The sequence below is a fragment of the Dromiciops gliroides genome, chromosome 5 (assembly GCF_019393635.1).
Source record: "Dromiciops gliroides isolate mDroGli1 chromosome 5, mDroGli1.pri, whole genome shotgun sequence".
In the NCBI taxonomy this organism is placed as follows: domain Eukaryota; kingdom Metazoa; phylum Chordata; class Mammalia; order Microbiotheria; family Microbiotheriidae; genus Dromiciops; species Dromiciops gliroides.
The window spans coordinates 302,672,567-302,812,042 of NC_057865.1; the positions used below are offsets into that span (position 1 = coordinate 302,672,567).

Genomic DNA, 139,476 nt, shown 5'->3' on the forward strand with positions numbered 1-139,476 from the left:
ACTGTCTGTGTTTCTTTGTCTCTCTATGTCTCTGCCTCTCTGTTTCTCTCTGTCCTCTTCCTCTCTGATGTCTCTGTTTCTGTGTATCTCTCTCCTGATTTGAGCCGAGATCTCATCTTTTCTTTTTTTTTAAGTGAGGCAATTGGGGTTAAGTGACTTGCCCAGGGTCACACAGCTAGTAAGTGTCAAATGTCTGAGGCCGAATTTGAACTCAGGTCCTCCTGACTCCAGGGCCGGTGTTCTATCCACTGCGCCACCTAGCTGCCCCTCCGAGATCTCATCTTGCCCTGAGCTGCAGAGCTCATTCCGTTGTGTATTATCCTCCAATATATTCTAATTTGTAGAACTCTCATCTGCTGTTTGTTGTAGTAAATGGGTTTACTATTTGTGATATAGGTTTTTTTTTTTAAACATAGCTAGCATTTTGTAGAAAGGAGCTGAGCTGGGGAGAGTAAACCAAGGGCTACCACCCCACCTCCGGAAAGATGGGAGAAGTTGCTTTCCTTCATACTGTAGACCAGACAGATACTTGAGTGTGGTGGACAAACAAATCCAGCCAGAGACTCCCCTTAGAGAATGGAGAAAAGCTTTGCTCTCAGTCTTGGGCTTGTCTACCCTGTCCCCCTGTCCCCTTCCCCCTGTCCTCCTGCCCGCCCTGCCCAGCTCCCTGTTCCATAGCTGAGGGAACGGAGGCTTCCTGTGTTCTTCCTCACTTCTCACCCCCTTTCCCAGCCCCCCTCTTTCACTTCTCACACCAAGTGACACTCGAGTCACCAGTGGCTTGCCCCACCCCCCTGCACTGGGCATCGAGCCTCTGCCCTGCATTCTTGAAAGGCTGTGCCTCAGAAATGCAATCAGTGGCTCCCCTGAGTGAACTTCTGGTCACAAGCTCTGCATCTTGGTTCCTCTTGGCTACCCAAGGGGTCTTGGACTGCCGACACTCCCTGGGGGCTGAGCTCCAGGCACTGCCTCTTGACGTCGTAGGATCCAGAGCCCAGGTCTCCTGACTCCAGCCCCAAGGCACCTTCCACCTCACATTTCTGTTTCAGGGGCCCCAGCCTGGGAGGAGAAAGCTACGGTTTTGTTCCTACTAACTAGGGTGGGTGGGGGAGGGAGGCTCTAGGGCCCAGGAAACCGTCTGGATCTGAACTCAGGCCTCCTAAATCCCACACCATTCGCATCATTCTGTACCATACTCTGTGTCTGCAGCAGGTTTGGAGGTGGATGGACACCCCTGGGCCAGGGTTACTCGCTTCAGGGGCTCCAACCATCTTGAAGTTATAACACCCTGTGGTCTTCCTCCCGTTCTGCCTCCACCATGCCCCACTGGAGGTCTTCAAGCAGAGGTGACATGTCCCTTTGTCAAGGATGCCATCCCAGTAAGCACTGGACCAGATGCTGTTCCCTTTATGGCCCAGGGGGCCCTCTGGGCAGACCAGCCCACCTTTGGCAACATCACAAAGTATCAGGGAGAGGCAGAGGGATTTGGAAGGCTCTGTGCCCCAGAGTCCCTGTGCCTGCTTCCCAATCTGGTGTGTGTGTGCCCCTGGTGCTTCTCCAGACAGGAAGGTGGCCAGGAACTTATGAGGCGAGTCAGGGTTAGGGGTGTGCTGCACCCAGCTTGAACTGGTTCTGGAGAGCAGATTGTTAAATTTCAGTGGGAGAATATGCACCTTGAAAATCAGCAAAGGCCACAAATTGGGGCAGATCGATCGTTTGGCTAATCGTCTAGACTTAGGAAAGTGATGAAGAAAATGTTCATATTAAGTTCATCAAAGTGAAAAGTAGATGGTGCATGCATTTGTCTTTCCCAGAGAGATGATTGTTAAACATTTACCAGCATTCCCCAGTCAGGGTCCTTCAGGGCATCTGTGTGTAGGGTCAACAGGACTCATGTCAATTCAGTTCTGCAAACATGTGTAAGATACCTACATGTGTCCCTGGCTCCAGGCTGGGCTCTCCTAAGATGCACAGAGATCAGAAGTGCCTCTGACTTAGATGATGTAAATGTCCCAAGCTCTGTCAGAGGGAGGGGCCAGAAGAGGAAGCTGGTGCCAGCCTGAGCAGTCTGGGCAGTCCATCTGCCACCCAATGCCCATGTTGTGACAGGCCTCGTCTGCCTTGATGTGAGGTGTGATTCTTCGTAACAGGGCTGTCCATGTACAGTTGGGGTGCCTGCTGGCTGCCTAGCTGCCCACAGAGAGGCATCTGCTTTGAGTTAGTGGTGCCAGGAATGGCGCTTGCCCTCGTGTGGCTGCCTGCCATGGCTGCATCAGCCCCTCAGATGCCCAGATTCAGCAAAGACCTGGGGCTGAGCCCTTCCCCAACAGCAAAGAACACCTCACCTCTCACCAAGGATAGAGCTAAGGCACCACAGCCAGGGAGGAGTCAGACAGCCGGGGGGAGCGAAGGGCCCGGGGACCCCCTGGGTGTCCATTTCCTCCTCTGTAATATGAGGGGAACAGCCCCCAGCCCTAGCCCATACCCTACCACAGCATCAGGGCTGGTTCATCCAAAGTGAGATGGGGAAGGAAGGGCTGGGCAGGACAGCCTGAGGCTTGGCACCAGGGAAGTCTGGGGTTTTGCTTTGGGAAAGGACTTGCCAAGCTCCTGCTGGGGCTCTGGAGTCCAGGGGACAGGAAGTCTGGGGCAGTGCCAAGACCAGGGCCCCAGCTCTGCTCCCAGGGGTGAGGAAGGTTGTGGGGGGAGACTAGGCACTGGAGGAGGGCAGGACAGGGCACCTTCTTTGAGCCTCCCCAGCCCTGAGGTCCCCAGCAGGGAAACATCAATCCTCCAAGATTCCAGGTCAGCAGGAATCCAGGGAAGGGCCTGGACAGACAGGCAGGAAGAGGGGACAAAGCTGAAGGTTTCTGCAACACTAACCCAGGGTCCCCCAGCTAGTGGCTGGCGTCAGTGGCAGTGGGGACATGATCCTCCAGCCTCCAGATGGATGGCTCAGCACCATTTGTCCCATGAAGGAAAGGCAGGGGTGAGGTTCCACTGGCCACTGCTGGCCTCTGGGGGTGCAGGGTGACCCTCCTCCTTCATCTCTGCCTGTGGAAGTCCTCCCCTTGCCTTTGGGGCCTAGATCAGGGGCAGACAGGTGAAGGATCCATCTTTCCCTGTTTTCATGGCTAGGGGGCCAGATAGTGCAAAAGTTAGAGCGCTGAACCTAGAGTTTTAGAAATATATCTCATTGGATCCTCTCAACAAATGGGGCGGGGTAGGGGAGGAGAAGAGGGGGAGGTGCTATCATTACCCTTGTTTTACAAATTAGCAAACCGAGGCAGAGAGATTGAGTGCCTGACCCAAGTAACAACTAGTTTATGGTGTTAGGAGGCCAGGTCAAAGGAGGGGAGCTAGGAGCCAGTGTTGGGCAAGTCCACAGAGGGGAAGATGTCCAGGGTCAGAGCCCCTCCTGTGTGGGTCCAGCCCCTCACTGCTTCTCTGCTTAGACGGGCTGTTCAGTGGTTAGTGTATTTGCCTCCCTTTATCCCATCTCAGGGATCTCAGCCGCCCGTCCCCAAGGACATCCCCCATACTCACCTCATCCACCCCCACCTCCGTTCCTTCTTTTCCCCACAACTCTCTTCCCTGCCCAAGGTTCCACTTCAAGTCTGCCTGTCCCTTCTGGCTCTAGACGAGACCCATATCCCTCTCTCCTCGTTACACGTTCTCTCATTCCTGCTGACCCCCGGACCATGGCTGGGGACATGGGGTAGTCCTAGTCTCGTTCCCCGCTGCCACCTCCACACCCTCCTTCGACCTCCCTTGTCCTTTGGGGTTCGTTCAATCACATCTACACCTGATCCAGATGATGGGAATCATTGTCCAGTGACCCCCCCCCCCCCAGGTCTCTCCCCTTCTTTCCTCCATAGGTTTGGTGCCTGGCTCACAGTCCCTCTCCCTGCCCCACCCCCAATCCTGCCCCATCCTGGGGACCACAGTGTACATATCGACTGTTCCTCAGGCCCCCTTGGGCCCTACTCACGTGACCAGCCCTGCTCGGCCATGCACAGAGACAGTCACGCCTGAGCTCGAGGCCACCTCCAAGCAGATGAACTCTGGACTCCCTTCTCCGAGCACATCCTGTTGTCGTTGCACCCCTAGCCTTAGCCTCCATCCACACCAACCATTACCTCCAACCTCCCAGGCCTTTGCCCTTGCAGCCAGGTGGTCCAGTGGATAGCGCTGAGGACCTGGAGTCAGGAAGGCCGGAGTTCAGATCTGCCCTCAGACACTTACTGGTTGTGCTGGGCACTTCACCTCTGTCTGCCTCACTTTCCTCATCTGTTAAATGGGAATAACAGCCTCTATCTCAGGATTGTTGCATCATCCTCCCTTCCTCACCTGATCCCTTGATGGACCAGTTCTACGCGGTCCCGCCTCGGGAGACCCTGGACCCCTCATCTTGCCTGTAAGCCCTCAGCCCCGGCAAACAGCTCTCCATGCCCAAGTGCTCCCACGGAGCCCCTTCCTCCCCACAGAGCCCCTCAGCTACCTTCCCTCACTCATCTTCAGCCTCTCCAGGGCTCCCACCTGCCTCTCCACTGCATGAAAACAGGCCACATCTCCCCTGTCCTAGAAAACCCGACTCCTGTGTAATCAGTCCCCTTGTCAGCTCTTTCCTGACGACACACCTCGGCAAGGCCGCCCATGAGAGGCTCCGATGTGTGATTCCTTCCTCTGTCTCTGTCTCTCTGTGTCTCCCCCTACCCCCGTCTCTGTCTCTGTCTCTCCCTCCCCCTTCCCCCCGCCCTTACTTCCAGGACACCACGGATGATCATTAGGGTTCCCTGGCTGAGAACCAGAGCACCCCAATCTTGGACACTTTCAGGGCTATGAAACCTTTCCCTAACAGCAGCCCTGGGAAGGAGCCAGTGTGGGGGAGCCCACTCTTAAGCCCATTTATGGGAAATTTACCCTTTCAGGAAAATGTCCCAGGAGAAAAGACAAACTGTGGCCCCAGCATTAGGGGGCTAGCTCCAGCTCGCCTTTCTTCACTATTCCTCATTCCTCCCTTCCTCTGGCCCAGTCGGAGTGCCCCCTCTCCCTGGGTCCCACTGACAGGGGTGTGCACCCCATGGCCAGCTCATGGAGAGGCCACCTTTCTCCTGCCATCTCCTCAAGTCCTGCCCTGGTTTGAGGCTCAGCTCCAAGGCTGCCTCCTCCCGGAAGCCTTCCCTGATTGCTCTAGCCCAAAGTGCTCCCCACCAGCCCCGAGGCCATCGTTGTCCACCCTTGAATAGACAAAGGGCTTCTGAAGCGGCTCAGCCAGCCTGGCTCTTCAGCGCCACCTGCTGCTCCCATTCACAAGAAAGCCCAGGGCAAGGCTGGACCAGCCCCAGGGCTTGCTGCCCTGCTGCAGCTAACCCTGTGCTCTTCAGGCAGGGGGTGGGAAAGGAGCAGCAAGCAGGGAAGGTGGAGAGAGGAAAAGGCTGGGAGGGAGGAGGTTTACAATGACTGACAGATCTGGGAAGGTGCCTTTGGACCCTACAGGCCTTGGGGGACAGGGGCCCCTGTGACTGAAGGAGCCCAGGGAGGGGCATGGGGTGATAGAAAGAACAGTCAGCCACCTGGAGAGCAGAGTCCGGACCCTTCACTGCAGCATGGCAGGGGGGCTCTTCCCATGGTGCCCTGACAGTGGGCACACCCGCCCTTTGTAAGCATATGCCCAGTAGGCACCTTCTTCCATCCTGGCTCCCGCCTACTGGCCTCAGCTGGCTGCTCTCTTTTCATCTCAGGCCCTCGGGCTAAGGCACCGGGGCTTTCCCCAGGGGTCTCCATTGGTGACCAGGACTTGCCCCCCTTCCCTCTCCCCAGAGGATTCTTCACAGAACTTTCCTTTCTCACTTGGACACGGAGGCCTTTGAACTAGCCATGAGCCAGCCTTTGCCCACTCTGGGGCCGGGGTCACCACGACAGCCATGGCAACTTCCACCAGAGCTTTTTCCATCCGGGTTCACAGACCCCTGAAGTCTATCCATGGAGCCCGGCTAAGGAGCTCTGCCCTGATCCTGATCCCCGAGCCCCCATCCGGTAGCCAGACATGCCCTCACTTCTCCCCTCTCCCCCATGAGCTCAGCAGCCTGGAGATCCCCTCTGCCCTCTGCCATCCAGACCTCCTTGGACTTCATCCTGGCCTCAGCAGTCAGAATCCTTCCCTTCCACCACATCCTCCCCTTTTCTGCTTTGAACTCCCTCCTTAGAGGGGACACCCCTTGAGGGCAGGGACTATTTTTGTATCTGTATGGGTGCCTGGCCTAAAGAGTAAGTGCTTAACAAACATACATTGACTATCTTTCCACCAGTATCATCAGAAGCAGCTAGCAGGCCTGGAGTCAGGAGACTCATCTTTGTGGTTCAGATCCAGCGTTAGACACTTCCTAGCTGTCTGACCTTGAGCTAGTCACTTAACCTCTTTTCCTGTTTCCTCATGTGTAAAATTGAGAAAGAAATGGCAAACCACTCCAGGATCTCTGCCAAGAAAACCTCAAGTGGGGTCACAAAGAGTCTGACACGACTGAAAAATGACTAAACAAAAGCATGATGGCTAGAAGTCTATACTTGGAGTCAGGAAGGCCTGTGTTCAAATCCTGCCTCAGATACATACTAGCTATGTGACCTTGGGCCATTTACACCTAGACGCTCTGTGCCTCAGTTTCCTCATCTGTAAAATGGGAATAATAGCACCTAACTTATAGGGTTGTTGTGAAGGCGGTTACATATGTCCAGTGCTTCGCAAACCACAAAATGCTATATGAATGTGCATCATTAGTAGTAGTAGTATAGTTGTCGTCCTTGCCACCAGGCCCGTGTTCCTGCAGCATTTAACTTGCTGCTGCTCCCTCAATACCCAGGAAAGCCGGGTAACCTCAGCTCTCTATCCCAGACTGGGAGCACCACTATCTCCACAGTGAGGAGTGCTCTCTCTTCACGTGACCCCTGGACAACAGACTCCACACTGGGCTGTCATTCGGGAGTCGGGCTCACTTCTAGATGTGTTTGAGGAGTGGACCCTGTGTGTGCGGCTGCTGGGTAGGTTCACTGCCGAGCTGGGGCCCCCAGCCCTTGCTCCCCCCCAAAAAAAGCCGGCTCTGCTTTTGCTCAAATCCCCGGCTAGAAGGGTTGTGTGCCCAGCCAGGGAAGAATCCTTGCCCCAAGACCCAGACTCTGGAGCGCAGGTCATCGGCAGGAAGCCTGTGCCTCCCGCACTCACTGTCTGAAGCTCTCTCGGGCTTGGGGTCGAGTCTCTGGGGCACCCCGTTTACTTCTGGGCCGATTGGCTGCCATCCTGCTACCTGCTGGGGACTCTCACATTCCCTCACTTCCCCCTGCACGGCTGCCTGGGTGTACCCTTTCTGGGCATAAATTGGTTTCCCTGGCAAAGGGTGCTGCTCAGTGGCAGATGGGTATCCCCAAGGAAGGTGCTGATTTCCTGCACCCTCTAAGGTGGGAATGTGTTGGGGGAAATGGGAGAGAGGATGGAGAGGGCCCTCTACTGAGGCCAGTCTGGCTGATGCATCTGAGCCAGTGAGAGGGTGGGAGCTCATGCCGAGCCAGGTGCCAGGGCTGCCAATGCCAGGCTCTGAGGACCTCCCGTCCGGTCCACCCCAGCCCACTTGCCCCTCTCCTGTGAGCTGATCAGCAGAGACATTCTGAAGACTCAGCTCTGGCTCTGATGGGTCTTGTGGTCCCTCAATCAGATGCACAGTCTGGGGAAGGACATCTGACAACCAGGTTGCCCGGCCCTGCCTAGTCTGGGGGGTGTCCCAGCAGCCCCTCCAAAGCGATGGCTCTCTCTGAATGTCAGCTTCTTCCTCTTTTGGCTGGGCTGGTCACCCGTGGACCACACGCCGACTTGGGGGCCACACAGCCCCTCCCCCTCCATTCTCTTCTGGCATCACAGAGCCTCAGGCCTGGGATTGGCCGAAGGAGTGGACACTGGGAATTCTTCCAGGCTTCCAGCAGAGGCTGGAAGATGGGAGGGACTAGGATGCTGTGGCAAATAGCACTGCTGTCCCTCGTGGGCACTGTGGGCACTGACGCTGATACGTCATGCTCGTAAGTGAAGGAGACTCAAGGGAGGAGGGGGTGTGGGGGCCTAGGCACCTTAGGGGAGAAATGGATGAGTCTCTCATCTTCGTTTCCCTCCCAGGGACTCCGAGCCTGTCTCCCAGGGGAGGGAAGGGGCCCAGGGTGCTTCAGCCCCGAAGTCCATGACCCTTCATTTCCTGGTCACCTCATGCCCTCTTCTCCCTCCAGGGGCCTCTGTGGACAGAGACCATTGGCCAAGAAATTTGGCACTCGCATTGTTGGGGGCGTGGACGCACGCCCAGGGGCTTGGCCCTGGATAGTCAGTATGCAGCTAGCATATTGGAATGGCAGGTACAGGTACCACATCTGTGGGGGCTCCCTCATAGCTCCAAATTGGGTTCTCACCGCTGCCCACTGCTTCAGCAATAACAACACGTGAGTAAGCAGGGGTGGGGGTGGGGGCTCCCTCCCAGAGGGCTCTCTCCAGGGCTGCTTCTCTTTTTCTCTGTCTGCCTGTCTGTCTCTGGGGAGTGCTCCCTGGGCATGCCTTGGTGAGGGGTCCTGCTTTCTCTCTCTTTTCTTTCTCCACCATTTCGGTATCTCTGTGTATGTGTCTTTGGTAGCCCTGCCTAGGACACTCTCAGTGAGGGGGCCATGGATTTCTCTGTCTCTGTTTCTTACCCCCCTCATGCTCTCCTGCCTCCCTCTCTCCTTCCCTCCCTCTCTTTCTCTCTCCCTCCCTTCATCCCCCTCTCCCTCACAATCTCTCCCTTCCTCTTTTTCTCCCTCCCTCTCTTTTCCTTTTTTTCCTCCCTACTTCTCTCTCCCTCTCTCCATCCTCCCTCTCCTTCACAATCTCTTTCTCCCTCTCCCTCCTTCCCTCTCCCTTTTCTCTCCCCCTCTCTCCCCCATCCCTTCCTCCCTCTCTCTCCCTCCCTCCTTCTCTCCCCTTCCTCCCCTGCCTGGCTCCTCCCTGATTCTTTCCCTAGTAACTTGAACATGTGGCGGATGGTGATTGGCGCATGGGAGATTCAGATTGGGTGGACCTACGGCTCCATAGACCCCAAAGTGCAGGAGAGAAGGCCCATCAAGATTCTCATACATGAAAATTACAATGGAAATACTCAGAAAAATGACATTGCACTGATCCAGATGGACAGACCGATACAGTGTGGGGACTTGGCACGTATTGCCTGCCTGCCCAGGCCCGGCGAGTCCCCAGTCAAGCCCGAGGAGCGCTGTTACATTGCTGGCTGGGGGTACAAAGTGGAAGGTGGTAAGCATTGATGGAGTCGAGGGAATTGTGTTCTCTACAAGGGGGGCTTCGGGGGCCACGAGGCAGTCACAAGAATGATGGGGATCAGAAGCATCTTGGGGGAACATGGAAGGTCATGGTAACTACAAGGACCTGGCATCATTGAGGGTCACCCTCACAGAGATCTAGGTCATGGGGACACACGGTGACCCCACAACCACAAGGTCTGGTTCTTTGGGTCTGGGCCAGCTTCCCCAGCAGACTTTGCTAGTGGTCCCCAGGACCACCAGCTCTTTTATTCACGTCCCAACACCCAGTACTTCCACAAGAAGGAGGCATCTTTCCCGAGAGACTGACGTCCTCAAACATATCTTTTGGTTTTTCCTTTTCAAAGCATTTGCTGCTGACTGGGGTGGGGGATGTGTCAGGGGAGAGACAACAGACCCCATTACCACAATGTAGAAGTCAAAGCCTGCCCTGCGGCCAGATGATGCTAAAGCTTGAGTCATCCAAACAGGGAAGATTTCAGGCATCTCTCCTTGATCCCAACTCCACCTCCATCTCTACCGCTCCTTATCATTCACATCTCTATAGAGCCACCTCAGAGGAAGCCAGCTCAGTACATCCATGTCCTGGAAACCTGCCCTGGAATCTCCTTTGCCTCTCGGGCTCCCTGTGTGGCCTTGGGCCGTCCTGATTCTGTCATTCAATGTGCGTGTTCTCTTCCCTCCACTGTGGAGCATCTGCACATCTAAGAGGCCTGCCTTCTACACCTTTGCCCAAGTCAGTGAAAAAAATGTTAAATTTCCCAGGGCCAACCACATATTCCTGGGGTCCTCCACCAGAGACCTCCTTCATGGACATGAATTCATTCATGGGGTCAGTTGGTGAGTTTAGAGCCCATCTACTGGAGCTTCCAGTGAGATGATCTCTCTCCAGCTTGTCCAGAAGGATAGTCTACAGTCCTGTGCAAATGTCTCATGGGATCTCCTGATCTGCCTGTCTTGTAACCCTAACAACAAAGGAAGCAAAGCTAATGTGTCATGACTTATTATTTTTATAACATTTCATTTCCCCCAACAACATGTAAAATAATTTTTAGCATTCATTTTTTAAAAAGTTTTCAATTCCAAAATCTATCCCTCCCTCATGTAACCCCTTTCTGAGACAGTAAACAATCTGAGAAAAGTTATATTTGAAAATGCAATTTTATGTGCAATTTTGTAAAACATTTCCATATTAGTCATTTTGTGTGAGAAGACTCAAAGGGAGAAAGGAAGGAAGGAAGGAAGGAAGGAAGGAAGGAAGGAAGGAAGGAAGGAAGGAAGGAAGGAAGGAAGGAAGGAAGGAAAGAAGGAAAGAAGGAAAGAAAGAAGGGAAAGAAAGAAAGAAAGGAAGGAAGGAAGGAAGAAAGAATGAAAGAATGAAAGAATGAAAGAACGAAAGAACGAAAGAATGAAAGAACGAAAGAACAAAAGAAAGGAAGGAAGGAAGAAATTGATAAATAGTATGCTTCAGTCTGCATTCAGACAACATCAGTTCTTTCTCTGGAGGTGGATAGCATTTTTCATCTTGAGACCTTTGGGGTTGTCTTGGATCATTGTGTGGCTGAGAAGACATAAGTCACTTACAGTTGTTCATCATATAATATGACCATTACTGTGTACAATGTTCTCCTGGTTCTGCTCACTTCACTTGGTATCAATTCATGTAAGTCTTTCCAGGCTTTTCTGAGATCACCCTGCTTGATCATGACTTATACTTAATGAAAGCATGCTTGCCCTCAATGATCACTGCTTTTCTTTCTGAACACTAATGACAACCCTCTAATGACATGTTTAAGACTTCTGAAAGTCCACTGCCCTGCATTCAGCAACAACTCCTGGCCCATGCATACTTCTTTTTTTCATGTCTAAGGGCATTGTGCTGAGAGGGATTTGTGCAAATATCTATGAGAAGAAAAGTTTTTGCAGATGACTTTGTGTAGCAATCAACATGTTGACAGTAACTGGTCTGACCAAGGCATAAAGACCAGAAAATTCAGCTGTGTCCATTGTTTGTGGATTCAAGCACAATTATGCAGCAGGGTGAGATGCCCCTCAGGGTGTTAAAATGAGAAAGGATGACCCTGTTGTTTATTTGCTTGTTTGGGTCAATGTGGCACTGAGGGTCACCACAAAGGAGATCCAACAAGGGGCTAGTCATTGAAGGCATTCACCAGTGTCACTGAGGACATCCTGGATGAAGCCCAAGGAGAAGAGAGATTCTCTAGGGGTGGCAGGATCCTCCAAACGCTGCTCTTTTGAGAGGATGGTGTTATTAACCTGTAACACTACAAAGCCTCTGGAATGAATCCTGTTGCTGCTTCTTGTTGTGCCATTTTCAGTGCTGTCTGATTCTTCATGACTCCATTTGGGGTTTTCTAGGCAAAGATACTGGAGTGGTTGGACATTTCTAATGGAATGAAATCCTTAGTCATTTAAAAGAAATTGGTCTAATCTTCTAGTAGGAGGCAAAAGTGACTCTCTCTCTGCAAGTGGATGGATAGCCCATTTAAACGGTTCATATCTTGGACAGGCATGTCAGGGCCAGAATCCAAAAGGAGTTGGTTGCCCTATATCCAGTTTAAATGATTTTGCAGTACTTTTCAATGAGACCAAACTATTCACAGTCACAGAAAATGTTTTCCCTATGTCCCACATATTCTTTCCTTTTCATGGGAAAAAATGGAATGCCACAGTCCCAGAAGAATCTAAATGCCATGTGACACTGTGCAATGGCAAGGTGCAAATCCACATTGCCATTTTGGGTGTGAGAAGTAGCATAAGCAACAGCACCCCTGTTGAGGGCTAGGCACGGAGTGTGCATGAAGAAAACAGCTAGCCGGCCAGCCAAGGGGCTGCTCTGTGATGTACCAACACAGCATGAGGAGAAGCCAAGGAAGACCCCAAACAACTTGGCAGGATGAGAAGTTGGGGTAGTCGCCACCTTCACCCCAATGTGGACAACTCCCTCTCTCAGAGGGAGCAGTGGCATATGAAATTGGGTTCTATCAATAGATGCTGTTGAGAGACTTCCTTGGGAACTTCCCCTTCAAGACACCGCACTCCCTAATGACAACATCCTCTAGTCTCTGGACAACAATTGACAGGAGAGAGGTGTTGCCATAGGTGGTCTGGCAGAAGCATGACCATTCCCACTGGGGCTGATGTGGTCATTTGAGAGTCCTGTCCGCTGTCTTGGTGTCCCTGCTGCCCAGGCTCAGGTCTTGCTCCTCCCTTTCACCCTTCAAGCTGTTCCCTTCCTCCTCAGCAAGAAGCATTTCCTGATGCAGCCTTGTGTTTACTTCCCACCTGTTTGAGACCATCTGTTCTGTGGCTTCGTTGTCCCCCTCCCTCACCCCACCAACAAATGCAAGCTGCCTGAGGCCAGGTACCAAGATTCTTCATCACCGTTTGTGATGACTGTTAGCCCTCCTGCTTCTCCTCCTCATTCTGTTCCAGATGTTGAATCCCATTGCTAAGTCTCTCGCAGCGATCCCCAGATCTCATGACCAAACTAAGAGTTTCACACAGTGAAAGGCTCTGAGTTGTAGCTGAGACCAGATCTCCCAGCTTCCTGTCCAGAAATAGGTGGTGCCAGGAAGAAGGGAACAGGCCCATGGATGTCAGGACTGTTACTTTTTAAATTAACTTTTTTTCCAATCAGCAAAAATCTCTTTTTCCTTCTTACTCACCCTTCAAATGAAAGATAAAGAAAGGTATGAGCCCCATCACAATCCGGTGAAAACATGTATGATTATAGAAAACAAATTTCCACATCAGTCATGTCCAAAATAAAATGATAAAATAAAGGCCTCCTTCTCTTGCACATTTTACCATTATCACACTGCAATCATGGTTGGTCATTTTGTTGATAAGGGTTCCTAAGTCTGTCTGTCTTTGCAATATCATTATCATCATGGACTTGGTTCTCCTGGTTCTGGTCACTTCACTCTTATCAGTTCATACATGTCTTCCTATGTTTCTCTAAAACTGTCCCCTTCATTATTTTTACAACCTATTGGCATTCCATCACAATCATAGACCACGATTTGTTCAGTCAGTTCCCAGCTGATGGACTCCCATTCCCTCAGTTTCTAATTCTTTGACCTTACAGAAAAGAGATATAAAATTTTTGTACTTCTTCATTTTGCATTCATTGCAAGATGAATCCATGCTTTAATTCACCTTCCTCCTAATTTACCTTTCTTCATTCTCCCCTTTCCCTCCTATTTCCATGTTGAGTGAAATGTATTTCTGGATCAACTGTGTGTGTGTGTGTGCACGTGCACGTGCACATTTGTGCCTGCTTTCCTCCTTTGTCCAGTTCAGATAACAGTGAGGTTCAAGGGTCAGCCACTTCCCCTTACCCATTCCTCCTGCTTTGTATAGATGTTTACTTGTTCCCTTTGGTTATTATGTAAGATAATTTTACCTAACTTTCCTTTCCTTTTCTCCACTCCCACCCCATATATTCATTTTCCTCTCTCTTTCCATTCTTCATTTAAGGTCATAAAGATATAATGAAGCCATTTCTTAACCTTTTGCCTAATTAGCCTCCCTCTATTACCCATGATAATGATAGGGTCCAGGGAGACATCAATATAAGTGTAATAGTTTATCATTGTTTAACCCCTTATGATAGTTCATTCATATTTACCTTTTTATGTTTCTCTTCACTCCTGTGTTTGCACTTTTCATCAGGAAGGCTTGGAAGTCCTCTATTTTATTAAAGACCCATCCCTTGCTGCCCCCCTCCCAGCCCCATAGGATTATACCCAGTTTTGCTGGGTAAGTTACTCTTGGCTGGAAGCCCATCTTCTTTGCCTTCTGGAATATCATATTCCGAGCTCTCAGTTTCTTTCTCATGGTGGCTGCTGAATTGTGTGTGATCCTGCCTATGGATCCTTGGTACTTCAGCTTTTTCTTTCTGGCTGCTTGCAGTATTTTTCCTTTGTCCTGGAAGCTATGGATCTTGGCTGTGATGTTCCTGAGAGTTTTCATTTGGGGGTTTCTTTCAGGAGATTACAGATGAACTTTTTTTCTATTTAACTTTGTCCTCTGGTTCTAAGAGATCTGGTCAATTTTCTTCTAAGAGTTCTTGAAATTATATATCCATTCTCTTTTTTATCATGGCTTTCAAGTTGCCCAATAATTTTTTTGGGGGGGCGGAGCAATGAGGGTTAAGTGACTTGCCCAGGGTCACACAGCTAGTGAGTGTCAAGTGTCTGAGACCGGATTTGAACTCAGGTCCTCCTGAATTCAGGGCCAGTGCTCTATCCACTGTGCCACCTAGCTGCCCCTAAATTTCTGGATCAAGATTTGGTCTGGTGTATGCTCTAGATCTCTTTGAAAGAGGGTTTTTTTTTTGAGGAGGTTACTTCTTACTGCTTAACTGCCCAAATTTAGAGCCCCTTCCATAGCTTCTGTAGAGTGGAAGAATACCAAAGATAGTACAAACAACTCTTGTGTTACTTCCCAGCATCATCAGGATGCACAGGACTTATGAGGGACCTTAAATCACTTCCTCTTTATGTTCCCTCTTGAGTGCAGCCCCTCATTTTAGTATGTTGGGTTTTTATTTTATTTTTTAATTCTTGGTTCCATCATCCACAGTACAGATATTCCTCCTAGCTTCATACCTTGAAGGCTCTGTGGTTATTCTGCTGAGGTTATCCCTTTCTCTGGCATAGATAGCAACCCTTCCATAGTCCACGTCCTGCAGGAAATGTTGTTCTTCATCCTTTGTTTTCAATGACGTCTCAAGGTGATGTCTTGACTCATGAGTGAGCTAGATTTAAGTGAGGCAGTCACACAAAGTTGCTGGCTTTGTTTTCTCTTCCAGTCATTGAAGTTTAGGGGCAGAATAAAAGTCCAAATGACCAGTGATATCTCGGGATACAGTGGATGGTCTTGGCATCTTTGATGCCTGACCAAGCTCTAAGCACTCCACAAAGCCTGCTTCAGTCACCTTGGAACAAACTTCTCATCTGCCCATTCCACTGGGGGAAGCTTTCACATGCTTGGGGGAGACACCCCTCAGTTATCCTCCACCTGGTTTAGCCCATCTGCCAAGATGGCATTCTGGGGTGTGACTGCTATGCCTGCTATGACTTTTTGGAGTCGGGGAATGGGGGTAGCTTGGGAGGACTAGCACCTCTGGTGTGAGGGCTGCTCATCCACTTTTGGTGTCCACCTGTCACACAAGTCTCCAGGAAATACTCCAGAGGCTGCTTCCCTTGAGGTGTCCCCCTGGTCTTTTGTGGTTTCCAGCAGAGCCTGCGTGCCACCCTTGGTCCTGTCTTCTTGTCTCCCCCACCCCCGCCCCCGTGCTAGCACCACAGCTTTAACACTGTTCCTGGAATTCAGAAGGCACCTCCAGTCTTCCTCCTAGAGAAGGAAAAGAGAATTGTAGAGCTTGGTCAGGCCTTTGTAAGGCATCGTTGTCAGAATATGGGAGTGGGGAAGTAGAACCTCTGTTTGATGAGAAACCTTAAGGTTGTTAAAAGCACTGCACAGTCTCCCAAATCTAGCTCGCACTCCTCCTCTTCCTCCTCTTCATTTCTGGACCAACTCGTGTCCCTCTAATGGCATGCCGGACTTGGGACAATAGACCTTCATCCACTTGGTGTTTCCTGTGTGGATGGTTTGGAATGCTGATGGTCATGGATTCTGAGTTGGGTTTCTACCACAAAGGTGGAAAAAATCTCTTGGTGAGCGAGCACACATTTCCCTCTTTCAAGGAATCTTGTGTGATTTTTCACTTGTGCTGGGGAGCCTTTGACTTTTATATTTCACTGTCAGAAGAAATGTTTCTGGAGCCAGCAAACATGCACAGTAGGATCTTTGTACCTAAACATTTCACCTTTCAGGATATAGGGGCCAAATTTAATATGGGGAGTTAATTGGGTGGCTCACCATAATATTGGGGTTCAGAAAATAATGAGGGACCTCTAGGTCCAAAGTTTCCTCCCTTCCAAACTGCCTTTTTAAGTTATTTCTCCCAGGCCAATAAGAGAGAAGATTAACAGCCTCTTTTCCACAAACAAATCAGGTTTTATTAATGGGAATAAAATATATAACAAAGGTGAAGTTAATAAAGCCAGGGACAAGGGAATAGGGAAAGAGAAAAATGGATAAGCTCCCTGGCTCTAGCAACGACTGACTCAATCCCCAAACTTGTTTCCAGCTCAGCTAATTCGAAGAGCTGGTCTCATTTCTATTAACTCACCACTTGGGGTCCATAGTTTCTCTGGGAGTCAGTTGTGCAGCCCCTCACCAGTCCACTCTCGGAAGCTCACCAGCAGGAAAGAGAGCTCCTCTCAGCGAGCATTCCCTTTTTCTACTTTCTCTCTCCCTCCCCCAAAAGGGAGGTCCTTCCAGTTGCTTGGCTGAGAGTGGTTCCCCTGGTGATGTCAGTAGTACACTGACAGGTCACTCAGGGCAGGCCAGGTGTGGCCTATAGCTCATTCCCACGTAGGTATTTAGTCGGTTTCTCATTCTCACCCAATTCAAACAATACCAAATCAATCAGGTGGGATCCCTGGGCATCTGCCAAATTCCATTGTTTTATCACAAGGACATAGCTTCTCATCTACACATTCGATCTACTTAGCATCTGTGGCTTTGGTCATGTGGTCACTGATAAAAGTGCAGACATGAACAGAGCCAGGGACAGAGCCCCACGGCCCTCCACCAGAAACCTCCTCCAGAGGTCCTATCTGTTGGTGCAGCTGGGCTCCAGGTATCACTCCTGTGAGAGGCCCTCTGTTTCCCAGGACTGTCTGGGACTGGTGAACTTCAGGGAGAGGGAGTTTCCTCCTGGTGCCTGGGGCCTGTCCCCTTGCCCCATTCTATGCCTCCAGGCTATCTGCTGCCCACTTCCTCCCTGAACTCCTGGGGTGCCTTCTTTGGAGAGGCCGGCTGCTCAGGCCAGAAATGCCCAGCTTGTGCCCTCCATTCTTAGCCCTGGGGAGGGATGGTAGACCTGCTGTCAGGTAGCAGCAGCTCCTGAGCTGGGCATGGTGGAGGAAGCAGAGAGAGCATCAGGGGCTGGTGGGATCCACCTGCGTCACAGCGGTTCATAGCAAGTGGGGAGGACACAGATTTGCCCAGGTTGAGATGGGCTGACCCCAGGCCTCTGGCTATAACAGGTTCCCCATCTCGGATACTCCAGGAAGCCCAGGTGAACATCATCGATGTGAGGACATGCAACGGAAGCCGTTGGTACTATGGGCACATTCACCCAACCAACCTTTGTGCCGGCTATCAGGAGGGAAAGATTGACACTTGCCAGGTGAGCCAGCCCACGGACCCCAGAGGACCCTGTCTTCCTGGGCTCCCCTCAGGCTCTCCTGCCCAGAACCACACCTCCATCTCCCTCCAATATCACCCCGCCCCAATGTGGCAGAGGGAGACCCTCCCCCAGTGCTCTCTACCCAGGACCAGGGGGCTCGCTGAGACCTCCACTGTAGGTCAGACCTTCCCCCTGCTCCAGTCCCCACCCTGACAGAGGGCCCCTCATGTCTAGGGGGACAGTGGTGGGCCGATCATGTGTAAAGACAAGTACAGTGACACCTACGTGGTGGATGGCATCACAAGCTGGGGGTCTGGCTGCGCCCGGGCCTTTCGGCCAGGCATCTACACGTCCACCTGGCACTTTCTGGACTGGATCTCCTCCAAGATTGGGCCGGCCTCCGTCATTGCCGACCTCCCTCCTCGAACCACTACCCCGCCCACAACCACGACCACGACCCCACCCCCTCCCCCTCCCACCACAACCGTGAAAACAGTCCCACCCTGGATCTGGCCCCCCACTTACAGACCCTGGATCACGAGGCCCAGAACCACTTATAAGCCCTGGTGGATGAGGACCTCCACCCCCCACTTCTGGATCACCCATTACAGGCCCTGGAAGGGCGCTTCACCCCACATCTGGCCCCAGACCTACCAGCCCTGGGCCCCAACCACTGCCTTACCAGGCCCCGTGCCTACTCACCCACCCATGTATACTGCCCTCCGGCCCTGGGTCTCCAGTCCCGTGATGGTCAAAGCCCAGGTTCGGGGCCCCAATCAGGACTCCCCCCTCACAGTCTCCTTCCCCAAGCGCCTGAGGTTGCTCATGGAATCTATGAAGAGCAACAGGTCTGCCTAGGGCTCTGTCTGGAGAGCGCTGTCCGTGGGTGGTGGGCCGCAGGCCGGCTTCAGCCCAGGCCTTCTGCCCTCGGCCCTGGAAATGGGCCAATAAAGTCGCCTGTGAAGCTGGTCCTGCCTGCTAGCTCTGCCCCACCCCCACCCCCACTTCATGGCCTTGGGAGACCAAGGGGGCCAGGAGGAGCCGGGACACTCAGCCAGAGGCAGAACCATTTATTTAGTAAGCAGCCTCTGCTCTGCCAGACTCTTGGATAACCTAAGGGCTGGACGGGGCTTTCAGCCCCGGCCTTGAAGCCCCAAGGCCAGGGGGCTCAGCTGGGAGGTCTCTCCCCACCTCCAGAGAGGGAGGCTGGGCTCTGGCGCCGAGGACCTGGCCTCCCACTAGGTCTCTGCTGCAAACCATCTCACTTCCTGAGGTTTCCTCAGGTGGCTGGGACAAGGGTAGACTAGATGATCTCTGGGGTCCATGACTGGGCTAGGCAGAAGAACATCCAGGCTGTCCCACCTGCTCCTGCCCCTGGCATCTCCTCCCCTGGTCCTTCCTCCCATTCTGAAGTGCTGCCCCAGGTGCCCCAGGACAGTGCTGCCCCTGCCCCTCCCAGGGTGCCGGGGATGAAAAGCCTCAGAACAAAGTCCTCACGGGCATCCTGCGTGGGCCTCAGATGGGGCTGCAGTGGTCAGGAAACCTGGTCCTGCCCACTGCACAACAGCCCTGGTGCCTTTGCCCCTCCCTCTCAGTCCAGCCTGCCTTGGCTTCCTATAACTGGGCCTCCTCTCCCTCCTGGTCTCCTTGTGAACATCCCCCAGGTCATTCAACATCCTCCCTAAAATGTGAAATCCAAACCCACTACCCAAGACGCTCCTCACCCCAGACCTCCACCCTTGTGGGATGTAGCTCTAGGTAGCTTCCCACTGGGGGCTTGTCAAGGGACACCGAAGACACGCGCTGACCCGGCAGCCTCCGGGCCTCCCCCATTGCGTATTTGTGGGGCTGACTGTCCTAGCCCAGGAAAGTGAGGATCTGTTCTAGGCTGCTCTAGGCCACAAAGAACTAGACTTGGCAGGCGCCTCTTTCCAGGATGGCTTCCACGACCACCGGGCTGGTGAAGATGATGGCAGCATGTCACAGAATCTGGAGCTGGGAGGGACAGAACCCACTCCTCCAGCCCCTGCCACCACATCCCCAGCAGGGCTGTGGTCTCTGTGTGAATGCCTTGGGGGTGGGAGCCCAGCTCTGCCTTGGGCAGCTCCCCTGGTCAGGACCCCTTCCCTCACCGCTCCTGGGCTCTGGGACAACCGGCCCCCACTGCCTCCCCCAGCACCGTCCCATGTCCAGCAGACAAGGGCCCGCCTAGAAAGCCCCATGGGAGGCGCTCTGGCCCACCCTGCTGGGCTGTCCAAGGGGTAGGGGGTGGGGGGGAGGTTCTGCACCAACAGTGAAGCTCAGCATCCTTCGGGATGTGTTGGAAAATGGGATTCTTTCTCCCCTGCAGATCCCCACTCTAGATCATACCCGCCCTCTGATGAGGGAAGTCTGGTTTTTGGTTTTCCCTTATCCATCTTCTTTAGACGTTTTTCTTTCCTGGTTGTTTTGTTCTGTTTTTGAGGGGGGCGGGGGGAGGAGGTTCCTGAAGCCACTTGCTCCCTGGAGAAAGAAGTCATCCACACTGCTCCAGCCTCTGCTTGGCACTGGCTCTTCACAGCCAGGGCCCCTCCTCCCTTTCCAGGTTCTCTCCATCCTCCCCTCCCCCCAGAACCACTCCAATCCCAACCTCAGCAGGAAGCCCCTCCTCAGCTCACCCCCAGCCTGGCAGTCAAGGCCTTCCCCTCAGAGAGGACCTGCCCTGGGCTTCATATGGGCCTCTGCCATGCCTGCTATTTCAGGGCTTGTTAACTCAGTGCTTGATGAATGCCTGGGTGCAGCCTCCTCCTTGGCGCCCATCCTAGAAGGGGGTGCCTAGCCACTGGGCCGCTCTGTCGTGTACTGGCCTCTCAGGGGTGAGTCTGAGCCAAGCCCCGATTCCATCCCGCCTTTCCCTCTGCTTCCCGCTCTTCATGGGACTCCTCAAACACAGGTCTCTGGAGTGCCCTCCCATGCCCAGGGCAGCTCACATCACCTTCGAGGGGACCTTTCCTGACCCATTCCGCAGCCACCACACGTGTTGGCAACCCCTTGTGGATTGGGGTTGGCCATCGCCTTCTCCAGCTCATTTTACAGTTGAGGCAAACGGTGAAGTGATTCATCCAAGGATACACGGTCTGAGGTCTGGGGTCGGATTTGAACTCAGAGCACAAGGCCTGAGTTAGACACGCCTATCTACTGCGCCCCTGCACGCTCCCCACTGCAATCTTGTCTCCTTGGAGAGATTAGAAGCCCTTTGAGGGCAGGGAGTTTCACTGGGGTCTTTGTCATTTCAGTGCTTGGCACAGTGCCTGGCACACACAACTGATCAGGCTTATGGGCCACGCTCACCCAAATCCCTACTTGGCCAGACACTGGAGGCCATAGCTCTCTGGACAAGTGGGCTGAGCCCCGAGTGTGCACAAGATGTGTGTGTGTGTGTGTGGGGGGGGTGGACCTGTCTCTAGATACTTCATAGGCTGGGGACGAAGTACATTTGGAGACCTTCTCTGTCTAGGCATGAAGCGGGCATCTGTGAGCAGGGAGAGAACATGTGTCAAGGCAAGGAGATCCAAACCTCTTCATGGACACAGGGTCTTGGGGGGGGAGGGGCGCAATTAGAAAGTCAAGAGTTCAGGGCAATGAGGTGGCAGTGGATAAAGTACCAGCATTGGATTCAGGAGGACCTGAGTTCAAATCCAGCCTTAGACCCTTGACACTTACTAGCTGTGTGACCCTGGGCAAGTCACTTAACCCTCATTGCCCCTCCCCCCCCAAAAAGTCAAGAGTCTGCTTAGCAAGGACAATGTTGAAAAAAATATTTCATTTTCTGTTCCTTGGGTGGATACATAGAAAATGACCCCGTTCCCCTTGTTGCCCCACTCTGAATGGGGGGTGCTAGCCCCTGCTCCTTGTCCTGGGGGATTGCTGTCCAGCACTGCCTGCCATCCCTGCCTGGTCTGGCATGTTCCTGTGGGTGATGGGTCCAGACTCTCCCTCACTGCTGTCTCAGGATGGATCCCGGTACTGATCCCTTTTGGGGTGGGGTCTCCCAATGCTGGGAAAGCTGGGAACAAGTAAAGGGTGGAGAGGAGCAGCAGGGAGCTGGCCTAGGCACAGGGGCAGGTGGCAAGGTTGGGGTGGGAAGCCCGGGCGCTTGGGAGAAGTCAACTCTCCATGGGGTGTGGGGGCTATGAAGTGGGGTGGCTCAGGGAGATGGAAGAGTCACGACGGCTTCGCTCTGTCCCAGGTCCGGCACGGACGCCACCTTCTTCTCCAGCTCAAAGTTCTGTGAGAAAAACTGTAGGTGAGCGTGCCTGCCTTAGACAGGGCCAAAGTCAGCGGGCCGGGGGCAGGCAGGGAGCGAGGGAAGGAGGGTCCCCCATCTCCCTCCTCAGCCCGCCCCCCCCACCCACCTCCAGCTCTTGCAAAACCTCGTCCATGAAGTCTTGGGAATTCTGCTTGTAAGACACGGCTAATCGGATAGCATCGTTGAAGAGCTGGGGGCAGAGAGAAGCCAGGTCGTTGAGGGTAGGGGCCGCCTCCCCAGGCCTGGGCCCCGCGCACACCAGTCCACCTGCCTAACTACCTTCACCACGTTGGTGCCGTCGGCAGCTGAAACAAAGTACAGGGGCAGCGAAAACTTCCTGGCAAAGTTGAAGCTTTTCTGGGTGACCTTGGTGTCAGCTGCAGGGGGAGAGGCCCTGCCGTTAGGGACAGGCCCGTGGCTCAGCCCCGCCCCCACCCCCACCCCACAGCTCGTGCCCACCATCAATCTTATTGGCCACCACGATGCAGGGGATCTCAGGGCGGAACTCGCGCAGCTCCGAATACCAGGTGCTCAGGTTCTTGTAGGTGACCTTTCTCTGCACATCGAAAACCTGGGACGAGAAGGAGCCAGGCAGCCTCCCCAGCCCACCCAGGAGCCTTTTGGACAGACTCCAGACACTGAGGGCCAGGGCCCAGGCTCTGGCCTGTCTACCAGGGAGCACCTTGTGCCTTTGCTTCCAGGAGGAAGCAGCCTCAGCAAGCCACGGAAGCCTGGATTCCAGACTTGCAGTGGGCAGGAAGGAGCCCGTGAGGACGGGCAGGAACCCCTCCAATCCATCTGTCAACATGGCTTGACCCCCCCCCCCCCCACCCAGTGCCAGCTCGAGGGAAGGATGGCAGGGAAGGCTGCCGTGGCAATGCCCATGTCCCCATTTCCACCGGCCCCTCTTCCCTTCATCCCCCCCCAAAGGGAACCTGGGAACTGCTCCCCAGAGCTGGCATTATCCAATTATCCATCCCGGGACACCAAGGCAGGCCTGCCCCAGGCCCAGCATGGCACCTCGCTTGGTCTCCCGATGTTACTGCTGCCCCTGCTAGTGAATCTGGACTGGCTGTGTCCAGTAGATGGGCACTCCCAGGCAGCAGCCACAGGGCGAGGCCAAGTGACAAGGCCCGGGGCCAGCGGGAGATCCTGAGCTGTGTAACGATTGGAATGATGCCACCTACTGGAGACTTGCTGTGGGAAAGCTCCGCCATGAGGAAAATGCCTCAGAGGGTGAGGCCATGTGGCTTTTCCTTGGCGTCAGGAAGTGACGTGTGCTCATGGGGGCTGTCTATCAAGGCTACCAGCCAATCAACTTGAGGAGCCTCCTATTTTCTGGGAGGAGACAGGAAGGAGGAAAGAGGGCCTATGCGGAGAACTCTCGCTCTTTTGGGTTCCTGACTTGACAGTGGTGGTGGCGGCAGAGCACTTCACAGGAAATTTAAGGAAAGATAGGAATGCCAGGCTGTTGGAGTTCTGTTCTCAATCTTTCTCTTTCTATTTTTCAATAAAAGCCTAAACTCGTTTTATCAGTGATTTTAGTCAGTTTCCCCCAAAGCTGGGGGAACAGATTAGAATCCACATTTAGAATCTTAAATTACACAGCTGGGCCCAGGTCCCAAGAGACTGGCATGCAGGTGGCTCACCCCCTGGGGGAGCCTACCCCAGAGGGCACGACTCTGGCTGAGGAGCAGAGCTGGGCCCGAGGTGCCTTCCCCGAGGCTCGAGGAAGCAGCTCTTCTCTGGGCCGCGGGGTCCTGCAGGGTCCTGCGGGGGCTCTGTGTAGGCAGGAGGGCCATGCAGCCCAGTGGGGAGAGCCCCACTTGGGAGTCAGGAAGATCATCTGGAGAGGTGAGCCTGGGCCAGGCTGGGCAGCCTTCACCTCCCAGGGGCCTGGGCAGCACTCCAGGTAATCCACAGCAGAGAAGGTGTGGGAGAGGACGGGACTTTTCCTGAGCCCCTCCTGGGACAGGGCCCACACCAGGGTCCCAGATCTAGGCAACGGCTATCTGAGCCTCCAGAGACCCTCAGCGTCGTCCTCCCCCCCCCCCACTCCCAGCAGCAGAAGGGCCTGGACAGCCCTTCCCTAAAGGTGGACAGGCTCCAGGCCTTGTCTGTCCTGGACGTCACCCTCCTCAGATGGCGTCGCTGTTATGGGCACCATCCAAGGGCGGTCGGGCAAGGGATGCTGGGGAGACACTGTCCTTTAGGAGCACTGCCCTTCGCCTCCCTCCAAAGAGCCAAATGTAGAACTGGGAAGGGGAGAGAGCCGGCCTACGAGGCACAGGTGTTTGACCTAGACCATAAGGCCACCTGCCCTTGGCGTCCTCTGGGCCCCGGGCCCCCCTCCACTCTTTGACTCCCGTCTGTTCCCACATAACCCTCCCGGGAGCCTCCAGACCAGCCCCCTCCTGGAAGGATCCAACCACCAAGCCAGGGACCAATGAGGACCCATGCCTAGTCAGAGAAAACGGGGATGGGATTGGGGCGGGGGGGGGGAGCCCAGTGACCAACCCCCTACCTTGTCCCCCAGTGACCAGGCCTGTCTCCTTGTGGGCCCTGGTGGCCCCCTGCCCTCCCACTCGGTGAGCCCCCACCTCCCCCACTCCCCAGGAACCAGGGGCCCAGAGAGATGCACTAGAGAGAAGGGGCTTTCACCCCCCACCTACCATGATGCAGGCATGCGCCTTGTGGTAGTAAGACGCGTGCATGCTCTGGAACCTCTCCTGCCCAGCCGTGTCCCAGAAATCTGTGGGAAGAGCACAGATGTTGGAGCATTGCCCAACTCAGAGGAACCAGCCCCTTCCCCTAAGGACGGAGCAGAAGTTACTGGAAACGCACATGCATGTTTACACATGTTCATACATGTGTGAGGGTACCTAGGCATGCACATGCAGGTATATGCATGCATATGTGTGTGCCTGTGCTGTGTGTACACATGCATGTGCTCCTGTGTACATGCACCTGAGGATGCATATATACACACACGCATGGAGGGAAGTACAGAGGTCCCCAACAGAGAAGGAGGGGGGGAGCACCTCTACCACAGAGGGAGGGGACGCTGGCCCAGCTTCCCCCAGAAAAGCCGTCTGTGCGTGTGCTGGCTGGGCACCAGCTGCTGCCCCGGTGCCCCCCTCCTCACCCTTGAACTCATCGCCGCCCAACTCCTAGGGGGTCCTGCTCCCTGCCCCCTCCTCCCCTTCCACACTGACCCCACCAGGCTGCAAGGGGGTGGGGCTGCAGCTGGGGGCATACAGGGACACAGGTTCAAACTCTAGGCACCAGCTGCCCCTGCCTGGGATGGGGGAGGTGAGGTTAGCCTGGGGTGGAGTAGGGGCAGTCTGGGCCAAGCCACGTCAGAGGACAGGGGCAGCGGACGGAGCCGTAAGACAGCAAAGCCGTGTCCGGCCTCACGAGGGCTACCCAGGGACAAGCCCGGACCAGGGCACCGGAGGCACCAGAGGGCATCTGTGCTCCGGGGACGGGGTGGCCAAGGCAGACAAGGGCCTCTCCCATGCCTGGGCCTGTGTCCAGGGACTTGCCACACCCTCCACCTTCCAGGCCCTGGACCCCTCACCTCCCACCCAGCACTAACAGCCCCCCCACACCCCCCACCCCCTCCCCTGCTCACCCACGAGGACTGTTTTGCCATCGACAGTGGCCGTGTGTTTGTAGAGGGTCAGAGCGTAGGTGGACAGCTGCTGGGGCCGACTGCACACAGGTGGTTAAGGACAGATGGGGGGTGGGGCCCTGGGGCTGAGGCCCGGCTGCAAAACAGATCCAGGACCTCCCTGCCCAGGAGATGGAAACAGAACCCAGAGCCCAGGGGAGCTGATGAGGTCACTGGGAGGGAGACAGACAGACACAGGGAGAGACAGAGGGCAGGGGAGCTGGAGGAGACACACCCCTCAGACCTGTCCGGACACACCAGGGCTGGGTCCAGGCTCTCCATCGCCGGCCCCCCAGTCAGAGGCAGTGGGGGCAGGGCAGCACCCTGAGGAAAAGGTGGGGGTCGGGTGGGGGGGGATGACAGCCGCTGACAGAGAAGGGGGCCGAGGGGACAGACTCACAGCGGGGTTCGGTGCCCAGCAGGGGGTCAGGGGTTCCTGGCTGCCATGGCCCAGGGCCCCTGATGGGCAGAAGCTGCCAGCTGTCACCCAGGTGCTGAGCCTGCACTCTTGGGGGCCCAAGGGGGACCAGGATGGACAGGGCCACCCCAGGACCCAACCCCGGGGGCCTGCAGAGCCCAGGGCAAGGGGAGCACAAGACCCCACAGGTAGCTGAAGGATACAATCCATCCATGAGGAATCTCTCCATGAGCCTGTAGACCAAGAGCGATGGTCAGTGACCCGCCCCCCACACCGCCCTGGAGATGGGGGGGGCCTCAGCCTTGTTGGCCCTCAAAGGCACAGCCCCCACCCCCCAGCTCCGTCCAAAGCTCTGCCCTGAGGAGGCACTTAACACACAGAGCCGGGGCTGCCCAGGGCACAGACTGCAAGTCCATAGCCACAATCATTTAGTAAACACCTGCTTTGTGTCGGGGCTGGGAAAGGGATGGAGCCCAAGGCTGCTTGCTGCCCCCCACCTCCCAAGCTTTAATCACATGTCACCAAGTCCCCCCTAGAAGGTGACCACACCTCTGGGCCATGAAGACCTGAGTTCGAATCCTGCTTCAGACAATTATTACCTGTGTGATCTCGGACAAGTGGCTTAACCTCTTTGAGCCTCAGTTTCTAGGTCTGTTAAAGGGGGATCACAACAGACTTCTTCCCAGACGCCCCCAATTCCTTCTGTGTGGCCCAAGAAATGGCCAGAGATGAGGGAGCTCAGGGGCCGAGAATCCTGAATTCAAGCCCTGCTCCCACGGGCAGAGGGTGGAAATCTGTACGTGGGGAGGGTGTGGCCTAGAACATCACATCTCCCACAAGAAGATGGGAATGGGGGGCTGTGCTTTGGGCTCCTATGCGGGTCCGGTGTTCAAGGCTCCACCCCATCCCCACCCCGGCCCTGGGCTCGGCGTTCAGGGCTCCACCCCCCCAGCTCGGCGTTCAAGTCCCCCCCGCCCCTCCCTCCAACACCCCCACGCACTTAGACTTGCCCACAGCGCTGTCCCCAAGGCAAATGATCTTGACATTCTCGGCCGCGTCATACTTTTCCTGGTCCAGTTCCGGCCCCGCACTTGCCCCAGCTCCGGCCCCGGCTCCGGCCCCAGGCCCGGTCCCGGCCCCGGCCCCGGCCCCAGCGGGCTCCCCAGCCATGGCGTCCGGGCCTCGGGCTCGGCAGCGTCGTTCCCGCTGCTACGCAACCACAGGAGCTGCCCGCGCCCGACGCCGGATGGAATGTCGGGAAGCCCCCGGGGGCTGCCTGTTGGTCTGCCTGAAGGACCTCGCCGACAGACGCGCATGTGCAATCCTGCTCCCGGAGGGAGGGGTGCATGGAGTCGCTGGGGCGGGGGAGGGGGCGGCGCGCAAGGAGTACAGACGGAGGCCGCACGGGGACGCACGCGATCGTAGGAGGACGTACGGGGCACGTACAGGGTCGTAGGAGCTTGCACGGGGGAAGGAGAAGGACGCACACGGGAGGATGTGCAGGGTGGTAGAAGGCCGCACGGAAGCACGGAAGCACGCACGGGGGACGTACAGGGTTATAGGAGGACGCACGGGCACGTAGGGAACACGCACGGCGGAGGCGCGCGGACGCTTGGGGGCGCAGGTGCACGCCGCAGGCCCGAGCGCCCGCGGTCCCTGGAGCCCGCGGGGCGGCAGAGGTCGGCGGCGCTGCCGGCAGGATGGCGGCGCTGGCGCGCGGGGGCCCCGGCCTGCTGCAGCTCACCCTGGCTCTGATCAAGCCGGACGCCGTGGCCCACCCCCTGATCCTGGAGGTTAGGGCGGCGGCGGGCCAGGCGCGGGGCGTGGGGGGAGCCATCGGGGAGGGCTGCCCGGCGGCAGCGGAGCCTGGAAGGCCGGCTAAGGAGCAGCGCTTTGCTTTCGCGGACGCTAGGGAGCCACCTTCAGAAGGAGGGAGTCAGGCAGCGGCCTAGCGGGGGGTTAGGAGGACGGGGGAGGACCTCCCCCAGCAGAACAAAACAGATCTCCGGAGGAAGCCAGGGCGCCCCTCGCCCCCGCCCCTGCCGGTCGTGAGGGAGGGCCGGGAAGAGCCTCGGACCCAGCCCCAGCCGTCGGCTGTGGTTCCCCTGTCTTACAGATGGGGAAACTGAGGCAGGGCGTGAACGGAGGTCTAGCGCAGTCCAGACCTCGGGTCTGAAATAAGGTCCTTGAGGGCAAAGACCGGTTCTTACTGGTTGGGGCTTTGGGTGCTGCCCTGTAGGAGGCGCCTAATAAATGCCCAAGACAAGCCCTGCCCTCAGTGGGGACCTGCACACAGTAGGGACTTACTGTGGAGCCGGAGAGTGGCTGCCTGTTTACAGCAGAGGGTCTCAGTGGACCCAGGAGTCCTGGGGGAGGGAGTCCCCGGGCCCCAAACCTGGTTTCTTAGCTTGGGGGGGGGCGTCCTTCCAGGCCATTCACCAGCAGATCCTAAGCAACCAGCTGCTCATCGTGCGGATGCGAGACTTGGTGTGGAGGAGGGAGGATTGTCAGCAGTTTTACCAGGAGCACAAAGGTGGGTGCAGCCCCTGCCCCTTCAGGAGGAGTGAGCTGCCCGTTCACTGCAAGATACAAGTCCTATCTGTTTGTCTCTCCTACAGGGCGTTTTTTCTACCAGCGGTTGGTGGAGTTCATGGCCAGGTAACCCTGCTTCTGCTGGGGGGGGGTGTTGGTGGGGAGCCCCAGTGGAGAGCACTGGATGTCCCTAGTCACCTCCTCTTCTTACCCCCAGTGGCCCCATCCGAGCCTACATCCTGGCTCACAAGGATGCCATCCAGCTGTGGAGGACCCTGATGGGGCCAACCAAGGTGTTCCGGGCTCGCCATGTGGCCCCTGACTCCATCCGTGGGAGCTTTGGCCTCACTGACACCCGCAACACTACCCACGGCTCAGGTGAGTGGCGGGGGCAGAGCCGGGCCCCTGGAGGCCTTCTCTGGTAGGGCTGACCTCTACCCCTCCCGCTGTCTCCCCCAGACTCAGCAGTGTCTGCCCGCAGAGAGATCGCCGCCTTCTTCCCCGACTTCAGCGAGGGCCGCTGGTACCAGGAGGAGGAGCCTGGGCTGCGGTGTGGCCCTGTGTACTACGACGTGGAGGGGGGCGTTCACTGCGCAGCCACAAGCGGTGCATCCCTGTGAATGAACTTGTGTGGGCCTCCTTTTCTTCTTGTGGTCCTGCCTCTCAGGGTAGTCGTGATGACGGGCGACATCAGCCAAAGCTCCCGGTCAGCCTCTCGCAGCTGCATCGGTGTCTGTTGTGGGGTGTTCTGCCCCTGCTACCACCCCAAGGGTGCCTCGGGCCTGCTCCTCAGTACCCACCAGCCGGGCCCCGGCTTAGTGGTCGGCTCCCTGTTCCTGCCCGGCCAGACTCTCTTCTCTTGGCTTCTTGCCACTTGTGCCTTGGGCCCTTCACCCTCCCTCCTTCAGCCCAGCTCCTGCCCCAGGTGTGGCCACTCCCCCACCTCCCAGGTCATGGGCCTCCCAAATGCCCATGTCTTCCTTTGGCCCCTGTGGCTTAGAGCTCATCAGCACCCCCTCCATCTTGACTGCTGAGAAGTCCTTCTCGGACCCTCTCTCCCCTCCTCCTGTCTGCCCAGGACCCCGGGCCCTGTGGTGGGAAGATGCTGCTTCCTGGTGGGCAAGGCCCCTGCTGTTGCCCAGATGCCCCATGCCCCATCTCAGCCTGCTCTGTCCTCCACGGGTGGCCTGCTCCAAAGGAGGGCCCTTTTACCTCCGGGCTGCCGTGGCCTGGGCCCTCAGACACATCCATGTCCTTCCAAAGGTGGGCTCGGTAGGGCACACCTGCCCCTCCCGGAGCTCACAGCCTGGGAATTGGATGTTTTGGGCCCATTAGATTTGGCCTTTTGGAGCCTGCTCCGGAACTGAGGTTGGAAGGACCCAAGTTCAAATCCTGCCTCAGACACTTAATAGCTGCACAGACCTCATGGGAGGCTTTACCTGCAGCTTCTCAAGAATCAGAATATGCAGCATCCCCTGCAAAAGGGTTGGTCTGGCATCATTCCTTTCTGAGTCCTGCTGGCTCTCTGGGAGCCCATCACAACGGTCACTTGCTCCCTGTTGGCCGCAAGCTTTGTTTTCTTTTTTTTCTTTTTTTGGTGGGGCAATGAGGGTTAAGTGACTTGCCCAGGGTCACACAGCTAGTAAGTGTCAAGTGTCTGAGACTGGATTTGAACTCAGGTCCTCCTGAATCCAGGACTAGTGCTTTATCCACTGTGCTATCTAGCTGCCCCCCAAGCTTTGTTTTCTTAGACATGGGGCACCGGCCCATTCCCCATCCCTTGTGTTTTGTTTTTTTTTGGTGAGGCAGTTGGAGTTAAGTGACTTGCCCACGGTCACACAGCTAGTTAAGTGTTAAGTGTCTGAGGTCAGATTTGAACTCAGGTCCTCCTGAATCCAGGGCCGGTGCTTTATCCACTGAACCACCTAGCTGCCCCCCCCATCCCTTGTTAACGTGAGGCCAAAATGGTTTTGTGCTATGACAGAGGGGAGCCCGCTGTCAGAGCCTGAGAAGCCCGTTTCTGCCAAGCTCCCCCAGTTGGCAGCCTCTTAGGGTTCCCTGCTGCCCTAAGGAAGGACTACAGCTGGGACCAGGGCAGCTTGTAGGACTGATATTGTGTGCCCCCTCTCTTGGGGTCGGGGCCCAGCATGCAGTGATGAGCTGGCCTGGGGGTGGTTCCAGAGCAAGGTCTGCCTGCTGCTTCTGGGGTGTCATCCCTTTGTCCATGAGAGAAGACTGCCTGAGTCCAGGCGGGACAGCACCAGCCTGTTCTGGGCCTGGGGATTGGGGGCCAGAACAAGGCTGTTCCAGGAAGTCTCCCAATGAAAGGGCTCTTTCTTAGGGCTCAGCCCAGAGGCAGCCCCTGAGGAGGACTGGCTGACATCTTGGCATAGGGGCAGGCTCAGACACCCAGGTCCCTGGGATGTGCCTTGGGGGTTTACCGGGCATTTCAGTGAGGACTCTGAGAAGAGGCAGGGGAGGATTTCCTGGGGTCAGATGGACGGGGATTTGATACCTTCTTGAGAAGTTTCATCAAGCATCCATGTCAGTCCTGAATGTAGTTTGAAAGAATAAAGTGTCAGTGTGGTCAGCATGCACTTAGGGAGGGCCTGCTTATCACTGGCTGAGTGCTAGGGACACAAAGTCTCTGCCACACCACGGGTTACAGACAGGAGAAACGGGGGAGACCCCAGAGAAAGTGTTAAGACTTAGAGGGGAGGAGGAAGAGCATTGCAGGCAGGGGGACAATCAGAGAATGTCGAGCTGGGAGGGGAAACAGTCGGGAGGCCGAGGTCACTGGTAGGGGAGTGGGCAGGTTAGGAAGGAGTCCAGCTGCCAAAGCATTTTGTTTTGGGTTATGGGGGCAATAGGGAGCCACAGAGTTAATTGTTGGGGGGGGGGCCGGTGGCGGTGCCGCATGGTCAGGTCTGCATTTTGGGCCATGACTTTAGTGGGATGAGCTGCCAACTTGACATACAAATGTGATGGGAAGATGGTCATTTTGGAAAGATTTCTGTAGGAGCAGTCGCCCAGAGTGTGTGTATACATCTGCAAGAGACAGAAATTGCTCCAAGTTTCATACCCTTGATTAAACAGCTCCAGCTGCTTCTCTTTACCCACAATTCCTTGATGACAGGATGTTGACGTGAGATCTTTTTCTTTCTCATCCGGGAGATGTTTTTGAGACTGTCCAGAGGTCAAACAATCCTGCAGTTTTTCAGCAACTCTCTTCCTTTTTTCTGTTTTGCAATTTTGTGGTTGCACAAGTTATTTCCCCAAACAGATGCTAAAAACACTTTTAGCACTTCAGTAGCTGAAGAGGGACAGGAGTGGAGGCAGACTGATTGGCTTAGCACCCATTGCTGTGGCCCAGGCGTGAGGTGCTGAAGAGAGAACTGGAGAGGTGCTCAGACTAGAAAGGATGAATGGGGGGGGGGGGGCTGGCTGAGGTGGGGCTAGGAGGGAGCACAGCTGGAGGACTCAGGGTCCTGGGGCTTCTTGGCTCTCCATTGGTGAGATGTGGCATCTGAAGAGACCGGTGACCAGTGAAGGCTTCTGACCAAAGGTCTGGGGACAGCACCCTTGGAGCTCTGGGTGACTTGGGGCCATCATTTGAAGGGTAGAGAGGCTAGCAGTCAACTGACAGTTACCACTCCCCAGGGAAAATGGGCTGCTCTGAAAGTGTGGACTGTGACGTATGTGGGGTGCCGGCTTGGAGTCCTAAAGACCTGAGTTCACATCCCTCTGATGCTGCAAAGGCCCTGCCACTTCGTGCCCCCGTTTGCTCACCTGTTGCCTGGATGGACTGTCCTTATTTGCAGCCTTGTGGAGGGACTTCCATGGCGGGGGGGGGGGCGATTTTGCCTGGTTGCTACCCCTCCCAGGACACCCAGGAAGGCCCTGGTCTGCTTCACTTGGCCCCCAGTCCCATGGCACGGGGCCCTTCCTTTCCTGCCCCATGATCCACAATCAGGCCAGCTCTTTTGAGTTGGGAGGGATGTGTCTACCTTTCTGTGGTCCCACTTTCCACCCTGTACCTCGGAGGACCTACGCATTTATCCAGGCACCGTTCCTCGGTGTGGTGGTCACCCATTAAAACAGCACACGGTATTTGGCACAGAATCGGTGCCTAGCTTCAGCTTCCTGCCGGTTCCGGATCCGTGATTCCACCAGCTCTGCTGGCTGTCACTGCTATTGTTGAGGAGGCCAGGCGATGGCCTGCAGGACATCGGATGCAAATGTGCTGCAGTGGAGCCAGATGACCTCTGGGAATCCCCCAGCAGAAAATAAGCTCCTGGAGGTCAGGGAGGGTTCTCTATCCCTTGTAGCACAAATGCTCTGCCATGGTTCAGATCAATTCAGATCCGTTAGTGTTTGAAGCAGATGAATGGGTCTATGGACACGGGGGACATCAGTGAGCACAGCCTCGTCGATTGGGGTTTTCTCATGACGTTTGACTGCTTCACCAGCGACGGAGACTGAAGCGCCCTGAAACCAGGAGAGATGCTTTTGGTCACGGGGAGCAATGGGCACGTCTCAGGACGAGCCCCAAGCACGGGTGGGAGTCTGAGGAGAAACGAGCGGTTACTGCCAGGACTGGGCTTGGTGCTGCCCAGAGGTGGAGTCTGCCCTGGCATTGCTCTTTTTTTTAGTCATGTTTTAATTTATTATTTTTAAAGTATTATTTTCCAGTTACATATTACATATAAGGATAGTTTTCAACGTTTCACAGGATTTTTAGTTCGATTTTTTTTCTCCCCTCCTCCCCAAGACAGGAAGCAGTGTGATATAGGTTGTATATGTACAATCACATTAAACATTTCTACATTAGTCATCTTGTGAAAGAAGAATCAGCATAAAGAACCTCAAACAAGAAGGGGGGGAAAGCAGTTCAACAGTAGAAACAGTGTGATTCAATCTGCATTCATAATTCACAGTTCTTTTTTCTGGATGTTGAGAACATTTTCTATCACAAATTTTTTGAAACTGTTTTGGATTGTTGCACTGCTGAGAAGAGCCAGGTCTATCCCCGTTGTTCATCACACAATGTTGCTGTTATTGTGTACAATGTTCTCCTGGTTCTGCTCCTCTCAAGTCAGCATCAGTTCATGTAAGTCCTTCCAGGTTTCTCTGAACTCCTGCTCATCATTTCTTACAGCACAATATTATTCCATTATATTCATATGCTGCAATTTGTTTAGCCATTTCCCTATTGCTGGGCATTCCTTTGATTTCCAGTTCTTGGAACAAATAGAGTTGCTATAAATACTTTTGTACATGTGTGTCCTTTTCCCTTTTCTATGGTCTCTTTGGGATACCAGACATTGCTCTTTGTAGTGGTGAGGCATCAACATGGGAACACAAGATGGTGGGCGGAAGTATTTAGGGAGTCCCAGCCCATACCAACAGGATCCAATGATGGGTAGTATTAATGAGATAGGATTTAATGTGAAGTCCAGACCTGGGTTCACAAAACTAACTGCACAAATACAGGCTAGGGGGATTGTGGAGACATTGGTTCCTTTGAAAAGGATCTGGGGGTCCCATTGGACCATATGTTTAATATGAGCTGAATGTGATGGAATTCAGGAAAGCTGATGGGACCTTAGACTGCATTAATAAAGCAGCACCCTAGTAAACCTAGGAGCCCAACCTTTCCATTTTACAGATGAGCAACCTGAGGCCTGGAGAGGCATGGTACAATTTGAAGTGAAGATAGAACTGAGGTTTGGGGACAGGATCCCACTTGTCACAGAAATCTTAGCTGGGATGATGAGAATCCCTCCTTGTCCTCCATGGGAACCTCACAGTCAGTCAGGAGAAATCTCAGGACAGGATATGTAGGGATGGGTGAAGGACAGGGGCAGGAGGCAGATGACGATCTAGCAGTGGTCTGATGAGCAGTGCTTCAGACACGGCACAAATTATGGGATGGGAAAGTGTCCTGGAGAAAGGGCGTTTTTCAGCCAAGGGAAGGACTCCTAGGATCCCAGAAGCAAGCTGTAGCCGCCTCTTCTGCCTCCTGCACAAGGGCTTCTACTAGGAGACCCAGCAGCCACAGGGAGCTCCCATTCCCGCCAGACTGTGCTGTGTCCCCGGGAGATGCCCACCTGACCATTCCCACCTCATTTATGGGGGGAACCAATCACGTATTAGTTGGGTGCTGGGCCCTGGGCTAGTACAGAGCATCTTGTTCTATTGCTTGCTGTCCAGTCCACAGGCTACAGGAAAGCTGTGGAGGAACCTGGCCCACCAGGTCCATGGGAACCTAGAGAGTCCTCCAAATCGCTGTCATGAGCCAGAAGAGACACCGCCCCTCCCCCCCCCCCCCCCCCGCCGTGAAGAATGAGCCAGCTGCTGACCCAGGGACATCTCATCCAGGACCTCACCTTGCTTTGCTCTGGCCCAGAGTCTGCCCCACCCGAGGGGGGAGGGGCTGGAAGAGGCCAGGGTGCAGCTTGAAGCTGGCTCTCCTGCCTGGGAGCTGCAGAAACAGGAGTTGCTTCTGCCTTGTGCCATGGGTCAGGCTGGGCCCCCAGCCAGCTGGGGGTCGGCAGTCCCCTGCACTCCTGGCACTACCCTGAGCTTCCCTGCTCCATATCATGGGGGCTGAGCTTGGGCAGCAGCAGATAGGACCAACGGCCTCCTAGAACCCAGGTGAGTCTGCAGTCTGACCCAACTTCAGACCCTCAGAATTATCCCCAAGGATTTTGGTCACTGTCCTTAGCCTCTGGAGGTGGCACCTCTGAGCTAGGGCGGGGACCCCGACCAGAAGGCACCCACTGGTCATTCCCTCCGGGGGCCAGAATCTCCCCATTGCTCTCTACTCACCACCAAACACCGCCCCCCCCCATCTAGCTGGGAGTGGGCATGGGGCCATCCCAGGTGAGTCCCAGCTGTGACAGCATTTGGTTTGTCTCCCTCCAGAGACCAAACAGAATGGGACCCATCTCCTGTAGCCTCTTCTCTGCCCTCCTGAGTGGCCTGCTGCTCAGCCCTCCTGGCGAAGGTGAGTCTTGATTCAGGTTCCCTGGAGTGAGGAGCTGGGGTCTACTCTCCCTAGGGTCCTGGGGTCCCAGAAGGACCAGGTGTGCAAGAAAATGTACTTACTGAGCGCCACATACAGGCATTTACAGAGTGTGAAAATAACAACACGGGAGGGTCAGGGCAGAGGGAGAGGGCTCTAGCCATGGGCAACGGCCTGTGCAAAGGCCCAGGGAGGAGCATGGACCATGGAAGAGCTGCCAGTTTGACTGGAGCCCAGAGGGCATAAAGAGCAGGAACACAGCGTCCTTCTGAAGGCTCAGGGAGGGAGCAGTGCCCGCCAAGGGCTGTCAATGCCCAGTGGACTGGGGAGCCACAGACACCCCTGAGGTAGGCAGCAGCTCTGGTCAGAAGGCGGGGAAAGGGGAGGAGCCCCTGCATTCAGCTGGTGGCCTTGGTGTCAATGGGCAGAGGGGACTGAGGCGATCCCCTCAGTGACTGACTCATCCAAGGGCACTGGTTGGCCACTTCTGCAGAACGCTGGATGGGGTAGAGTTTCCATACACTGCTCCCGTGGCCTCTGACACCCGTGTGTCTCGACCCAGCAGAGTGTCTCTGGAGCAGGACTCTGCCTGTCTCTGGCTGTTCCCAGGACTGGGCAGCTTGGGTTATGTATTGCCCTACACCAGGGCTGGCACCTTCCCATGGCACAGAGGTCTCTCCTGCTCCCTCTCATGGGTCACAGCTGTGAATGGGTGACAATAGCTTTGAGCTGTGGCCCTAAGGAGGGGCTCCCTGAGGTGGCATTAGAGACATGAGGACAGGCCAACTTCCTGAACCCCATTACCAGGAGGGAGGCATAGGGCAGGGCAAAGCTCAAGGGTCCTATTGTAACCTCCCAGACGCAGGACTCAAGGCTGCCCCATGAGCCCCAGCCTGAACCACTTTGGGTTAGGGTTGAGGAGGAGGCAATGAAAGCTGGATTTGGGGGTGCTGCTTGGGGGGGGTCTGGGTGCTGGGATGGGGGTGCTATGAGAAGTGGGAGGCAGGATCAGGAGGGGCTGCAGGGGCTTTAGAAACTGATCGGGACAGCATGTCTAGTCTCAGCCCAGGGTTAGAGTTGGGTTAAAGTTAAGGTTGACATCAAATTAGGACTTTCATCTTGGTGAGTGACCCAGTGAGTCATAGCCAGGAGTACAGACAGACAGATGGATGAATGGATATTTGGATGGATAGATGATAAATGGATAAATAAATGATGGGTGGATGACAGATGGAAGGATGAATATATGGATAGATGATAAATGGATATAGGAATGGATGGATGCATAGATGAAGGATGGATGGATGGATAGTACCGTGCTATATGCTGCCGCACAGACACAGGACCAGACAAACAGGCATCCTCGGACTCCTCGACCATTGGGAATTCATCCACATACATGAGCTTCTTGAGCCCACTAGGTGCTCAGCAAGGCTCTTAGAAGGGATATAGAAGGAGGAGGCCAGCTTACAGCCTAATGGGGGACACCTCTACCAGTGGGATGGCAATAGCACGAGCCTGCTTTTTCCCCACATCCTGCCCCTACCTTTCAATGGGTAGATGGCCAAGGCGTTCCAGATTCCCTCCTTGGCCCACTGAGGGGGAAGGGGAGAGCTGACAGTTGGGCCCCCCACCAGCTCTGACTGTGAGGGCAGCTGAGGGCAGGGAAATGAGATGCTTGTCAGGCCTGGACGATCAGGGCAGGATCTATGGAAGAAGTATGGGGTGTACACTGGAGAATGGCCTCTGTCCACACTGGAAGGGCATAGTTGTAGGAAGAAGCTGCTTGGCTTTAAGTATGGAGGGAAGTGGGAGGGCAGGCTGGGCTCTGTCTCTCCCTGGGTGCTGCTGAGCTGGAGATATGGGGAAGAGGGTGGCAGCAGCAGCTCTGAGGTAAGTTGAGAGTTGGGGTGGAGGCCATCATGCCTTGGAAGGGCCAGCCCCCACCATGCTGGAAGGGATGAAGGCTACCCCCCCTCCCCAGGCCAGGGGTACAAGCCCAACTCCCCTTCACCTACAGGTGTCCAGGCAAGCTGGTTGGTTTGGAGTTGCAGCTCCCCATGACCCTTCCTCTGCCAGTATGTAATGCAGACCAGGCTGGGGACTGGGCCTCCTCCCCCAAGGAGTGTCTGTATGCCTGCCCTATTAAGTCACTTCTCCAGATTCCCACGGGGCTCCATCCTGATCTTGACCCCGGCACTCCCTGGGAGCGGGTCTCCCCATCTCCTGATTGGGGCTATGGGGAGGTCCTTCCAGCTCACTTCTGCAATTGTGACCTGACAAAAAACCCACTGTGACAAAAGATGGCATTTCTGCCTTTAGTCTGTCCCTGCCTCGTCCCCCAGGGCCCTCACAGCTGCAGCCCTTAATGACGAGCCCCCCATAGGCCTGGGACCAGATTCCTGTATTCAGGCTAAAAACATCAGGGGCATTTTCTGGCCTTTCCCCTGAGCAGTAGTGGCCCCTGGGCTCCCTCAGAGTCTGTGGCACAGCCAGTGACACCTTCATCCCTGGGTCTAGTATGCCAGTGTCCAGAAGTGGTGGTCCTGGGGAGCAGCTAGGTGGCACAGTGGATAAAGCATGGGCCCTGGATTCAGGAGGACTTGAGTTCAAATCTGGCCTTAGACACTTGATACTTATTAGCTGTGTGACCCTGGGCTAGTCACTTAACCCTCATTGCCCTGCAAAAAAAAGAAAAAGAAAGAAGTGGTGGTCCTGCTGCCCTCTGCCCAGGCCTAGGCTCACCATCTCCTGGGAGGGACATGGATAAGCTGGGTGCAAACCCAGATGGTGTCCTCCTCTGGGAGAGAAGTGGCAAAGGGGGGGAGGCTAGAAACTGGGCTTGTGGGGAAGGAGAAAGAGAGAAAGGGAGAGAATGAGAGGAGAGAGGGAGGGACAGAATGAGAAAAGGAGACAGGGAGAGAAAAGAATAGAGAGACAGAGATAGAGTCAGAATGGGAGAGAAAGAGGGGAGGGAGAGAATGAGACAGAGACAAAGGGAGAAGGAGAGAGACAGAGACTGAGAGAAATTCACAAAGACAGACAAAAAGACACAGAGAGGAGAGCTAAGAGATGGGGAGAGATTGGGGGAGAGAGAAAGAGACAGTAGAGATGGAGACAGAGGGAGAAAGAGAGGAGAGGACAGAGGGGAGAGATGGGGGTGACAGGCTTTATACACATATTTGGGAGCTCTAAACCATGAATTCTCAATTGCCATTGAGGTCCCGATGTACTACCAAAGGGATCCTAGCCCATTCCTAACAAGCACTCATTGAGGGATACTTACAGAGCTCTTGTCTACTTGGGGCAAGCTCAGGTTTTCAAGACAGAGAAAATATGAAGTGACATGTGCACCCCTCCCCAGGGCTTCACGTCCCACCCTCTGGAACTAAGTTGAGCAATTCTGGGGCCATTGGTATCATGCAAGGGTCTGTCTGGGGCCCCTTCTGTTTTCTCTCTGCACTTTGTGCTGGGTGAGCATAGCAAAGAACAACCTTGAATACCCATGAAAGCTAGTGTTCTCAAAGATCAGGGTTGCTATGTCTTTTGGGGGCTAGAACACTCAATGCTATCACACCAGGGGGCTTTCCACAGCTGGCTCTTCTGCTTGATATCAACCAGTCAATCAATAGGCATCTATTAATAAGGGCCTATTATGTACCAGACACTTTGCTAAGCAGATACAGAAAACACCAAAGACCAAGGAGGCAGATCCCCAGAGATATGGGCAGGGCTGGGTACTGAGGCCTGATGCACTTGGCAGCTCCTCCCTTCACCTACCTTGGCAGCAGGCTCTGGGCTCAGGGGCCGGGCTGGGGTGGACAGATCCCCAAACCACAGGCTTACAGCAGGAAGGGGCTTTAAAGGCCATCAAAACTGCCCCCCCCCATTTTGACATGAAGAAAATGAGGCACAGGCCAATTAAATGACCTGCTCAGAGTGGGCCAGCTGGTTCAAAGCCAGACATTGTTGAATTCAGGTCTGGTATTCTAGCCACTACACCACACTGCGTCAATGAGGAATGCTCTTACATAGGAGGCTTCTTCAGACAGAAGCCCAGCCTACCTCCCACACTCCATTGGAAAGCAGGGAATACACAAGTCACATTTTGCAGAGTGGCTAGAGAGAAGGAAAAGAGGAGCTGCCCACATCCCCCAGTCTGGGACACTGGGCACCTTTTTCTCTTTGATGAGGAAGTGTTACTCAAATGGATCCCAATGATTACAACAAGGATTTATGAAGTACCTGCAGTATGCAGGGCACTGGGCTAAGTGGCCACTGGATTGAATTTCTGAGTTCCTGATCCCAGGGCTGGACCCCTGGGCAGAAGTGACCAAGCTTTCTAAGTTCTCATCACAATGGGGAAGGACTAGGAGCTGAGGTCAGGACCAAGTGTGGTGGTGAACTCTCCCTGCACACACACATTCTTGGCTCAGATGGAACAAGGACAGACACATTCACAGGGGGAAGTGCCCCCTGAGTGAGCAGCAGAAAGCTAGGCATCCCTAGAATACAAATCTGGACAACATTTTCCTTGTGGTGCTTATAGAATATAGGGTGATAAGGCACAATAGTTTATAATTAGTTCATATCCAGGCCTGGGGGAGTTGAGAGAGGAAGCCTTCCTAGCATGGGTGATCTATCTACATACCTACCTACATACTTACATATCTATCCATCCATCCATCCATCTATCTATCCATCTATCTATCTATCCATCTATCTATCTATCTATCTATCTATCTATCTATCTATCTATCTATCTATCTATCTATCTATCTATCATCTATCTTCATCATTATTGTCATTATCATTATGTCCTCCATCTATGTTCTGGTCTAATTCCATCTATCTATATCTATGACACTAGCATCCATCTAACTATGTATCCATTGTGTATCAATCTCTCTAGCTCTACATTCATCTATCCACCTTTCTTTCTACTTATTTTTATCTCCAGTTATCTATATCTAACTATAATTATCTGAATAGTCAATCAGTTAACAAGCTACCCATCTATATCTACCCATCTAAATTTATGTCAACCAACCACCCCTCTATCATTCATCAATTTGTTGATCAACCATCTGTCTTTCTTTGTCTATATCTGTCTAACCACCCATCATCTACCAATCTCTTCTCAACTTACCATGGACCTCTGTCTATATTGACCTACCTTTATCTATCTGGAGCATTTGATAGGGCAGGAAGACCTGAGTTCAAATCCAGCCTCAGACACTTACTAGTTGTGTGACTCTGAACAAGTTACTTTAGTACCATCTGCCTCAGTTGCCTCATCTGCAAAATGTGTTTAGTAAGATCATTTATCTCAGTTATTGGGTTCTGAGACTAAAATGAAATAATGTTTGTAAAGCACTTAAACACTCTGTATGACCCTCACTTTCTCTTTCACCTTCAATATCTCTTTGTTTACTGGCAACTTCCATACTGCCTACAAACATTCCCCTGTCTTCTCAGCCTCAAGAATCTCTCCCTTGATCCACCCACGTCTGCTAGCTATCCCCCCCCCCCCATCTGTCCCCTGCCTTTTGTGGCTAAACTCTTTGAGATGGCTGTCTACAATAAAGACCTTCACTCCCTTACACTTTCTTTGTAATTCTCTGACTTCTCACATCATTTAAGTGAAATTCCTGTAAAAATGACTAATGATCTCTTAATTGCCAAAACGAATTGCCTTTTCTCAATCCTCATCCTTCTTAACTTCTCTGTTGCATTTGATGTTGTCAGTCACCCTCTTCTCCTTGACAGCCTCTTTTTATGACACCACTCTCTCTTGATTCTCCTCCTACCTCTCTGACTGCTCCTCAGTCTCCTTTGCTGGACCATCATTCAGCTCATCTCTGATAACTATGTGTGCTTCACAGGGCTCTGTCCTGGGCCCTATTGTCTTCTACATTTATACTATTTCACTTGGCAATCTTATTAGCTCCCATTAAATTGAATATGCTGATGGTTCTGATATCAATTTAACCAGCACTCATCTTTCTCCTGGCCTACTGTCTTGAATCTCCAACTACCTACTAGATGTCTAGAACTTGATCTCCTGGAGACATCTGACACTCAACATTGCCAAAATAGAACTCACATGCTCTCTTGTTTTTTAAATCATATTTTATTTTAATTTCAAAGATCAGCCTTCTCTCCCTCTCCCTCCCCTCACTGCATCCCCTCAATTGAGAAAACAAGGAATACTAATCACCTATTACAAGTATGTAATCAAGCAAAACCAATGTAACTGAGATTAGAAGGAAAACAGAAAGCTAGGAAATAATCAGTTTCTGATAAAGGCCTCATTTCTCCAATATATAGAGAACTAGGTCAAATTTATAAGAATACAAGTCATTCCTCAATTGATAAATGGCCAAAGGATATGAACAGGCATTTTTCAGATGAAGAAAGTAAAGTTATCCATAATCAGATGAAAAAATTCTCTAAATCACTTGATCAGAGAAAGGCAAATGAAAACAAATTTGAGATACCGCTTCACAACTATCAAATTGACTAATATGACAGAAAAGTAACATTATAAATGTTGGAGAAAATGTGGGGAAATTGGAACACTAATTCATTGTTGGTAGAGTTGTGAACTAATCAAATCATTCCAGAGAGCAATTTGGAAATATGCCCAAAGGGCATATAACCTTTGATACTATACATGCCCTTCCTTGATCCTGCAATACCACTACTAGGATTGTATCCCAAAGAGATCCTTAAAAAGGGAAAAGGACTCACATGTACAAAAATATTTATAGCAGCTCTCTTTGTGGTGGCAAAGAATTGGAAATTGAGGGGATGCCCATCAATTGGGGAATGGTTGAACAAGTTGTGGTATATAAATGTTATGGAATACTACTGTGCTATATAAGATATGATGAGCAGGAAGATGGCAGAGAGAAGTCAGGAAATTGCCTGAGCTCTCCCGAGTTTCCCTCAAAAAGAACATTAAATCGAGCCTCTAAACAGATTATGAAACTACAGAACCTACAAAAAGACAGAGGGACACAATCTTCCAACTTGAGATAATTTAGAAAAATTCAGGAAATGTCGGTCTCACTTGGGCAAAAGGGGAGCACAGTGAAGCTCAGTACAGCACAGCATGGAGGGGGTCTGGGCAAGTCAGCAGGAGGCTCTCGGCCACAGCAAAGCAACTGAGGCCCCTTGATCCTGGCTTAGCAAGCTGGTGGTGAAGCAGGACAGTTGTGAGGTCCACCAGCACTGGCTGAGAGGGCAGGATAGCAGTTGGAGGGCCACGCATAGGACAGGCATGACTGGGCCTGGTCATCCCAGTGCAGGGAGCAAGCACAGGGAGCAAGCCAGTGTAGTGAGGAATCCACAAACCACAGAATCCTCAGAGCAGAAAGTCAGTGACCCGGACTCTATCCTCTAGCACAAGAAATTTGAAACAGTGGCCCCTGTGCTCCAGGAGCAGACCTCAACTTAAAAAAAAAATAAGCCATAATATGAGTAAGAAACAGAAAAGGGCCCTTACCATTGAGAGCTTCTGTGTTGACAGGGCAGAGCAAAACATAAACTTAGATGAGGACAATATTCTCATAATACCTACATGTAAAGCCTCAAGAGAGAAGATTAATTGGTCTCAAGACCAAAAAAGCCTTCTTGGAAGAGCTCAAAGAGGATTTTAAAAATCAAATGAGAGGGGCAGCTAGGTGACCCAGTAGAAAAAGCACTGGACCTGGATTCAGGAGGACCTGAGTTCAAATCTGGTCTCAGACACTTGACACTTACTAGCTGTGTGACCCCAGGCAAGTCACTCAACCCTCATTGCCCTGCAAAAAAACAAAACAAAGCAAAACAAAAAAAAAACAAATGAGAAAGGTAGAAGAAAAAATGGGAAAAGAAATGAGAGAAATGAAAGCTTCACAAGAAGATTATGAAAAAAGAATCAACATCTTGGAAAAGGAAGTACAAAAATCGAGTGAAGAAAACAATTCCTAAAAAATACAATTGGCTAAATGGAAAAGGAGGTGCAAAAGTATACCTAAGAAAACAATGCTTTAAAAATTAGAATTGGGCAGATGGAAGCTAATGACTCCATGAGACACCAGGAATCAGTCAAACAGAATCAAAAGAATGAAAAAAATAGAAGAAAATATGAAATATCTCATTGAAAAGACAACTGACCTGGAAAATAGATCCAGGAGTAATAATTTGAGAATTATTGGACTATCTGAAAGCAATGATTAGAAAAAGAGTCTAGATACCATATTCCAGAAGGAATTGAAAACCAAATTGAAAACTCATAGTCTCAGAGGAGAAAATGAAAATGAGATGAAGTATCACCTAAAGGGATTTCCATGGGGCAGTAGCTGGAGCAGCTCTTCCTCACACCCTTAAGGACAGCATATACAAATGACTGAAATTTCTGGTAGTATCTGTAGTCCAGAAAAGGGGAGATGACAAAAAGTTACTACTGGCTGGAGTTGTCCCTGAGTGGAACAGCATTCTTCGAGAGGTGGTAGCTTCCCTCTGCTTGGAGGTCTTCCAGCAGAGGTTAGAGCATGACTTATTGGGTATGTTATAACAGGGATTCCTTCTCAGGAGAGGTTGGATTAGATGAGCACTGAGGTCCCTTCCCTGGTCCTAAATACTCAATTTCTCTGACTATAAAATAACAGCTGTGAAGTCTAGTGGAAGAAGCATTGCTTTGTCAGTCAGAAAACTGGCCTTCAGGATACTGGTCTACTACTTTCTACCTGTGTGGTATATTATCTCTGTGGATCTCACTTTCTTCATTTCTCAAAGGAAACAGTTGTAGTCCTTGACTTCAAAGGGTCCTTGACCTCTCCAGCTTTCCACCTCAGATGCATTGCCCTGCACTCAGAGACCTGTAGTCTGTTTTGAAAAAGCAGAACTTAGGGGCAGCTAGGTGGCACAGTGGATAGAGCACAGGCTCTGGAGTCAGGAGGACCTGAGTTCAAACCCAGCCTCAGACCCTTGACACTTACTAGCTGTGTGACCCTGGGCAAGTCACTTAACCTTCATTGCCCCACCAAAAAAAAAAGAAAAGAAAAGAAAAGGGAAAAAAAGGGAAAAAAAAAAGAAAAAGCAGAACTCAAAATGGGAGCAGATAAAAAAATTTCAGTAGAAGTGGAATATACCCAACATTTGAAGGAGCTTGATTTGGGCTTAAAAGTGTTGGGAGGCAAGTGGGGCAAGGCACCCAGGCACAGGGCAGGGTAGAACAGCCTTCAGCAAAGCCTCCTTTGCTTGCTGGGTCAAATCTTCTCCCCATCTCATGACTCCATGTGAAACATGGTTTCATTGTAAATCACCCAGATCCTGAAATGACAAGCACCTTCACATGTTGTTTGACTTCCCCCCATAGATCTCTCAGTGAAAAGGGAACTGACCCTCTCACAAATGGAAAAAAAAAACGTTTGTAAACGCTTTGGGCTTTTGCCCCCATTGAGGTCTGCCAAGTCTAATACACATATAAAAGTAGCATAAAGTAATTTAATTTGTGTGGGAGGAAGGGATAGGTTCACTTAAGCACATAATGGAGTGCCACAATCAATCTCAAAAGTTCACATGTCCTACTCTTCTCCAAAGTGAGAACCAGGTTCCCAAGGTGCGAACTCCACAGACCTACAACCCAAGCCTCTATATAAATGGAACTCAAACTTGGCTCCCACTCAGATTCATCTTTGTGCATCTACATCCAAGGGAGAGATCTTTCCCTTTGTGTAAGAAGGTCCTAGGGACACCTCGGGAAGCTCTTCAGAAGAACCCCTCTTCTCCTCAGGTGAGTGTTTTACTTATTTATTGAAACCTGAGTAATTTGGGTTGGATGGAGATTGATCCACTTGGGAGGGAGCAATCACTGGCCACTTGGGGAGCCCATAGAACACATCAAATAGCATCCAAATTGTTTTTCTGGAAAGAGGACTGAAGGTTGGCTCATATGACCTTTGCTTGAAAACTGGGCCTACCTCTCATTAGCTTTCTCACCATGGAGAACCCGCTTCCCTTCTATGGAGTACATTTTTCTCCCCTGTAAACTCGGGATAATACAATGTTTTCTTTTTCTTTCTTTTTTTTTGTGGGGTAATGGGGGTTAAGTGACTTGCCCAGGGTCACACAGCTAGTAATAGAATGTTTTCTATTCCTAAGATTGTTTTAGGACTGAAATGGGATGATTCAGGTCAAGCATTTTGCAAACACTAAATACCCGGAGGAGGTTCAGGTCCTCCTCTTCCTCTACATGCTCTCAGCATCGCTATTAACATCAAGAATGCAAGGAATAGATGCCCTAGCTGAGAAAAGTGTGTGTATGTGCTTGTGTGTTGATCTGCTGTATTGACAGGAGGATAAAGCTGAAAAGAGAGATGACCAATATGCCAAAATAGATTTCCTGGTTTGTGATGTCAGCTCAGCTCAGATTTCTTCTGGGTGAATGGCAGTGGCATACCTGGGATTACAGATAATACTCAAGTTTGCGTCTGGACAATATACTAGGACAAAATTTAAGATGGAGGATGTAGACTAAGGCATTAGTAATTGTGCCACCAGAGGAGAAAAGGAGAGGCACAAGTAGAAGGATTTTTCTAGGGTGGAAAGGAGTATGTATTCTTTAGACACAGGAAGACACATTATTGATTCCTGGTCTGTGCAGTTGTGTAGATGTGATTCCATCCAGAAATGTTTTGGGGCTAAGGAATAGGGCTGAAGGGTGATTGGGAGTGATGTATTCCTGAGATACACCATGTGAACAGAAGGGCAAGGGCAAGGGCAAGGAAAATGAGGACTCAGAATGATGTTTAGGTTAATTGGGCTAAACCAGGGTCCAGATTATGAAGGGAGGCCAGAATGGGGATGATGGAGTTGTTGAGAGGGAGGAAGGCATAGGGTTAGAGAATATGAGGAAAACAAACACTGAGTTTAGCAGCAATAAGGTGCAGGGAGAGATGGAAAGGCAGGGAATTATGACTGAGAAAATGAATGTGTAGCAGAGAGTATGAAATGAGGAGATCATCCATATTGGGTGGTTGAGATGGAATGCAGACATAGAAATCTCAGAAAATGGAGACTGGTATTGATCCACTGACCAATTTCACCATCTTTCCCCTTTAAATTTACAAATACTGGTGACATCTATTTCAATTTTTTCAAAAGTATTTCATTTCATTTAACAAAATAATGAAAGATTTGGGGTTGTATTTCAGTATAACATATAGTCTTTGGGATCACTCAGCTCCCATTTGCACATTCCAGGTTTGGCTCCAATGTGTGATGGCTCTTCACCCTCATGATTCTAGGGTACTCCAAAGAGTGGTGGAGATTTTCTGCAATGTTAGCTTATGAGCTTGGATATTGGCGTTTCAGTGTTGATAATTAGTTATCCACAAGAACTATTAGATTTTAGAAACAGGTATTTACTCAGATGGTCTAAAAAGAACATTTAGTCCAAAGAATCCCCTTTCTAAGATGAGAGTATATTGTCCCACAAATATATCCAGGTTGCCATGGAAAGGGAGCTCAAAATTAAAGAGCACATGTCTTGACAACTCTGTTGGTTCTATATTTTTCTTTTTTTCCCTTTTTTTCTTTTTTTTTTCCAGGGCAATGGGGGTTAAGTGACTTGCCCAGGGTCACACAGCTAGTAAGTGTCTGAGGCTGGGTTTGAATTCAGGTCCTCTGTTGGTTCTATTTTCACTTAAAATTCTGATGTCAAAAAAAAAGGAATCTGATTATATGTTCACAACTTTTCTACTTAACTCTATATGAAATCTCCAGAGATTTGACCCATATATTTCAATTCCACATGAAATACAAAACTTTCAGACAGATGTTATCCAGTTGTAGCAAGTGTGGGAAAAAAAGTAAAAAAAAAAAAACACATTAAATACCAAGGATGGGGGGGGGCAGCTAGGTGGCACAGTGGATAAAACACTGGCCCTGGATTCAGGAGGACCTGAGTTCAAATCCGACCTCAGACACTTGACACTTACTAGCTGTGTGACCCATTGCCCCACCCAAGCAAACAAACAAAAAACCAAGGATCCTACCATCAAGAATTAGAAAATAGAGCATATGGGTTACAACATGAAGCAAAGTAATAGCAATCCAGGAGACAAGATGAATAGAGCAAGAGAGAGTTATAACCCATTAGGTATAGTCTTAGCAAGATGGAGACCTGGTAACTGTTAAGAGCTGGGTTGGGGACAGTTGTCTTCCCCAAGCCTTATGCTCAGGGACCTATGCAACCCAACCAAGGCATGAGTTACCAATTAGTTGTGCTTTCTGTCCCCACTAGGTACACCAAGCTTGACAACGTGGTAAGAATCTTTTAGAATTAAAATGGAAGATTTAAACTTACAGAAGACATTTGACCTGATGGAGAATTCTGTTCTCTGCCATGTGGCAACAGATAAACAAGAGAAGGAGGAAATCAAAATACTTCAGCCTTCAGTGGTTCCTGAGAGCTTCCAGGGAGAAGTTACAGAAGATGATGCTCAGTCCACAGGTAAAATTCTGCCCCACAATCCTCGGGGATTTTCAAATGGATTCCTCTTTTTATCCTACCTTTCCTCTGATCATTTTATTTCTTGAGCTTATAATGAAATCAATATGTAGAGAAGAAAGTGGTGGAATGATATAATTGAATATCTATAGTGACAAAATCAGAGAATCTGGGAGTTGGAAGAGCTATTGGAAGCTGTCTATTCCAAGCAGTACCTGAGCAACCACCCATCTATCCCTTGTACCAGTAAAATCAACAACCACCTTCTGATTGAATCTCACCTCAAGGTGGGAATTCTGGCTGTTGACAATGTCATTACTACCTGAAAATCCCGGGAAAGGCAATTCCATTCTCTGAGTCTCTTTCCTCCTATTTAAAATGAGGGTCTTCAGTTAGAAAATTTCCAAAGTCTCCACAGCAGCCCTCACCAATCATCTTGACTTTTGTCCTGCCACGGGACTCCACCAATTCTGGAGCAGAGAGTGAGGCTGAAGACTTTGCACAGCTCCACTCCACTTAAATCCAATTCAGAAGCAAGTTAAGACATCACCTTCCTGATGTTATTGGTCCTCTTCAAGAAGGAAGGACTGGCCAGCAACAAGACTCAAGAAGCATACAAAAACAAAGTGTTTTACACATGGCTAGTGTGTGAATCTGCTGTGCTTCACTACTGATAAGTGTTCTATGGGATTTATTTTTATTTTTCATATGTGGGGGGCATAGGCAGGAGGGAGAAAAAGTTTTATTAATACAAAAAGTAACATGAAAATTTTAAAATTAAAAACATACATGAATTAAAGAATTAATTGCTAATTAACCTGTTCCCCTTTGCACCCATTTCAGGTGCACCTTGTTTACCAAATAGCATGATTGTGCCTAGAGGAAGTATCAGTCATCCTATTGAGGATGACATCTCCAAAGGCAATTCTGAGGCAACTGTCAGCTTGATTCCCCTATTCCCAGAAAAGGGTGTACAGTATAGGGAAAATTACAGAAAAGGTCTGCTGCAATCCCCTATAATGAAGGTGATCAAATACAAATGCTGGGTGAAGTTGTTATTATTATTCATCAGTAGTAATGAGAATAGTTAATATTTATGTAGGGTTATTGGTTTGCAAAGTGCTTTACAAATACTGTCATCCTCATGATGGTTTGAGGAAGAAATTGATGTGATTACACGTTTTTGTTGTTGTTGTTACTAATGAAGTAACTCAAGCTAACAGAGTGTAAGTGATTTGACTGGGGTCAAACTGCTAGTATGTGTTTAAAGTCATACTTGAATTCAGGTCTATCTGACTTGAGGTCCAGCCCTCTAATCACTGTTCAGCTGACTGTCCATTCCTCTGTCAAACCTACAGGAATGTCACCATTTTCTATTCTCTTTTCCTTTCCCAAATGCTTTCCCCCCCATTTACATGTATTCAGGATTCTGCCAATTCCGTGGAATAGTGCCCCATGGATGTTCACCTACAAGCCACAGTTTCAGGACATTGGTAAGCTGGAGAGTATTCAGAGGAAGGTAGCAAGGGGTGGGGAAAGCTTTGAATCAGTGACATGTGGGGATCAGCTGAAGGAATTAGGTCTGATTAGTCTAGAGAAGAGACTTGGGTGGAGCATGATAGATGCCTCCAAGTGTGTTAAGGGCTAGCTTGTAGAGGACAGATTAGACTTGTTTTGTTTGGTTCTAAATGGCATAACTAGGAGCACTTGGTGGAAGAGACAAATCTACAGTTGGCATCGGGATAAAGTTCCTAATTGCTGGAGTTGTCCCTGAATGGAAGAGGATGCCTCAGGAAGTGGTAACTTCTCTCTGCTTGGAGGTCTTCAAGCAGAGGTTGGAGCCTGACTTTTTAGGTGTGTTAGAATGGGGATTCCTTCTCAGTAGAGGTTGGAATAGATGAGCACTGAGGTCCCTTCTCTGGTCCCAAATACTCACTCTCTGTGACTATAAAATAACAGTTGTGAAGTCTAGTGGAAGAAGCATTGCTTTGCCAGTCAGAAGACTGGCTTTCAGATACTGCCTCTACTACTTTCCACCTGTGTGGTATATTATCTCTGTGCATCTCACTTTCTTCATTTCCCAAAGGAAAGGGTCGTAGTCCTTGACTTCAAAGGGTCCTTGACTTCGCCACCTCAGACCCACTGCCCTGCACTCAGAGACCTGTACTCTGCTTTGAAAAAGCAGAACTCAAAATGGGAACAGATAAAAAAGTTTCAGTAGAAGTGGAATATACCCAACATTTGAAGGAGCCTGATTTGGGCTTAAAAGTATTGGGATGCAAGTGGGGCAAGGCACCCAGGCACAGGGCCGGGTAGGACAACCTTCAGCAAAGCCTCCTTTGCTTGCTGGGTCAAATCTTGTCCCCCTCTCATGACTCCATGTGAAACATGGTCTCATTGTAAATCACACAGATCCTGAAATGACAAGCATATTCATATGTTGTTTGACTTCCCCCGACAGATCTCTTCATTAAAAGACAACCAGATCCTCTCAGTGGCAGTCAATCAACTGAGAGAGAGGCCAGTGATGGGGTAAGAAAGAGGAAGCAGGAACATCCTGATGAAGAGAAAGGACAGCAGAAGAGGTGGCGAGTCAGCAAACCTCTGATGGAGACTCTATGGGCACAGTTCAAAAGCAGGAGGCCTCTTGAACTCAGGGATCGTATCAGACTTTCATTTGAGTTCTCATTGGTTGACAAACAGGTAAGTGATGTGCATTTCTTTAGCAAGAGATGTTCTGTCACATATTTCATTCTGCCTTACGTTTTTTTTTTAAATCATAAGCCTTGTACATCAATTCACATTGTTTCTTTTTTGATTTTGTACAGATCTCTAAATGGTTAAAAAAAAAGGAGAAGCAGTATAAAAAATTTAGTAAGAAAAGGAGGCATTGCTGTAAACACAGACACCCTCGGTAAGTTTTTAATACATTGGATCTTTCTAAGTCACCAAGTGTCAAAAAAGTGGGTGTTGAACAGAAAGATTTTGGGTCACACACAGAACTTTTAGTTGGTAAACCCAACAGCTACAGCTGGGGCTTGTTTTGTGGTGCAGTCATAAACCCTGCCCATGCTCATTTTCCTACAACTCCTGCCAACTTCCACCATACCTACAACCCCCCCCCCCACAGCCCTATTATTGAAAACCACTGCCATGTTCTAACACATGTAATACTGCAACGTATATAATAAAGGGTTGTTGCCATTCAGTATATCATATTCTTTGGTTTTCTGGTTCTTTCCTTAGATCCTGAAGAGCATTGAAGATCATGCACATTTTATCATCTGCCTCAAGAGAATTCCCTGAAGATACAGAAGGAATTTTAATGCTCTATTTGGAACCTCCTAGGTGACCAATTATAGGATACTGAGCAGGCCCTGGTTTTGCATTGCTTTGATGATACATTTCTTTTTTTAAAAAGAAAGTTATTTTTTTATTGTCCAGCCTTAAGAAAATGATGGAAGAGATGTCAGTAATGAAAATGAAGCTTAAAACTATTTGTGAATACATTTTTAGGGGAGGAGACTTGGTTTTTAAACATTTACCAACACAACACTTAGGGAGCATCCATTATATGCCAAAGCAACTCATTTCACTTTGGGACAGTTTTCAGCATTTGATGATATATTTCAATTACTTTTAATAAAAATTCATGGTGACACAGCATTTCTCATCTTCTGTCTTTTTATCTGCATCTTTACTTCTTGGACCCCCATGTTTCTTTACCAATTCCCAATTGCATTGAGTAAAAATCTACTTTTAATTTGTTTGCTAATCCTCTTGTATCAACATAAAATTTATTTAAGGGTGATTCATTAACATTCAAGATTTCTAGTAAGAATAGTTTCCTTTAAAAAAAAACCCAACCCTGTCAGGGCATCTAGGGGGCCCAGTATATAGAGCACAGGCCCTGGAGTCACGAGGACCTGAGTTCAAACCTGGCCTCAGACCTTTGACACTTACCAGCTGTGTGACACTGGGTAAGTCACTTAACCCCCATTGCCTCACCCACAAAATCCCCCAACCCTGTCATAGATCCATCTTGTTGAAGACCCTAATGAAACTAAGACGAAATGGCCTTTAGTGAAAACAGCCAAACCAGAACTCAGGGCTTACGTGTTCAAACAGAACCCATCTCAAGGCTCTGGCCCTTCAAAGAGCCCCATCCCTGAGAGGTCTTTAAGCTCAGACTGGGATTTGTGACAGACACACAAATAAACGGGATTCACCACAAATGGAGATAAGTCCTGAGTGAAACCTGATCACTGCTCTTCAGGACCTGCTCAAGGGCCTTCCACAAAAAGTCCTGTCTAAGATATTTTCTATTGAAATGAATTGGAATCTATTGAAGTACTTCCAAGTGGAAGAGTGATGAGGCTTCCCCTGGGTCCTAAAGGCAGAACTACATGCAGTGAGTGGGAATGATACTAACCTGGAATAAAGCATCCTGTAGTGGCAAGTTTACTAATACTCTAAAATCCCCTCACCTTGAACTTTGATCCCTCAATCATCAACCCCCTTTGTATTCTGGACCCTATCCTAAGCTAATTGTCCATGTGTAGCCATTCACATTTGGATCCTGCATGCCCCTTGAGTCCCTGGAGGGTTGCATAGGATGCATGTCGTGTCCATAGCCAGTCAATGCAAAATGCTTGGCAATGTTACTATGGCTGGAAGAAGCCAACGTATAAGAAACCACGTTTGTCAAGTACTTCCAAAATCAAGACATGGCTAGCATATAGCGGGAGAGGGGCTCATATGTAGGAGAAGTGCATGGTCAAGACAAACTCTTAGAAGAACCACACTTATCTTCAATGCTTAAAGGATGCCATCAGTACCTCGTATTTGGCTTACAAAGACAAGAATGGAAAAGAGGTCCTCAGGAAGCATCCATTCTGCTGCGAATCATATTCTGCACTTGGGAGGGGTACATGAAGAGGGGGATCATGGATGTTGTGTTGGAAAGGAAACCAACCTGGGGGCAGAAGCCATGCTTTCAGTGCTGCCTCAGCTATTCACTCCATGACTGAAGATGTGCCAGTCACTAATGATCCCTGCATCAGTTTCATATATACAGAATAAGGGGAATTTTTCTGGTCCAACCTATGAGATGGGGTTATCGTAAGGAAAAGGGATTGTAGACTGCTACATTCCATGTAAACGTGAGTTACTTATTATGAAGAATTCCCAGGGAATGGGAAGAAATGACTGGTCAGTGGGTAAAGGTATAGATATGGGAACTCTCAAACTTGTGGTGACAGCTCTAGGATTTTACCTGCTACTGCCACTTGGAACTCCAGTCAGTGCCACAAAAAATGCCAGTCCAGTGGGCAAGAAGGAGAACAACTAGTGGCTAGGACAAAGAGCTTGTGCTAGCAGTTCATAGCTTGGCCCAGGAGTACAGAGTTTGACTAAACAACTCAGAAATGCTTCTGGAGGTTGACACCTTTGCCAAAGAATTTATACTCTGCTCTGTGAGTTCACACCTTGTCCTTAGAGCCCCAACAGAAGAAGGTGTTTACTCACATTCCTTTTTTTAAAATAGTATTTTGCCCAGGTCTATGTAAAGACAATACTTAACATTCATTTAAAAAATTTTTAGTTCCAAATCTTCTCTCTCCCTCCCTCACTTTTCCTTGCCCTGAAATAGTAAGCCATTTGTTTTAGGGTAAACATGTTCAATTATGCAAAATATAGTAGTCATGTTGGTTTACTCACATTTCATTACCATAGAATATCTGAGCTGGAAGAGATCCCAGGGCCCATCTAGTCCAACTGATATCTGGATTAAAAGTAGCTCCCCAATGCTTACTCACAAGTGGTTTTCCAATCTCAGATTGATTTCCTCTAGTGAGGGGGAAGTCAATGCCTCCCAATGAATTTCAGGAGCTCATTCATATTTTGAATCCTAAATGATAGGAATGCTTTCCATTCTTTGAACTGAAATATTCCTCTGTACAAATTCCACACTTTGCTTTTTGGTCTTTCCTCTTGGATGAAGCACAAATATTCTATGCAGGGCACCCTGCCTTTAAATACTTGAAGACAATCTACAAGCCATATTCAATCTTCTCTCCTCCAGGAAAAAAAGGATCCTCAGTTCTTCCAACTGTCCTTGAAACATGGTCCTATCTCAAAGCCCTTCACTATCTATGTCATCCTACTCTGGAGGCTCACCCCATGGTTTTCTCTCAAGACAAGCCCCTGGAATGTCCCCTAAATGAGGAAAGACAAACAGGATGCAGTATAAGGGCAATTGGAAGCCCATGGTGACTGAAAGAAAGAAAGAGCTACAAAGGAACCATCATGGCCATCAGTGAAGCACAGTAATAAAGGAAAAACCTTATATCCTAATAAAGAGATGGCAAAGCAAACCAATTATGGTTAAAAGGGGTGGGGGAGGCAGGTGCCCATCCTCAATGATTAGCAGAGTTGCAAAATGAAGCCATTAGGTTCACACATTCTTTCCCTCAATGATAAGTGAAAACCACTCTCCCAAAGTGTAAACTCCACAGTCTAGAGAGGATATCCCAGGATTCCTGCTCTACCCCCTTGGCCTCTATATAAATGGACCTCAGTCATCTAACACATTCAGAACCATTGGAAGCAACTTTGCATGCACAGTGAAGAGAGTTTTCTTTTTCCCAAGAAAGTCTCAGAAGTCACGTTGGGAAGATCTTCAGAAAAAGTTTCTTCTCCTTGCGTGGTAAGTGTTTCATTGATGCAATGGGTACTGGGATAGCTTTGTAGGACAGATGTGGAACCAACTTGGATGGAGCCATTATGCATCATTGGGGAAGCCCAGGACAGCAACTCAAAAGTAGCAGGAACCCCCAATCCTGAGGGGAAATTCAAGATACTCTATGTATAAGGAGTACTGAAGGTGGACTCCAAAGATATGGGTTTTAATCTTGGCCCTGCTTCTTACTAGCTGTAGGACCTTAGAGAAAATGCTTTCACTCTCTGCACCAGTTTCCTTTCCTGTCAAATCATCCAATAAGACTTTATCTGTCCATAGTCATAAGGATGTTGTGGGGTGGGGGTGATGGGTTATAAAGAGAATAAGCATTTAGACAGAGATAACTAAGTGCCAGGCATTCTTCCAAGTGCTTTAGAAATGTTGCAGTTCATCCTCATAACAATTCTACAAGGTAGGTGCTATTATGATACCCATTTTATAGATGAGGAAACGGAGGACAACCAAAGTTAAGTAAGTTGCCCTCAGTCATACATCTAGTAAAGAAATGTCTGTGGCCAGATTCTTCTCAGATTTTCTTGGCTCCAAGTCCAAGTATTTTATCCACTGGACTCACAGGACATGTGAGGCAAATTATAAATCATGAAAAACTTAGGGAAGCCATCTCTGCCTTCTCCTAAAAAGCAAAAGATGGCTCTTGCATAATCACTCTGACCATAGAGAAGACAAGGAGCAGGTGTCCTAGATGAGGTGGACCATGGGAAGGGAAGAGAGAATTGTGTTCTGCTCTTTTATAGAGAGCCTGAGCTGGGGAAACAAAGAGATGGCCAATGGATTTAGAAAAGTTTCCCTGTTTCTCATTTTACATACCCCAGCTCTCCATTTTCACAGGGACCCAGATTTCTTCTAGGAGAATGTCAGTAGCACACCTGAGGTCTATAGATGGCATTCCCTTTGTGGTTCACTGTAATGGACCATATTTAAGGTGGAGGGCACAGAGTTAGCTAGTTAGATCACTGGACCCCACATTAGCCCAGAGAAGAAGTGATGGAAGTAGAAGACTCAGGAAGCAGAGATGTTTTCCTGGGACAGAAAATGGAGCTTTTCTTCCTCAGAGACTATAGGGAAATAGGTTTAAAAAAGGGTAAAGTTACACAGTGAATCTGCTACCTCGAGTAGGCAAGATGAGTATGTATGGATGTCTGCTGCTAGAGAAACACATGAGGCAGTGTTGCAGGCCTGTGCAAGCAGAATGACTGAGGATGGAAACCATGGGCAATAAGGAGGCAGCTGGGTCTCACTGTAGGTAGAGTGTTGGGCCAGGAGTCAGAAAGACCTGAGTTCAAATCCAATCTCAGACATTAATGCGTGACTTAACCTCTTTGTCACTCAGTTTACTCATCATATTAAAATGATAGCAACTACTTCCCAGGGTTGTTGTGAGGATCAAATAAGATAATAATATTGAATACTTAAATGTCTGCCACATAATAGGTTTATGGGACATGTTGGCTATAATTATTATTATTACCTCTCCCTAGTGCCATTAATTGGCATCATCTTTCATTTTTCATTAACATACAGTGTCTTTTGACCCCAGTTATAGGTACATTGTCATGCTCCCTAGACTTTGATTAAATGCTCCAAAAAGCTCTCACAGGAGTCTTTTTTAAATCTCCAAGGAGTCTTCCCTCATCATCCAATTAGATTTAAGTTCACAAAACTACTCATGTTATAGATTATGTACCTGCCAAATGCAGGGCTCTTTGCCACACAGTAAAGTATGAAACAAGACCCAGAATCTGAGGAGTCTGCCCTCAGGAAGCTAGACATTAAAGAGGGATGCTACACCAAGAGTACCAGTAACTGTAATCCAGAGAATATGATGTTGTTAAGAGGGAGTCACACAGTGTTAGAGACAATCTAAAGAAGGAAACATCCAACTATTTTGACTGGTGAAGTGGGATGTCCTTTCTTTTTCCTTCCAGGTATCTCTCAATGCAAAAATATAGCCATGAATCAAAGAATTGAGTAGGAAATACTGATTTTTATTTCTTTCTAATTCAGGGGCAGCTAACTTGACAAATTAGTTCTTTGCTCCTAGAAGGGGAAGAAACCAGGATCCACACACACAGGCAATCATGACCACCAACCACCCAGGCAGCCCTCACGAGAGGCTTCAGCAGACTGGCCATTCTCACTTCCAGTGCCAAGAAAAGGACACACCATTTCTCAGACAAAATATGCCACCAGCCAGGTCTTCAAGAAAAACTCGGAGGTGTAACCAAGGAGTTGCACAAAATGCTGGCCCACCACAAGGTAAAAGTCTTAAGCACAATCCTAGAAGTGGCTTGATTTGATTCCCACATGTTTTAGTAAAGTGTTCTGATTTTTCATTCATTTCTTGACCTTGATAATTCAAACAATGACAGGAGAATCCATCACTGAATCACAGTGCTGGAGTCACAGAAGAACCACAGTGGTGGCTGTATAGTCTGAGTTCTGACTCAGTTCTTGCTTCACCAACCCGTATCCCTGCACTTTGACAACATACCTGAAATGTAGGCATGCGGGTTGTGATCGCAGATCACCAGTTGGAATACATGTGTTTGAAACATCACTCTGCTCTACATCTTCTGTGACCTTAGCCTAGCCAATTCGGCTCTCTGTGTCCATGGCTATAAAAACAGCCATTAATCTGTGCTTTCCTGTGGATTCTAGCCCCTTGAAAAATAGGCACTTAGTTAGTAGATTCGGGGCCTGTCCAAGGTCCTGAAGAAGATTTTTTTTAAAATGAGTCAAGGTTTCTGAAGGTAAGAAATATCAAAGGAACAAGCATTTCTTAAGGGTCTACTGTGTGCCAGACACTGTGCTAAGTATTTTATAGATATTATCTCATTCGTCTGCTCTCAAGGACCTGAAACTAGCAGGGAGTGGGTGATGAAAAGACAATTATTAGAGAGCTGAAGGTGGAATGTGCACACACAAAATCTAAAGCGTTAGTTTTTATTTGGAGAAGGAAAAGTCCTATGGGATGAGATTGATCCACCTCCTGTGTTCTAAATCCAGAGGCTTCTGAACCTAACAGCACTGATATGAATTGAAGAATGGGTCAGGAAATACTTGCTCCTCTTTTCTTCTCAAACCTCATCTTCTTTCCAATGAAAGCCACTCATCCTTTTAACTTCTCTTTTTCTGTCAAGGGTACCTTACAAGTCACCCAGCTACATAATTTTGTTTCTCCCTTTTTTGGACTGTGAACTTCTCAAAGACAGGGATTATCTTTTGTAACTAGCATATTGACTTTTTGTTTTGTTTTGTTTTTGCTGTTCTCTACATACAACACTCTCTGCCTTCTCAGTGACTGTGCTCCATGCCTGGGATGCTCTCTACTCACCCTCAAGAGGAAGCTTCTGGTTTGCTTTAGACCTCAGCTAAATCACCCCCTTCCACTTGAGGTTGTTTCTGATGTCCTTTTCTGGAGGCTCCCCCTCCCCAGCTTCTTGTGGTTACTTAGGATCCCTTTTTGCACATACTTTGAGTGGTATGTGTTTCCTCCCCAGACTGAAGTTGAGTTCCTTGAGGGCAGGCACTCTTTCATATAATGAGATCTGGCTGTCTCCCAGTGGCTGGCACAGTGTACTCAACACAGTCCTTGAATCAGCAAGGGCTGACTGATTGATTGATTCCTTTCTTCTCATGCAGGTGTACCTAGGTCTTCAAATGAGTGGATTGCTGCTCCAGGGAGTGCCGTACATCCCACCGATGCTCAGATCCACAAAATGACATTTGAACAAGTTGTAAGTGCCATCCTCTGGTTTCTTGGAAAGGATCCTCTGTACATGGCATCTGTTGACCCCAACAATCACTGCCAGTCAAAGTCTCAGAAGCGGAAACAGAATTCCAAGGTATCTTTCTAGCACAAATCCTGGAGGCTTTTCAGTATGAATCCAGTCTAAATGGCCTTTTGGGGGGTGGGGTGCGGATGTTGTGTATTTGCTGAGTTTCAGTATATTGATAAATCATACCAGCATGCTCATGTAGGAGAAGGGGCATGGCTTTAGAGTCACAGTGCTTGCCTTCAGATCCTGGCTCTAATGATTGAGCAAGTTAGCTCTAAGGGCCTCAGTTTCCTCCAGTGCAAAATGGCTCGGACTGGGTGGCCTCTAAGGGTCCTTCCAGCTCTGGCGCTGTGCCTTATTCACTTGTTACAGTCAACTATTGTTTTGTTCATCTCAAAACATGATTTTGAGAAGGGTTTTATCTGTTGCCCAAAGGGCACCATGACACACAGGAAGGCTAAGAACCCCTATTACAGTTGGTCCCCCTGTTCACACTTCAATTCGTTCTCCACTGAGGTGCTTCCAAAGTTGCTTTCCTAAAGCAAACTCTGGACATGTACCTCCCCCATTAAGTACATTACAAGGCTCTCTATTGCTTCTAGGATCAAAAGCATTGGGATCTCTTCATAAGCTGCCCTCATTTCTCACCTTTCTACTCAGTTTATGAGAGATTATATGTATACCATTTGTAAATAAAATACTATTTTTCTAATGCCTAGCACAGTGCTGGCAAATAATGGACATTTAATACCCTATTTTCTGTCCTCCCTTCCTCTCTCTTCCTTTTGTCCTTTCCTTTCTTCCTTTTTTCTTTTCTTCCATTTCCTCCCTCTTCTTTCCTTCATTCCTTTTTCCTCCCTCTCTCCCTCCTTCCCTTCCTTTCTTTCTCTTTCATTCTTCCTTTTCCCTTCCTCTCCTTTCCTTCCTTCACCTTAACCCTTCTATTCCTCATTCTCACCCTCCCTCCCTTTCTTCCTTCCTTTTTGCCTTTCCTCCTTCACTTTTTCCTCCCTCCCTCCCTCCCTCCCTTCCTTCCACTTTATGACCCAGCTATCATTGCCTACCTGCTCTTCCTCACACAATATCCCACCTCACATTTCTGCCTTTGCCCTGCCTGTCCCCCATGCCTGGAATGCTCGGCTCTCTCACCTCTTAGCTTTTCTGAATTCCTTCAAGCCTCATCCCATGTCTTTCCTTCAGCAGGAGGCCTTTCCCAACCACCCCTGCTGCTAGTGCCTTTCACTCCCAGAATACTTTCCATTTGTACTGTATATGTCTTGCACATTCCTCATTCTGTGCATGGCTGCTCTTCTATTAGACTGGGAGCTATGGGACAGGAGGCATTTTTTTTTTACCCTTCCCTTGTAGTTCCATGGATTAGTCCATTTTTAGGTGGATCACTTGCTCACCGACTTACAGTTCCCCCTTTCTGCCCTAGTACTGAACCTCCTGCTTTTCTTCTCAAACTTCTCTTTCTTTTGTCCCACAGGAGTCAGTCCTTGCACTGCAGTGACTCTTATTGTCTTCGTGTTCCTTCAGATTTTCAATTAGACTTCCTGTACTATTTTGTCCATGTGGGTCCTTTGATAACAACAACAATATTAACAATCACAATAATAATAAACCATTATTATTGTTATTAGAACTGACATTTATTTTATACTTCAAGGTTTGCAAAACTTTACATATGATAACTCATTTGTTCTTCACTGCAACCTTGGGAGGTACATGTCATTATTATTCCCATTTTACAGTTGAAGAAACTGAGGAAGGTTGGGTGACTTGACCTGGGTTACACAGCTAGAAAATATTCCTTCCACCGCACTTCAGTTTTTGTTTTTAAATTCACCACTCACCATGGTTTTTCAAATGATCACCCACCAAAGTTCACCAGCTACATGTTACCAACCATTCTTTTAATAACGTCTCATTTCTGGTTTTGATTTCATTTCAGCTCTTGGAGACAACTGATCAGCCTCCCAAGAAGAGGACAAAGAAGAAAGAACAGTTGAGTAGTTTGGCCTTTCCACCCTCACTCCTTTTTGCCATCTAATTCCCCCTAAGCAGTGGTGCAGTACCATCTTAGATCAATTGACTAGCAGTCATTAAGCCTCTGGTGTCTATTTGGGTCTTAGATGAGCACCCAGGACACAAAGACAAAGGAGAAACAGTTCCTGCCCTCAAGGAGCTTACTTTCTGTCAGGGAAGAGAAGTGCATATATGTACATTATATATGGATGTATGTGTGTTTCCAATACACAGACACAATGCAACATTGCATAACAGGCTCTTCGTCCTGGTTTCCTTGATAACTTCTTGTCATCATCATCTGTTTTCCCCCCTCACTTCTGCCTTCTGATACCTAGTTTGGCCACTGAGCTCACTGTCATCACATTGTTCTCTTTATGTGTGCTCATTCACTGGAATAATATCAACTGCTCTGTTGGGCTCTTAAAGCATCTCATGAGCTAATATTTCATAGTAACATTGCACTCTCTCATGCATTCTACATATTGCCTATCTATGTCATTCACCTCCAATCTCTGTGCCTTGGAATAGGCAGTCCCCAAGGCCCTGAGTGGTCTCCCTTCTCATCTCAAACTATTGCAATGCCTAGATCCCTTCCTGACTTGTGTCAAATACCACCTCCTACAAGATACCTTTCTTGATTCCTCTCAATCTTATTAACCCCACCTTCCTTGGATTAACCTAGAAATAACTCCAACTTTCCATTTTATTATCTTCACAGAGCAAATGCTGTGGCTATCCAGCCTGTCAACCACCCTAACCATCAAGAAACCACCACTGATGGGCAAGTAAGGCCAAGAGCCCTGGGAATGTCTCTTTACACAAGCCTCTTACTAGAACCCTGCATTCATCATTCAGGGGAGGAAGCCTTGTAGAGATATGGCTTGTAGACTGATTCCATAGGGGCTAAAGTCCCCACTTCCTCAGCAACCACCACTACTGAAGACCCATAGAAGAATGTTTGGACCACAAAAGTCTTCATTACCACAAAGTATATCAATATCAGACTCAGATATAGTTTTATCATTGGAAATATTAGTATAGGAGACACACGACAATGTGTTTTCTAAGAACCATGAAAAGTTTTTGTCTAACTAGGACATGAAAACCCCTATATGTGTTGTTTCCCCCAGTTAGAATGTAAGCTCCTGGAGAGCAGGAAATGTCTGGATTTTCTCTTTGTACCCCAACACCTTGTACAATGCTTGCCATCTAATAAACTCTTAATTGATTAAATGCTTTCTTGTTCATTAGTTTATTTGCTCTTAATTTTCACATCCTACCAGTAGAATGTAAAAGATTTTAAGGCTTTAGGTAGTAACTGTTTTCTTTTTGTCTTTGTATCCTTAGTACGCAGCCAAATGTCTAGCACATAGGATGTGTTTAATGAGTACTTGCTAATCAAGAGGGTATGACAGGTGACAATGGAGATAAATTCTGGCCAGCCTAGTCAGCATGGATGGACATCTCTGGAGGCCTGCATGCTCTTCTGTTGCCTCTACCCTGCACACATCATCCCCTCTTTCATTCATAGATCAGTTCATTGTCCCACTTATTTCATCTGTTCTTGCACTTAGACTCTGATGGATTTTCTGTATAAATGTTATGTTTCTTCATTTTAACAAGTGGTCATTAAGTGTTTACTTTGTGTAAGGCACTGTGAAAGATGCTGGGGTGACAAAGATAAAAATGAGATAGCTAATTGTCCTCAGGGAGCTTACATTCTATCAAGGGAAAATGTGATTTATATGATTAACTACCCACAAGCTTTTGTGGAGACAGTGGTAAGAGAGAGCTTGAGAGGTAGCACTTCTATCACTTAAAATGCAGAATCATTTTTAAAGGGCCAAATTCATAAGTCTAGTATGAATATGCAGACAAGTTAGAGTTGGGTTACAAATCAGAAAACCAACCACCCAATCAATCAATCCACAAACATCAATTGCCTCTCTCTAATGTGGCACGCATTAGACATGAGAACAAGGGAAGCCACTGGATTTATACAATCTGAGCAAATGCCAAGCATGTTGGCTCTGGTCTGTTTGTGAGTCATTTCCACCACATCATTTGTATCATCAGTGATCTTCAAGGGCTCCAGGGTTTCAGGACATTGGTCTTCCCTCCAACTCTATGGAAAAAGACTCTCCATGACTCACTAATGATGAGCTCTACCAGGAAACCTGTGGATGCTTTCATCTTGGAGTTGTTTGAGCAGAGGCTGACTGAACACAAATTTGAAGATGATTCATTTTATAAATAAAGTTACATTTGGAATGAGAATGGCCCCCATGGGTGTGAAGTTAGCCTAACAGGCTTTAGCAATTCTTTACATATCTCAAAAGCTGTGTCCATGATTCTTTAGTTGCTCTGAGCCTATGCCAAAACATTATTCCTCTGAAATTAACCATAAAGCTGAAGTTGATAGTGTAATAGATTGAAAACCAGAATCCAACAATACACTGTTTCCAAGAACACATTTGAAACACAGAAATGGGCTGGAGCAAAATATATTATGCTTCAACTAAAGTAAAAAAAGTCAGGGGTAGCAATCATGAATTCAAAGAAAAAGCAAAAATAGATTTAATTTAAAATAGATAATCAAGGAAACTATATCTTGCTAAAATGTACCATAGACAATGAAGTATTATCAATACTAAAAATATATGCACCAAGTTGTATAGTATCTAAATTTTTAAAGGAAGAGTTAAATGAGTTGCAGGAAGAAATAGACAATAAAACTATACTAGTGGGGGACCCCAACTCTTCCTTCTCAGAACTAGATGAATCGAACCAAAAAATAAACAGGAAAGAAGTTAAAGAAGTGAATAGTATTCTAGAATAGATATGATAGATCTCTAGAGAAAATTGAATGGGAATAGAAAAGAATATAGCTTTTTTTTTTTCTCAGCAGTATATGGCACCTACACAAAACTGACCATGTATTAAGGCATAAAAACCTCACAACCAAATGCAGAAAAATTAAATGCATTATTTTAAGATCATAATGCAAGAAAAATAACATTAAATAAAGGGCAGTGGAAAATCAATTAAAAGTTAATGGGGGGGGCAGTTAGGTGGCACAGTGGATAAAGCATCAGCCCTGGATTCAGGAGTATCTGAGTTCAAATCTGGCCTGAGACACTTAACACTAGCTGTGTGACCCTGGGCAAGTCATTTAACCCTCATTGCCCGCAAAACAAACAAAGAACAAAAAAAACCCGTTAATTGAAATGGTAACATAATTGCACATGTATAACCCATATCTGATTGCTTACTGCCTCAGGAAGGGGTAAGGTGAGAGGAGGGAGGGAAGGAGAGATAAAAATTAAAACTCAAAACTACAAATAAAAATGTTTATTATTAAAAAAATAATTGGAAACTACATAGTCTAATCCTAAAGAATGAATGGTTTAAAGCACAATCATAGAAACAATCAATAATTTCATTAACAAAAATGACAGTGAGACAACTTACCAAAATTTATGGGATGCAGCCAAAGTCAAAGCCAAAGGGGAAAATTTATATCTCTACATGCTTACATCAAGGGGGAGGGGGTCGATCAATGAATTGGGTATGCAAATTAAAATACTAGAAAAAAATAAATAAAAAATTCTCAGTTAAACACCATATTGGAAATCCTGAAAATCAAAGGAGAGGTTAATAAAATTAAAAGTAAAAAAGCCACTGAACTAACAAATAAAACTAGAAGCTGGTTTTATGGGGGGGGGACACAATAAAATAGATAAATCATTGGTTAATTTAATTTTATTTTTTTTGCAGGTCAATGGGTGTTAAGTGACTTGCCCAGGGTCACACAGCTAGTAAGTGTCAAATGTCTGAGACCGGATTTGAACTCAGGTACTCCTGAATCCAGGGCCGGTGCTTTATCCACTGTACCACCTAGCTGCCCCTAATTTGATTTTTAAAAGCAAAGAAAACCAAATTAACAGTATAAAAAATAAAAACAGTCAATTAACTATTCATAAGGAAGATATTAAAGGAATTATTAGGATGTATTTTACTCAATTATATTCCAAAATTCTGATAATATAAGTCAAATATATAAATATTTACAAAAATATAAATTGCTCAGATTAACAGATGAAGAAATAGAATACTTAAACAATCTAATCTTAGAAAAAGAAATCAAACAAGATATCAATGAACTTCTGAATTAAATATCCCCAGGGCCAGATGGATTCACAAGCAAATTGTACAAAACATCAAAAAACCTTCAATCCCAATACTATATAAACTATTTGGAAAAATAGGCAAAGAAGGAGTCCTAGCAAACTCTTTTTATGGCAAAAATATGATGCTAACACCTATACCAGCAAGAGCAAAAATAGAAAAAGAAAACTATAGGCCTATTTTCCTAATGAACATTGATTCAAAAATTTAAAATAAAATACTGGCAAGGAAATTACAGCAATATATCACTAGGATCATACACTGTGGCCAGGTGGGATTTATACCAGGAATTCAGGACTGGTTCAACATTAGGAAAACTATCAGCATAATTGACCATATCAATGACAAAATCAACAGAAATCATAGATAGTATCAATAGATGCAGAAAAAGCTTTTGACAAATAAATAGCACCCATTCCTACACTAGCAAGCATAAAAACAAATGGAGTGATATTTATCTAAAATCATCAGCAAGCATTATCTGTAATAGGGATAAGCTAGAAGTTTCCCCAATAAAATCAGGGACAAAGCAAGGAGGCTCATTATCACTACTATTATTCGATATTGTTCTAAAAATACAATCTATAGCAATAAAAGAAGAAAAAGAAATAGAAGAAATGAGAATAAGCAATGAGGAAACAAAACTATCATTCTTTGCAGGTGATATGATACTTAGAAAATCAAGTAAAAACTAGTTGAAATAATTAACAATTTATCAAAGTTGTAACATACAAAGAAAACCCACATAAATCATCAACATTACTATGTATTGCCAACAAAGTCCAGTAGCAAGAAATAGAGAAATTTCATTTAAAATAATTGTAAACAGTATAAAATACTTGGGGGGTCTACCTGCCAAGACAAACCCAGGAATTATATGAACACAATTATGTTTTGTTTTGTTTTGTTGTTTTTGTTTTGCAGGACAATGAGGGTTAAGTGACTTGCCCAGGGTCACACATGTGACCACAAGTGTCAAATGTCTGAGGCCAGATTTGAACTCAGGTCCTCCTGAGTCCAGGGCTGGTGCTTTATCTAATATACCACCTAGCTGCCCCCTATATTTTTCACACAAATAAAGTTATATCTAAACAATTGGAAATGTATTAATTGCTCATGGGTAGGCTGAACCAATAGAATAAAAATAATAATTCTACCTGAATTAATCTACTTATTTAGTGTCATACCAATCAAACTACCAAAAATTATTTTATAGATCTAGAAAAAATAATAACAAAATTCATCTGGAAGAATGAAAGGTCAAGAATATCAAAGGAATCAATGAAAAAAATGCAAAGGAAGGTGACCTACCTGTACCAGACTTCAAATTGTATTATAAATCAGTAATTATCAAAACAATCTGGTACTGGCTAAGAAATAGAATGATGGGTCAGTGAAATAGATTAGGTACACAATACATCATAGGAAATGACCATAGTAACCTAGTGTTTGATAAACTCAAAGATCTAAGCTTTGGGGAAAAAACTGATTGGAAAACTGAAAAACAGTATAGCAAATTAAGAGAGCATGGACTAGTTTATGAGATTTATGAATAAGGTAAGAATTTAGGACAAAACAAGATATAGAGACCATTACTAAATGTAAAACAGATCATCTTGATTACATAAAATTCAAAATTTTTTGCACAAAACGAATGCAACCAAAACCAGAAGGAAAGCAGAAAACTTGGGGAAAGCATTTTATAGCAAGCATCTCTGATAAAGGCCTCATTTTTTAAATATATAGAGAATTAAGTCCAATTTATAAGAATACAAGTAATTCTCCAATTATAAATGGTCAAAGGATATGAACAAGCAATTTTCACACAAAGAAATCAAAGATATTTACAGTCATATGAAAGAATGCTCTAAATCACATTTGATTAAAGAAATGAAAATTTAAACAGCTCTGAGGTACCATTTGATCCAGAAATACCACTGCTAGGTCTGTGTCCCAAAAAGAAGTTTTTTAAAAAGGGGAGGGAGTAGGATCTATTTGTACAAAGATATTTAAAGCAGTTCTTTTTGTGGTAGCTAAGAATTGGAAATTGAGAGGATGAAAGGGGTGAGATAGAGGAACAGTATATGTACAGCATAGAACAAAGAGTCAAACACAAATTTTTCAATTCAACAAATGTTTATTAAACGTTGACCTGATGATTTCAGTTTCCTTTGGAGAGCAGTCCCACTGCTACCTTGATTTTTATTGTATCTTTGGATCAACTGGCATATCCAGGCCCACCAGCCATGAGCATAAGCTGATGTGAAAGAGATCATTCAAATTCTGCAGACACTCCCTAAGTCTGGTCCTCTCTGCCTAACTCTCAAACCAAATGTGTCTCAGCCATGGGATTGAGCAGTTGCAATACAAGGGCTTCTACATAGGTTTTAGTCTTGCAATACCATAGCTTTATCACAGGAGGGGGGAAAGGTAGGGTGGTGTAATAGGCAGGGCACAGGAAAACAGAATAGAGAGGAATCTAAGGATGGGCTACTTGGGTTCAATACGGCTTTCCTTCAGGTTCTGGAATCTGCTCTATTTTAAGCTTTTAATTATGATGGAATCCATTGGTTAATGATAACAAGTATATTTTTTGCCAAAAATAACAGATTTTACTATTAAGTAAACTTGTTCATCAATTTATGATAACATAATCAGGGTCACCCTGATTATACAAAGTTATGAAGAGTTACAGAAAATCGGGGGTCATGGGTTATACCAGCTCCTTCATCCAGATCATGACCTGAGATTCACCTGTGATGAATGACTTACAGATCCTTTTTTCCTTTCCTTGGCATCCTCTACTTCCTTCTGATAAAGGAAGAGTATCCTTCCCTTAATCACTCACAATTACAGGATTTCTTTTCACTCTGAATTCTCTGCTATAGAGAGGTGGATAGTGAAGCCTCTCCACTTCCATTGCAACCAAAAGGATCTCACTCCATGATGCAGCTGGTGATGTGCAATAAGAGTTATCCTCAGGTCAAAGTCTTTCCCATAGGATTTTTATGCAAAAGGCTGATTTCCCAAGTAAATCTTAAGATGCTTCATGAGGAATGAGCAGCTACTGAAAGCCTTTTCACAGTCATTGCACTAAAAGGGCTTTCGGGGGGGGGGCAGCTAGGTGGCACAGTGGCTAAAGCACCAGTCCTGGAATCAGGAAGACTTGAGTTCAAATCCGACCTCAAACACTTGACACTTACTAGCTGTGTGACCCTGGGCAAGTAACTTAATCCTCATTGCCCTGCAAAAAAAGGCGGGGGGGGGGGGCGGCTTTCTTCCAATATGAATTAGTTGATGGCTCCTACATTAGGAATTTGTGATGAAGGCTTTTCTACAACAATTATATTTATATTATTTTTTTTCAGTGTGAATTTTCTAGTATTCTGTAAAGATTTCCTTCTGCTTGTAGGATTTCTCACATTCAATGTATTCTTCTCTCTGGCTTCTCTCTGGCAGGAGTTCTCTGATGTGTGGAAAGATTACCATAGTGACTAATGTCATCCCTCAGTCAGAACAACGAGTTTTTTTTCCAACATGACTTATCTGGTGTGACCTGAGAGATGATCCTGTAGCAAAGGCTTTCCCACAATCATCACATCCATATGGCTTTTCTCCAGTGTGACTTCTTTTATGATCAATAAGGGCTGCTCCTCGGTCAAAGCCTTTTCCACATTCATTACATTCAAATGGCTTCTCACCAGTATGAATTCTCTGGTGTACAGTAAGGTTTCCCTTCTGGCTAAAGGCTTTTCCACATACACAACACCCAAAGGGTTTCTCTCCAGTGTGAATTAATTGATGGGATCTAAGGGTTGAGGTACTCTTGAAGCTTTTCCCACATTCATTACATTCATAAGGTTTCTCTCCAGTATGAATCTTCTTATGTTCAGTGAGAACTGTCCTCCAGTTGAAGCTTTTCCCACATTCATTACAAGTGAAAGGTTTCTCTCCAGTATGAATTCTCATGTGCTCAATAAGGGTTACCCTCTGGCTAAAGGCTTTCCCACATTCATTACAATCAAAGGCTTTTTCCCCAGTATGGGTTCTCTGATGTTTAATGAGGTTGCCTCTCTGATTGAAAGCTATCCCACATACACTGCACTCAAATGGTTTCTTTCCAGTATGAATTAGATGATGCCTCTTGAGGGACATGTATTTGCTAAAGACTTTCCCACAATCGTTACATTTGTACAGTTTCTCTCCAGTATGAATTCTTTTGTGCTCAATAAGTCTTTCTCTCTGGCTGAAGGTTTTCTTACATTCAACACATTCGAAGAACTTCTCTTTAGAATGAATTCTCTGATGCATGGTAAAGTTCCCTCTTTGGTTAAAGAACATCCCACATTCATTGCACTCAAAGGTTTTCTTTGAAGTATGACTTTTCTGGTGTGTCCTGAGGGCTGACCGATTGTTAAAGGTTTTCCCACAATCACTACATCCATATGGCTTTTCTCCCGTATGAATTCTGTTATGTCCCATAAGGTTTGTCTTCCGGTTGAAGCTTTTCCCACATTCACTACATGTAAAGGGCTTCTCACCAGTGTGGATTCTCTTGTGTTCAATAAGGCTTCCCCTCTGAATGAAAGCTTTTCCACATTCATCACATTCAAAGGGCTTCTCTCCAGTATGAATTCGCTGATGTTTAGTGAGGTTTCCCTTCTGAGTGAATGCTCTCCCACACTCATTGCATTCAAAGGGTTTGTTTCCAGTATGAATTAGCTGATGTTTCCTTAGGGATGAGCTGTTCCCAAGGATTTTCCCACAGTCATTACATTCAGATAGCTTTGGAATTGCATGCTTTCTTTGATGTTGAATAGGGTCTGGACAATAACTGGAGGAATCACTGTACTTATCATACTTATGCACCTTCTTCCCTGAAGAGATTCTATTCAACTGAATTCGGTCAGAAAATAATTTGAAACTCCGTCCATATGTAGCATGTTTCTGGAAACTTCTTCCTGAACAAATCACTGGAAATGAATTAAAGGGTGATTCCACATTGCAGCTTTGCTCCAATGTATTATATTTACTTAAAAGATTACCAGTTTTTTCACTGGTGATGGGTAGCTGCCTGGATTGTTGCTTCTTGTTCTCGTTCTGTCTCTTTAACCTAACAGGATATTCCCAAGCTTCCCCAAATCTGGAGTCCCCGATGCTATCCTTTGCAAGACCTTGCGTGGATAATTCTGTTACAGAAATGCTCTCTTCTGGAGAAAGCTCTTCAGTTAGACACTTCTCCTTCTGACTACAGGAGTCTGAAAGGAGAAAAAAAACAAGGTCAATGCTAACTGGTTTCCATTACTTACTAAAGGTAAATGCTTTACATCCAGGTGCTAGAGTCCATCTCCTCTATTAAGAATTCCGACTATCAGGGGCAGCTAGGTGGCACAGTGGATAGTGCACTGGCTCTGGAGTCAGGAGGACCTAAATTCAAATCTGGCCATAGACACTTACTAGTTGTATGCCCTTGAGCAAGTCACAATTCCAATTCCGATTTCCTCCCCCCAAAAAGATGGATGACTATTATTCATCCAAGATAGAATACTGGCAAGAGGGAATCTAAAGACAATATAATGGATAGGTCCCAAAACACTATCACACAGAAGCAATACAATTCATGTCATTCTTCCAGTTGAGATGGCAATATAAAAGGCAGAAGCTCTTACACACTCACATGCACAGACACAAACCCAGCAAATATCTGAAAAAGTACCCAGAAAGAACAAAGAAAAATGGATAGAAACAAAAATAAGCTCTTCTATCCAGTCTAGAACTACACCCCAAAATTGGATGGAAGCCTGAGGAGGGAAGGGGAGGCTCTGAACAGGGAGGCCAGGACAAGTTCCAGTAAACAGAACTGAATCTAGCAAACATGGGAAGAGTGGCCTCGAAAGGGGGAAGAGGAGGAGACCAAAGAAAATACCAAAACAAAATGGAGAAGTGTCATGCCTTAAAAGGAGCCCAACAGGCAAACATGGACAAAAAGAGTAATTTGACAAAGCAAAGACCGAAAAACCAAACGGAGCTGCCAGAACTTGTGTTTGCCCTTCATGGCACATTAAACAAAAATTATAAAATATATTATAAACATTATGAAATGATAAAACAGAATAAAATAGAACAATTTAAAAGACTGAAAAAAAGAAAACACTAAGATAACTAGTAGAAAAAAAAACCTGACACAGAAAATAGACTGAAGATAGCTGCTATAAGAATCACTGGAACTTCCTGAAAATCATGACCAAACAAAAACCATGGACACTGTATTTCAAGAAATCAATCCAAATCTATCAGAACTTGAGGACAAAGCAACAAGAGAAGCCAAAAATTACCTCCTCAAAGAAGCCTCCAAACACCAAGAAAAGCCACAGCCAAAATCCAGAGCTTCCAGGTCAAAGAAAATAGACTGGGGGAGCTAGGTAGCGCAGTGGATAGAGCACTGGCCCTGGAGTCTGGAGGACCTGAGTTCAAATCCGGCCTGAGACACTTAACACTAGCTATGTGACCGTGGGCAAGTCACTTAACCCCAATTGCCTCACCAAACAAACAAACAAACAAAGAAAATAGACTGTAAGCAACCAGAAAGAAAATGTTCAAGGACTAAGGAACCACAACTGGACCCACAAAAGATTATGCTACAATTAGCACAGAGAGAGAAAGTTTTGAAAGATGATACTCCAAAAGAAAAAAGACAATCTTACAATCAAGAATCACTTAACCCATAGACAGGGAGAAAAATGGACATTCAAGCATTTCTGGGGAAAAGAGTCAAGCCAAGCAGAAACCTTGAAATACAAAACCTCTTTTACTGATGATGACGGCAAATAAAAATTAAAATCATCAAAACGCTTTTGATGAAAGGATTCAAATTTAGATAGTAAATAATTTAATTCTAAAGAATTGATGGGTCAGGCCAGCTAGGTGGTGCAGTGGATAGAGCACTGGCCCTGGATTCAGGAGGACCTGAGTTCAAATCTGGACTCAGACACTTGACATATTCTAGCTGTGTGACCCTGGTAAGTCACTTAACCTTCATTGCCCTGGGGGAAAAAAAAATTGGTGGGTCAAAAAACAAATCACAGAAATAATAGGTAATGTCATCAAAGAAAATGACAATAATGAGATGATGTGCCAAAAATTTGGGAAAAATATGACTAAAGCAGTGCTTGGGGGAAATTATTTCTTTAGTCACTTTGGGTAAAAAAAAAAAGGATAGAGAGAAAGAACAGATCAATGAATTGAGCAAAAAATAAAAGCAACAAGCCAAAAAAATTGCAACTAAACACAAAAATACAAATTCTGAAAATCAAAGAAATAAGTAAAATTGAAAGCAAAAAATCCACTAAGGTGATAAATAAAACTGGACTTGACAAATTAATAAAATAATCTATTTTCTAATGCGACTTTTCCATAAAAGTATTTTATTATTTTCCAGTTACATGTAGAGATAGTTTGCAACATTTGTTTTCATAAGAGTTCTAGTTTCAATTGTTTTCTCCCTCACTCTCCTCTCTCTCCCCCCTCCCCAAGACAGCAAGTATAATGTGATATTTTTTTAAAGAGTAAAGGTAAACTACCAATCAAAAGTGAAAAAGAACTCACAACCAGTGAAGAGGAAATAAAGGAAATCTGAAACTAGGTAGTCCATTATATGCCAGCAAAAATGATAAATGAAAAGAATTAATTTTTTTTAAAAATCGATAATACACAGATTAACAAAATATGAAATAAAAAATTAAAAAACCTTATCTGAGAATAGGAGTTTGAATAAGCCATAAAAATTCCCCAAGAAAACCCCCAGAACAAGGTGGATGTGATAAAAGTAAGTGCATTCCATCAAAATTTCAAAAAACAATTCATTCTAATATTAAATAAATTCTTTGTGAAAATAGAAACATAAGAGTTGAGCAAACGTCCATGAAATTAACATCACCCTGATAGCTAAACTATGAATCAGTGAAGGAGGCAAAGGAACCACACCCCAACCACAACACCTTTCCATTCATCCCAAGGTAGATTAAACTCTAATTGGGAAATACTTAACAAAATTAATTAATTAATTAATATATACAACATGACAAAGATAATGTTAACATGTAGTTTTCTAACTCAATATTACCACCTACAGAGATCTTTTGTTTAGCCCCTGTTTCTATTTGAGTTTGACACCACTGGCTTAAAGAATCTTCAATTCGTGGCAGCTAGGTGATGCAGTGGATAAAGCACCAGCGTTATCCACATTCAGAAGGACCTGAATTCAAATACGGCCTCAGACACTTGACAGGTAATAGCTGTGTGACCCTGGGCAAATCACTTAACCCTCACTGCCCCACCAAAAACAATAAAAAAAGAATCTTCAATTAAACAATTAAACAATTAACAACTAAGAAACTAGCTGAAACAGTAACGCTACTAAAGTAGCGGGATAGAAAAGACTGCCCACAATGTTCATCAGCCATTCACCATCCTAGGTCAACAAAACATAGCAGGAAGAGACAGAAAAAAAGGAACTCCTTTCCAAATAATTACAGAATGCATAAAATATCTGGGAGTTTCACTCCCCAAACACAGGCAGGCTCAAAACGAACACAACCATACATCTCCTGACTGCCGAGCTTTTCGTGTCACTTCCCAGGCATTTTCAAACCATTGCCACCACAGATATGACCCGAACTTTCACCTTTCCCTTCTCCCATTAGATTTTTTTTTCATTTTTAATATTTTTGCTTTTCCCCAATTACATATAAAAACAATTTTAACATTTTTTTAAAAAGTTTTTTATGTTCCAAATTCTCTCCCTACTTCCCTGTCCTGTGCAATCATGAAAAGCATTTCTGTGTTAGTCATTTTGTTCCACTAGCTTTACTGACCTCGGTGAATGTAAGCTCCCTGAGGGCAAGCATGGTCTATTTGGCTTGTATTTGTATCCACAGGGGCAGTTAGGTAACACAGTGGATAAAGCGCCGGCCCTGGAGTCAAGAGGTCCTGAGTTCAAATTCGGCCTCAGACACTTAACACTAGCTGTGTGACCCTGGGCAAGTCACTTAACCCCAATTGCCTCACAAAAAAAAGAGTTTTTTAAAAAAGTATTTGTATCCACAGTTCTGGGCATAAATAAGCACTCAATAAATGCTTTACATTCTCTACATAAATGAATGTATGTAATCCATTCACTTTTTTGTGTGTGTGAGGCAATTGGGGTTAAGTGACTTGCCCAGGGTCACACAGCTAGTGTTAAGTGTCTGAGGCTGGATTTGAACTCAGGTACTCCTGGCCGGTGCTCTATCCACTGTGCCACCTAGCTGCCCCAATCCATTCACTTTTATAAATAAAGACAAAAAGTATGAGAGAGATTAACCTCATATGGTCAGGCTGAATCAGAACTCAGGTCTCACCTGATTCCAAGTTGAGCACTATTAGCCACCCTGCCTTCCCTTAGAGTGGGATATATGGAAAGAGGCAGAGTCAAGCCAAGAGGCTTCAGGGATTGGGTTCTCTTTCTAAGTCTATATAAGACAATGCCCACGGGTGGGGGGGGGAGGGGGGAGGGAACAGGGGCAAGGAATTTGGCTAGAAGGAAAGAGGAAGTGGCAGGCCAGGGGCCAAAGCATCTCTTCTCACTCACCTAGACAGCGGCTTTGGTAGTCTCTTCTTTCTGGCCTCCAAGGTGCTTCTCCCCTCTCCAGCCGGGAGATCACAGTGGGTTTGCATCCCAAAAGTCCTGTTCAGAGACAAGATGTCTTCTGTCAGCTGGTCAGTCCCCTGTGAGGGAATGGGGAGCCTGCCCTCCCACTGAACAAAGCAAAGAAAGCCCTTTCCCCAAGGTCTGGGAGCCTCTGTGGCCAATCCCCCTCCATCCCTTGACTCCCACCCCCCGTAACTGGCAGCAGGTGAGAACATAAGAAGACCCCCCAGGGTTGTCCTGAGCGCTCCTTACCCAGGGACACGAGGATCTCATAGGTCTCCAACATCACCTCTCTATACAGGTCTTGCTGCTCAGGGTGCAGGTGCCCCCACTCCTCCCAGGTGAAGACCACGGCCACATCCCTGAAGGTCACAGCTTCCTGGAACCCCAAACACATCCTGCTCAGGGAGGGATCAGCCCTGGTGGGGAGGGGGAGTCACAGGTAGCACTCCTCAGCGGAGTACTCACCCCAGAGTGCTCCATAGTAATGAGGCGAGATCCTATTCCTCAATGTCTCAGGCAGACAATGGGGACTCGTTTCATCACTGCTCCTGCTTGCTCTGACAAGAGGGCCCATAGTGAGCCCTAAGAACATCACACGCTATTCTCCAACCTTCCCCCCAAACACATAGCAACTGAAATTCACATCCCAGGAGTGAAATGGAAATTCTACCCATTATGGCAATTACAGAAAATTTTGTGATCAGATGACTGGGCAGAGGGTGGCAGCTCTGAAGTTATCAGAAGCCATGAAGTCCAACCCCCTCCTTTTACAAATGAGGAAACTGAGGCCCATTGAGAGGATGTGACTGGCCAGGGGTGGGCCTTGAACCCACATCTCCCTGACTCCAAGTCTGGGGCTGTGCCCACTGCACCACACTGCCTCCTCCTGGATATCAACTCCTGCTCTGAACAGATTCATCCCTAAAAAGACACATCCCAGGGGCAGCTAGGGGGCGCAGTGGATAAAGCACCAGCCCTGGATTCAGGAGGACCTGAGTTCAAATGTGACCTCTGACACTTGACACTTACTAGCTGTGTGTCCCTGGGCAAGTCACTTAATCCCAATTACCTCACAAAAAAAAAAAAGGCACATCCCAGAGTTCCAGCAATACTGTTTGATGCAGAAGTGTGAATAACTTAGCTATTCTCAGCAATACAACGATCCAAGACAATCTCAAAGCCTTCTGATGAAGCCGACTGTCCCCCTCCAGAGAAAGAACTGATATCGATTGAACCCAGACTGACACAAGCTATTTTTCATTTTCTTTTATTTGAGTCTTCTTGTAGAAAATAACTAATATGGCAATGTTTTACATAATTATATATGTATAACCTATATATGATTGCTTACCCCCTCAGGGAGGGGGCAGGGGAGGAAGGGAGGGAGGGATAGAATTTGGACCTCAAAACTTTAAAAATGTTGAAAAAAATCTTTTTAAAGAGAGCAAGTAAATCAAATGGAAATTTTGTTTCAAATAGGATCCTCTTCCCAGTTCTGCTGTGTGGGTGGAAATGCTCTTCTGGAGGTATTTTAAGGTCGAATTTTAAAACACAATTTTAAAGAACAGACTCAAAGGGGGTTCATAGGAGCCACAGAGAAGAGGGCACATGGGAGTGATCTACCCTCTCTCCCTTCCTTCGTCACAATGCTCAGGTTTAATGTAAGCAGAGAATAAGGAAGAAATGAGACCCAGGTTGCCTCTGCTTGCCCCTCCCCCCAGGCCTCTCCACACTTCTAAAAGTCCTGAATCACAGCTTGTGTTCCCAGCACCTCAGCCACACCAATTCTGCACAGAGATGAAACCCACAAACGAGAGCTGCGCTGAACACCCGGCCTGTCTATACCACCTGCAGCTTCTGCCTCACTTAGCCCTACTACCTACGAAACCTAGGGTTAAATCCACACTTCTCCCTCTCCTAAGGGGTGGAGTTTTCGGGGAATGTACAGTGGATAGAGTCCTGAGCCTGGAGTCAGAAAGACCTGAGTTCAAATCCAATCTCAGACACTTACTAGCTATGTGACCCTGGGCAGGTCACTTTACCGCAGTCTCATTTGTAAAAGAAAAGCCATTATAGCACCTACCTCTGGATTGCACAGGGTTGCAGGGAGCAAGAGTTAACATTTGTAAATCACTTCGCACAGTGTCTGGCGCTTAGTAGGCGCCTAATAAATGTTTTTTTTTCCTTCCCTTTCCCAAAACCTAGGGCTCCTGCTCCACTCCTGAGGCCAAAGGGAAATGTCCCCCTCACCTGGCCGGATGACGCCCAGGTTCTGGTCTGTCGAGTGACCATCTCTCCTCCGATGGGTTGGGGGAGGAGGGTGGACTGGAGAAAGAGAAGCAAGGTAAGAGGCCCAGGCCCTGCCCCGCTACCCCCAGTACCCTCAGGGCTGCTTCCAGCAAACCATGCCTCTCCCCCCAGGACCCTCTCCCATGCACTTGGTCACTCTACTCCCCGCCAACCCCCATACGGATATATTCCCAAGGGTCCCCCACCCCAACCCCGCCCAGGTCTGGATCCTCCGTCTCCCAACCCCTAAGGAGGTACATTCTGAAGTCCCTGGTCCCGGGACCCTCCCTTTTCCCCCGGGCTCTCTCCGCCTTTCCCGACCCCCTCCTCCGAGAGCGCCAAGCGAAGATCAAGCCTCTCACTCCGTATCGAGCTGGATGCCTGGGGTCCACACCCACCCCGACTCGAGGCCGAGATCATTCCTCCTTCCCCCTCCCTCTCCCCCGCCCCGAGGAATTCTGGGTAGCGGAGACTGGAGGGGTGAGGGAAAGGCTTAACCCGTGCGCACGCGTTCACGCCCTTTAACGAAAAGGGAAACTGAGGTCCCCTTCCTCACACATCCTCCCTTGATCGTTGCGGCCACAGAAACCCAGGCTCCTGTTCGAGTCTCAGTTTTTCTGCGGGCTCAGGGGATGATCCTGGGTTGGGAGGTCCCCAGGAGGGTCTGCGTGAGGGCGGCCCTGGGTTCAAATAGTGATTCTGACCATGGGCCGCGTCCCTTCACCTCGGAGAGCCTCAGTTTCCTTCGCTGTCAAAGGAAGGGGGTCAGACTGGGAAGCCTCTGAGGCCCAGCTCTAAATTCCTTCTTCTCGGCGAACCTCAGTTTCCTTGTCTGTAGTAATACGCAACACCCACTACTTACCCTGGTGGAAGGTCCGGGGGCCCAAACAGAGGTGCCAATGGGGCGGAGGCCCTCGGGTCAAAGGGATCCCTCCCCCCGGTCGCAGCCCCTTCCTGACCCCATCCCCCTGGGATCCAAACCTGTGTCCTCCGGAGCCTAGACTGCCGAGCCCAGCCGGCTCTAGAACCCTTCATCACTACCAGAGTCCTGGGAGCCTAGGGGATGGGAGGGGAAAGTCGCCGCACTGAAACTGATCACCCGGCAGCACGCTGATTGGCTGGTGGACGCCGAGGGCCCGCCCCTATTGGGCGAGCTTCAGCTCTGCAGAAACTGGGTTAGGGTCCCCGCCTGCAGCGCATCCTGAGCTCCGGGTCTGGGGTCAGGGTTTCTAACGATTGACAGAATGGCCCAGGGGTGGCCAAGACCGCGGAGGCGTCGCCCACCAACTGTGCTACCGGCATTTGGAGGAGCTCCCAGTGCCAGAGGGCCTCCAAGGTGGCACTCCCTGCATGACCGAAGGATGCCACGGTCAATCACTGACCCCCGGAGCCTGGGCTGCCATCCCTCCTCTCCCCTGTGCCCCTGCACAAAGTGTTAGGCTTTTAGGTTACATCTGGATCCCCATTCAAGGACAAGCTGCTTGCCCCGGGTGACGTAAAGTGTCCGACAGCACATCCCCCACTTATCTGTTCGGCTACAGCCTAGCTAAGCTGTCACTAGGAAATCCAGGACATTCAGCTGGAGCTATGCCCCTGGGTCCCCTGGAGAGCTGCCTCTACTCCCATACCCCCTGGAATCTATGAAAGGAAGAAACTCGCCAAGGAGTCCTGGAGCAAAATTGCAGCAGCAGCAGCAGCAACAGCAACAACAACACAGAAACAAAAACAACTACCCCCTATCTCTACGCAGAAATATTCCTCTACTCCCACCACCACCCCCGCCCCCATCCCCAGCCTTCCCTAGAGAAGCAAGGCCGAGGAATTGCTTTAAGGGGTCACGGAAACACGGACATTTGTTTTCCCTCTCAGTAATAGGTCACCTAGAACAGAGCTTCTTAAACTTTTCCCACTCGCGACCCTTTTTTGCCCAAGAAATTTTTTCACGATCCCAGGTATACAGGTATATAAAATAGGTATACATTACATGACCTTTTATCGTTGCCAAATTTTTCGGCATCCCCCACTTTTAGTTACAGCTTAAGATGCTTTGATCTAGGGAAGAAGAAAGGGAAACCCATTTCGTTTAGGCTTCCAGATAGAGGTGAGACCCTTTAACTACAAAGGGGAAGAGAGGCCAAACCCCGGATGGATTTAGCGCTGACCAAAAGCCACCCACCGTCGCACAAGCCTACCACAGGGTCAGATTTCCTCCACTGTAGGAGAGGTCTCAGGATTCGAAGGCATAATTGTGACCCCAGGCCAGGTTCCCTCTCCACCTGCAACACCCTGCCTTCATCGGGGAATGACTGTCTTCCTTCCTTCCTTCCTTCCTTCCTTCCTTCCTTCCTTCCTTCCTTCCTTCCTTCCTTCCTTCCTTCCTTCCTTCCTTCCTTCCTTCCTTCCTTCCTTCCTTCCTTCCTTCCTTCCTTCCTTCCTTCCTTCCTTCCTTCCTTCCTTCCTTCCTTCCTTCCTTCCTTCCTTCCTTCCTTCCTTTCCTTTCCTTTTCTTTTTCTTTTCTTTTTTTGGGGGGAATGAGGGTTAAGTGACTTGCCCAAGGTCACACAGCTGGTAAGTGTCAAATGTCTGAGGTCGAATTTGAACTCAAGTCCTCCTGACGCCAGGGCCGGTGCTGCACCACCTAGCTGTCCTGACTGTCTTTCGCAATCTATTTTCTTAGATTCTGACTCGGGGCAGGACTGCTGGATTTGGGATCGATTAAAGAGCCTGGTGTTTCGTGCGTAATTACCACTGTCTTCCACCCGAAATTCTTGGGGAAATGACTTTGACCGACTAAGTCATGTTGACTTTTATAAATATCGAAATTAAAAATAAAGGACATATAAGGGGGCATCTAGGTGGCGCAGTGGATAAAGCACCGGCCTTGTATTCAGGAGGACCTGAGTTCAAATACAGCCTCAGACATTTGACATTTACTAGCTGTGTGACACTGGGCAAGTCATTTAACCCTCATTGCCCCACAAATAAATAAACAAACAAATAAATAAAGGACATATGAAGAAAGAAGCTATCTGCATCCTGGGAAAGAATTGATCAATAGAAGTAGGTATAGAATAACTTTACACGCACAACTGTTTGTGTGTAATGGTAGTTACTTCTAGGGCAGGGTGGGTGGAAGGAAGCAAAAAAGAGAAATGTATCTATTATCTATTTAGAAGGAATGGCAAGTTGCATGTAATTTGTAGTTTCATGTTCAATTATCTTTTTTATTATACCATGTTATGGAAGTGCTTGTTTTATTCCATAAATTTTAAAATGTTCAGTTTTTAAAAATAACAACATGTGACTTGTGTAAGCCAGTGATTGTTGGTAAAAATGGTCTTTAGGACCAAGGGTTGGATTGTGCTCATTGTAAACTTTCTAGTGTTTGAAGCAATAATTATAATGATAGGCCTCCAGGGGTAGCTAGGTGGTACAGTGGATAAAGCACTGGCCCTGGATTCAGGAGGATCTGAGTTCAAATCCAGCCTCAGACACTTGACACTTAGTAGCTGTGTGACCCTGGGCAAGTCACTTAACCCCAATTGCCTCCCCCTCCCCCCCAAAAAAAGATTGAATGATAATGATAGGACTCCCTTTGGGGCTTTTCTGCTATTAACTGTGTCCTGCAAATGAGGTTCCGTTTTTGACAGGATGATGCTTCGGACCTCCTATTGTTGTTCAGTCATGTCCAACTCTTTGTGATCCCATTTCAGGTATTCTTGGCAGATACAGGAGTGGTTTGCCTTTTCCTTCTCCAGATCATTTAAGAGATGAGGAAACTGAGGGAAACTGTGGGAAGTGCTAGTAAGTGTCTAAGGTCGGATTTGAACTCAAATGAGTCTTCCTCACTCTAGGCTGGCACTCCATCCACTAAGCCACCTTCTAGCTGCTCTTTGCTAAATGTGCAATAGTTATCTAAAAAATGTACATGCCTTAATTTAAACATACTTTATTTCTTTAAAAAATGTTAACCATTAAATGAGCTTTAGCAAGACAATCCTTTTACCAGTGGAGGATCCTCTTCCATGTTGATGGCTGCTGACACTTTCTTAAAATAAGGCAACAATAACTTTGCTGAATCAATCGACTCTTCCATTCACTTGAACCCTCACAGGGATCCTTAATTGGCCTAAGTGCAATATCACTGTGTCTCTGGGAATAAATAGAGAGGCCTGAGGCAGGAAGAGCAGGTTGGTGGAGCAATCAGAACACACACAGCATTTATCCATTAAGTTTGATGCCTGCTATGGGCACAGTTTGTGGGGCCTCCAAACAATATCAACAGTAACATCAAAGGCTGCTGACACCGTGACAGCATAATCACAACAAAGTTTGAAATACTGAGAGAATTACCAAACTGGAACAAAGGCACAATGTGAGCACACGCTGTTGGGGAAAGGGCACTGATAGACACAGACCTTCAGTTTGCAAAAAATGCAGCCTCTGCAAAGGGCAATAAAAAGAGTCTTGCCTGGAGTCTGCTTGGGGTCTCTTCCCTCCCCTTCCCTCATTAGACTGGGAGCTCCTGCTGGGCTGAAGCTCTGTATTCCTGACATCCCAGAGGTACTTAATAAATGCTCATTGACTGACAGTGTTTACTGACATTGAGTACTAGGCAGTTACCCCTGCTTCACAAGCTAGAAATCAACCTGGATTCACTATCCCCCGCCCCTCCATGTCCATCTCACCTCTGCAATATTGCTCCAAAGTGCCCCCTTCTCTCCTCTGACACTGTTCCCACCCAAGTGCAGGCCCAGATTCTCACAACGGTGGGGGGGGGTAGGGGTAGAGCTGCCTCCTGTCTTCCTAAGTTCAGGTCACCCCCTACTCAACAAACTCCAGTGGCTCCCTATTAACTCAGCTCAAATACGAAATCTTCTGTTTGGCATTCGAAGCCCTTCCTAACCAGCTCCAACTACCTTTCTAGCCTTCTTACACCTCACTCCCACTTCCTGCTTTTCCATCCAGGGACACTGGTCTCCTGCCAGTTCTACAAACAAGACCCTCCATCTCTGGGCTCTGGAGATTTTTCCTGGCTGGCCCTTATGCCTGGAATGCTCCCCCTCCTTTTCTACTGACCACCCTTCAAGTCTCCACTAAAATCCCATTGTCTACAGGAAGCCTTTTCCAACCCCTCTTCATTCTAGCCCCACTTTTTAATTATTTCCTATTTATTCCGGCCATAGCTTGTTTCTACATATTTATTTGCTGTTGTCTCCTCCATCAGATCGTGAGCCCCTTGAAAGCTGGGGCTGTCTTTGGCTTCTTTTTGAATCCCCAGCATTTAACACATAGTAAGCACTTCATAAATGTTTGACAATAGACTGACTGATAGTTATTGGACAAGATCCAAAACCTTTGGGTTTGGGGAAAACCCTTTGTTTCAAACCTCTTCCTTTCCCCCCTCTTAAACCCATGAGAATCTCTCCAGGAGAGAAGGTTCAAATGGCAGGAAAAGAGAAATCCTTCAATGGTTGCTTCCCCATCCCCTGTGGTCACCAAATGGACAAGCCTGATTGGACCAAACCCTAGGAGTAAAACAATATTAGGAAAGTGTGAGTGTGAGTGTGAGTGTGAGTGTGTGTGTGTGTGTGTGTGTGTGTGTGTGTGTGTGTAATACAGTTCAGCCCAGCTCAGCACAGACTGAAAATCAAAGGAGGCAGAAAAGACATCTCATCGGGGTGCTTCCTGCCCCTGTGTCTATGATCCAAGGACCCTTGGAGCACCTCTCTCTTGGGGTTGCCTGGAGAAAAGTTCTCGGTCACCAGTCATGTCCCAATGAAAGTGGGTGACATCTTGTTTGTCAATGAGATATCGATGAGAAGTATCCCCTAGGTGTTGGTGATGTGAGGCTGGAGCTCAGAAACTGAGCTGTGAGTCACCTGCCTAGAATGGACACTGATGAGGCCACCAGGAAAGAATGAACACAGCAGCCACAGTTAGGGGGTACGATATGGAGTCAGAAAGGCAGGGGGACAACTGGGGAGAGCCGAGTTCAGGAGAGGTGGGTGGCATCTGCTGACCTCCCTGCCAGGCTCCTTACCATTTCTCCTGCCCACCAGCTCTGTTTCACAGCTAGGCCATTGCTGGGGGCAGGGGTGAAAACACCCAGCTCCCACTCAGTGACCTGGCTCCAGGTTTCCTCTTGCATCTCTATTATCTTCAGCCCACTCTCAAGTGAGCTTCTAGTCTCTGATTTGAGGACATACCTAAAAGGGAAGTGGGGTCAGGCCTTTGGGTGGCTGGGTGTGCCCTACACTGTTGAGATGACTCTCTTTAATCAGTGCCCTAGGTGGGGAAAACCCAAAACTTGTCGGGGGAAGAGGAGGGAAAGTTCTGGGGTCAGGTAGGGAGGGGCAGAAGTGACCACCCCCTCCCCCTCTGGAGAGAGCAGAAAGCAGCCCAGCCAGGGGCTGAGGAGGAGGTAGTGAGTTGCCTGTGTGGGACTGAAGAAAACAGGTGTCTCTGGGTTTCTCCAGCCAGGTGAAGGGGCTCCTCGATCAAACAGATGGCAAAGAAGGAAAGTCCAGCTCCTGCCGAGGTGCCCCACTCGCCCTCAGGTCTCCCGCTGACTCTGCTCAGCACCTGGAGATGGACAGCACCCAGGATGAGCTCCCTGTGGAGGACAAGAGGGCTCAAGTCTCCAAGGAGAGGGATAGAACAGAGGAGGGAAGCAGCTAATTGTGGTGGAGCATAGGCACACATGTGCTCTACCTGGGTACTCTGGACGAGGGAACTGATCAGGGCTCTTTGAGATCACAGGAAGAGGAGGGCTCTCCATTCAACCTTGAGCCTGATTGAGACCAGGCTCTGTGGGGAGGAGCCCCTGGTCCCAGGCCCTGGGCTTGGTTAGAAAGGGGAAGGGGGGGGCAGCTAGATGGCGCAGTGGATAGAGCACCGGCCCTGGAGTCAGGAGTACCTGAGTTCAAATCCAGCCTCAGACACTTAACACTTACTAGCTGTGTGACCCTGGGCAAGTCACTTAACCCCAATTGCCTCACCAAAAAAAAAACAAAAAAAAAAAGGAAAGGGGAAGGGGCCATAGGCCTGGCCTAGCCGGCCCAGGGAGACAGGGAGCAATTCTGTGATTAATTGAGAGTCAATTTTCAAATAAATTGTTCCCTTTAACTTTAACCTGTGACTTTGTTGTTCTTATTCAGTTATTTCAGTCATGACCCCATCTGGGGATTTCTTGGCAGAGATACTGGAGTGCTTCGCCATATTCTTCTCCAGTTCATTTGACAGACGAGGAAAATGAGAAAACAGGGTGAAGTGACTTTCCCGGGGTCACACAGCTAGAAAATGTCTGAGGCCAGATTTGAACTTATGAAGTTGAGTCTTCCTGACTCCAGGCCCAGCGCTCTATGCACTGCCCAGTCAGGGAGTAAATAAAAGGCCAGAAGCAGTGGTGGTGAGATCACTAGCTGCTTAGAAGTCCAAGGAACCTCTGGCTTAATTTATGCATTTGGTGTTTTCTGGGCCAATCTTTCCACAGATGAAGTGACCAAGCCAAGAGAATTGGGGTTAAGAAAGTGAGGGCCAGGGGCAGCTAGATGGTGCAGTAGATAGAGCACTGGCCCTGGAGTCAGGAGTACCTGAGTTCAAATCCAGCCTCAGACACTTAACACTTACTAGCTGTGTGACCCTGGGCAAGTCACTTAACCCCAATCGCCTCACTAAAAAAAAAAAAAGAAATCGAGGGCTTTCCCCTCTTCTAATCCAAGCCGGGGCGGGGGGGGGCCTGGGGGGGGGGAAGGTTGGTGCTGTGCTCCTAGCTCATCCTCCCACTCCTGAAGCAGCTATGATACCTGAGGCTCCAAGCCTGTTCCACAGCAATGTGGGCTGAGCAGAAAGGAGGGGCATGCGACCCCAAGGATCTGACAGGTCTCCTTCTGCTCCAAGAGGCTCCCGCCAGCAAGGCTGTGCTCCTAGGAGGCCACACTTGCAGCTTCCTAAGCCTCAGAACTCAACTGGTCAGCCCTGCGGTCACTCCCACTGGGTACTTACCAAAGCCTGGAGTGGGGGGATGGGGAGAGACAGGAAGGGGCCAGCCAGAGGACTGTGCTTGGGTCTGGGCCTGGGCCTCACAATGAAGGAAAGATTGACCAGCTGGAAATCATTCAGAAGAGGGCTAGCAGGCTGGGGTCATATATGGTAGTGCAGGAGGAGCAGGAGCATGGTCCTTTGTCCCTCCTGATACTTGGGGATAGAGGGTCAGGCCAAGTGAGGCCCCAGACAGTCAGAAGGCAGCAGGAAGGCCCAGGGCCAAGACAGGTGGGGGGCGGGGGTGTAACAGATGGACAGCTAGGGAAACAGTGCCCTGGGATTGGAGAGAGGCAGAGACTAGGTTAGATTCATGGCCAGGCCTGCAGAGGCTGGACTGAGCAGCTGAAACCTGACATGCATTATTCCCTCCCCTGGGAGCCTTGATTGCCAGAATCACTGCGGTAACTTTTTGCTCATCTCACTCCCCTTCCCCCATAACTAATTATTCTATTGAGTAGCCTTGGATTCTGCACCTGCGTCCATACTGTAATTAGCAAAGAAAACAACTGATGAAATAATGTGTTTGGAAACTTCAGAGTCTCCCTCAAGGGAGGACAGGTGGTACTGCTTTGGGAGGGCTGGGCTGGGATTTAGGGGTGCTCCCTCCCTCCCTCCTTTCCCATGTCAATGAGCTCTCCAGGGATGTTGCATCTAGTGTCAGCAGCCACTGCCTCATGGGGGAACCTCCTGCCTGGGTGGGACTCTTTGGGCATGGAAAGCCACATCTCAGGAGAATTCTGGGCAGCTGCAGCAGTGCCAGACTTCACTGCCTTCTCCTTTTACTGCGGGGGGCAAAGGTCCACCCACCCATTCCCTCAGTCCAGACCCCGGTGACCCCTGTTCGAGGCTTCCCTCCACCTAGATGCCCAGCCGAGTAGAGCGCCTGGCCACCGATGTCACAGGGTGCCCTGGGCAAGCAGCTGGAGCTTGGGGAGCAGGGCAGAGGTTCTTAACCCTTCAGTACCCTTTGGAGCCCCCAGGCCTCTGGGGGGTAGGTTCTTTATTTCACTAACCTCCGACTCAAAGTAAGCATTTCTTTCCATTTAAAAAAATATTTTACAAGCATGAGGAGTTCACGGCCTCAGCAGCTCACCAAGCAGGTCCCTAACACAAAAGAGGGGAAGAACCCCTGATTTGGGAAAGGGCTACTCTGACGCAAACCCCAAAGGCAACAAATCCAACAGAGTGAATATCTCCAAAGGCCTTCCTGTCCCAGATCAGACACCCAACCACGTTCCCAGCCTCACCCTCCCTTCTGTCTTAAGTAGAAGTCATAGCAGTCAGTCCACGATTTGGACAAACACTGCTGCTTGTCTGTCACAAGTCAGCCACACAGCCCTCCCTTCAGGGGCTACAGAATATGCCTTTTGACAACCAGATTGGTTGTTTTTATTTTTAATTTTTTTCTGTTTAGAATTTTATTTTCCAAAATATATGTAAAAACGAATTTCGACATCAATTTTTTTTTGTCAGAGCATGGCTCTGATTGTCCATTTGGCTCTTTACTTTTTTTTCTGATAAAAGTATTTTATTTTTTCCAGTTACATGTAAAGATAGTTCTCAACATTTGTTTATACAAGCTTTACAATTTCAGATTTTTCTTCCTCCCTCCCTCTTCCCCTAGACAGCAGGTAATCTGATATAGGTGATATATATATATATATATATATATATATATATATATATATATATATATATATATAACATTTAACATATTTCTGAATTAGTCATGTTATAAGAGAAAAATCAGAGCAATGAGGAAAAACCTCAAAATAGAAAAACAACAGCACCAAAAACAAAAGAAACAGTATCCTTCAATCAGCATCTATACTCCATAATTCTTTTTTTTTCCTGGATTTGGAGATCCTCTTCCATCATGAGTGCCCTGTAACTCTTCTGTACCATTACATTGGTGAGAAGAATCTAGTCCATTACAATAGATCAACACACAATGTTGATGATACTGTGTACAATGTTCTTCTGGTTCTGCTTATCTCACTCATTATCAGCCCATGCAAGACCCTCCAGGTTTCTCTGAATTCCTCCTGCTCATCGTTTCTTACAGCACAATAGTATTCCATTACATTCATATACCACAACTTGTCCAGCCATTCCCCAGTTGATGGGCATCCCCTCAACTTCCAATTCCTTGCCACCACATAAAGAGCAGCTATAAATATTTTTGTACATATGGGTCTTTTTCCCTTTTCCATGATCTCTTTGGGGAAAAGACCCAAAAGTGGTATTGCTGGGTCGAAGGGTATGCACAGCTTTATAGCCCTTTGGGCATAATTCCAAATTGCTCTCCAGAATGGTTGGATCAATTCACAGCTCCACCAACAATGCATTAGTGTTCCAATTTTTCCACAGCTTCTCCAACATTAATTATTTTCCTTTTTTGTCATTTTAGCCAATTGATAGGTGTCAGGTGGTACCTCAGAGTTGTTTTAATTTGTATCTCTCTAATCAATAGTGATTTAGAGCATTTTTTCATATGGGAATAGATAGCTTTGATTTCTTCATCAGAAAACTGCCTGTTCCTATCCTTTGACCATTTCTCAATTGGGGAATGACTTGGATTCTTATACATTTGATTCAGTTCCCAATATATTTTAGAAATGAGGCCTTTATCAGAAGTACTGGCCATAAAAATTGTTTCCCAGCTTTCTGCCACCCTTCTAATTTTGAATGCATTGCTTCTGTTTGTACAAAACCTTTTTAATTTAATGTAATCAAAACCATCCATTTTGCATTTCACAATATTCTCTCTCTCTTGTTTGGTCATAAACTGTTCTCCTTTCCAAAGATCTGATAGGCATACTATTCCTTTCTCTCCTAATTTACCTATGGTATCACCTCTTATGTCTAAATCGTGTATCCATTTTGACCTTATTTTAGTATAAGGTGTAAGATGTTGGTTTATGCCTAATTTCTGCCATACTATCTTCCAGTTTTCCCAGCAGTTTTTGTCAAATACTGAGTTCCTATCCCAGAAGCTGGAGTCTTTGGGTTTATCGAACACTACATTACTAGCAGATTGGTTGTTTTTTTTTTTTTAACTGTTATGTTTTATTTGCCATGAGGCAGAGAGAGGCAGCAGGCTGCTTACTGATTGGGATTCAGGAAAACCTGTGTTGAAATGCTCCCTCAGACACTTCCTAGCTGGGTGACCCTGGAAGAGACACTGCCCCTCTGCCTGTCTCAGTTTACTCATCAGAAAAATGAGGATAATAATACCTAACTATATGTTGGGGCTGCTCTGGTACCGTGATTACTACACAGTTCTTCTCTGGAGAGGGTTTGGAAGACTGAGAGGTGCCATAGCTTCCTCTCTGGCAACAAGAGGGAGGTGAAAGTGTCTAAGCAGTCCACACAGAAGAGAGGGGAAGGCCAGGATTTTGTATCTTTCCACTCCCTCCTTCCATAGGGCTCCCAAGAAGGTCAGAGAAGACTTAGGGGTGGGGGTGCCATGCAATTCTCCCTCGTGTGCAGGAAATGTCCTCATCTTTGCAGGAGCCCTAATGTTCCTGGTGCTGTTCCTGCCCATGGTCTCCTCTTTACACCACAATCTGCAGGAAGTCTCCTAAATTCAGGCACTCCTTTGGGGACTGATTACTTTGGTTTCTGTCTCCACTTGCACTTTCTCCTTTAATGCTGCTGTATGGGGGTTTCTTGAATACCTGAGGTCAAGGCTGGCCAGGACCCACCCTGAAGTCACTTAAATGGCAGGAGGTCTTCTGGAAGACCTTGCAGACCTTACTGCTCAGGGGTAGAGCGCAGAAGTGATACCCTAACCCTTCCCCCATGGAAGTTAGTATCATTTTTTCTTAAAGAGTGCGGAGATGTTTTCCAGGCTGGGTTGACTAGGGACTAATGGCTCAGTACAGCCACAAGGAGCTCCAGGCAGATCCCAGCAACCAGGAACTCAGGCAAGAGGGTTTCACTTGGCTAAGCCACTGCCAAGTGGCCTCTGTGCCAATCTTTGTTGAACATCCTTCTTACAGGGCTAAGGAAATCTCCTTTTGTTAACTCTTGGTAGAGTTCTCAGTTTCTGATTTGATCCTAAAATCAAGCCTACCTTCCAGGGGATTTGTCTGAGTCAGGTCCTGCCCAGCTCCCCTCTCAATTTTTCTAGAACCCTTATCTAACCCTTACCACGTGAAAAGACCCCAAAGTGCTGGCTTTCCTGGTTTGCTTTCCATTTCTCCTTACTCTCATTTCTATCCTAAATAAGATACTGACTCTAAATTGCATGTCGGACATTCCTTTCAGGGAAAAGCAGCTTTTAAAATATGATGTAAAGGCCATCCCTGGCTAGGATTCCTTGTCATTTTATTGGGAAATTTGCAGTTAGAAAAGAACATTGCTCACCTAGAGGACTGGGAAGTGAAATTAGCCTCAGGCTGTGGGAGGCTGTGGGGTCCTGCACAGCTGTGCTGGATCACTTGCAAAGGCATAAATGGACAACTAGATCTCTGTGCTAAACTGTGGAACAGGAGGCCTTCAGAGGCTGCCTGGTCCAGCCCCCTCATTTCACAGAGGAGGAAACTGAGGCCTAGAGAGGAAGGCACTTGCTCAAAGACTCCCCGGAAGTCAGTGTCCCTGGGCCGGGATGATTTTGTGTCCAACCCTCTTACTTGGCAGGTCAGTAAAAGAGGCTCCAAGCAGTGCAGCTACCTCCCTGGTCATAGGCACGGGACCCGAGCAAGAACATGGGGGGGGGGAGGGGAATCCAGTCCTGAAAGACCAAACATGCAGCTTCTCACTCATTGCCACCTGCTTCCTGCTTCTTAGTCCCAGCCTCAGGACCCCAGGGCCAACATCCCTGTCCCCCTCAGTGTCAAAGGCCTCCCCCAGGCACAGACACCTAGGGATCTTGAGCTGCAGACAGGGAGCACCAGTCCAGACACCTGCGCATATACCCTAACCCTCACACACTCCCTAAGCAAATAATTTTTTTTTTTTTGCAGGGCAATGAGGGTTAAGTGACTTGTCCAAGGTCACACAGCTAGCAAGTGTCAAGTGTCTGAGGCCGGATTTGAACTCAGGTCCTCCTGAATCCAGGGCCAGTGCTCTATCCACTGAGCCACCTAGCTACCCCCTAAGCAAATACATTTTAAGCACTACTTTGACAGCACTCACGAGGGTCGGGGAGGGCCAACATAAGGTCCCTCTTCAGTGGAGTCCGGCCATGTCTCTGTGCTGGCCCCAGATGGCCCCTCCCTCTTCTCTTTGCATCAGGCATGATCTGGAGGGCCCAGGGTCTCACCCCGGATGTTCCTGGTTCTTCACATTCTGGGCATCCTGCCCACAATTTGTGCCACAAAGGAGAGGGTGGGTGACATTGGGCCTAGTTGTAAGGGCTTCTACCTTCTCTATGTTGGATGCCCCTAAAGGTCATGCGGGATGCTGGTGCAGGATACCTCAGAGTGTGGGGGACAGCTTGATAGGCCTTCATGATCCCCATCCTACTGGACGCTGTCAGTCCGCTCAGTCAGTGTGGATCTGGGGGCCTCATTCCCTCCACCTCCTCCTTTTTCTGTGTCCTAGTCAGTCCTTCTCCCACCCTGGGGAGCAGCCCTGGGCTCCCAGACACATCTGGGCATCATCATGGTCCTGCTTTGGGCATGGTCACACAAGCCCCATCACCACAGCTTCTGGAGAGAGCGAGTCACTGAACTGCTCCTCACCCCCACAGTCCCTCTCCTCTGCCTCCCTTGCCCTCAGCTCCTGTGCTGTCTCCCCTGGTTAGAACAGAAACTCCCCAAAGGCAGGAATAGTCTCTCATCTACAAGGCTGCATACACAGTAAGCGCTTAATAAATGCTCTCGTTTCTTCAACGAGCCTGTATTAAGCACCTACTGTGTGCACCACTTGGTGTCAGGTGCTGGGGGCAATACAGAATCCCATCTAGGCCCTGTTCTGTCCTTCACAGAACCTCCAGTCTGGGAGGATTGGATTTTTTGCAGCACCTGTCTGATGGGGCCAACCTAAGACCCTTTCTGTCCTCCTGCATCCCCACTAGTGCTGAGCCACTCAGAGTGGAAGCTCCCTGCTGGCAAGGGGAGGACCGACCCCAGGGAGCCTCATGGTTTGGGCCCAGGTCCTGACAATTAGTGTTACTATGACTTTGGGGAAGGGACCTGAGCCTCTGCTACTGTCTGTCAGTGAAGTTACCCATCCCACAGGGTGGTTTTGGAGAGAGTGGTGACCAGCTCCCAACTGAAGGGCATGAGGATGAGTCCCGGCTATCTGAGCCTGTGGGGTGCAGGCCTGGGTCCCCACCAGTGGAGCTGAATGGGCAGAGATAAGGCAGGCCATCCCTGCCGACAGCTCAGGGAATGTGGGGCTGAAGCAGTACATGGTGAAAATGAGACCAGCTGAGAAGCTGGGCAGATGTCCCGACCTGTGTGGCCTAGCTTTGTGCTGAGCCCAGAGAATGTCAAGCCACAGTCCTGGGGTGGGTAGGTAGGGTGGGGTCTCAGGAGTCCTCTTGAGGGCCAGCCCAAAGCCTCTGATGCTGTCCAGGGCCAGACTTCCAATCTTTCACTGGGCTTACTTACAGGGCCCACTGAGGGGTCAAGGTGGCCAGAGCAGCCTATGGCAGGTAGGCTGTTACCTGGGCAGCCTCCCAGCTGCAGGCTGAGGGGCCACTGGCTCATGGGAAGAGCCAGATCCCAGCCCAGGTCCTCTAATTGCAAACACACAAAGCATCTGGAACCCTGGAAGGAAAGACAAGCCAAGGTCCCGGCCCTGGGTCTGTTGCCGTTTGGACTCACTTCAGCAGAGGTCCTTTCCTGAAGTCTGGGAGTGAGGCTGCTATTTCCCAGGAAAGAACCCGTGGCCCCAAGCCCTGCTTTGTGAATGGTCTGTGAGCATCTGGTTCTGGTCCATAGGCCCCTGTCCCAATCTGGTTTTAGAATGGGTGCGCAGATACCATGTCACACCGGTCATCTGCGGGTATTGCCATACCGGATATTTCCCAAATCTAGAGGCTGGCGTCATTTTCTGGTTCCCTCTGCCTGGAGTGGTGTGGGCTGCCCCAAGAAGCTGACATCTCCCCCTCCCTATGGGTCCCCAAGTTAGCTTTGTAGGTGAACAAGGAGACTACTGGAGGACTCAGCCTCCATCTCTGATCATTTGGTGGTTTCCTTCTGTAAGGAAGGAGAACTCCCAATTCTCTGAGTAGAGCCCCTCCAAACCACTGTTGATCAGCACCACTTGAGGATGTGGCTGGATTCTCCCTGAAGTGAGAAGTGAGGCTATGGCACAGTATTGCTCTCAACAGTGTGGAAGCCTCTACCTTCTCCCCGTCTCTCAGAATCATCCACTGAGGCACCTTTGTTTACTCAGTTGTTGAAGTAAGCAAAGTGAGCTGACTTTTGGCTTAGGGTGAGATTCTTACTCTCCTGTAGATCGAGAGAGGACTGGATGGAGAGGACTTCTCTCTGGTACCCAACCCTGCTCCTTCCCCACACTCCCTGAGAATTCCAGACCAGTCCACAGGGGAGTATCTTCTCTTAGGAAAGCAAGGAAGACATTCTGATTTGGAAACTCATAAATATCCTACAAGAACAAGACAAGCTAGTACATCCTCAAAGCAACAGGCCATTTATTACAGCACATTGTGAGAGTTACTCTCACAACGGAGATTCTGAGATGTCCGGGGTGGGAGCAACAGAGGAGAAGTACAACCAAGGTGGCATGCTAACACACCCATTTGGGTGACAGGGAAGGGACATGACTAGGGCAGCTCAATGACACAGGCACAACCCAACTGTTTTCTACAGTGGGAACAGGTCCCTTCTGTAGGGATATGTGAGAAGTCAACCCCACCCCCTTTCCCCTACTGTAAGAAGGTACAAATGAGTCCATTCCTTTTTGTCAATGGGAGCTGCCCAAGCTGTTCTCCCACATCCCAGGAGATAATTTCTGATCCCCTTTAGTCACTGTGCCAGCTTCTCATACGGTATTCAGATGGGGCACTGTGGGAAGAGGACTAGGTTTGGCATCAGACACTGCTATTTAATGTGTGGCTTTGGGTGAGGTACTTAACCCCCAGCCTTGTTTCCTTGACTGCATATGGAGGGGGTTGGAACAGATGGCTTCTGGGCTTCTTTATGTGAGTTTTTGCCATTGTCCTTCTAAGCAAGCCAAGGGCTAGCATTGAATACTGGTGTTTCCATGGGTCCAGCATGAAGCATCTCCAGGTATTGACCTTCATGTGCTCTCCCCATTGGAAGGCAGGGGAGAAAGGAAGGGAAGGAGCAATGACCCAGCAGCTACTGAATGTCAGGCCTGTTAGCATGCAATGCCCAGCACTTTATGCATATGACCTCATTTGATCCTCGTTATCTCTAGTTTGTAGTTGAGCAAACATGCTAAGTGACTTGCTCAGGGTCTCATAGATCATAAGTGTCTGAGGCTGGACTTAAATGCAGGTCTCCTTGGCTGCAAGTCCAGCAGCTCACCACCAAGCTGCCAGGAAGCATACTGCAGATCTGCAGAGGGCAGCTGGGACCCACTGCAGACTACCACCCATGTAGCCACTCCCATCCACTTCATGTATGCAGTCACATCTGGGCAGGCTTTAACCCAGAGGTGGCTCAGCAGCACCAGACCCAGGGTTAGGTCCTGACCCTGCCTCTGGCCTGTATGTACTTTGTCACCTGGACAGATCCCTCAATCTCTGAGGGATCCCATTTCCTCACCTGTAAAATGGAGATGCTAACATCTGTAGCACTTCCCTCACTGAGTTGTGAATGCCAGTTTTTATTCTATTCAGAAGTAGGCATGTACCAGGGCCTGAAAAAAAGTAAGGGGAAGCCAGTCACATGCACACTCAGACATTGTTGGTGGTATGAATTGGTCATTTTCTAGAAGTTGATTTGAATTGTCCAAGGAAAGTTTCTAAATACTTCATACCCTTTGATCCAGCAATCCCAATGCTGGGAATAGGCCCCAAAGAGGTCCAAGGCAGAGGGACCCATAGACACCAAAATATACATAGCAGCACTTTTTATAGTAGCAAAAAGATGAAAACAAAGGGGGCATTTCACTGGGGAAGAAACAAAAAATACATGGAATGCAGAAACATAAGAATAACTTACGAATGGACCAAGAGTAAAGCAGCAGAATCAGGAGAATAAAGCACATAGTGATGATAGTAATGTAAATTTTTTTAAAACCCTAAAAGAAAGTTGAACTCTAAAACATCACAACCAACCTCTCATTTCACTAGAAAGGCTAGAACTGCAGGCATGGAATGTCTTTGAATATGCTTTGTGTATATATAAATACATATATACATATATATATATATATATGTGTGTATGTATACAAATATGTTCAACACACTGTTTGAGCTCTCATTGGTCTCATACTTTTCTTTGTTACAAGAAGGGCTCAAATGGGGTTTGGAAATTAATGAAGTGAGAAAACAAAAGACATTCATAAAACCAGATATGCCGGAGTTTTTCTCACTACTCTTGAGTTCTCAATGGATTCAGTGCTGTCTCTGAATTCTCTAAAGGTATACAGTTCTCCTTCTGGCTGGCTGTCCAAGTACTCTGCTCTCCTCCCTCAAAGGCCTGATCTCCCTAGAAAGCACTGCATGCTAGAAAAATGCCCTTCCCTAAGGTGCTCTTCTCCACTAAACATTCCCTGGTGTTTCAGTGAGTGCCCATAGTCCCAAAGTTTGAGAAACTTCCAGAGGACAGGTAAGGGCTGCTGGTCCTGTACTTGCTTCTTAAAGGTGCTTCAGTCAGGGACAGAGTCATGAGATCTGTGTGATGGAGCAGCCTGAGCCTGCAGCTCTAGCAAAGATGGGGCAGAGCAGTGGTTAATTTTTCCATCCCACTGTGAAAGCAGGAAAGAATATTTGACCTCCCTTATCAGGTGGCCTCTCTACAAAGTTCCCCATGCTCCCAAACTGCCCTTTGAGCAACTCTCTTATTTCTGCCACATCCCTAACAATTCTCCTCTTTATAGCTGTCTTGGGCAGTGTCCCTGAAGGGCCCTGAGGAAAGCACACTACCCTTCTCCACTGCTGTTCAGTCCTCAAGTTGCTCTTCTATGTAAGTAGTACTATGAAGTAAGGGCCTTTAACTCAAAAGATCTGAAAGCCTGAAATCTGAGGCAGAACCAATGACAGATTCCTTCAGAACAACAGACTCACACTGCCTGGAGGGAAATGAGGGATGTCTCAGTTTCATAGTTGCTCTAATTAAGGAATGCAAATTAACTATACCAATACAAAGATGCAGTGAAGATATGGGATGGGGAGATCAAGATGTAATTTGAAAGCCTAGATCAGGGAAGGATTCTGTGGGGAACTATGGGTAGCACAAGGACACAAAAAACTCTGGGATGGAGAGTACTCCAGGAGCCGAGAACAACTGTTTCTGTCTCATTGGTTTCCTTTCCACAATTACTGTTAAATAACTATCAGATCTTAGATTTCCATGAAGAGGTGGACAAATATCACTGACCCTTAGGTGAGCCAGTTTCTGTGCTTCTGGAACAACTTCCCACTCCCTCCCTCCATATTCACACACACACACAAACACACACACACACACACAAAATCTTTTAGACCTCAATGCACAAGCTATTAATCAGGTCTCATGAGGATGGCCCATTGAGAACTGTCAGATGCACATCAATAAAAAGTATGTGAAGGGGTGCTCACAATTAATAGAACTGCTTATAAATATATCTCAGTGGAAATTCTGGTTATCAGCATCTTTCTATTTCTTCCATTCCCTTACTAAAATGTTTTATGGAAAAGATCCCTTTTTTTCTGTCTTAGAGAGCTAAGAGCCTAAGAACTACTAAGTCTCACACCTGTGAGCCTCTTACTTGGACATATACAAGTGTAATTCCCTCAGGTGTGCTGTAGAAAAGAAGCAAATATCTAGGAAAACCTTTCTTTCCTTTCAATTCCCAAATGAAAAACTATCACAATGCTCAGATACACAAGCTAACAGGGGTTAATTTCTTTTGTAAAGTCTCAGATGCCTGGACATACCTAAAAGGCCTTTCCACATGCATGTTATTTATAATATTTATGTCAAGCATGAATCTTTTGGTGCTACTTTTCCCATTAGGGGAAGGTTATCCCTAAGAACTGAACCTCTAGACTTTCTTTTCAGTATGAATTCTCTGATGTTGAAGAAGCCCCCTTCCCTCATTGAAAGCCTTTCCACATTCACTACATTTGTAGGGCTTCTCTCCAGTATGAATTCTCTGATGTACAGTAAAAGATGACCTGTGAGTGAAGGCTTTTCCACATTCAAGACATCTATGGGGCTTTTCCCCAGTATGAGTTCTTTTATGTCTTGCAAGGGATGAGCTGGAGCTGAAAGATTTCCCACATTCACTGCAGTTATACGGTTTCTCTCCAGTATGAATTCTCTGATGGTTTGTAAGGCTCCCCTGTGCACTGAAGACCTTCCCACATCCATTACATCTATATGGCTTTTCTCCAGAATGAATTCTCTGATGAACAATAAGGGATGAACTTTCACTGAAAGCTTTGGAACATTCACTACATTTATAGGGCTTCTCCCCAGTATGAGTTCTCATGTGTCGAGTGAGTTGCATACTATAAATGAAAGCTTTCCCACATTCATTACACTTGTACGGTTTCTCTCCATTATGAATTTTTTGATGCTGAGCAAGACCTCCCTGCTGACTAAAGGCTTTTCCACATTCATTACATTTATGGGGTTTGTCTGCAGTATGAATTCTCTGATGTAGATCAAGAGACGAGTTGTTGCTAAAGATTTTCCCACATTCATTACATATATAGGGTTTTTCTTCAGTATGAGTTCTCAGATGTAGATTAAGAGATGACTGATCACTGAAAATTTTTCCACATTCATTGCAATTATAGGGTTTCTCTTCCACATGTATTTGCTGATGTAGGTTAAGTGATGAACTGTTACTGAAGGCTTTTCCACATTCACTACATTTGTAGAGTTTCTCTCTGGAATGAATTATATGATGTTGTGTAAGGCCTGAAGACTGTGTGAAAGCCTTACCACATATGTTACATTTATAAGGTTTAACTCCAGTGTGAATTCTCTGATGCTGAGTAAGATACATTCTCCGACTGAAGGCTTTTCCACATTCACTACATTTATATGGTTTCTCTCCATTATGAATTTTTTGATGTTCAGTAAGATGTCCTCTCTGGCTGAAGGCTTTTTCACATGTGTTACATTTGTAGGGTTTCTCTCCTGTATGAATTCTCAGATGTACAATAAGGCCTGCACGACTGCTGAAAGGCTTCCCACATTCATAACATTCATAGGATTTCTTTCTGCTATGACTTTTGGAATGTAGAATAAGAGATGAGTTACTACTGAAGGCTTCTGAATAATCACAAGATGTGGAAGGTACCTCTCCAGAATGAATTGTCTGGTGTTGAATAAGACATGCACACTGAGTACAGTTTTCACCACATGTACTACAAAGGTAAGTATTCATGCCATTATGAAGTCTCTGGTGTTTAGTAAGGTATATTCTCCGGCTAAATGCTTTCCCACATTCACTACATTCATATGGTTTTTCTCCACTATGAGTCCTCTGATGAAGAGCCAGGGAAGAGCTGCTTCGAAAGGCTTTGCTACATTCGGTACATTTATAACCTTTCGCCCCAGTTTTAACTCTTTGACACTGAGGAAGGTCCATACTGTGAGGGATGTTTTTTTTACATTCACGACGTTTACGGGGTTTTTCTGTAGTATGAATCCTATGGTGTAGTGTAAGCCGTGATCGGCTGCTGAAGGCTTTACTGCACTCATCACATTTGTAGGGCTTCTCCCCAGTATGGATTCTTTGGTGTTCAGTGAGGTGACCCCTCTGACTGAAGGCTTTCCCACATTCATTACATTTGTAGGGCTTCTCTCCAGTGTGGATTCTGTGATGGAGAGTGAGGTGTGAGTGGTTGCTAAAAGCTTTACCACATTCATTGCATGTGTATGGTTTCTCCCCACTGTGGGTTCTCCGATGTTCAGTGAGATGTCCCCTCTGCGTGAAAGCTTTCCCACAGTCACTACATTTATAGGGCTTCTCCCCATTATGGATTTTCAGATGCTGAGTAAGGTGCCCCCTTTGACTGAAAGCTTTCTTACATACATTACATTTATAAGGTTTCTCTCCAGTATGAGTTCTCCGATGTACAATAAGACCTATACACTGGAGAAAGGCCTTCCCACATTCAAGACATTTATAAGGTTTTGATCCTGTATGAATTCTTTGATGAACAGTAAGAACTGAGCTATTACTAAAGGCTTTCCCACAGTCATTACATTTGTAAGGTTTCTCTCCAGTATGAATCCTATGATGCAGAATAAGGGATGAGGTATTGCTGAAGGCTCTCCCACACTCATTACATTCATAGGGTTTTTCTCCATTGTGACTTTTCTGATGTTCACTGAGATGCCCACTCTGGCTGAAGGCTTTTTCACATATGTGACATTTATAAGGTTTCTCTCCAGTATGAATTCTCTGATGTACCACAAGCCCTATGTACTGAAGGAAGGCCTTCCCACAATCATGACATTTATAGGGTTTAGTTCCAGTGTGAATTCTCTGGTGTACAATAAGGACTGAGCTGTTGGTGAAGCCTTTTCCACATTCATAACATTTGTATGGTTTCTCTCCAGTATGAAACCTGCGATGTAGAATAAGGGATGATTTATTGCTAAAGGTTTTTCCACATTCACTACATTTGTAGGGTTTCTCTCCATTATGAATTTTTTGATGTTCAGTGAGATGTCCACTCTGAGTGAAGGCTTTTTCACATACATTACATTTATAGGGCTTCTCTCCAGTGTGAATTCTCTGATGTTCAGTGAGATGTCCTCTTTGGCAAAAGGCTTTTTCACATACATTACATTTATAGGGTTTCTCTCCAGTGTGAATTCTCTGATGTAGCATAAGGTAGGGAATCCGACTGAAGGTTTTCCCACATTCTGTACATGTATATGGTTTATCTCCAGGTCGAATTCTGTGATGTCGTGTAAGGTGTCGCCTCTGCTGAAAGGCTTTACCAAATTCATCAAATGTATAGGGTTTTTCTCTAGTACTTACCCTGTGATATCGAATAAGGTCTGAATGGTAACTGAAGGCCTTGTTGCAAGCATTAATCATATGAGGTTTCCTTCCTGGGGCAATTCCATTATAACTATTCAGGTCTGAAGACAATTTAAAGCTATTTCCATATATTTCATATTTCTGGAGACTCTTTTCTGAAGAAACATTCCTTTGTATTTCAAGGACTGATCTTTGACAGAAATTTTTCCTAAATATACATTCACGCTCTCTGGACTTATTAAACATTTTCTTTCCTTGCCTAATGTCTCTCTTCTGGTTGCTCTGAAGCCTGTTAAACCTCTGGCCATAACTGCCAACTTCTCCAAATTTTAAATCCCTGGGATGATCTCTTGAGAGTCTTTCCTGCAGTGGTTTTCCCACTGAAATGCCCTGCTTTAGAACTGTCTTCTTGGTCTCTGGACTACTCTTTTGGTCTGAAAGAAAAAGAAAGACCATAAGGCCCTTACTGCCAGTGTCCTGAGAAAGGCAATTACTGACAATGTTCACTGTCTATCTCACAGACTCCTGAGGACTCTGATCCTCCCACGCTGAATACCTGGGGCTATACTTAATGTAGCATTTTCCCAGTCAATCTGGAGGATACCAATATAGCCTCCCTTACAATGAGCTGGGATGAAGATTGGAATGGCAGTGGTGCGGAAGAGGAGGGAATGTTCTGACTGGTAGTAGAAGGAAGAGAAGTTTTTGTCTCTGTTTTGGAGGTAAATGTTGGGAGGGATGGAATTCCTGGGTTAGCCCTGCCTTATGTATTTCTCATAGAAGGCCTTTTGCCTGCTCTCAAATTTCTGAACCAACCTTTCTGCTGCCCTCTGAATAAAGGCAACATCATGTGTTTGCTAATATTAAATCCTTCAGTTTCCAGAAAAGAAAGGCACAATAATAGAGAGATAGATATGGGGTTAAGAGTCCATAAAGTCTCATTACAACAAGACATTACTCGGGTGAACTGAGCAGAGCGCAAGCTCTGTCTGGTTCATCAGGCTAGGAAGGCTTTGAGTATAGCCCTTGCAACAAATCGTGCCTGCTTCTGTAGGAGCAGCCAGAGGGGCTGGCTGACCATTTGGGGATCAAAGAACAAAAGAGCCTTCAGTTCTCTGGGGCCCCCTTATCCTCTGCACTGACAGTGGAAGAGTGAAGGGGCACAGACAGTGTTAAGAATCAGAGCTGTGAGATGATCTACAAACAATATGATAGCTAGTGATATCCTAAGTGTGAGCAGGCTTATCAGGAGGGGGTAGGAGACACCAGCACTGAGGTCAAGGGTTGGAGAGGAGAGGAATGATGAGCCAGGTACTGAGGCCTGGGGAAATGGCCACAAAGTGAGGATAAGGAACAAACCAAAGAGGAAGAGAACAAGTCAAAGTGACCCTGGGTGGGGCCTGCAGAGCAAGAAGCCTGCTTGAAGTGGGAGGGCTGGGGCATCTGGTCTGGGGGTGAGGGTCCTTCTGGGGAGAGCTCAGACACTATCCCAAAGGCACAGCCAAGGCCAAGGTTAAGGCAGGGAAGAGCTGAGCAAGCTTGAGGGAGCATGGAGGACACTAACAGATGAGGCCCCTGCAAAGGGGGATGTGGTGTAATCGAGGGCATTAGAAGCTGAAGAGAGGGCTCATCTTTCAAATCCAGGGAATGTTTGGGGACAAAGGTTTTCCAAAAAGACCTTGGATGAAGAGGCTAGGAAGGGAAGATCCCTGTTCCAGGGAGAGAGCAGGCAGTGAGGTCTGCCACCCACAGCTCCAGTCAGAGTCCAGGTTGGAAATACCCAGACCACAGACCTAGGCTGGAGAGAGGCTGGAGAGAGGCTGGGGAAGCTGCTGCTGCAGAGGCCAAGGTGGTGTCCAGAAGGGCCCCTGTCCCATACTGCCAACAGCACCCCTGCCTGGTGCCCCCTCTCACCTGTGCCAGGGCTTCTCGGCTCTTCCTCCAGCAGCACCCACGGGCCTTCCCCACACTCCAGCTGGGTGATCAACTCTGGCTTGGCAACCGGCAGCCCTGCCCATGGGGAGAGAAGTGGGAGTGCCCTCCTGAGTCCATCCCTGCCCCCTCCTCTGCAGGGAGGGCTTGGCACTCTGGCCAGGTCCAGGGGCTGGGCTGAGGAGAGGCCTCTGCTGGGCCCTCTGTGCTGGGAACCCAGGGAGCCAGTCTGGGCTGAACATGCCCTGTGGGCACTTAATAAATGCTGGTCATGGGCACCCTGGGGCAGAATGCTCTGCCCAAGGGACAGAATTTGGGCAGGGGCAGCCCAGCTCCAGCCAGCCCCAGGGGCTCACAGATGGCAAAGGTCAGGCCTGAGGCCAGGCCCAGACTCAGCTAAGCACATAGGTGGATGGGTCACAGCTGGTGGAGGGCAAGGCCAGGGTGATGTCAGCAGGGAGCAGGCTCCTTACCCAGGAAGAGCAGGTGCCCATAGTTCTCCAGCATCACCTCCCGGTACAGGCACTTCTGAGCTGGGCACAGGTGTCTCCACTCGTCCTGGCTGAAAGCTACAGCCACATCCTGGAAGGTCAGTGATGCCTAGAAGCCCAAACACAGCTGCTGAGCCACAGCCCAGCCCCTGCCAGGCACCCGGGAGCTGAGGGGAAGTGGCTGGAGAGGGGGCCTCAGCTCAGGCTCCCCTGAGCCCAATATTGACTCCCCTCTGAACCAGACTGGCTTAGCTCTTCTCAGCAATACAGTGATCCAAGACAATGCCAAAAGACTCATGATGGAAAATGGTATCCACCTCCAGAGAAAGAATGCATATTGTCTGAATACAGACTGAAGCATGCTATTTCTCACTTTTTTCTTTCATTCTTTTTCTTTTATTTGTGTCTTCTTATACAAAATGACTAATATGGAGATGTTTTACATGACCACACATATATAACCCATATCTGATTGCTTATTGTCTCAGGGAGGAGAGAGGGGAAAGAGGGAGGGATAGAATTCGGAACTCAAAACTTTAAAAAATATGTCAAAAATCTGTCTTAACATGTAATTGTGTGTGTGTGGGGATTTTATATATATATATAAAGACATCTCAATTCCTACCTTTTTTGGGGGGTTGGGGGGCAATGAGGGTAAAGTGACTTGCCTAGGGTCACACAGCTAGTAAGTGTCAAGTGTCTGAGGCCACATTTGAACTCAGGTCCTCCTGAATCCAAGGCCAGTGTTTTATCCACTGCGTCACCTAGCTGCCCCATCAACTCCTACCTTCTACAGGAGATTTTTCCTGTATTTTTTCCCCACTTATTTCCCTCCCCATCCTCTTCCCTCCCACCCCAGCACCCAACCTCTTCCATTTACACCAGGGATCCTTACCCAGAGGTATGGTGGCAAATGTTTAACAATCAACTCTCTGGTAGTAGGACGCACTTTTTTTTTTTTTGGTGAGACAATTGGAGTTAAGTGAGTTGCCCAGGGTCACACAGCTAGTGTCAAGTGTCTGAAACCGGATTTGAACTCAGGTCCTCCTGAATCCAAGGCCAGTATTCTATCCACTGTGCCACCTAGCTGCCCCCAGGATGCACTTTTAAGTTTAATATCTATCCTCATTTTCTCCATCACTTTCTTAAGTCTAGGCAACCAACAAAATAATAAATCAAGCCCTTATCTGTTGCATTGGCTGACTTATGAGGGGTCAATGCTCCCCATGACAATTCAACAACTGTCTCCCCATGGCCAGTACAAACTGGCTCCAGCACCCATCTGAATCTCTACTTTCTTTTGTTTCACAGGGCCCCTGGACAGCCTAGTGCAACCCACAGGCCCCTTCTCAGCATCAGGTCTTTAAACATAAAACAACACAAGACTACAAAGAAAACCAAAGATACTGAAACACAGATCAGATCCAACTGACACCACCTCTCCCTTTACTTATCAAGTTGTTTGCATATTGTTCCCCACAGTGTGATGGTGAGCTCTTGGGTGGAATGGGGCAAGCATGGTTTTGCCTTTCTTTGTATCCCCAGTGCTCACTGAGCACAGTGCCTGACACATGGTAGGTGCTTTATACAACTCTGTTGACTAACTCACTGGCCATATTTCTCCACATTATATGGCACCAGTACCAAAGCTGGGCATGGACCACAGCCTAAAAACAAGCTCATCTACAAAGGCTGAGGAGTGGCGATATTAAGAATCTCTTGTGGATCACACATAATAAAAAGAAAAGCTTCAGACCTAAATGGGGATCAAATAATCTCATCTCTAAGAATGAATGAAGGGGCAGCTAGGTGGCGCAGTGGATAGAGAACCGGCCCTGGAGTCAGGAGTACCTGAGTTCAAATCCGGCCTCAGACACTTAATACTTACTAGCTGTGTGACCCTGAGCAAGTCACTTAACCTCAATTGCCTCACTTAAAAAAAAAAAAAACCAACACAAAAAAGAATGAATGAAGGGGTCAAAGAACAAGTCACCGAAACGACAGATACTTTTGTCAAAAGACACAACAAGGAGACAGCATGCCAGGGCTTTAGGGATGCAGCCTAGAAAAAGTATGTCTCGAAACACTGTCCTCAATAAACAAGAGAAATAAGAGATCAGTGAAATGGATGTGCAACTAAAAATATTCAAATAAGCAACAAATCAAAACCAAATAAGCTCAAAAAGAGAAATTAGAAAAATCAAAGATGGAAGAAAATTTAAAACAAGAAATTAATACACAAGTAGGAGATCTCTTTAAGAGACTAGGAGAAAAAAGAGCATTATTTAACCCAGTAAAAAACTTACAAAACCAAAAAGAAAAAAAGGAGAAGTAATGCCAGATATAGAAAATCATTAGAAACCTTTTGTCCATTGTATGCAAACAAAAATAACAGTAAAAATAGAGAATTTAAACAACCCAGTTCTCAGAAAAAGGAAATTGACAAGCCATGAGTTCCCAAAGGAAAAACAAACAAACCCAGGCCAGGATGGATTTAAAATTGAATTCCATCAAACATTTGAAGAACAGTAAACTCTGACCTAGCAATAATTAGTTCCATAAATAGAAAAAAGGCATCTCCCAGAGATCTGTGACACTAATATGGTCCTGATACCCAATCTGGGGACTGAGAAAACAGAAAAATGAAACTATAAACAAGCATGTCTCATGAATACAAATGTAAAAATATGGAATGAAATATTATCAAAGAAGCTACAGCAACACATTAAAAAGGTCTTATATCAGAAATGTAGAGCTGGTTCAGACTCCATAAGCATAACAGTCCTTACTAACAAAAATTCCAATCAAAATCATGTAATTATATCAAGATACACAAAGTTTTTGTTAAAACAACACTCATTTATGCCAAAAATTCTAGAATATGTAATGGTGAACAGACTTTTTCTCAAGATGGTAAATAGTATTTATCTAAAGCCTGTATTGGAGAAACACTGGAGGCCTTTCCAATAAGGTCAGGGTTAAAGTAGGCTTATCCCTGGTCACCACTACTAAGTGAAATAAAGCTAACTCTAACAGACTAGAAGATAGGAAAGAGAAAGAGGATATGAACCCAAGCAAAAATCAAACAAAACTATTAGCCTTTGTAGATATGATGCTTTACTTGGAGAAACCCAAAAGCTAAATGAAACAATAGCCTCAAAAAGGTAAGTAATATTAAATAAACCCACAAAAATAAACCTTTCTTTACATAACTAAAAAAGAAAAGAAAGAAAAAAACTCAGCAGGAGAGAGAAGAAAAAGGAATTCCATTTAAAATAATTATAATATGTATAAAATATGTGAGGATCCATGTATCACAAAAATATATCAAGGATTTAATATAATTACAAAACACTTAGAAATAAAGAAGACTTGACTAGATGGAGAAATCCTCGTTGTTTTTGGCTAGGCTGTGCCAACAGAATAGAGAGGTTATTACCTAAATTTACAGATTTAGTGGACTACCAAACAACTAAGGGTTACCACAGAGAAGCACTGTTTATAAGCCCAGATAAAATAATAAAATTCATTGAGAAGAAGGAAGATTTGGTCACAAAACTCCAAGGAAATAGTGAAAATGTTAGGAATGGAAGGGTTTGAGAAATATCAGATTTCAAAGTATTTTACAAAACAACTAGTAAAACTATTTAGTGGTATGCCAAATTTAAAATATATGATTCAAAAATCAAGAAATGACTAAAAATGTGCAAAGGAAAAAAACTCAGGACACAAAAGAGCAATTTGGTTATAATGACATTACATTGTGCTTTTCAAAAAGAGCACAGACAAGTTCATGATTTCTTAGACAATTCTCTTTTTGGTTGTTCTCTGAATAGTGAAATGTCTGCTGAAGACTCTCAAACTCATCCTCCTCAGCAGCCCCTGGAAGGCATGGATGAAGCGCCTACTGGGTGTGCAGTACTGGGCCGGTCCCTACCTTCCTGGAGCTGCTGGGCCGGTAACAGATGCCCCCTGTCCAGCACCACTAGACAGTCCCAGTTGCCCTAGAATAATGGGTGACCACGTGCCCACTCTGGGCCTCGGTTTCCCCCTCGGCTGGCTGATCCCCATGCACCCTCCCAGCTGCAGGACTCTCAGGGGCAGGGGCTCTGGCACCCCAGAGAGACCCACCCTCCACTCACCAGGAAGCTGGGAGCCACTGGGAGGCCAGAGGTTGTGGGCTCCTCTGGCTGGTCTCCATTTGTTCCTCGGGGGAAGGCAGAGTCTGGGGGAGAAGAAGGGGGGTAAGGAGGGACATCCCACCCCACCCTTCCTGTCAAGCCCCCCCTCTCCCCAAGCCCCCCCCTCCCACCATCAGCCCCTCTCGCTCACCTCTGGCCTCTGCCCCTTTCTCCATGGTCACCTCTGACTGGACCCACCTCGGGCCCCCAGGCCCAAGGGTTCAGGCTCTGCTCCTTGTCCTCAGCCACTGTCCTGGAGCTCTGGGGGAAGGTGTCAGGTGGTCAGATCTGCCTCTCCCCCCCCCCCCACCTCAGGCTCCCTAGCCCCCTGGGGGGGGCTTCAACAAGGTTGGCGGGCTGGGCCCTCCCCAAGGGCAGCCTGGCCCCCAGAGGGGTGGGAGAGACACAAAAGAGAGAGGGATACATGGAGACAGACAGAGATAGAGAGACAGAGAAAGGCAGAGGCAGAGAGAGACACAGAGATATGGAGAGAGACAGAGAGCAAGACAAAGAGACAGAAAGACGAGACAGAGAGAGACAGAGAGACAGAAAGAGGGATAGAGAAAGGAGAGAAACAGAGCAGAGACAAAGGCAGAGGCAGAGAAATATAGAGACACGAAGAAACAGAGAGAGAGAGACATAGAGAGACATAAAGACATGGGGAGAGACAGAGATAGAGAGACACAGAGAGACAGGGAGAGAGACAGAGACACACACAGAAGAGACACAGGGACGGGGGAGAGGGAGGGGGGGTGGACAGAGCCCTCAAACGAAACAGAGACAGGCACAGAGACACAGAGCTCTGGGTCTAGGGTCCAGAAGACCCGAGTTCAAATCCAGCCTCAGTCACGCGCTGGTAGTGTGACCCTGGGTAAGTCACTTCCCTTCTGCCCGCCTCAGTTTCTTCATCTTTAAAATGCGGGTGACAGCCCCTCCCCGTCAGGCCCTCCGAGCACACAGTAGGCACTCTGTCAGCCAGAGACAGAGACAACAAGAAACCGCAATGAAGCAGAGATCTCTCACAAACACAGAGCCCCGAGGTGAGAGGCAGAGGGGGAATCAGGGGGAGAGAGAGACCCCGAGAGGCACCCTAAGGTTCCCAAAGAAAGAGACCCAAACCAAAGACGCACCTCCAGAGCCGGGAGCGCGCGCGCACACACACGGGCGCGCGAGCGCCGCCGGACACGCGCCTCCCGACCATCCGCGCTCCCCGAAACTCCTGGGCCAAAGGGAAATTGCGCAAGCGCCTTGAGAGTACTCAATGACCACTCCCACAATGCTGCGGGCCCTAAGCAACCTGACCCGGCACGGCTTTCTGGGAAATGGAGTCCGGATAGGGGGAAGTTGAGCGCGTGCGCAGTGCTTCTCTCCTCCAGGCTGTGGGAGCCCACTTGACTGTACTGAGGGAAAAGAGGCCGGGCCTGAAAGAGAGCGGAGGAGGAGGAGATGGTCCAGGGCAGGGCCTCCTAGGAGACGAGGGCCGAGCAGCCCAGCGAGGGGACGGGACTCTCAAAGGAGGGAGCAGGGTTTCCAGAGGTTGCCAAAGGTGAGGGCCCTCTCTGATGTGCAGATCGCAGTCCATCACCCCGTGGGCCCTTCCTCCCCCTCTCAGAGACCAGACCCTGTGCTCGCTGCTCAGACAGGAAGACCCCCTGCCCCTCTTTCGTATGCCCTGAATTCTTTGTATTCGTTATTTCTGACAGACCAACATAAGGACAGACTGACGGAATAGGCAGGGTAGAGAGAGGCTGATAGATAGATGATAGATAGATACATGGATAGATGGATGGATGGATGGATGGATGGGTGGATGGGTGGGTGGAAGGAAGGAAGGGTGGATGGATGAGTGGATGGATGGGTGGATGGATGGGTGGATGGAAGGAAGGAAGGGTGGATGGATGATGGCTGGATGGGTGGATGGATGGGTGGGTGGATATAGATAGATGATGGATGGATGAATGAATGGAAGGATGATAGATAATATAGATGGATGGATGGCTATCACTAGATGATGGATAAGATAGATAGATAGATAGATGGATGGATGGATGGATGGATGGATAGGTGATAGATGGGTAGATGGATGATACATAATAGATGATAGGTGATGGATCGATAATGGGTGATAGAAATAGATATAGATGATGAATGGATGGATAGGTGATTGATGAATAGCTAGATGGATAATTAGCTATAGAGAGATGATTGGTAGATAGATGATAATGGATAGGTAGAGAGATATAAATTGATGATTGAGAGATGTATAAATAGATGGATGGATGGTTGGATGGATGGATGAATAGATAGGTAGATTTTTTCAGCCCATCTCTGGGTAGATGTTTATCTTTCCAAGGCCAAATACATCTGAGAAAGGTAGAGGTATGCTTCAGTGAAAAAAGTACATGCCTTAGCATCCAAAGACCTGAATTGGAGTTGCAGCTCTACCACTACCTAGCAGTGTTATCTTGGACAAGTCACTTTATCATCTCTCAGACAGTCTCCTCTCCATCCAGTGGGGCCAAAGATGCTTGCACTAACTACTTCACAGGATCACCAAATTACCTTCAGCAGACCTTAAATACTCCTATGTTTGGGCACTTTGCCCTGAATCATTTGAATCAAATAAGAGACTGTAACCCTCAAAGCTCCACAAATAAAAGTTTTATTAGGCTCATGGAAGGGCTTCCCAGCTTTGGAAATGCTACTATTTCGGTGTGTTTATAAGGCTCATCCAAGAACGTTGCCTCATTCTAAGTGGCTACTTCCCCTCTGTGGTGTTTAAAATGTAGTTCCTGACTGGAAATTAACTGTGCTACTGGGTCATTAAGTAGTTCATAGTCCTTTCTGAAGCACCTGTTGTCGCATGTTAGACGCTGTGTTAGGTGCTGATGACTCAAAGACACGGATGAAACAGTCTGTGCCCACTAGGGGCTTACCTGTGAATGCCCAAGTTTGTATTAAGTGGATACACAATGACTCCAGGGTGATTTTGGATAACCCGTCACTCCTCTCCTTCCTGTCAAGCCTTCTGAACCTCTTCCTCCTTTGACAGTGTCAAGGAGGAGAAAACAACACACACAACAAACACAGCAGCCTTTTTGTTGGGTTTATGCTACCTACTTGCCAGAGTCTTATCAAAGCTGTGCGTATGTAGCTAAAACTAGAGGCCCCTGTGGGAATCAGACCTGCCTTGGAATCTCTTGTGCAGTGGGGTAGAAGGAGGAGTTCAGGAAGGACTAGCACCTCTGGTGGGAGGGCTGACAAGCCCTTTTCTTTTTCTTTTTTTTTCTTTTCTTTTTTTTTTTTTGGTGAGGCAATTAGGGTTAAGCGACTTGCCCAGGGTCACACACCTAGTGTTAAGTGTCTGAGGCTGGATCTGAACTCAGGTCCTCCTGAATCCAGGGCCGGTGCTCTATCCACTGTGCCACCTAGCTGCCCCTGACAAGCCCTTTTCAAGGCTGCTCATGCACCTTTGGTCCATCCATCTATTCATCACCCAACTCTCACATGGGGCTCCAAAAAGCTGGAGCATACACAATGAGCACACCCTGGTAAAACTGTCTCTATAATCCAGCTAAACCAGGCTGAGGGTAACTGACGGTTCTCCAACCAGTTGGTGAACTGGAAGGAAAGTGTCCACTCTTCCCCAGCAGAATGGGCAGATAAGAACAAGTTGTTCCAGTGACCATGAAGCAGGTGCTGGGGAGCACTTAAAGCTTGCTCAGTCACAGAAGATGCCAAGGGCATCCTCTGCATCTCCAGTTGTCCTGACTTTTTTGTCTTGCCACTGAACTTCGAATACTCAGGAAGAGAGAGTGAGGACGATGTCTTTGTGCAACTTTGACTCACTTAAATCCAATTCACATTTGAGTCAAGACCACCCTGTGATGTCATTGGTCTTCTTCAAAAATGAAGGGCAGGGGGAAGCTAGGTGGTGCAGTGGATAGAGCACCAACCCTGGATTCAGGAGGACCTGAGTTCAAATCCAGCCTCAGACACCTGACACTTACTAGCTGTGTGACCCTGGGCAAGTCACTTAACCCTCATTGCCCCACACAAAAAAAGGGCAAACAATAACAGATCAGAATTCTTTAGTGTTTCCTATTTAATCATTTTTACAATGTTGATGTTATAAATTATTCTCCTATTTCTGCCTACTTCCCTCTTCATCATTTCATAGAAGTAAGTCTTCCAAGGTCTCTTTGAAACCATCTTTTCATTTTTTATAACACAATAATATTCCATTAAATTAATATACCTTAATTTGTTCAGAAATAATGGGCACTCCATTAGTTTCCAATACTCTGCCACTACAAAAAGCACTGATGTAAATAATTTTGTATATGTAGGTTCTTTTCCTCTTTCTTTGATCTTCTTGGAGTATGATAGTGATATCACTAGATCAAAGGGTATGTCTATGTTAGTAACTTTTAGGTCATAATTCCAAATTATTTTTAAAATTCCTGGACAAATTAATTCATCGCTATACCAACAATGGATCAATATGCCTATTTTCTGTCAGCAATTCCAGCATTTGTTATTTCCTTTTGTTATTGATTTAGCCATTTTGATAGGTATGAGGTAGAATCTCAGAGTTGCTTTTATAATGTATAATAAAATGCACATTTATAATTTGAATTTATCTCATTATTTGTAAGTTAGAGCATTTTTTTCATGTGGTTACTGATAACTTGGATTTCTTTCTTTGAAAACTTCCTGTTTATATCCTTTACTATCTATCTATTGGGAGAATGATTATTAATCTTATAAGTTTGAATCAGTTCCTTATACATTTTGGTCATAAGGCCTTTATCAGAAAAATGTCGCAAAGATTTTTCTCACTTATGTATTTCCTTGCTAATTTTAACTGTATTAGATTTGTTTGTGAAAAAAAAAAACTTTTAAGCTTTATATAATCAAAAGTCTTCTATGATACTCTGGATTGCTTATTTAGTCATGAGTCCATTCCCTATCCATAGATCTGAGAAGCAATTTCTTCCTTGCTCTCTAATTCACTTCAGATGTAACCTTTTTTTTGTCCATCATGTGTCTGTTTGGAGTTTATTGTGGCATATGATGGGAGATGTTAAATTGGATAACTAATTTCTGCCAAACTATTTCCCAGTTTTCCAAGCTTACCCTAGTTTAGGGACTTGTTGAACATTAAGCTGCTATGATTTGTTTGCCTCTCTATGTTGTATACCTAATATGCTGCACTGGCTGATGTCCCTATTTGTTAACCAAAGCCTTTGGATGACTTCTTTAGTAGAGTTTCTACATAACACTGGTCTTGACAAGTTCAGATCCAGAACTGACAGGACAGTCATCATTTCACCTTTGACTAAGCTGGGTGTGGGTGGCAGAGAGAGCTAAAGGGACTCCGTTTTGTCTGCAGTTCCTCTCTCTTGCCCTGACCCTGTTTGTTTGCAGCCCCTCCCTTGTCTGCAACCTTCCCTGTTGTGGAAACAGCCAAAATAGGCCTGTCTCTTAGGGTGGGGTTATAGGAGAGACAGTCTTTCCTGTCTCTTACTACCTCCTAGCAACAGCCTTAGACAATCCTCAAGTATTCAGCCATTCTCAGTTCACCTCCTACCTGAAACCTGCATAACCTCTGTCCTTTTGTTCCTTCTAAGGGTCTATGCCGGGGCAGCTAGGTGGCACAGTGGATAGAGCAATGGCCCCGGAGTCAGGAGGACCTGAGTTCAAATCCGACCTCAGACACTTAACACTTACTAGCTGTGTGACCTTGGGCAAGTCACTTAATTCCAATTGCCTCACAAAAGAAAAAAAAAAAGGTCTATGCCCCAGTGAGTGGGACTCCCTCATTGGTGAATGCAATAAACCCTCACTGGTTCCTAAATGTCTGGCATTGAGTTTGGGAGTTTTGGTTCCAGTTCTGGTTTGTTCTTGCACTGATGATTTTAACCACATAAATCCTGAAGTTCATTCCTGAAAGTCCCTCTTTGCTCCTCAAGGCATTGATGCTCAGCTGCCTGAAGACCCAGACTTTGGACCTTTGGGAGATTGATCTTGTTTGAAAGCTTGTAAGGTCCCAGGCTCCCATTCCTTCCCCTTGAAGGACTGAGGCCTGGCTTCAGCATTGTCTTCTCACTGGACACTGATTCAGAAGTCAAACCAAGAAACCACAGCTCAGGAGAATGGTTGAGTCTCTAGTGCCTTTGGAAGTCATCCCCAGCCAATCAAAAAGGATATTCCTAACCATGCTGCTACTAGGCTGGAACCCATTACAGAATGTCTGCTAATGCTCATCCATCTATCAAAGTCACTTCTATTTGTCAGACAGCTAGGTGGTACAGTGGATAGAGCACTGGCCCTGAAGTTGGGAGGATCTGAGTTCAAATCTCACCTCAGATATTTACTAGTTGTGTGATCCTGGGCAAGTCACTTAACCCCAACTGCCTTAAAACATCTGGGGCCATCTCCAGTGGCCCAGATGTATATCTTGCCACTGGACCTAGATGGCTCTGTAGGAGAGAGTGAGGTTGGTGGCCTTGCACAGCCCTCTCTCACTTAAATCCAATTCAGTGCAAGTCATGACATCGGGGTGATGTCATGGTCCTCTTCAGAATGAAGGACAAACAACAACATTTCTTGTCATCACAATGTTTCAGAAGCAAGCTACCTAGGCTCTTCCGTGTAATCCCATTACAATAATAAATTAAACTAATCTACCTCTAACACTGATTGCATCTAGTCACTAACATGCTCAAAATATTTCAATTTTTGACTATTGCGCTTTGCTTAGAGGATTGTTCTAAATCCTCAGGTTGACATTTGAAATCTCCCTTTCCCCCATTTTGACCCTAGCCTATACAGCAGTCTTTAATCTCAAAACTCCCCCAAAGCATTCTTTGTTCCAGGCAGGTCACTCTTTTCACTGTGTCCTCAATGTCCCACTATTTACTCAATTGCACATCTTATGTGTCTTGTGTAATTTCACGTTTCATCCCTTCCTCAAACCTTACTCAGATTTCCCTGCAGTCCTAAGATCATTAGTCAGAGGGTTAGATCTGGGAGGGATATAAAACATTACCTACTCCACTTTTCTCATTAGATTATTACTTGTACCATGCATTTGGGCTCTGTAATTCTACTCCATTTATTCCTATGCTGTCTAGTGTTTTTTAATAGGAATCGGTGCTCTATTTTGTCAAAAGCTTTCTCTGCATCTATTGAGATAATCGTGTGATTTTGGTTAATTTTGTTATTGATGTGGTTGATTATGTTGATAGTTTTCCTAATATTGAACCAGCCCTGCATTCCTGGTTATATTTATTATTTCTTATAACACAGTAATATTGTACAACTCTCAACATTTGTAAAAACTTTAATGGACTTCTGATAGCTTTTGCACCAAGTCATATTTCTGATAAGATTCTTTGTTCATTCATTCTAATTGCTTTTGTTATTTCAAGATAGTAGTTTCTGTGTCCTTTCTTCTTGGTTTTGCTTTATTCCCACTTTGTATTATGAAATAAAAGTCGATCCAGATTTCTTCACATTCCTCGTATTTCTCTAAAATTACATTAAAAATAAATCCCTAGGGGCAGCTAGCTGGTGCAGCGGATAAAGCACCAGCCCTGGATTCAGGAGGACCTGAGTTCAAATCCGGCCTCAGACACTTGACACTTACTAGCTGTGTGACCCTGGGCAAATCACTTAACCCTCACTGCCCCCCCCAAAAGATCCCTAAAGTGCAGATTCAACCACATTACCCCCAACCCTCCTCACTCAAGAAACTCCAGTGGCTCCCTATTACTTCCAAGAGCAAATATAGAATGCTCTATTTGCCATTCTAAGTCTTTTATAACCCAGCCCCCTCCCAGGCTTCTTAAACCTAGTCCCTACTACCTATTCTCCTCTCCAATGATCCTTGACTGTTACCACAAACAAGACCCTCCCCACCTCCCAGCTCTGGGCATTCTCTCTGGCTGTCCCCCATGTCTGGAATTCTGTCCCTCCTCATCTCTGCCCTCAGGCTCCCCTGGCTTTAAATCTCAACTAAAATCCTATCTTCTACAAAAAGCTTTTCCTAACCCATCTAAATTCCAGGACCTTACCTCTGGTGGTTAGTTCTTATCCCATCTAGAGTTTGTTGGTACATATTTATTTGTTGTCTCCCCAACTAGATTGTAGCTCCTTGAAGGCAGGGAGTGTCTTTTGCCTCTTTTTGAATCCCCAGTGTACTTAGTATAGTGTCTGGCACATAGTAGGTGGTTAATAAATGTATATAGATTGATTTTATCAAGTTATGGCAGTCCATTCAATGAATGTCTTATATACTACTTAGCCTCGATAATATTGATACACATTTAGCTTGTTCCAATTTTGTTTTTTAAAATTGCAAACTTCATAAACATCAACAAATATGAACATTTAAGTATCTGATAAATAGGATTATAAATTAAATTGTAGATTTGTTACTGATACATTTCTTTTCAGCTTTGTCTAGCTTATTGGGGGGGGGGCTGGTAATTGCAGTTTTATATGATCATCCCTATGCTGCCCTGCTCTACTTGTCTTCCCTTCAGAATTTTCTTCAGCTTTTTCCCCTCCTTGGGCTTCTCTTCCCAACTAATATTTGTTATTGTGTCTGCTGCCTTTTGCTCACTCATATTTTCAACTTCAGTTCTTGTTTTGGTATGTTAGGTACTGGCCAGTCCAGTTCTTACTGGAAGTCTTGAATGGGTTGGGTAAGTCTAGTTTGTCCTCTACTGTCTGCTCTGGGATCTGAATCTCACTGTTGCTGCCAATTTTGATGGAGTACCTGGTATTAGGTTGTACCCACTGCTTCAGTCCCTGGTTTCTTTCTCAGTTTGCTGGTTGTATACCATGGATTCTGGCCTCTGTTAGTCTTCTTTGCACAATAACCAATCAGGAATTGGTTCTATCCCCCTATTGGGGGTAGCTAGGTTGCTCAGTGGATAGAGCACTGGACCTGAAGTCAAGAGGATCTAAGTTCAAATCTCACTTCAGACACTTACTGTGTGATCCTGGGAAGGTCATTTAACCCAGTTGCCTCAAACATCTAGGGCAATCTCCAGTTGTCCTGATCTGTATCTTGCCACTGGACCCAGATGGCTCTGGAGGAGAGAGTGAGGTTGGTGACCTTGCACAGCCCTCCCTCACTTAAATCCAGTACAGTGCAAGTCATGACATCTCCCAAATATCATGGTCCTCTTCAAGAATGAAGGACAGGGGCAGATAAGTGGCACAGTGGATAGAGCACCAGCCCTGGATTCAGGAGTACCTGAATTCAAATCTGGTCTCAGACACTTGACACTAGCTATGTGACTCTGGGCAAGTCACCTAACCCTCATTGCCCCCCCCCCCCAAAAAAAGAATAAAGGACAAACAACAAGAAGTTCTTTTGTTTTGTAAGGCAGTTAGGGTTAAGTGACTTGCCCAGGGTCACACAGCTAATAAGTGTCAAGTGTCTGAGACTGGATTTGAACTCAGGTCCTCCTGACTCCAGGGCCGGTGCTTTATCCACTGTTCCACCTTGCTGTTCCTCCCCCCCCACCCATGTATTCTTTTAATTTCTATTTTACTTTCTGGTTCTAGACTATCAGGGTGATTTTCCCTGACAATTTCTTGGAAGATAATCAGATCTTTATTTGATCATGCTTTTCAGGTAGTTCAACAATTTTCAAGTTATCTCTCCTGGATCTATTTTCCAAGTCAGTTGTTTTTCCAATGAGATATTTCACATTTCCTTCTATTTTTAAATTATTTTGGTTTTCTTTATTGTTTTTTGATTTCTCATAGTCATTAGCTTCCATTTGCTCAATCCTAATTTTTAAAGAGTTTTTTCTTTTTTATCATAAAAGTATTTTATTATTTTCCAATTACATGTAAAGATAGTTTTTAACATTTGTTTTCATAAGATTTTTAGTTCCAAATTTTTTTCTCCCTCACCCCTTTCCCTCCCCCCCTCCAAGACAGAAAGCAATCTGATACAGGTTATATATGTACAATGACATTAAGCATATTTCTGCAGTAGTCATATTGTGAAAGAAGAATCAGAACACAAGGGAAAAACCTCAAAAAAGAAAAAAAAGCCAAAAAGTCGCAACAGTATGGTTTGATCTACATTCAGAATCCACAGTTCTTTTTTCTGAATGTGGAGATTTTCTATCATGAGTTCTTTGGAATTGTTTTAGATCATTGCACTGCTGAGAAGAGGCAAGTCTATCACAGTTGATCATCACAAAATGTTGCTGTTACTGTGTACAATGTTCTAAGGAGTTATTTTCTTCAGAGAGCTTTTGTACCACCTTTTCCATTTGGTCAATTTAGTTTTTCAAAACATTCTTTTCCTCATTGGCTTTTCATACCTCTTTTACCATTTATATTTTTTTGAGTGACTGATAACTATTTTGTTCCTTCTCTCTATTCTCTCTCCTCTCTCTTCCCCAAGCCCTTCCAACACATCCACTACTAGAGTGTTTTAATGGGAAAAAAAGGCAACGTGTTTTAATGTACAGGGATGGATGTCTACCTTAAATTTTTAGGATTTCTTTTTGGTATTAGTTTCCTGATGGTGAATAAGAATTGTACATAGGATATACACTGGGTAAAGGGTTAACCTTATAACACGTAGTACCTTCATAAGGATCAAATGAGATAATTTATATAAAGCACAGTACAAAACTTAAGGCACTATAAAAATATTAGATACTACAGGCATTATTACAAGATTTCTCCCTACCATGAATGATTCGATGCTGAGTAAGATACAATCTCCGGCTAAAAGCTTTTCCACATTCACACTTGTAGGGTTTCTCTCCAGTATGAATTTTCTGATGCCGAAAAAGGTCTCCCCTCTGGCTAAAGGCCTTTTCACATATATTACATTTATAGGGTCTTTCTCCAGTATGAATTTTCTGATGTTCAGTAAGATTTCCCCTCTGGGTGAAAGCTCTCCCACATTCCCTACATTTATATGGTTTCTCTCCAGAGTGAATTCTTTGATGTTCAGTAAGGCAATGTCTCTGGATAAAGGCTTTTTCACATATACTACATTTGTGTGGTCTCTCCCCAGTATGAATTTTCTGATGTTCATTAAGTTTTCCCCTTCTGAGGAAAGCTTTTCCACATTCACTGCATTTATAGGGTTTTTCCCCAGAATGAATTTTCTGATGTTCAGTAAGGGATCCCCTCTGGGTGAAGGCTTTTCCACATTCATTGCATTTATAAGGTTTCTCTCCAGAATGAATTTTGAGGTGTTTAGTGAGGCTTCGTGGATGACTAAAGTCTTTGTCACATATATTGCATTTTGGCTTTTCTCCACTATGAATTCTTTGATGTACAGTAAGGCTTCCTCTTTGTGTGAAAGCTTTTCCACATTCACTACACTTGTGTGGTTTCTCTCCAGAATGAATTCTGTGATGATCAGTGAGAGTTCGTGGATGACTGAAGGCTTTTCCACAAATGTTACATTTGTAAGGTTTTTCTCCAGAATGAATCTTCTGATGTTCATTAAGGATTCCACTCTGGGTAAAAGTTTTTCCACACTCACTACATTTATATGGTCTTTCTCCAGAATGAATTTTCAGATGTTTAGTGAGGCCTTGCAGACGACTGAAGGCTTTCCCACATAATTTACATTTATATGGTTTTTCTCCAGTATGTATTCTCTGATGTTGTGTAAGGTTTCCCCTCTGGGAGAAATCTTTTCCGCAATCATTACATTTATAGGGTTTATCTCCATTATGAATTTTCTGATGTCGAGAAAGGCCTCCTCTCCGGCTAAATGATTTCTTACATATGTTACAATTATAAGGTTTTTCTCCAGTATGAATTATCTGATGTACAATAAGGCCTGAATTACTAGTGAAAAACTTCCCACATTCATAACATTGATAGGGTTTCTCTCCACTATGTACTCTGTGATGTTCAATTAGACATCGTCTCTGAATGAAGGATTTTCCACATTCACTACATTTATGGGGTTTGTCTCCATTATGAATTCGCTGATGTTCAGTAAGTTGTCCTTGTTGGCTGAAAGCTTTTTCACATACATTACATTTATATGGTTTCTCTCCAGTATGACTCTTCTGATGTTCAGCAAGGTTTCCCCTCTGTTTGAAAGCTTTTCCACATTTACTACATGCATAAGGTTTTTCTCCAGAGTGAATTTGCTGGTGTCCAAAAAGATTCGTGTGATTGTTGAAGAGCTTCCCACATTTGTGACATTCATAGAATTTCTGTCCACTATGAATTATGTGACACAGAATAAGAGATGAACTATTGCTTGAGGAATTCCCATAGTCACTACAATCGCAGGGTTTTTTACCATCATGAATTTCCTGATATGGAATATGGTGTGTCAGCTGCCTGGAGTTTCTTCCACAATCTCTACAGGTGTAAGGTTTCCCTGCAGGATGACTTCTGGGATGTTGAGTAAGGCACTGCCTCTGATGGGAAGCTCTGCCAAATCCAATACATATATAAGATTTTACTTTAGTAGTTATTTTGTGATCCTGGATAAGGTTTGTGCAGTCACTAAAGGCTTTATCACATTCATTGTCCTTGTGAAAGTTCTTTCCTGAGATTCCATTATGACTACTCAGGTCTACAGATGGCTTGATGTTATTTCCACATGTATCATGTGAAAGAGGCTTAGAGAGCCTCTTTTTGGAAAACACATTCCTGTGTAAACCAAAGGCTAAATGTGAACTGAAATTTTTCTGAAATTTGTTACATTCATGTTTTCTTGCCTCATTAGGAATTTTTTCCTGAGTAACACTTCCTGGATTCAAATCTCTCTCCTTGTTGTTCTGATGTCTATCAAACTTGATACCACAACTGCAAGTTTCTCCAGGCTTAGAGTCCCAAGGACCAACCTTTTTAAGTCCTTCCTTGTATGATTCTTCCACAGAAATGCCTTTCTTTTGAAATGTCTTCTGGGTCTCCAGCCTAGTTTCAAATTCTGAATAGAGAAGAAAGAAGAAAAAAAGGGAAGAAAGTGAATGCCTTCTATGTCCTAAGTGGGAAGAAAAGAAACTGACTGTAGTAAGTCCTCATTCTTTTTCAAGAGTATGTTTCCACATGTGTAAAATTGCTGAAAAATATGAAACACCAGCTCCTTGTATTTTTTCAACTAGATTTGGAAGTTTCTAATATACCATCTCTCTCTTTTTTTATTTTTATTTTATTTATTGTTTTATACTATCTCTCTTCTGAGGGGTCAGGGAGAGCAAATGAGGTTGGGGGTTGGATGGGTCACATAGGATTAACAAACTCTGTGAGGGAGCTCATTAGAGATGGAATGGTAGTTGGAATAATGTACTCTTCTGTCCCTTCTTCTGTCTAGACTCCTGCCCTGTGTATCTACTCTCTCTAAGTGCTTAGTCAACTCTCCACCTGTGGAACCAACCATTTTTATCCTCCTGACTTCTGGAGAGTGGCAAGGTTGTCTGTCTGTCTTGGCTTCCAATGTTCAGAACATAAAGGCACAATGAAAACAAGTTCATTCAAATGGCTGTAAGGTTAAAAACTAATTTCTTTCTTCACAAGTGATGAAATAATAAAAGGACTTAGAAGAGCTGAATGACTGAAAAAGGGTCATATAAGTAATAAAAGAAGTGGAGGAGCTTGCACAAGCAGAAATAGAAGATGAGAAGTAGGCATTTCTAGAGTTTGGGATCCGAAAATACCCTAATCAATGGACACCTGTACTATTACTCCTAATTAGTCTCCCAACCTACACCACAATTTGTTTCTTTCAAATCCAATGTGAAGACAATAACTTGATTAATCTAGCTCCAACACTGATTCATGTCACTAACATCTCAAAGTCCTCCAATTGTTTACTTCTCTTTAACTGATGGATTTTTCTAATTCTTCAGGACAGCAGGAGAGCTTCCATCACCACACCACCCTTCTCCTATCTAGACATTAGCCTGCATATCAGCCTGAATTTGCCTAAAGAGGCTTGCTCTAGACTAAGTTCACAGAATCACAGCCCTCTGAGTTGGAAAGAACATTGACCTAGTCAAACTCATTTCTGAGCAAGAAGAGCTTCTAGGATATCCCTGACCAGACTTCCAGGGACAGGTAACTCACTACCTAACCAAGCTGTAAATTCAACACTGAGGCAGCTCTAATCCACAGGAAGCTTTCCTATATGTCAAACTGTCTCTTACAGCCACAAGTAGTTCTTTCCTGTGTGGCCAGACAAGTTTACTCTTTTCATCCTGGTGATGCCCTTCAGAGACATGAACACAGACCTCAATGTTCTTTCCTCTAAATTAATCTTTCTATGCCCCAGTCACCGGCTCCTATGCCATCCTGGGTCCTCTCCTCTTGGGATATTCCACTTACTGGTGTCTTTTCCAAAATGGGCACATTCCTAAAAGGAGCAGTAATCAGGGTGGAGCAGGGCCAGCCCCCTCTTTATTCTGGAGCCCCACCCCCCCAGTCTGCTCGCCCTTCCCCCAGGGAATCAGAGGTTCCTTTCCAGCCTGGAGGCCCTTCTCAAAGCCCCCAATTGATGCTGTTCCCTCCCTCCCTTCAGAACTGCCTTGGATCTGTGTCCCTGAGGCATACACCAGCACCTGTTTCATTTTTGGTCGTTGTGATTCCACAGCCTAACACTGGGCTAGCTTAGAGAATAGACTAATTATGTTTGTTCACTGGCTCCTGTTGGGCTTCTCCTTGTGCAGACTGAGACCCTACTGGCTGCTCTGCCACACTGCCTGGAGTCCAGTCACACCCAGATCTGTTCTGTCCAGACCTTCTCCACCTGAGGTTGTTCCTTGAGTCCAAGCACAGGACTTAACACTGGCTTTGGACCCACCAACGTTAAGGTGGGAGACAGGCCACAGAGTGGAAGCAAGGGAGGACAAGCACTAGAGAGGAAACTGGGGATACAGAGTTTGCAAAGGAAGACAGTCAAACTATCAACAAAGACATAAAAAAATGTTCTAAATCACTAATTGCAAATTAGAGTCAGAACAAGAAGAGCTGGAGAAGCCATGAGTTGGGCCCAACACCTCCTCTACAACTGCCACATGGAAGGCCCTAGGACAGGAGCTGGAGTCTGGAAACCAAAGGAAAGCCCGCCCCCCAGGCATCTCACAGGGCTGTTGCCCATGCCCGGAAGGCTCTCTCCTGATCTCCCTGCCCAACTTCCCTGGCTTTCTCTAGGTCCTAGATAAAATTCTGCCTCCTACGGGAAGTCTGTCAAGACGCAGGGATTCTAGCGCCTTCTCTCTGTTGATTATTCCCAAACTATCCTGTAAAGAGACTGAGTGCACCGAACTGTGTGAGTGTCATCTCCTCACTAGACCAAAACCTCCAGTGGAGCATGGCTGTTGCCTTTGTCTCTTGAGTGCTCGGTGCCTAGCCCATAGGAGGTGCTTCATGAGTGTTTATTAACTGGCTTACTGAATCATGTCTCCCTGGGTAGGGAGAGATGAGGCCCAGCAGAGCAGAGAGTGATGAGGCCCAGACAGGGCCGAGGAAAAGCTGTAGAAGGAAGAGGATAGCAGCAGCTGGGGGGGGAGGGGGGCTTCCTTTCCAGGGCCCAGGGCGGTGCCTGGCACCCATCAGACACCTGTGGAAGGGAATTAGGCTAAAGGAAACCTGGGCTGGGACCTCAGGGAGGAGACAAGGGGAGTGGGAGGCAGGGCTGGCACTTTGTCCCTGGGGACTGGCCACCAGCAGGCCAGGGCCCGAGAGAGAGCACAGCCTTGGAGGCGGGAGGCTGCTGTGGGTGCCTGGCCAATGTCTCTCGACTCTTAGAGGGGCTTCCGTTTCTTCATCTCTAAGATGGGGACAAAAGCATCTGGGGGCCCAGAGTAGAGGTGATGACCCATAAGAGGAGGCAGGCAGAGATGCCTCACAGGCCACAGAGGGGGAGGCCCCTCAGTGCCGGCCTCGGAGAGGCCAGCACTGCCCCTTGCCTGGTGCCCCCTCTCACCTGTGCCAGGGCTTCTCGGCTCTTCCTCCAGCAGCACCCACGGGCCTTCCCCACACTCCAGCTGGGTGATCAGCTCTGGCTTGGCAACCGGCAGCCCTGCTCATGGGGAGAGAAGTGGGAGTGCCCTCCTGAGTCCATCCCTGCCCCCTCCTCTGCAGGGAGGGCTTGGCACTCTGGCCAGGCCCAGGGGCTGGGCTATGGAGAGGCCTCTGCTGGGCCCTCTGTGCTGGGAACCCAGGGAGCCAGTCTGGGCTGAACATGCCCTGTGGGCACTTAATAAATGCTGGTCATGGGCACCCTGGGGCAGAATGCTCTGCCCAAGGGACAGAATTTGGGCAGGGGCAGCCCAGCTCCAGCCAGCCCCAGGGGCTCACAGATGGCAAAGGTCAGGCCTGAGGCCAGGCCCAGACTCAGCTAAGCACATAGGTGGATGGGTCACAGCTGGTGGAGGGCAAGGCCAGGGTGATGTCAGCAGGGAGCAGGCTCCTTACCCAGGAAGAGTAGGTGCCCATAGTTCTCCAGCATCACCTCCCGGTACAGGCACTTCTGAGCTGGGCACAGGTGTCTCCACTCGTCCTGGCTGAAAGCCACAGCCACATCCTGGAAGGTCAGTGATGTCTGGAAGCCCAAACACAGCTGCTGAGCCACAGCCCAACCCCTGCCAGGCACCTGGGAGCTGAGGGGAAGCGGGTCTCGGTGCTCCAGAGGCCCCAAGTCTGGTGGAGGCTCCACATGGACCGCCAGCCATTCTTTTCATCGACCTCTGGAACCATGTGGGGAATCTGCAGATCCTCACAATCTTCCTTTGGTTGTTTTTTGTTTTGCTTTGTTTTTAAATAAAAGTGAAAGGAAACGCTACATTTTGGCTAGAGACCAGGGATTGGGTTTGCCTGACTCTCATTACTTGTTCAAAGGAGGGCTTCCATTTTGGGGGAAGGGGGGCGGGTTGTGGGTTGTCAGATGCCTAAGAGCATTAAAAATACATAGAAAAAGTCCAGGAGGGGGTTCCTGTGACTGCCCAGTTTAATAGAAGATACCCTGAAAACCAAGGTCACAGAAGTGCCAGGTCCACTTGTAACCATTTGGTTGTTCTCTGAATAGTGAAATGTCTGCTGAAGACTCTCAAACTCATCCTCCTCAGCAGCCCCTGGAAGGCATGGATGAAGCGCCTACTGGGTGTGCAGTACTGGGCCGGTCCCTACCTTCCTGGAGCTGCTGGGCCGGTAACAGATGCCCCCTGTCCAGCACCACTAGACAGTCCCAGTTGCCCTAGAATAATGGGTGACCACGTGCCCACTCTGGGCCTCGGTTTCCCCCTCGGCTGGCTGATCCCCATGCACCCTCCCAGCTGCAGGACTCTCAGGGGCAGGGGCTCTGGCACCCCAGAGAGAGACCCACCCTCCACTCACCAGGAAGCTGGGAGCCACTGGGAGGCCAGAGGTTGTGGGCTCCTCTGGCTGGTCTCCATTTGTTCCTCGGGGGAAGGCAGAGTCTGGGGGAGAAGAAGGGGGGTAAGGAGGGACATCCCACCCCACCCTTCCTGTCAAGCCCCCCCCCTCCCCAAGCCCCCCCCTCCCACCATCAGCCCCTCTCGCTCACCTCTGGCCTCTGCCCCTTTCTCCATGGTCACCTCTGACTAGACCCACCTCGGGCCCCCAGGCCCAAGGGTTCAGGCTCTGCTCCTTGTCCTCAGCCACTGTCCTGGAGCTCTGGGGGAAGGTGTCAGGTGGTCAGATCTGCCTCTCCCCCCCCCCCACCTCAGGCTCCCTAGCCCCCTGGGGGGGGCTTCAACAAGGTTGGCGGGCTGGGCCCTCCCCAAGGGCAGCCTGGCCCCCAGAGGGGTGGGAGAGACACAAAAGAGAGAGAGATACATGGAGACAGACAGAGATAGAGAGGCAGAGAGAGACACAGAGATATGGAGAGAGACAGAGATAGAGAGAGGCACAGAGACAGAAAGAGACAGAAAAACAAAGACAGGGACGGAGAGAGAAGAGAGAGGGAAATAGAGACAGAGATAGAGACACAGAGATTCACACAGAGGACAGAGAGACATATAGAGGAGACACAGGGACACACGGTGGGGGGAGGGGGGGTGGACAGAGCCCTCAAACGAAGCAGAGAGAGGCACCGAGACACAGAGCTCTGGGTCTAGGGACACGCGCAGGTTGTGTGACCCTGGGTAAGTCACTTCCCTTCTGCCCGCCTCAGTTTCCTCCTCTGCAAACTGGGGGTGACAGCCCCTCTCCGCCAGGCCCTCCGAGCACACAGTAGGCGCGCTGTTAGCCACGGCTGTTTAGAGACAGACCCAGAGACATCTCTCTCAAAGACACCCCCCTCCTCTCCCAGCCCCCAACCCACCACCACTACTTTGAGTTTGCTGCAGAGATAGATCGAGAGACCTGGGCGAAGTAGAAACAAACCTGCAGATAGAGACACACAAGCTTGTGAACACGGGGCGCGCGCATGCGTCTTCCTCCGGTCCTCGCTCGGCGCTCCAGCTGCCAAGAAACCTGCACCTGCGTGCTGAGAGCCCTCAATGACCAACTCCCACAATGCCGAGGGCTCTGCCCCACCTGATCCCGCTCGGCTTCCTGGGAAGTGGAGTCCGGATACTGCGGTTCATTCTGGGAAATGGAATTCGGCGACAGCTCGGGCCTTGTGTCGATCTGTTCCAGGCTGCGGGGCAGTCAGGCTCTTGGAGACCCTGACATCGGGTGACGTCACGACTCCCAGTGACCCGGATGGAGGGGAGGGGTCACCGGGCTCACTCCCCAAGCCATCTGGTCCCAGGACATCCATCAGCACGACTGGAGATGGCCTGGCATGGTTGAGGCAGACAGGGTTAGATGACTTGTCCAGGGTCACACGGGTCCTCCCCATTACGGGGCCAGTGCTCTGTCTGATGTGGAAAATCACAAGTAGGCTCTGACTTTGCCTTTCTCAGACAGGGGCCGGCCTTGCTGTGTTCCAGCTACAGCTACAGGCCTGTCTCTCCTTTGTAGTGTAATCACTGACCTCATCCTTGTTTCATACATCTGTATGTGTCTTGTTTTCCTGTCATGATGACTATACCACTATGCATCCTTTGTAAGGAAATCACTGACCTTGTTTGATACCCTGTTATCTTGCTATACCATGCCTACTCTTTTTGTATATAACCAAGTGGGCTACCAGACGGGGCCCATTGTTGGAGGTCTGACTGACCCCAGTGGGCTGCGTGTAATAAACTCTCTCCACCTCGAGTACCTGGCTGAGTATTTTCTGTGTCAATGGTGCGGTAACATATCCACTGCGCCACCTAGCTGCCTCCCAGCTTCCTGGGGTACAAGCCTGTCAGGGAGGCTGTGGGTCAAAAGGTACGGCATTTCAGTCAATTTTTTGCATAATTCCCAGTTGGTGGCACTGCTCCACCAACAACATTATATGGGGAGAAAGCACGTGGGTCCTTAGGATTCCTCTGTAAAGAATTACACTTTCGCACAAGACCTAATTAGGAATAAAAGAACAGGTTTATTGGGGTACAAGAGAAACTGGCCGGGAGGAAGGTTTTGGAGAAACAAAACGCTTTCCTCCCCAGCTAGCTCCAGGAACGCCCTTTTATAGGGTTTAGATGGTGTGGGTAAGAGTGTCCCTGATTGCGTGAGGGGCTGGGGGTTCCCTGGCGTTGGGCTGGAGTAGGAGAGATCCATCCTGAGCAGTCTGGTGATGGGCATTAACTTTGTCCCGATGCGGTTCCAGGTGGTCTTCTCCTGGGGTAGTCTCTCCCAGGGGATTACCTCATCTAGGTGCTCAGGAGGACTGGAATGGGGGGGGGGGGTCCTGGAGCATGCTCAGTTCGATATGGTGCCACTTATCTCTTTTGGGTGTGTATGTCCTTGATTGAGTTCAAGGAGAGGACTACTTGGTTTCAAGGGAAAACTCCTGAGGTTTCAAGGAAAATGTTCTTTGACCTTCCCAGAGAACTGTTGGGGTGACCGGGGCCCACAATCCTCCCATAACAAACGTATTAGTGTGCTTTTCTCTCCACAACCCTCCAACACTACCTGGCGCCATTTGGGGTCATTTTGGCTGGTCTGCAGGGTGTGGGGAGTTGTTTTCATTTTCATTTCTTTTATTAAGAGGGTTTTGGAACAGTTTTTCATGTAGTTGTGAATACTTTGCAGTTATTCTTTTGAGAAGGGTTTGTTCATATCTTTGACCCTGCATCTCCCGGGGAATGTTATTGGTCATATATGTTTATGGGATACCAAGCTATGACCAAGAAATTAGGTACAAAGATTCTCACACACACACACACACACACACACACACACACACACACACACACACACACACACACTCAGCCACTTCCCTGTTTATTCTAGATGCATTCATGTTTCCTCAGAAGCTCCTCAACTTCAAGTGGTCAGACATATCTTTGTAAGCCTGTCTCATCTTTGGTTAAGGGTACATCTGTTGCTCTGTGTATCTGTCAGAGGTGGATGGCCTGTCTCTCTATATGATGATCTTTAACATTAAGGTCACCATCCATTTGGAATGTATAGTAGATTATGATGTAAGGTGTTGGACTAAGTCTAATTTCTGTTGGTCTGCTTTCAAGTTTTCTCAGCAATTTTTATCAAATAGGTTTTTTCCCCAGGCACTTTATGTTTTTCACTTTAGCCAACACTGGGTCATTGAGTTCTATTGTTTATGACTCTCTCTTGTCCAGTCTATTCCATTGACCAATTTTTCTACTTTAAGCAATACCTGATGGTTTTAATAACTACTGCTTTATAATAAATAGAGTTTGAGGTCTGGAAGTGCTAGTTTCCCTTCCTCCATGCTTCTTTTCATCATTACCCTTGAAAATTCTAGATCTTTTGTTTTTCCAAATGAATTTTACTATTTTATCAAGTTCTGCAAAGTATCCCCTTGAAATTTGATTAGCATAGCATTAAAAGCACAGTGGATAGAGTACTGGGCCTGAAGTCAAGGAGAACTCATCTTCCTGCCTCAGATACTTCCTGACTGTGTGACCCTGGGAAAGTCAAATAAATCTGTTTGCCTCAGTTCCTCATCTGTAAAATGAGCTGGAGAAAGAATTGGTAAACCACACTTTGCCAAGAAAACCCCAAACGGGGTCACAAAGAGTTGGACATAACTGAACAATGGCATTAAAAATGTAAATTAATTGTGGTAGTATTGTCATTTTTATTTTATTGGCATGGCCTGGTAATGAACACTGAATATTCCTCCATTTATTTAAGTTGTACTTTATTTCTTTAAGGATCACTTTGTAATTGAGTACATACAAGTCTTTTGTGTGCTCTGGGAGGTTGATCCCTAGCTTTTAGGTATTTTATAATTATTTGGAATGGGATTTCCCTTTCTATTATTGCTTTTTGGTTTTTCTCTTATTTTTATAAAATCACTGCTTCTGATTTTTGAGGATTTATTTTGTGGCCCTGATATTAGGTGAGGCTATTGTCTCAGTTAGCTATGTCTCTTTAAAGATTGCTTGACTTGAGTTCTCCTTAATTTATAACTTGAGTTTCAGGGCCACATTGTTTATGGAAACTTTGGGGTTGAGATAGGACCCTTTATTACCATTTGTAATACTTCCTGGATTGGATTTAATTCTTACTGGATCCACTTCTCAGAGTTTTCATGCAGTTGTCCCCTGTTGTTCTACTTCTCCCAGCCCTCTCCTTCTCCAGCTCCTTTCCTGGTTTAGGAACCATATTCCACCTTCCAACTGTGGGTGTTCTCTAGAGCTCTTTTCTAGTTTCCCTAAACTAATTAACTAACTCTCTCTCTCTCTCTCTTAAATAATAAACATTTTTACATATAGTTGTGAATTCCAAATTTTTTCCCTCCTTCCCCTCCCGCCTCCCTGAGGTGGTAAGCAATCAGATAAGGGTTATACATGTGCCATTATGTAAAACGCTGTATTGGTCATTTTGTATAAGAAAACTTACATAAAAGAAAAAATGAAAGAAAGCAAAAAATAGTATGCTTCAGTCTGTTCCATGAATATCAGTTCTTTCTCTGGGGTGGATAGTACACTTCATCAATAGTCCTTTGGGATTGTCTTGGATCATTGTATTGCTGAGAATAGTTAAGTCATTCACAGTTCTTCATCAAATAATATTGCTGTCTCTGTGCACAATGTTCTCTTTAAACCCTCTCTCTTGCTGATCATCTCCCAAGGGTTTAATGAGCATCTCTTTGCACTCCAAAAATGTACAAATTTAGTCCTTTCTTGAGCATAAGTCCAATATTGTCACCTGCTTGCTGTACATTTGTATTGGATATCTTATTGACATCATAAACTCAACACGTCCAACAGAATTCATTCTTTTCCTTGAAATCTACTCATTAGCCTATTTTGTGGAGAGTACCACCAACCTTCCAGTCCCCTGAGGAAGCAATGTCAGCCATGCTTGACCATGCCCTCTCTTATATCTAGCCACTTGCCAAGCCTTTTTCTATCTATAGCTAGCCAGCTTTTAAATAACTAACATTTGCATGTTATCATGTTTGCACATTATACCTACTGTGCAGTACAATAATTTCATCCATTTTATAGATGAGGAAACTGAGACTGAGAATTTTTGCTTATGTGACTTGCCTAGAGTCACCCAGCTAATAGGTAAGTGTCTGAGGCAGGGCTTAAATTCAGGTCTTCCTGACTCCAAGGCCAGCACTTTACCTACTGTGTCACCTAGCTGCCTCGGAAAAAAACCTCAGTTATCATTTTTTCTTCCACTCAAATATCTACTCAGTGCCTCATGATCTCTCATCTGGATTACTGCCTCCTGATTATTCTGTCTGCCTCCAGTCTCTCTCCTTTCCAATCTACCCTCACACTTGCCAATATGATATTTCCAAACCACAGATCCAAACATATCATTTCTCCACTCCAAATATTTCAGGGCTCACCAGTGTTTCTACACTAAAATTAAAATCTTTGAGTTTTATATTTTGAAAAAATTGCGTTAACTTCTTCGGCTTTGTATTTTTTACATTTTACAATATATCTCTCCTCCCTTATCTCTTTTCAAAGAGCTAACTATTAAAGCAAATAATAAAAAAAAAAATCGGGGACAGCTAGATGGCGCAGTGGATAGAGCACCGGCCCTGGAGTCAGGACTACCTGAGTTCAAATCCGGCCTCAGACACTTAACACTTACTAGCTGTGTGACCCTGGGTAAGTCACTTAACCCCAGTTGCCTCACTAAAAAAAAAAAAAAATCAAAGTTTAGTTAAACTAGACTGCATTGAAAAAAGGTCGACATTATGTGTAGTATTCTATGCCCTTTGTCTCCACCCCTGCATAAAAATGGGAGAAGGGACTTCTCATATCTATTCTTTGGGGGCTAAACTTGGCCATTACAATTTCACAGCATTCTGTTTCAGTAGTTTTGATATTGTTTTCATTTACATAATTGTAGTTGTATATATTGCATTCCTGCTTCTTCACTTTGCTTCAGTTCATATAAGTTTTCCATGATTCTCTGAATTAATAATATTCATCATATACTAAGAGATAATATTCCATTGCATTAATGGATCACAACTTGTTTAGCAGTTGCCCATTGGGTGCTTCGGGATTCCAAGAACAGCAGGTCATAGCATTCTGTTCTGATTGATTCATCATTCTTCCCATGTCTACACTGCCTCTCTTTTGGGTCTGCTTCAGTTCATATGAGTCCTCCAGGTGTTTGTTACATCCATTATCTCTCCTATCCTTGTGACTCCCTTATATTCATAAGCCATGACTTATTGAGTCATTCCTCAATGCACGGGGCCTGGCACATTGTAAGTGCTTGATAGAATGTTTGTTGGCAGTTCATATACATTGTTTCCAGTCTGTGCTGCTACAAAAAGTGCCATCAACATATATATGTTAGAGGCAGCTAGGTGGCACAGTGGATAGAGCACCGGCCCTGGATTCAGGAGAACCTGAGTTCAAATCCAACCTCAGACACTTCACACTTACTAGCTGTGTGACCCTGGGCAAGTCACTTAACCCTCAAAAAACAAAAAACATATATATGTTGGTGAATATAGATAGGGTATTATATCTTTGGCCCCCTTGAGAACATATCTTTTTTGTGACTCATCATCATTGGGAAATCTCCTTGTCCTACACTCTGCCTCAGTACTCACATTTCATCAGTACCTTCTGCCCCTCTGATTGGACTTTATCATTGAGGACAGGGCCATGGGATCTAGGGCCTCTATTTAATGAAGGGGCTCGGCACAGTCTTCTCCCATTTCCCACCAATGACTCTGCTTTGAGACTTTTCTGGACTTTCCCCTATACCTTTGTGCTGGGTCCCTACCTGACCCCCCATGGCATTTCAGCTTCCTTTGGTGTGTTGTCTTCCCCCATTAGATTGTAAGCTTCTTGAGGACAGCAATTTTTAAAAAAAAACTAGCATTGTGCTTAACACAATTCATGGTACATAGTTGGTGCTTAATATGTATTTATTGACTGACTATATCTGTGTAGTAGTGAAATCTCTGGGTCAAAGGGTACTCTCCTTGGTATATAAAGCCCACCATAGTCTAGTTCAGATCATTTTCCCAAGCTTATGGGGCAGCTAGGTGGCACAGTGGATAGAGAACTGGACCTGGAGTCAAAAGGACCTGAGTTCAAATTTCACCTCAGACACTTACTAGCTGTGTGACCCTGGGCAAGTTACTTCATCCCAATTGCCTTAAACATCCCTGGCCATCTCCAGTTGTCCTGATGTATATATCTTGCCACTGGACCCAGATAGCTCTGGAGGAGAGAGTGAGCTTGGTGATCTTGCACAGCCCTCCCTAAAATCCGATTCAGTGCATGACATCATCCCATGTCATGGACCTCTTTGGGAACAAAGGACAAACAACAACAATAATCTCCCCATGCTTAATACATATACAGAATCTGTTTCAGCCACATGGTCAACTCACCATTCCTTTTCTGTTGGCTCTGCTTTCTCACTCACAGCTGTGATAAAATAATGGGATTTGGCAGATGCTCAGGAGCCCCACCTGAAGATTTATTTGTAATTGATTGAATTGAGTGAGACTGAGAGACTGAGAACCTACTTAAGGATGATTAATTTGGGACCACACCTGGCCTGCCCTGAGTAGGGTGTTGTTCTCAGAAGTTGAACCTAGTTAAAGTTGATTAAATTGAGACCACACGTGGCCAACCCTGAATACAGTGTGTTCTCAGAGACTATGGACTGCAACATCAACAGGAGACCACTCTAAACCAATCAACTTGAAGAACCTCCCATTTTGGGGAGGAAGACAGGAAGTAGGAAGCTGAGGCTGTCTGACTGGATCTTTCTCTTTTGGTTCAAGACATCTGCTTGGCAACAGAACTTCATGTGGGCTGCTGGGAAAGCTAGATTTTCCATGCTATAAGAAATCTGTTCTCAATCTTTCTCTCACTTCACTAACTTATAATATATGTTTTAATAAATCCTTAAAAGCCTAAACTCTTACTGAATTTATCAGTGATTTTGGCCAGCTTCCCTCCAAAGACTGGGAGGTGGGGCAGATTAGGACCCACATTTAGATTTTAAACATCACACAGCCCTGCACACATGGAAGGCCCTCTTCTTCCCCACTACTTCCTTTCAGAGCCTTTGGCTGCCTAAAACTTCTTCATTCAAGAGCCCTTTTAAATGTTTTGATTTCATTCTCATCATTCCTGAGGGATACACTCCCCTCTGGAGATCATCTCATCCCTTCTAATTATACAGCATTCAGTTTTGGTTTTATTATTCTTCCCTTGTCAAAGTATATGTTGTTTTCTTGGATCTTTTTACTTCACTCTGCCTCAGTTCATGTCTTCCTCTGTTTCTTTGACATCTTCAGTCATTGTTTTATACTAGTCATTTCCCAATTGATTAAAAAAAACCAACCTTGCTTTCAGTTCTTTTTTTAATCATAAAGTGCTGTTGTAAATTTTTTTGTGTATATGGACCCTTTCTATCTTTGACCTCCTGGGGTAGGTGCCTAGTAGTGGGATTTCTTGGTCAAAAGATAAGGACATTTGAATCACATTCTTTTTTTTAAACTTGATATTTAGAATTTTATTTTTTCCCCCAAATTACATGTAAAAAAATTTTAACATAAATTTTTAAAATTTTATGTTCCAAATTCTCTTCCTCCCTTCCTCCCCACTCCCCTTAAGAATTTAAGCAATTGCAAAAAAAAAGAATTTAAGCAATTCAATATAAGTCATACATGTGGAGTCATGCAAAACATTTCCACATCCGACAGGTTATGAAAGAAAACAGAAAAAAAAACTTTGGAAAAAGTTTTTAACAAAAAAAAATTATGCTTCAATCTGTATTCAGATACCATCAGTTCTTTCTCTGTAGGTGGATTGCATTTTTCATAAGTCCTTCAGAGTTGTCTTGCTGTATTGCTGAACATAACTGAAAATAATTCACAGCAGATCATCTTACAATATTGCTGTTATTTTGTATACAGTACATTTCATTTTGCATCAGCTCATGTAAGTCCAGGTTTTTCTGATAGCATCCTGCTCATCATTTCTTATAGCACAATAGTGTTCCATCATAATCTCATCCCATAATTTGTGTAGTCATTCCCCAATTGATGGCCATCTCCCTGATTTTGAATTCAACTTTTTTGTTTTTTTATCTCTTTTTTTTTATTCCAAATTAGTAGTGGTATTACTGGGTCAAAGAGTATGCATAGAAGATGGAGGAGGAAAGGCAGTTACTTCCCTGATCTCTCCCCAAAACCCCTTCAAATACCTTCAAATAATGCCAAAGTACTATTGTTGGAGCAGCAGAACCCAAACAAAGACAGGGTGAAATAATTTTCCAGCCAAAGACAGCTTAGAGGGTCAGCAGGAAAGGTCTGTTGTACCGGGGTGAAAGTGGAGTGAGCTGAGTGCACTCAGCCCCAGCCCCAGCCCTAGAAAACCAGGCCTTGGGAGCCTCTGAATCAACTGGCAGCAGCTGCTTCTGGAATGAAGAGATGAAGAGAGGAGCTCAGCACGCAGTGCAAATCCAGCCTGGAACAGACAGCACTTCCAGGGCCTTGGAGTCTTCAGTGCCAGTGGCTTCTTCTGAGGTTCAGCTTATGGACCAGTGAAGGGGTTTGCTGGTTGGCCATCGTGAAATGGCTATGGTCTCTGCTGGAGCTGGGGAGAAGCACCCAGGTTATGATCCAGTGGGCTGACTCTAGTGGAGAAGGGGCACAGGCACACCAAGCTTCCGACCACAGAGAATCAGATTTCAATCAGACATCTGCTTCCAGGCTGAGATGAGTAGGCAAAGAAAGCAATAGACTATGAAAAGCTTTTTTTGGGGAAAAGTAAACCAGAATACACCCTCAGAAGAAGATAATAACAAAGTCAAAGCTCCAACATCCAAAACTTCCAAGAAAAATATGAATTGGTCTCAAGCCATGGAAGCACTCAAAAGGGATTTTGGAGAGAAAGTAGTAGAGATAGAAGGAAGATTTAGAGAGGTGTAGGAAAGAGGAAAGAAAAATGAGAGAGATGCAGGAGAGTCATGAGAAAAAAGTCAACAGCTTGAAAAGCCAAATGGAAAAGGAGATACAATAGCTCTCTGAAGAAAACAATTGCCTAAGAATTCGGATTGAACAAATGGAAGCTAGCAACTTTATGAGAAACCAAGACACAGTAAAGCAAGCACAAATGAATTAAAAAATAGAGGGAAATATGAAGTTTCTTTTGGGGGTGAGGCAATAAGGGTTAAGTGACTTGTCCAGGGTCACACAGCTAGTAAGTGTCAAATGGCTGAGGCCAGATTTGAACTCAGGTCCTCCTGAATTCTGGGCTGGTACGTTACCCACTGTGCCACCTAGATGCCCCAATAGAGGGCAATTTGAAATATTTCCTTGGAAGAAACAGCTGACCTGGAAAATAGATACAGGAGAGATAATTTGAAAATCATTGGATTACCTGAAAACAATGATCAAGGAAAAGAGCTTAGACATCACCTTCCAAGAAACTGTCAGGGAAAAATTGCCCTGATGTTCTAGAAGCAGAAGGTAAAATAGAAATTGAAAAAATCCACCAATCACCTCCTGAGATTCCAAAATGAAAACTTCCAAGAATATTATAGTCAAATTCTAGAGCCCTCAGGTCAAGGAGAAAATATTGCAAGCAGCTAGAAAAAAGGAATTCAAATAGTGTGGAACTACAGTAAGGATAACACAAGATCTACCAGCATCTACATTAAAGGATTGGAGGGCATAGAATATGATATGATGGAGAGTAAAGGAACTGGGACTACAGTCAAGAATAACCTACCCAGCAAAACTGAGTATAATCTTTCGGGGGGAAAATTGGACTTCAATGAAAAAGAGGACTTTCAAGCATTTGTGATGAGAAGACCTGAATTGAATAGAAAATTTGACTTTCAAATATAAGACCTAGAGAAGCATAAAAAGGTAAACAGGAAAAAGAAATCATGAGGGATATTAAAAGATTAAACTCTTTACATTGCTACATGGGAAGATAATACTTCTAACTCATAAGAACTGTCTCAGTATTAGGGCAGCTGAAAGGAATATACTTAGAGGGCACAGGTGTGAATTGAATATGAAGGGATATCTGTAAAGCATTTATTTTTTGTTTATCCTTTTTTTTTTTTTTTTGGTGCTTGCTTCCTCCCTCCCCCTCTGTGGGTTGAAGGGAGAGCACAGCATCTGGACAGACCCAGTGGTAGCTCTTTCAGAACAGGTGAGGTGCGTAGCTTTAGTAGTAGGGCACATACGATGTCTTATCTGGAAAGGAGTACCTACTCATTTTACCTATTTCCTAATCTGTAAAATGAAGTGGTTGGAAGAGATGCAATCATAAGGTCCCTTCCAGCACTAAATCCATTATCCTGTGATTCCTGGTGTGACTGCTCTGATGCACTTCAGGGATCAGTGAGGGCAAGGCTTTCCCATTTCCTCCACTGGCATCTTCTTGCTGGCTTGACTTCTCTCATTTCAGTAAGTTGCATGCTGCTGAGGGAGACCTTTCCTCATCTATTACATTTATAAGATTTATCTACACTATGACTTTTTTGATGCAGCATAAGGGATGAGCTGTCACCTAAGGTTTTTGGATATGCAATTTCTAGGGTTTTGTGGTTGTTGTTTTTTTATCCCACTTTGGTGTATGTTGTCACTAAAGGCTTATTCACATACCTTGCATCTTTAGAGTTTGTCTCAGATCAATTTTTTGGAATTATTAAACTTAATTGCAAATACTAATACAGCTGATTAAATTTGCACAGAAACTTTTTACATTTAATTTTGAAATAATTTTTATTGATAATTTGCATTTATATCACTTACATTTTTCAATGTATCTTTCCCTGAACTGCTTCCAGAGAGCCACTCTACTTATAACAATGAGAAAAGGAAAAAGAAACTGTTCAAAACCAACCAACATATCAAAAAACACCAGATCTTATATACAGTATTCCACACCCATAGTATCTCAACTCTGCCAAGTGGTGGGCATGTGTATTGAAATCCTCAGTTAACACCTGTTGGTTTATTTTAACATATAAGACCTAGGTTCAGATAGCTCTGAGATTAAGAGATATACAATCATTATAGTTAGACATTAAGTTCCTCATTTTGGTAGAGCTAAGCTCCAGCAGAACTGAGCTGGAATGAAAATTTCCCCATTTCACAGAAGTCCAAGTTTCCTTTTGTAGTTGACTAAGGTAACACTTTCAACTGGCCTAAGAAAAGAACACTTTCCAGTTAGCCCAACGATTCCATGATATTGAGATCGACTGATGTGGAATTGTAACCACATAGACAGATTGATGATTATCACACCCTGTGATGCTCTCAACATGCCTATGCCCCAAATATTGGCAATGGTCCCTGGCTGACCTCAGAATGTTCCAGGATGTACCTAGCTTAACCTCGTGTCATACTCCATCCAATCAAATCATTTCCCAAGAATCTGCAATTTTTCTATTCCTTTTATGACTATAAAAATAACTCCTGTAAACCCCTAGTTTGTCTATGGCTACTAAGGAGCCATTGACCTCATTTACTGGCAACTATTAGCTTGCTAATAAATTGTGCACAGAACTTTTTGTCTTAGTTTTTCTTTCTCACAGATTTCCATTGTGACAGTACATGAGAGTGTAAGAGTCCCAAATTGTGCGGGCAGCTAGGTGGTGCAGCGGATAGAGCACTGGCCCTGGATTCAGGAGTACCTGAGTTCAAATCTGGCCTCAGACACTTGACACTTACTAGCTGTGTGACCCTGGGCAAGTCACTTAACCCTCATTGCCCCACAAAAACAAAACAAACAAAAAAAACATAGTAAGAGTCCCAAATTGCTTCTTTGGAGCCAAGCTTGGTCGTTATAATTTCACAACACTTAATTTTTTTAAAAATCATTTTGTTGTCCAGTTATTTTCCATTTCCATTGTTGTAGTTAGTGTCAATCTATAGTTTGGTTCATTTCTTTGTTTTCTGATTTTGCTTAGTTAACTTTGTATCAGCTCATTTAAATTTTCCCATGTACATCTGTATTCAGCATATTGATCACTTCTTACAGAACAGTGATACTACACAGCCACTTACATTCAAAGAATATGAATATGCAGAAGTCCAATAACTTTTCAGTTACTCCACAAGTCTCCCTCAAATTCTTGTTCTTTCATTCCAACCACTCTTACATGGTAGTAGCCATTGTGATCTTTATTTTGGTTTTTGTTACATCCTGTACTTTGTCACAAAGACCCTCATCTACATTTCATCATATTTCTCAAAGTTGTAAATTATAATTGCATAATGGGATTCCATTGTATGAATGTCGCACAATTTAACAAATACCCTACTGCTAGATATTTCAGGTACTTCCAGTTCATATTATAAATGAATATGAAATTAAAATCTTTGACCAAATAGTTCTATTTTGCTTTTGATAAAACTTTTGGAGGATATGGTCATCAATGCAATGATCAAATCAAAGTGTGATTTTGGGGGGGTTGACATTTACTGTGTATTGCGAAATGGCATTCCAAAGTCTATAACTTTCTACCAATATTTCTTAATTCCACAAGCATTGTTTCTATTTTTGAAAAAAAAAAATTAAAGAGCATCTCAATGATACTTTAATGTATATAATTTTGATTGAGACTGAACACTTTCCATGTTATTAGCAATTTGTTTCCTCATTTGAAAATGATCTCTTCATAGCCATTGACCATTCATCTCCCTTGTGGACTAAGAGCTACCTTTGTAGATTTTTAGTAGTTCTTTTCCTATGTAGCTAGCATATTTGATATCAACATCTTTTTTTTTTTTGCAACTGTTCTTTTACTTTGGTTACATTGCTTTCATGCTTTATTTCTTTGTTCTTAAATACATCTTACTTTGACCCTTCTAATTATTTAATAGAACATTTTCTTAATTTTACAATTGATATAACTGCATAATCACTTTTTCTCTCCCCCCACCCCCGCCATACTTTTTTAGTTTTACACATATATTTGAGGCTAAAAATCAGGAGGAACCCTGAGGAATGTGTTATGAGATACAGTTCTAAATCCATTTTCAGCCACATTGCTAACCAAATTTCCCAAGTAAATCTGTTAAATACTTCTTTTGCTAGTTTATATTTCCTGTAAGTTTATAAAACACTAATCTTTTGTCTCTATTTTGTTGGATACATGGTATCCCTATCCTATCTCCTTTCCCTCCTGCCAGTACCAGAATATTTTGATTAAAAAAGAAGTCTGTAATATGTTTTAGTATCTGGGAATACATATCTACCTTAAATTTCTAGGGTTTATTTCTAGTATGAATTTTCTGATGTTGAATAAGTGTTGTACACCGAGTGAAGGCCTTACCACATGTAGTGCATTCATAAGGTTTCTCACCACTATGTATTCTCTGATGTTGAGTTAGGTATAGTTTCCTGCCAAAAGATTTTCCACATTCACTACATTGATAGGGTTTTTCGCCACTATGAATTCTCTGATGCAGAGTAAGACAATGGCCATTCCGGAAGGCTTTACTGCATTCATTACATGGATAGCACTTTTCCCCAGTATGAACTGTTTGATGACGACTAAGGTACAGATTGCGGCTGAATACTTTTCCACATTCACTACATTTATAAGGTTTCTCTACAGAATGAATTTTCTGATGTTCACTGAGGCTCCCTGGACGACTAAAGGCTTGTCCACACTCATTACATTTATAAGGCTTCTCTCCCGTGTGTATTCTGTAATGAAGAGTAACCTGTGAGCTGTTGCTAAAGGCTTTACCACAATCTTTACATTTATATGGTTTCTCCCCACTATGGACTCTCTGATGCTCAGTAAGGTGTCCCCTCTGGGTGAAAGCTTTCCCACAATCACTACATTTATAGGGTTTTTCTCCATTATGAATTTTCTGATGCCGTGAAAGGTCTCCTCGCTGGCTGAAGGCTTTCTCACATATGTCACATTTGTATGGTTTTTCTCCAGTATGAATTCTCTGATGTAAACTAAGGCCTATACTGTGGAGGAAGGCCTTCCCACATTCAAGACATACATGGGACTTCACACCAGTATGAATTTTCTGATGTACATTAAGTGCTGAGCTATTACTGAAGGCTTTCTCACATTCACTACATTTATATGGTTTCTCTCCAGTGTGAATTCTCTCATGCCGACTAAGGTATGTAATTTGGCTGAAGGACTTTCCACATTCAGTACATTTATGAGGTTTTTCTCCATTGTGAATTCTGTAATGTTCAGTAAGACGTCCTTTCTGGATGAAGGCTTTTTCACATAGATTACATTTATAGGGCTTCTCTCCAGTATGAATTCTTTCATGCATATTGAGCTGTGAGCTGATGCTAAAGGCTTTACCACATTTGTTACATTTATAAGGCTTCTCACCACTATGGATCCTTAGATGTTTAGTAAGGTCTCCCTTCTGGCTGAAAGCTTTCCCACATTCACTGCAATCATAAGGTTTTTCTCCATTATGAATTTTTTGATGTCGAAAAAGGTCTCCCCTCTGGCTAAAGGCCTTCTTGCATATATTACAATTATAGGGTTTCTCTCTAGTATGAATTCTCTGATGTTCAGAAAGATGACCTTTCTGGCTGAAGGCTTTTTCACATACATCACATTTATAGGGTTTCTCACCAGTATGAATCCTTTGATGTACAATGAGGCCTGCATGATTACTGAAAGGCTTCCCACATTCGTGACATTCATAGGGTTTTTCTCCACTATGAATTCTGTGATGTAGAATAAGGGATGAGCTATTGCTGAATGCTTTTCCACATTCATTACATTTATAGGGTTTTTCTCCATTATGAATTCTCTGGTGTGCAGTAAGATGTCCTTGCTGGCTAAAAGCTTTTTCACATACATTACATTTATATGGTTTCTCTCCTGTATGAACTTTCTGGTGTCGAGAAAGGTCCCCTTTCTGGCTAAAGGCTTTTTTACATATGCTACACTGAAAAGGTTTCTCTCCAGTATGAATTCTCAGATGTACAAATAGTCCTGTTCTATTGCTGAAGAGTTTCCTACATTCATGACATTCATAGGGTTTCTCTCCACTGTGAATTATGTGATGTAGAATAAGTGAAGAACTATTGGTGAAGGCTTTTCCACAGTCACTACATTTATAGGGTCTCTCCCCATCATGAATTCCCTGATGCTGAATAAGCTGTGTGATCTGGCTGAAGGTTTTTCCACAATCTCTACAGATATATGGTTTCCCACAAGAATGACTTCTGTGACATTGAGTAAGGTGTCGCCTCTGGCGGAAAGTATTACCAAATTCAGTACATGTATAGGATTTCTCTTTAGCAGCTTCTTTTTTATCTCCATTAGGGTCTAAGGGGTCACTGAAAGCTTTACTGCATCCACTGTCCTTATGGGATTTCTTTTCTGAGGAGATTCCATTATGTTCACTCAGGTCTGAAGAAAGTATGAAGTTATT

The 139,476-nt window shown here is 46.5% G+C and overlaps 8 protein-coding genes and 1 long non-coding RNA gene across 17 annotated transcripts in view; 4 read left to right on the forward strand and 5 right to left on the reverse strand.

Moving 5' to 3' along the window:
• Positions 1-7,981: 7,981 nt before the first annotated feature.
• Positions 7,982-21,301, forward strand: LOC122727757 (acrosin-like). The gene is made up of 5 exons (XM_043965533.1): positions 7,982-8,064; positions 8,266-8,472; positions 9,027-9,313; positions 17,487-17,629; positions 17,864-21,301. The coding sequence occupies exons 1-5, from the start codon at positions 7,982-7,984 to the stop codon at positions 18,485-18,487; spliced, it is 1,344 nt and encodes a 447-aa protein (XP_043821468.1). The 3' UTR covers positions 18,488-21,301.
• Positions 21,302-21,412: 111 nt separating this feature from the next.
• Positions 21,413-27,316, reverse strand: LOC122727758 (rab-like protein 2A). Its single transcript, XM_043965534.1, has 8 exons — positions 27,009-27,316; positions 26,212-26,241; positions 25,552-25,631; positions 24,590-24,669; positions 22,377-22,488; positions 22,197-22,294; positions 22,024-22,107; positions 21,413-21,896 (listed from the first exon to the last, which is right to left on the reverse strand). The coding sequence occupies exons 1-8, from the start codon at positions 27,176-27,178 to the stop codon at positions 21,816-21,818; spliced, it is 735 nt and encodes a 244-aa protein (XP_043821469.1). The 5' UTR covers positions 27,179-27,316; the 3' UTR covers positions 21,413-21,815.
• A 20-nt stretch (positions 27,317-27,336) lies between these two features.
• On the forward strand, positions 27,337-31,662 carry NME6 (NME/NM23 nucleoside diphosphate kinase 6). Of its 3 annotated transcripts, none has more exons than XM_043965538.1 (5): positions 27,337-27,446; positions 28,439-28,541; positions 28,627-28,666; positions 28,758-28,918; positions 29,000-31,662. In XM_043965538.1, exons 2-5 carry the CDS (start codon positions 28,484-28,486, stop codon positions 29,158-29,160), a joined length of 420 nt encoding a protein of 139 aa, XP_043821473.1. In that variant the 5' UTR covers positions 27,337-27,446; positions 28,439-28,483; the 3' UTR covers positions 29,161-31,662. The 3 variants fall into 3 exon arrangements, with proteins under 3 accessions (XP_043821473.1, XP_043821471.1, XP_043821470.1); XM_043965536.1 differs by lacking the exon at positions 27,337-27,446 and adding an exon at positions 27,581-27,801; XM_043965535.1 differs by lacking the exon at positions 27,337-27,446 and having other exon boundaries at positions 27,822-28,541.
• Positions 31,663-34,992: 3,330 nt separating this feature from the next.
• NANOGNB (NANOG neighbor homeobox) lies at positions 34,993-51,667 on the forward strand. 4 transcript variants are annotated; one of them, XM_043968977.1, is made up of 5 exons: positions 34,993-35,197; positions 35,468-35,549; positions 50,531-50,772; positions 50,898-50,983; positions 51,316-51,667. In XM_043968977.1, the coding sequence occupies exons 2-5, from the start codon at positions 35,480-35,482 to the stop codon at positions 51,320-51,322; spliced, it is 405 nt and encodes a 134-aa protein (XP_043824912.1). In that variant the 5' UTR covers positions 34,993-35,197; positions 35,468-35,479; the 3' UTR covers positions 51,323-51,667. The 4 variants fall into 4 exon arrangements, 3 of the variants coding, with proteins under 3 accessions (XP_043824912.1, XP_043824910.1, XP_043824911.1); XM_043968975.1 differs by lacking the exons at positions 34,993-35,197; positions 35,468-35,549 and adding exons at positions 45,033-45,351; positions 47,863-48,072; XR_006353364.1 differs by lacking the exons at positions 50,531-50,772; positions 50,898-50,983; positions 51,316-51,667 and adding exons at positions 45,159-45,351; positions 47,863-48,057.
• Positions 51,668-66,850: 15,183 nt separating this feature from the next.
• Positions 66,851-77,910, reverse strand: LOC122727618 (zinc finger protein 260-like). Of its 2 annotated transcripts, none has more exons than XM_043965244.1 (5): positions 77,789-77,910; positions 76,769-76,843; positions 74,768-74,894; positions 74,456-74,551; positions 66,851-70,085 (listed from the first exon to the last, which is right to left on the reverse strand). In XM_043965244.1, exons 1-5 carry the CDS (start codon positions 77,840-77,842, stop codon positions 68,335-68,337), a joined length of 2,103 nt encoding a protein of 700 aa, XP_043821179.1. In that variant the 5' UTR covers positions 77,843-77,910; the 3' UTR covers positions 66,851-68,334. The 2 variants fall into 2 exon arrangements, with proteins under 2 accessions (XP_043821179.1, XP_043821178.1); XM_043965243.1 differs by lacking the exon at positions 77,789-77,910 and adding an exon at positions 77,170-77,774.
• A 14,440-nt stretch (positions 77,911-92,350) lies between these two features.
• LOC122729404 (zinc finger protein 420-like) lies at positions 92,351-106,766 on the reverse strand. Of its 3 annotated transcripts, XM_043968267.1 has the most exons (6): positions 106,691-106,766; positions 105,712-105,821; positions 105,522-105,604; positions 101,362-101,488; positions 100,871-100,966; positions 92,351-99,390 (listed from the first exon to the last, which is right to left on the reverse strand). In XM_043968267.1, exons 2-6 carry the CDS (start codon positions 105,734-105,736, stop codon positions 95,990-95,992), a joined length of 3,732 nt encoding a protein of 1,243 aa, XP_043824202.1. In that variant the 5' UTR covers positions 105,737-105,821; positions 106,691-106,766; the 3' UTR covers positions 92,351-95,989. The 3 variants fall into 3 exon arrangements, with proteins under 3 accessions (XP_043824202.1, XP_043824201.1, XP_043824203.1); XM_043968266.1 differs by lacking the exon at positions 106,691-106,766 and having other exon boundaries at positions 105,712-105,853; XM_043968268.1 differs by lacking the exons at positions 100,871-100,966; positions 106,691-106,766 and having other exon boundaries at positions 105,712-105,853.
• A 155-nt stretch (positions 106,767-106,921) lies between these two features.
• Positions 106,922-119,614, forward strand: LOC122729357. Its single transcript, XR_006353322.1, has 3 exons — positions 106,922-107,106; positions 118,465-118,598; positions 118,900-119,614. It is a non-coding gene; the product is annotated as an uncharacterized LOC122729357 (long non-coding RNA).
• Positions 115,842-124,061, reverse strand: LOC122729356 (zinc finger protein 569-like). Its single transcript, XM_043968202.1, has 6 exons — positions 123,930-124,061; positions 123,109-123,218; positions 122,919-123,001; positions 122,001-122,127; positions 121,510-121,605; positions 115,842-118,515 (listed from the first exon to the last, which is right to left on the reverse strand). The coding sequence occupies exons 2-6, from the start codon at positions 123,131-123,133 to the stop codon at positions 116,255-116,257; spliced, it is 2,592 nt and encodes an 863-aa protein (XP_043824137.1). The 5' UTR covers positions 123,134-123,218; positions 123,930-124,061; the 3' UTR covers positions 115,842-116,254.
• Positions 124,062-134,669: 10,608 nt separating this feature from the next.
• The window catches only part of LOC122729355 (zinc finger protein 569-like), a 12,137-nt gene continuing 7,330 nt past the window's right edge, over positions 134,670-139,476 (reverse strand). Inside the window, exon 6 of the mRNA XM_043968201.1 lies at positions 134,670-139,476. This exon is cut by the window's right edge and continues 323 nt beyond it. Within this exon, the coding sequence (XP_043824136.1) occupies positions 137,311-139,476 (2,166 nt within the window). The 3' untranslated portion in view covers positions 134,670-137,310.

What these genes read in the sequence shown, in the direction of transcription:
- LOC122727757 (XM_043965533.1), top strand. Translation starts at nt 7,982, where the DNA reads ATGGGAGGGACTAGGATGCTGTGGCAAATAGCACTGCTGTCCCTCGTG. An exon ending in GACGCTGATACGTCATGCTC is followed by an intron (nt 8,065 to 8,265) that starts GTAAGTGAAGGA and finishes TTCTCCCTCCAG; the next exon opens with GGGCCTCTGTGGACAGAGAC. An exon ending in GGGGTACAAAGTGGAAGGTG is followed by an intron (nt 9,314 to 17,486) that starts GTAAGCATTGAT and finishes TGGCTATAACAG; the next exon opens with GTTCCCCATCTCGGATACTC.
- LOC122727758 (XM_043965534.1), bottom strand. Translation starts at nt 27,178, where the DNA reads ATGGCTGGGGAGCCCGCTGGGGCCGGGGCCGGGGCCGGGACCGGGCCT. An exon ending in AGATTCCTCATGGATGGATT is followed by an intron (nt 25,632 to 26,211) that starts GTATCCTTCAGC and finishes ACCTGTGTGCAG; the next exon opens with TCGGCCCCAGCAGCTGTCCA. An exon ending in AGGCGCATGCCTGCATCATG is followed by an intron (nt 22,489 to 24,589) that starts GTAGGTGGGGGG and finishes TTCTCGTCCCAG; the next exon opens with GTTTTCGATGTGCAGAGAAA.
- NME6 (XM_043965535.1), top strand. Translation starts at nt 28,262, where the DNA reads ATGCCCAAGACAAGCCCTGCCCTCAGTGGGGACCTGCACACAGTAGGG. An exon ending in GTTTTACCAGGAGCACAAAG is followed by an intron (nt 28,542 to 28,626) that starts GTGGGTGCAGCC and finishes TCTCTCCTACAG; the next exon opens with GGCGTTTTTTCTACCAGCGG. An exon ending in CAACACTACCCACGGCTCAG is followed by an intron (nt 28,919 to 28,999) that starts GTGAGTGGCGGG and finishes TGTCTCCCCCAG; the next exon opens with ACTCAGCAGTGTCTGCCCGC.
- NANOGNB (XM_043968975.1), top strand. Translation starts at nt 47,907, where the DNA reads ATGGAAGATTTAAACTTACAGAAGACATTTGACCTGATGGAGAATTCT. An exon ending in AGATGATGCTCAGTCCACAG is followed by an intron (nt 48,073 to 50,530) that starts GTAAAATTCTGC and finishes TTCCCCCGACAG; the next exon opens with ATCTCTTCATTAAAAGACAA. An exon ending in TCTCATTGGTTGACAAACAG is followed by an intron (nt 50,773 to 50,897) that starts GTAAGTGATGTG and finishes GATTTTGTACAG; the next exon opens with ATCTCTAAATGGTTAAAAAA.
- LOC122727618 (XM_043965244.1), bottom strand. Translation starts at nt 77,842, where the DNA reads ATGAAGGGTTCTAGAGCCGGCTGGGCTCGGCAGTCTAGGCTCCGGAGG. An exon ending in CCTGGGCGTCATCCGGCCAG is followed by an intron (nt 74,895 to 76,768) that starts GTGAGGGGGACA and finishes TTGGGGTTCCAG; the next exon opens with GAAGCTGTGACCTTCAGGGA. An exon ending in CTACCAAAGCCGCTGTCTAG is followed by an intron (nt 70,086 to 74,455) that starts GTGAGTGAGAAG and finishes TTCTCCTTTCAG; the next exon opens with ACTCCTGTAGTCAGAAGGAG.
- LOC122729404 (XM_043968267.1), bottom strand. Translation starts at nt 105,736, where the DNA reads ATGGAGAAAGGGGCAGAGGCCAGAG. An exon ending in TGGGCACCTGCTCTTCCTGG is followed by an intron (nt 100,967 to 101,361) that starts GTAAGGAGCCTG and finishes CCCCATGGGCAG; the next exon opens with GGCTGCCGGTTGCCAAGCCA. An exon ending in GCCGAGAAGCCCTGGCACAG is followed by an intron (nt 99,391 to 100,870) that starts GTGAGAGGGGGC and finishes TTTTTCTTTCAG; the next exon opens with ACCAAAAGAGTAGTCCAGAG.
- LOC122729356 (XM_043968202.1), bottom strand. Translation starts at nt 123,133, where the DNA reads ATGGAGAAAGGGGCAGAGGCCAGAG. An exon ending in CAGTGGCTCCCAGCTTCCTG is followed by an intron (nt 122,128 to 122,918) that starts GTGAGTGGAGGG and finishes TTGGGCTTCCAG; the next exon opens with ACATCACTGACCTTCCAGGA. An exon ending in TGGGCACCTACTCTTCCTGG is followed by an intron (nt 121,606 to 122,000) that starts GTAAGGAGCCTG and finishes CCCCATGAGCAG; the next exon opens with GGCTGCCGGTTGCCAAGCCA.